Source organism: Lithobates pipiens, unplaced genomic scaffold (assembly GCF_037356315.1).
Source record: "Lithobates pipiens isolate NorthernLeopardFrog02 unplaced genomic scaffold, aLitPip1_a1.2 Scaffold_13, whole genome shotgun sequence".
NCBI classification, from domain to species: Eukaryota; Metazoa; Chordata; class Amphibia; order Anura; family Ranidae; genus Lithobates; species Lithobates pipiens.
The window spans coordinates 449,873,749-449,995,644 of NW_027507718.1; the positions used below are offsets into that span (position 1 = coordinate 449,873,749).

General features: G+C 45.0%; 1 protein-coding gene across 5 annotated transcripts; it reads right to left on the reverse strand.

Moving 5' to 3' along the window:
- Positions 1–43,996: 43,996 nt before the first annotated feature.
- LOC143975392 (ADP-ribosyl cyclase/cyclic ADP-ribose hydrolase 2-like) lies at positions 43,997–107,339 on the reverse strand. 5 transcript variants are annotated; one of them, XM_077477752.1, is made up of 10 exons: positions 98,502–98,558; positions 93,948–94,109; positions 89,007–89,214; positions 85,102–85,231; positions 82,526–82,661; positions 70,630–70,712; positions 65,325–65,401; positions 55,133–55,225; positions 50,938–51,024; positions 43,997–44,194 (listed from the first exon to the last, which is right to left on the reverse strand). In XM_077477752.1, the coding sequence occupies exons 3-10, from the start codon at positions 89,177–89,179 to the stop codon at positions 44,047–44,049; spliced, it is 927 nt and encodes a 308-aa protein (XP_077333878.1). In that variant the 5' UTR covers positions 89,180–89,214; positions 93,948–94,109; positions 98,502–98,558; the 3' UTR covers positions 43,997–44,046. The 5 variants fall into 5 exon arrangements, with proteins under 5 accessions (XP_077333878.1, XP_077333880.1, XP_077333879.1 ...); XM_077477754.1 differs by lacking the exons at positions 93,948–94,109; positions 98,502–98,558 and adding an exon at positions 107,290–107,339; XM_077477753.1 differs by lacking the exon at positions 93,948–94,109 and having other exon boundaries at positions 98,502–98,579.
- Between the last annotated feature and the right edge of the window lie 14,557 nt (positions 107,340–121,896).

The following is a 121,896-nucleotide window of genomic DNA, read 5'->3' on the forward strand; positions in this document are numbered from 1 at the left end:
AAACGGAGATCTGACGTTTGAGAAAGGGGAAGTACGATTTAGACTTCTTAAACCTTTGTGTTGGTCTCTCCCAGCCGATCGCTTGTTTAGCTGCCTGTACATAAGGCTGGACCATAGCGAAAGCAAAGCCAGAGGCATCTAGGTCATCAGATGATTCCTCTGAGATGGCATTCTCTTCCTGATGTTTAGAGGAGGATGCCGGCGACAGACGAAAAATTCCACTTGTGGACATCCCCGGGATGGAAGCCTCAGCCTCAGCCGTTTTCTCCTGAGGAGGAGACGCTGGTTGTTGCGTCGTCATTGTGGCTACCAATTCCGCAAGGGAGTCCTTTACTGCTTTCTTAAGTAGGTCCGCCATTTGCAGACCTTCAGCTGCATCGTCCCTGAGGCAATCTCAAACAGATCAGTTTGTCTGAAAGTGGGGCAGCTCCACACGCCTGACATCTTGGAGATCTAGGTCTCGGGGAGCATGAGTGATGGCGCCTTTTTGGCCGATGCTTTCTGCCACTTCTATAATCCCCATGCCAGGACGACCTGTCTCTGCTGTGACTAGAGTCATCATCGCCTTCATGTCGCCTTGAGGTCCTCTTAGACATCTTCTGGTGTACAGGACTGAAATACATAAAGTACCAGCCTGAGTGCACTCTTTTTTTTTTTTTTTAAAGTGTATCAACTTACCTGGACGTAGATCCTTACCTCAGGTGTAGAGTAGGATCTTGTGCGGGTGGCGAATGGCTCATACTAGACGGATTAGCAGAAGCAGCAGCTAAGAAAAGAGTTTTAGAGGAGAAAAAAATCAACCAACCGTGTCCTTGACTGGAAAAAAGGGACTTTAATAAATACATCTAAAATACGTCTAAATCTACATTTTGTCCTCCTGTCCTTTTTTTTTTTTTTGGGGGGGGGGGGGGGGGTTAAATTATATATATATATATATTTTAAATTTTTTATTTATTTTTTTTTTTTTTTGTAAATAAAATAACTTATTTAATTATTATTATTATTTTTTTTTTTTTGTAAATAAAATAATTTATTTAATTATTTTTTATTAATTTTAGTTAATAATTTAATGTTTATTTAATTTTATACTATTTAATTAATTAATCCATCTTCTCTTTTTTTTTTTTTTTTTTAAACTCAGAGTAGCAGTTCTCCCTGCAGCCACAGGTGTTCCACTGAGGCCATCAGGGAGATAAACAGTAGAACAGGAGAGGCAGGGCACGCCTCTATCCTGTCTTTGAGATTTTGAGGGCACAGACGTCACTGTGCCCTTATCAAAGATGGCCGCCGCGGCCTCCGAATCCACTGCGCATGCGCCGATCGGCGGAACAGTAAGCTAGAAGCCTCACGCCGCCGGCGCATGCGCAGAGCACGGCGGGGAACGCCGAAAGTTAAATAAAACGCCGGCGCTGAGCGCGCGCGGCTCCTATGGAGCCGGGAATGGCGACAGGGGCTAAGAGGGAGATTGTCTGAGAGAAACAAACAAATGGGAGGTCAAAAGAAAAGAAACAAAGAAAGAAATGGAAGGTTGGGGAGGGGAAGAGAGCAAAAGAGAGAGGGAAGAGAAAAGGGAAAAGATAAAGATATAAAACCTAAAAAAAGGGAAAGGAAAGGAAGGAAGAAAAGAGAGAAGGGGAAAAAACAAAGAAATGTAGAAATAGCTGCTGCCTCCGTTACCATGAATGAGCTGGTGCCTGATCAATTTGCAGATAAAGCTCTTACTTAAGAGACAAACTGCTTGTCCCAAAAGATCCTACAGAAGGGACTTCCAACCTTATAAGCGCGTTTAGCTGCCCAAGAGAAGGAACTGCGTCCGGGAGAGGCTTGAACCCGGACGGACGCTGCCGAATGCAGAAGGTAAGGACGTCGACCAGGATTCACTGCCATGAGGTATGAGGAAAAAAAGGAGAATGCGGGGGCTGTACTAACCTTTTCTTTTATAATATTCACTAGTCCTGAGGGAGGAGCCAAGGCGGAGCTTGTCACAGGTATGCTGCCATGGAGGCACCAGGAAAGTACAAATACCCCCAAATGACCCCTTTTCGAAAAGTAGACAGTCCAAGGCATTTAGTAAGAGACATGGTGAGTTTTTTGAAGTTGTAATTTTTTTCCCACAATTCATGGGAAAAAGAAGAATGTGTTTTTTTTTTTTTTGTTTTTTTTTTTACAAAATTGTCATAATAACAAGTTATTTCTCATACACAGCATATGCTTACTTCCAATTACACCCCAAAATACATTTTGCAACTCTTCCCGAGTATGGCGATACCACATGTGTGGGACTTTTAAACAGGCTGGCCACACAGAGAGGTCCAACATGCAGGGAGCACCGTAAGGGGTTCTAGGAGCATAAATGACACCTCTAATTTCCTATTGCATTTGTGAAGGCCCTGGAGCACCAGGACAGTAGAATTACCCACAAAATTACCCCATTTTGAAAAGCAGACACCCCAACATATATTCTGTGAGGCATAATGAGTCTTTTGAACTGTTAATTTTTTCCACAAGTCTTCGGAAAACATGGAAAGAAAATGAAAACATTTTTTTTTTTTTTTTGCACAAAGTGTTCAGTTTATAAGTTATTTCTAACACATAGCATGTATATAGCATGTATATAGCACAAATTATACCCCAAAACTAATTCTGCTACTCCTCCTGAGTATTGCGATACCACATATGTGAGACTTTTACACAGCCTGGCCATATACAGAGGTCCAACATGGAAGTGGTACCTTCAGGCGTTCTAGGAGCATAAATTACACATCTCATTTCCTTCCTACCTATCACACTTTTGAAGGTCCTGGAGCACCAGGACAATGAAATTACCCACAAGATGACCCCATTTTGGAAAGCAAACACCCCAATGTGTATTCTATGAGGCATGGGCTGCAAATAGGTACTCTGACGGGCTGGTGACAGGTATTGTTACTCCGACGGGCTGGTGACAGGTATTCTGTTACTCCGACGGGCTGGTGACAGGTACTCGGGTACTCTGACGGGCTGGTGACGGGTACTCGGGTACTCTGATGGGCTGGTGACGGGTACTCTGACGGGCTGGAGACAGGTACTCGGGTACTCTGATGGGCTGGAGACAGGGACTCGGGTACTCCGGCGGGCTGGAGACAGGTACTCGGGTACTCCGACCGGCTGGTGACAGGTACTTGGGTACTCCGACGAGCTGGTGACAGGTACTAGGGTACTCCGACGAGCTGGTGACAGGTACTTGGGTACTCCGAAGGGCTGGTGACAGGCATTCGGGTACTCGGATGAACTGTTGACAGGTACTCAGATGGGCTGTGACAGGTATTCGGGTACTCAGATAGACTGTGACAGGTACTCAAATGAACTGTGACATGTACTCGGGTACTCAGATGGGCAGTGACAAGTACTCGGGTACTCAGAAGGACGGTGACAGGTACTCAGGTGGGCTGTGATGGGTGATGCAGGTACTTTGATGGGTGGTGACAGGTCCTCTTTATTGGTGTGATTTGTGTGTACACTAGGCGGTAACGAGATGTTACCGCAATCTCCTCCTCACACACGATCAGTGTGTGAGGAGGAGAACCCGGTAACATCTCGTTACCGGGGTTTGTTTACATTCTGTGACCAGCTGTGATTGGACACAGCCGGTCACGTGGTAAAGAGCCAATTTCATTGGGTTGGGCTGTGTCAGGGTGACTAGCTGCATCCCCAATTGGCCCTAGGCACGTGCATGAGCACTGTAAAGACACAGTACATGTGACCGGCTGTGATTGGACACGGCCGGTCACATGTATGGGGGGGTGGATGGGGATGAAAATCCCACAGATCGGGGATTGGCTGTGTCCGAGGGACAGACCTCATCCACGATCGCCGCACTGCGGGCCCCCATGGGCCCGCAGGAGCTGTGAAATACCGAGGCCGTCATTTGACGTCCACCCAGGATGGGAGATCCCATCTGTGGACGTCATATGACTATGGCCGGGAATTGAAGTGGTTAAAAAATACGGACAGTCTGGAGGCTCCCCATTTCAACAGGCAAAAACTATTCTAATAGTTTTGCATAACACAGCAGCATCCACACATGTAGGACCCCCAACATTAGGGGTGATTTATACTTCCAAAGAAAATCATCTTTTATAAACTGGTATTGACTTCCAATGTTTCTCTTTTCCCTCAAATTTTCTCCATCACTCAGCTAAAGTGCCCTCAAGAAGGTGGTAATGGTGCACAATGGAAACCTGTGGCTAAAAGGCAGCTTTACCCACATGCTGGCTTCTATACAGTTTTGGGGCAATTTTCGGGCATTTTGCCAAGGCACCCCTGAAGAAACCTCATGGCGCACCCCCGGGGTGCCTGGACATCCTGGTTGAAAAAAAGCTGGTATAGATAATATGGTTATATATATATAACATTGTTTTAAGGCCCTCTTATGCTGGGTTGTCTCTGCCCAGACAATCCAGTGTTGTCTTGCTGTGATCCGCTACTCAGTTGTCACATCCTGGGTCCCATGCTGCCATCCTGGTCATCGAAAGTTTGCTGCCTCTACTGGGTTCAGGCACAAGCTGCCCCCCAGATGATCCACATCAGCACGCCACGTCTGCCTATCAGATGCTGCGGATCCCTTCTCCTGTAGCCTCCTAGGATACATGATGTGGTATCCCAGGAGAGTGGTATGAAAAAAGTTAACTGAAGAATAGCATTTTACTATACAGAGGGGGATGGGGGCTGTGAGTGCATGTAGGGGGGGGTGATTTTAGGATTGTAGGCTCCACTTTAAAGTGTATCCCCAGCCAACTTTCACAAGGTGGCCTTCCTTATTGCCATCATGTCTGCGAGGTGAGTGCTAGCAATATTGTCTTGTATAAAACTTGTATGGACAAGGTTGTCTTGAGGCCTGGAGCCTCCTTTCATCGTAAAGTGGATGTAAACCTGATTCATGAACTTTTTTCATGTGCTCTGATTAAACCAAGAGTCCTTTGGTGAAATCGATTGGTCAGAAGTGACGATCTAGTGATCCTCTCTCCCATTCACTAACATACTTTTGACCAATAGATTCCAAGCCTGCCCACCACGACAAGGTAGACTCTTCTAGGGCAGGACCTACACTAAACTACACTAAGCTACCCTACTGGATGCTAGTCATCGTTTTTCTAATGTTGGATGTATGTTTGTAGTAGGCCTCGTCCTATAATCTGTGTGTGCGATCTGCTCTCTCCTAATCAGTCGTTTTCTTTCCTTCAACCCCTCCAAATTGTACAGTGTATGGCTATCTAAATGTGCTTCTAAAGCCCTAAGTTTTATCACCTTAATGCATTCTATGTACTAAGGAGAAGGACCTTCTCTGCTGCTCTGTGCAAAACCATTGCATAGTGGGGGTAAGTATAGGCATGTTTGTATTTTTTTTTTTTATAAAAATACCCAGTCTAAAAAGAAAATATCTGTTATTACTATACTTATACATTCATACAATTTTTTTTTTTTTCTTTGTTTTTTATCTCAAAACATCAATTACTATAAAACTACTAGAAGTATGCTGTATAGAGGAAAGATGTTAAATATTTATACATTTACATGTATACATATTATATATAAAAAAAATACTATTAGGCCCCCTTCACACGGGACGGATCAGCTGGACGGGCTCCGCTAGCTCAGTGGGGGATCGCTCCGTTGTCCTCTATGGGCAGATCGGATGAAAATGGACTGCATGACCGTTCTCATCCGATCCCATCCGATCCGCTGGAAGGATGGCAAACGTATCGCCATCTGATGGGGCACTATTCCCCCACTGACTCCAATGATGGGGCACTATTCCCCCACTGACTCCAATGATGGGGCACTATTCCCCCACTGACTCCAATAATGGGCCACTATTCCTCCCACTGACTCCAATGATGGGGCACTATTCCCTCACTGACTCCATTAATGGTCCACTATTCCTCCCACTAACTCCAATTATGGGGCACTATTAACCCACTGACTCCAATAATGGGCCACTATTCCTCCCACTGACTCCAATGATGGGGCACTATTCCCCCACTGACTCCAATGATGGGGCACTATTCCCCCACTGACTCCAATAATGGGCCACTATTCCTCCCACTGACTCCAATGATGAGGCACTATTCCCCCACTGACTCCAATGATGGGGTACTTTTCCACCACTGACTCCAATGATGGGCCACTATTCCTCCCACAGACTCCAATGATGGGCCACTATTCCTCCCACAGACTCCAATGATGGGGCACTATTCCCCACTGACTCCAATGATGGGGCACTATTCCCCCACTGACTCCAATGATGGGGCACTATTCCCCCACTGACTCCAATAATGGGTCACTATTCCTCCCATTGACTCCAATGATGGGGCACTATTCCTTCCCCCACTGAACTCCAATGATGGGCCACTATTCATCCCACTGACTCCAATGATGGGGCACTATTCCCTCACTGACTCCATTAATGGTCCACTATTCCTCCAACTGACACCAATGACGGGGCACTGTTCCCCCCCACTGTCTCCAATGATGGAGCACTATTAACCCTACTGACTCCAATAATGGGGTCACTATTCCTCCCACTGACTCCAATGATGGGGCACTATTCCTCCACTGACTCCAATGATGGGGCACTATTCCTCCCACTGACTCCAATAACGGGCCACTATTCATCCCACTGACTCCAATGATGGGGCACTATTCCCTCACTGACTCCATTAATGGTCCACTATTCCTCCAACTGACACCAATGACGGGGCACTGTTCCCCCCCACTGTCTCCAATGATGGGGCACTATTAACCCCACTGACTCCAATGATGGGGTCACTATTCCTCCCACTGACTCCAATGATGGGGCACTATTCCTCCACTGACTCCAATGATGGGGCACTATTCCTCCCACTGACTCCAATAACGGGCCACTATTCCTCCCACTGACTCCAATGGTGGGGCACTATTCCCCCACTGACTCCAATAATGGGCCACTATTCCTCCCATTGACTCCAATGATGGGGTACTATTCCCCCACTGACTGCAATGATGGGGCACTAATCTTCCCACTGACACCAAAGATGGGGCACTATTCCCCTACTGAATCTAATGATGGGCCACTATTCCTCCCACTGACTCCAATGATGGGGCACTATTCCTCCCACTGACTTGTACTATTACTACACCACTTCATGTAATGTATATAAAAAGAAAATGTGTCACACAATGGGGATTAGAAGCAGATATGGAGCACCATCGGGATCAACATTAATGGCAAACCTGTAGTTGAGCAGGTCTTCAAAGCTGATTGGGGCATCAGTGGGCAGTCTGCGAGGCAGTCGGGGAAGAGCAGCCCGGCACAGAGGACAGGTCCTGCTCTGCTCTGCCCATCGCTGGATGCATTCCGGGTGGAATTGGTGACTGCAGGGCAGAGTCGTGGTGTCTTCCCCATCTTGAAAATCTGAAAAACAAACGGTACATATCAGCTGGTCCTCACCACCCGGCTGGATGGGTGGCGGTGGTGATGGGGGTTGTTGAGGAGCTCTGCCGCGGTCTCTAGGAGAACGGCTCCTATGGTCCTCCTGTCTCCTCCTCCGACGGGCTCTAGACCTCGTCCGATGGGCGATGGGTGACTCTCCGCTGTCCTGACGAGAACGCCTCTGCCGGGATGCGGGACGAGAAGGACGAGGCATCTTGATGGTATAGGGTGCCTTTTATACCTGAAAAAGGCTAAAAAATTATAATATTAGCAATAATATTATAATCAGCTATAAGATGGTAGAAATAGCGATAAGTATCAACTAAAATCGATAAAATCGCAGTCAGTCACAAGGAAAAGCAGTAAATCGCTGTGAGATCGCAGAGCAACAGCTCAGCGCAACCGCACTCAGCAACTCGTAATGAGAAGTGACCTGAGACAGGCTCAGCCTCATCGTCATCTAGTACGCACCTGTCATTCATCTTATGGTGACCTCACAACATCGTATTTGTTGCCCATATGTCATCATACAACACTGTACACATCTACATCTTATATCATTACATTCATTTCACATTTCATTACACTCTAATGGGTTTTTTAAGGGTTTCATTCTTTAAAATTGTCACTAGGTGGCAGTCTGTCCGTTTCCACAGCTCATTTGCATACAGTTATGTCCCTGTCCAATCAGCTGAAGGCTGAGCAGTTAGGACGGTGTGAGACGGGCGCCATCTTGGGTAATGGTTCTCTATGAGGAATTGATATGAGTTTATATTTGCTGGGAAAGTTGAAGAAATCACCCAATCCGGGAATTTTGGTGATTGAGGAGAGCAGAGCTTTACAGGTGAGGAGTACAGAGGGGAGGAGAGCCGGGGGTAGGTAGGAGAAGGTGGTGGGGGGTAGGTAAATAGGTGGGGGGTAGTAGGTCAGACGCAATGTATGTGCTCTGTGGTGTGAGGTGAGCTCTGAGGTGTAATGGGGAGCCTATGGCCGGCTGTAGAGGTGATAATATCCGGGGGAGGGGGGACAAACATAGCTGGAGCCCCCCCATCACCCCTCATCTGCCCCCCCCAGTCTGTGTTTCCTAATCCCCCCTCATCATTGCTGGATAAGAGGGGGTGCAGGTGTGGGGGAGGGGGGGACTGTCACTAATACAGGCATGGTACATGACACTTCCATGACCACTAATGATGGGGGAGGGGTAAAAGTGTTTGTAAACCTCAGACATGGAATATGTAGAATGCATATGCCTCTATAGCTGGGGTCGGCAACCCATCGATCCCCACACAGTGATGTGGGACTGTTTATTCGCAGCGGATGCCAGAAAAACGCATGGGCAGTAGGTTATATGCTTTACAATGACATCGTTCACACCAATGCTTGCATTTCCAGTGCGTTCCAGTTGTAGAAAAAAAAAGGAGAACATGCTGCATTTTTCCTATAAAACGCATCAAAAATGCACCTAAACGCACTGGAACACGCATTTCCTTAGGGCCGCTTCACGCCATAGAAACGCAGATGCTTTTCTGCATGCACATTTTTGATGTGTTCCAGTGCGTTTTTAATGCAGTCCAGTGCATTTTTTCCCTCCATTTTATCTTAACTCTGAGGGCCAGTTCGCACCAGACGCAGTTCCGTTCAGGTCCGTGTGCTTTTTTTTTTTGCACTTAAAACGCATGCACAGTGTTTTCCATGTATTCCAATGGCTCTAGTTCACACCATGCAGTCAGTTTCCGGTCAGTTTCTGGTGCAGAAAAAATGGAGCTACACAGAACTGCATGTGGTGTGAACTGGCCCTAAATAAGGACATGTGTGTTCTCGTGCGTTTTTTGCGCTCTGCAGTGCATTTTTGATGCTTTTTACAGCGTTCCAATACAGCTCAGTGCAGGAAAAATGCAGCGTGTTCTACTTTTTATTCTGGAACTGCCAGCCCTGGTGTGAACTATGCCATTATAAACCATATAACCTACTTTCCATGCGTTTTTGATGCTGGAAATAAAACGCACTGGACTGCATGTGGTGTGAAGATGCAGTTCTGTATCGTTCTGTTTTTTTTCTGCACCAATACAGTCAGGTGCAGAAACTGACTGGAAACTGACTGCATGGTGTGAACTAGAGCCATTGGAATGCTTGGAAAACGCTGTGCATGCGTTTTTAGTGCATAAAAAAGCACACGGACCTGAACGGAACTGCATCTGGTGTGAACTGGCCCTAAATAAGGACATGTGCGTTTTTGGTGCATTTAGTTGCGTTTCAGTGCGGTTTGATGCGTTTTACAGCGTTCCAGTTCCAGAAAAAACTTAGAACATGCTGAATTTTTTCTGCACTGGGCTGTACTGAAACATGGTAAAAAGTGTCAAAAACGCACTGGAACACAACTAAATGCACTGAAACGCACATTTAAGAAAAGAGGTAGAAAAATGAACTGGAACGCATCAAAAACGCACTGGAACACATCAAAAACATGCATTAGAGAAAAGCATCTGGAATGCATCCGGACTGCGTTTCTATGATGTGAAGTGGGCCTAAATAAGGACATGTGTGTTTTAGTGCATTTAGGTGCGTTCCAGTGTTTTTTATGCGTTTTACAGCGTTCCAGTGCAGGAACAATGCAGCATGTTCTACTTTTTTGTTTTTTTTCTTGAACTGGAACGCATCGGTGTGAACTATGCCATTGATAAGCATATAACCTACTTTACATGCGTTTTTGATGCAGAAAAAAATGCACTGGACTGCACGTGGTGTGAAGCGGCTCTTAGGCCTGACTCCTCACCTATGCAGGTTGCAGTTTTCATATTCCAGGTGCGTTTTGCATTTTTCATCCATTGAAGTCTATGGAACCAAAACCAGAAAAACATCCCCGGCCCTTTCCATAAAACGCACAGATGTGACCTATAGCCATACTGTAGTGTGTTTCTGCAAAACTAAAAATGCACAAAAAAATGCACAGGTGTGAACCAGGCCTTACCCGTGGGCTGAGATTCAGAGCCAGCTGTTAATCAGGCAGCTGGTGGATCCCAACAATATGGTCGGGATCCTTCCAGATCCTATAGCTGCTCTGCCATGTTAGCTGACAACGGGCAATAGTGCTTGTCTCCCTTCCCAGGTACTGAGCGGCTGTACAGTACAGGAGTCACTGATAGCTGGTAGTTTGCACCATGTGCAGTCCACTGCGTTTTTTTTTCTGCATCAAAAATTCATGTAGGTTATATGGTTTCCTATGGCATAGTTCACACCAGTGCGGTCAGTTCCGGGGCTTTCCAGTTCCAGAAAAGAAAAGGAGAACGTGCTGCATTTTTCCTGTCTTGGAACACAGTAAAATGCATGAAAAATGCACTGTAATGCATCAAAAACGCACCGGATCCCATTAAAAGAAAAGAAAAAAGCATCTGAATGCATCCAAAAATGCACTGGAACCAGGGCCGGTGCTACCACTAGCCGGACTAGGCAACTGGCTATTTTACTCCTACTCTGCCATGTCAGGTAGCGCCGACGTCACTCCCCCCCTCCCCCGCCCTGTCCCCACTCCTCTGGCTGTCTGCTGACATGTTTCCAGTCCACACAGACAGTAACCCCCCCTCTCTGCTCTATCATGCAGCGAGCCAGTAACACAGTGTCACATGTGTCCAGCCCCCTCTCCCACGCTCTCCTGGCCGTGTCACTGGAGCGGAGTATGGATGGAGGATGCATCATGGGATACAGCATGACGGCGGCTCTCTGGGCTTGGGGACAGGTGGAGCCTGGGCTGGCTGGAACTGTAAGGGGCACTCGGGCACCGCACTGACACAGAACAGAAGCAGCAGGCAGCCTGGCAGGTACACAGGCAGTACAGCAGAGTTAATGAGATTGTATATGTGATGACAATGAAAAGTCATTTTAAAATGTGTGTGAATGTATATGTATTATATTGACTGATCTGCCAAATGTCATCCCCCCAGTCTGTATTTGATGGGCACAGGTGAGATGGTATTTGATGGGCGCTGGTGAAGGAGCATTGATGGGCGCTGGTGAGATGGTATTTGATGTGCCCTGGTGAGTCTGTATTTGGGCACTGGTGAAGTGGCATTGATAGGCACTGGTAGGCTGAATTGATGGGGGCTGGTGAGGCTGCATTTGATGGGCACTTCATTAAAATGGTGGGGTGGACTTGGGCAGGGTAAAGGGGGTGGAGCCGGGGCGGGGCGGCAAAATGTGGTTTCGCCTAGGGTGTCAAAAATCCTTGCACCAGCCCTGACTGGAACGTACCACAAAATGAATTAAAAACACGCATGCAGAAGTGCATTCGGAGCAGATCTGTAATGCGTTTTTGTGGTGTGAACGGCCCTAAATGTCCTATCTGTGACCTGAAGCCGTATGGGCAGAATTATTATTGCATGTTTCTTCTGACATGTGCTGCACAATGCTCTATTCTGTTTTTCTGGTGGATTTATTTTTCTACTATAAATGGATTATCTTATTAACAATAGAGAGAATAACAATAGACTCTCAAATGTTTAATATTAATAATTTTGAATAAAAAAAAATGCGATGATTGTATTAGGGACGGTTCCCACTGGTGCGATACCAGACATCGCATGTGATTCGCACCAGACTGCTGTGCAATGCAAATTTAGCCATACAGGTTGACCAAACTCATGCAGGACCCTTTTTTTTGTCTGCACCAGAATCGGATCTCACCCATGCAATCCCATACCTGACCGAATTGACAGGCGCAGCAGCATTTAAAATCTGTAACCAGGAGCACTGGACAAGGAGGAGGCTGAGGAGCATGCGGTGGCGGCAGAGCAGAGGAGCCCTGCATCCAGGCAATCCAGATTCCAGAGTCCACGGGGTGTCGGACAGAATGACAGCCCATAGCGCAGCCGATGGTGACAGCAGGTAGGTGATGGTGGCAGCCGAAGGGGGTGATGAAAGCAGGGGGTGTTGGAGGCAGAGGGGGGTGGAAGCAGGGGCTGATGGAGGCAGGGGGGGGGGGGGGGGGTGTTGGTGGCAGGCAATCCAGATTCCAGAGTCCACGGGGTGTCGAGGACGGAGTGACAGCCCATAGCCCAGCCGATGGTGGCAGCAGGTGATGGTGGCAGCCGAAGGGGGTAATGATGGCGAAGGGTAATGGTGGCAGGGGGTGATGGAGGCCAAGGGGGATGGAGGCAGGAGGTAATTGGACTAAATAATCCGCACTTATTATATCGAAAATAACAAAAATATGTTTTTATACCTTAATATCTACCTTAAATCACATTGCTATTTGCCTAGCGTACTTGTTTGTAGCCTAAATACTGAACTTTGCACCTAAAAATATAATTTTGTAACTTTAGTGAAATGCCAGTAAAAACTTGGCTGTGCCAGTAAATTTCGGTTCTTGTGCCAGTAAATTTCAATCTGGTAGGTTGGCAACACTGATTCCCCTCCCCCACACCCCCAACCCCCGCTGACTTGCAGCACAGTGATCTCACATTCTGCCCCCCGGTATAGCCGCCTCACCGGACCAGGGTTTAGAAATCCCCTTGGCTTAATCTCCAAAACGTCCCATGGGCAGCACCGACCAATCAAATTCACCAACCCCTTCATGTTAGCGGGGAAGTAGAGTGAATGCCGAGGGTATTTCTAAGGCCTGGTCCGGTGAGGCAGCTATACCGGGGCTCAGAACGGAAGATTGCCACGCTCCAGGTCAGGGGGGGAGGGGGATGAGCAGGGGGTCCTGTGTAAGTTCACCTTACAGATTTTTATGTAAAGGGGAACTTACACTTTAAGCAGGCAGAATCATTCAAGGCTGCATCCCCACCTGTGGTGTATCAGGCCCTGGTTAGGACCTTGTAGTCCCCACAGTTCCAGTGTGTTAGGCCTTAGTCTGAACAGAGGAGAAATGCTGGGCCTTGTGGTCTCCCCAGTTGTAGTATAGCATTAGCAGACCCTGTTTAGGACACAGATGGAAAAGCTCAACCTTGTAATCCCCCCAGTTGCAGAGTAGTAGTCCCTGATTTCGAGAGGAGGATTACTGAGACCTGTAGTCCCCCCAGTTGTAGTGTAAAAGGCCTTGGTTAGTCTTTGTGGGCATGCTTTGGACCGGCTATGGAGGGAGGTTGGAGGCTGCTAGTCTCTTCTGCATGCTTTCATTGGACCGGCTGTTTTTTCAGGCGTGTGTTTCACCAGATATATGGGAAGGTGATTTCACATATGATTGCAAATATATGCAACCAAAACCTCTGTGTTTTATATCATTTTTTTTAAACTTTCAATGTATTTCTTAATTTGGAGATGACATTAGAGTAGAGTTAGGGACCGCACTTTGCAGAGGTGCCTTGACGTGGCAGTGCGGCTTCACATATATTTGCAAATGTATCCAACTGAACAAAAAGGGGGCGATTTACTACAACTGGTGTTCAAACTGTTCAAACAATTTAGACATTTTTATTTTGCTGGCTAGCTGGTAAGTGTCCCGGAAGACTCTGTGTATTGTAATGTTCTGTGAACTGCCATGCTTAACCCCTTCTCAACCAGCCACTGCAGTTAAAGTGGTTGTATACTCTTTTTTTGTAACTTTTACCTACAGGAAAGCCTATAATAAGGCTTACCTGTAGGTAAAAAAAATATCTCCTAAACCTGTACGGTTTAGGAGATATTCCCCTCGGTATGCGGCGCTGACTGCAGCGGCGCATGCGCACGAGGGGATTCTCGGCCTGAAAATCCAGCAGTGGCCGGCCGGCCGGAATGAAATCCCCAGCGCGCATGCGTGGGAGTGACGATATCGCGGCTCCGGCCACTCACAGCGCCGGAGCCGCGATACCCGGAAGAACTGCTGAGGGAGCATGTCAGCTCCCTCGGCGTGGATCGTGCCAGATGTCGGGGCCTCGTTCTAAGGTAAGTATTTCATAATGAGCTAGTATGCGGTGCATACTAGCTCATTATGCCTTTTGCTTTGCAGGTGTTAAAAAAAAAAAATAGGGGGTTTACTACCGCTTTAAGCTGACCATACACCTATAGATTATCTGCAGATTTTCTAGGGTTAGATGGAAAAAGTGGGAGATTCCTCCATCCACACAGTTTAGCGAACATGGAGAAATCTGTTGCACTTTTTCCATCTAACCAAAGAAAATCTGCAGATAATCTATAGGTGTATGACCAGCTTTATACTGCGGCAGGTTGGCTCCCCTGGAACCGACAGATCTCCGTGCTGTCAGGGGTGAGGAGAGCGATCTGCGATCCTGCCTCAGCTGCTGCCTCTGCAGCTAAAGTGGGCAGGGGCCAATGTATGTAATGCGGGCAGGGTCTCAGGGGGGCTCCATGATCTCCTATTGCCCAGGGGCCCCATGAGTTGCCAGTCCGCCCCTGGGTCACATGACACCAGGGAGGGAAAATGGCTAAATGGGCCCAATTTGGACATTTTCACTTAGGGGTGTACTCACTTTTTTTGCCAGCGGTTTCGACAATAATAGCTGTGTGTTGAGTTATTTTAAGTGGAAAGTAAATTTACACTGTTATACAAGCTGTACACTCACTACTTTACATTGTAGCAAAGTGTCATTTCTTCAGTGTTGTCACATAAAAAGATATAATAAAATATTTACAGAAATGTGAGGGGTGTACTTACTTTTCTGAGATACGGTAAGTCGGGGGTTCTCAACCTTTTGAAGAGTGAGGGCCACTTAAAATGATTGTAATGTCTTGTTTTTGGGAGCCAATTGGGCCGCTGCTGTGTCTCAGCCAATCAGTAGGGAGAGTCTCGGACGACCGAGACACTCGTGCACATCACTTGGCGGAGATGGGGCTCAGGTAAGCATTAGGAGAGGCTGCTGCACACAGAAGGTTTTTTTATCTTAATGCATAGAATACATTAAGATAAAAATCCTTCTGAATTTACAACTCCTTTAAGTGATTTGGTAACCGGTCACAGCCCATAATGAACTATGAGGTTTTACCACCCCCTAAACTGCAAATGTAAATGAGCCCTTACTGTCCTGAGCCTGTAAGCTGCTTTCACACTCATGCGCTGTGGTTTACTCACACGGCAAGTGCAGCGCAGTGCTCCTGCGGCTTTCCTTTTCCGGCTAGCTGCGTTTTGCCATAGACTTTTAATATATCTTGTGAGTGTGGTGCACTTTCTGAAAGCACAGCAACTTGCAGGATATAATAGAAGTATATGGCTCAGTGTAGCTAACCTGCAGGAAAGCCGTAGGTGCACTATAAGTGTGAAAACAGCCTAATAATCCATTTTTATAAGTGGTAAATGCCTATTGCAAAAGTGCAATGTATATGATGTTTAATACGCTGACCTTTTTTCCTCTTTCAGCTTCTGCTGGCATCGCTCTCCATGCTGCTAGGAATGTCCCAGGAGAAGTGCACTTGGTATCAGTCTGCCTGGTACAGGAGCCGGCGCTACAGAGGAAGCATCGGCTTATGCGGCTCCCTCCATCTGTTTTCTCTTCTGCCAGTGCTGGGTCCATGCACTCTGATGCTCTGGGATGGCGGGTTGCAAGCCCATTGATCATGAGTTGGGCTTGCGACCCACCCTCCCAGAGCATAGGCATGCACTTTCCTGGTTTGATGATGGGGGCACATCAAAGGTCTCCGAGGGCCATATGTGGCCTATAGGCCACAGTTTAAGCATCCCTGGCATGGGTGAATGAAAAAAATTAGGGATGCACTGAAATTTCGGCCGCCGAAACATATCGGCCGAAAATGCCTTTTTCATGCTGGCTACAATGGGGGAACACGCTGGCTGCAATGGGGGGGAACATGCTGGCTGCAATGGAGGACTCTCTGGCTGCATCTTACTGACACTGGTGAGGCTGCATTGATCTCTTGTATCATGTGTACAGTTTCTGACCGTCTCCTGTACCAAGTCCCCAGTCTGTGACCATCTCCTGTAGCATGTCCCCAGTCTGTGACCGTCTCCTGTAGCATGTCCCCAGTCTGTGACCGTCTCCTGTAGCATGTCCCCAGTCTGTGACCGTCTCCTGTACCATGTCCCCAGTCTGTGACCGTCTCCTGTACCATGTCCCCAGTCTGTGACCGTCTCCTGTAGCTTGTCCCCAGTCTGTGACCGTCTCCTGTACCATGTCCCCAGTCTGTGACAGTCTCCTGTACCATGTCCCCAGTCTCTGACCATCTCCTGTATAAAAATATATATTTTTTAAATATGTTTTGGTATCGGTGCTGTTTCGGTTTTCGGCCTAGTGTATTTTTCATTTTCGGTATCAGTTTCAGCACCAAGAAACCCATTTGGTCCACCCCTAAAAAATGATATATATATATATATATATATATATATATATATATATATATATATATATATATATGTTGCCTTGTGTCTTTAAGATTCCTTAAAGGATAAATCCACCTTTGGGAACATGTTACATGTTCCATCCATTTTTAAGGCGAAACATGTAACATGTTCCTACTGCTGCAGCCATTCACCGTTCCCTCCTCAAGTTCCCCATACTAGCTGTCACTTTTTGAAAACAGTGCGGCCGCATGGGGCTCTGCTCACACGGCCGCATTATTAATTCGCAGAACTGTGTGTGTGTGAATGATCTACAAGCATCGCCATCCTTTGCGGCTGTTGGTTTGCAGTTCTCAATGAACTACCACCGCGCTGTTCAGTGCTGTGGTAGTTCATTGAGTCTTCTTGTCAGTGTGAAACTGCCTGGCTGTACGATGTACAGGGCAAGCCGCTTACACTGACAGTCTGCAGGAGACCTGCATGGTAAGGCCATCTGCTGATCGCTGGTGCCATGTTTTCCAGGCTCCAAAAGGCAAAACAAATTTGCATTTATTTATTTGAAGTGAACTTCTCATTAACCTCCCTGGCGGTTTTCCAGAGTGTGGCTCGGGGTTAAATTTCAGCACCATTAGCGGTAACCCTGAGCCACATTCGGGATTGCATTGCAGGATCCTGGTGCAGTGTACTTACCTTGTCCCCAGGATCCTGCGATGTCCCTCCGCTGTGTCTGTGGGCTGTGTCTTCCGCCCGATGCCTCTGTGTGCCGGGCTCCGTTCCCTGCGAGCGTTGCAATGCACGGGGGTAGAGCCCAGCGGCAAATTAAAAAAATTGAAAAATCATAACACATACAGTACACTGTAATCTTACCGATTACATTACTGTATGGAATTATTTCACATCCCTTTTGTCCCTAGTGCTTTGTCTAGTGCCCTGCATGCAGTTTTATATTTATAAATACAGAGGAGTGGTGTCACCCCTGTATGAGACTTGATTGTCAGTGAACCCACATCCCTAGTACAATAGAAAAAGAATCACTGAAAAAGAGTGTATATCCTCTGATGGGATTTTAACCCCCCTAGCGGTAATCCCGAGTCTGGCTTGGGTTAGGATTTTACTGATAGGAGCGGTAACCCCGAGCCAGACTCGGGATCGCTTCGGTGGATACAGGGAGGACACAGTGAGAGTTACTTACCTTGTCCCCTGGATCCAGCGATGTCCTCCGCGCTGTATACCCGGCTCGATTCACAGTGCCGAATGCCGCCGAGCTCCGTTCCCTGCGGCGTTACGGCACACGGGAGCGGAGAACGGCGGCAAATTTAAAAAAGTAAACGTACACAAAACACACACAGCACTGTAATCTTACAGATTACAGTACTGTATTACAAAATTACACACCCCCTTTGTCCCTAGTGGTCTGTGCAGTGCCCTGCATGCACTTTTATATTATAAATACTGTTTTTTCTACCTGGAATTTGGAGTTTGTCCATAGCAACCAAAAAGTGTCCCTTTTTCAGTGTTTTAGGATTTGATTACATTATTGAATTTTTTTTTTATTATTCTTTATTATATTATAAACTTTATCATACCCGGGATGTCTGCTAGACTCTGGTCTGAACATATTTAAAGTGAGTTATTCCTAAGAATTACAGGACTACAATATAAGACGCCAAATTTCCATGCAAAATAATTGTACCGCTTTCAGCACCTAAATCCAGACTGAATCACACCAGGGAGGTTTAAATAGGGTTACTGGCAATAGGTAATAGTACAAGAGTAGAAAGACTCTAATCTCTTCTACTCTTGTACTATTACCTATTGCCAGTAACCCCATTTAATTTCCCATCAGAGGATATACACTCTTTTTATTTTATTTTTTTAGTGATTCTTTTTGTATTATAAATACTGCCTGGAAACTGGAGATTGTCCATAGCAACCAAAAAGTGTCCCTTTATGTCAAAAGTGGTTTCAGGCCAGCTAGAAAACAGCGGTAGTAAATTAGAACACTTGCAGAATTGAGTGATAGTGAATCATGGGGAATTTGATTTTATTATTATTATTATATTATTTTTTAGAATTATTTATATTTATTATATTATAAATTATGATTTTGTGTTTCGAACTTCATCATACCCGGGATGTCTACTAGACTCTTGTTTGGACAGATTTAAGTGTGTTATTCCTAGGAATTACAGGCCTACAATATAAAACGCCAAATTTCTATGCAAAATAATTGTACCGCTTTCAGACGCAAAAATCAGACATAATCATACCGCCAGGGAGGCTACGGCTGGGTTCACACTATTGCAAATTGCATGCGGGAGGTGCAAAAACATCACTCCGGCACATGCGTGTGGGAGCCTCAGGCACAGCACAGAGCTCCGAAGGAATGGCATGAATATTCAGTTTCTTCAATGTGCATGCGCTGGTGACGTCACTGGCTGCTGCTCACTGGAATATCTCCTAAACAGTGCATGTTTATTAACCACTTCGCGCCCAGGCCAATTCTGACATTTCTCTCCTACATGTAAAATTCCTAATTTTTTTGCTAGTTTGCTTACATAGAACCCCCAAACCTTATATATGTTTTTTTAGCAAAGACCCTAGCGAATACAACGGCGCTCGTTGCAACTTTTTATCTCGCACAGTATTTGTGCAGCAATTTTTCGAATTAGTTTTCTTCTGAAAAAAAACATTTTCACGCTTAAAAAAAAAAAACAGTAAAGTTAGCCCAATTTTTTCGCATAATGTGAAAGAGAAGGATACGCCGAGTAAATAGATACCCAACATGTCACGCTTCAAAATTGCACACGCTCGTGGAATGACACCAAACTTTGGTATTTAAAAATCCCCATAGGGCTTTAATTTTTTTTACTGCTTACATATTTTGGGTTACAGAGGAGGTCTAGGGCTAGAATTATTGCTCTCGCTCTAACGTTCGCGGAAATATCTCATATGTGTGGTTTGAACACCGTTTTCATATGTGGGCGGGACTTACGTATGCGTTCGCTTTAAAAAAAAAAAATTTTATTGTTAATTTTATTTATTTTTTTAGTTTTACACTTAAAAAAATAAAATAACAAATTGATGACTTTTATTCCTATTACAAGGAATGTAAACATCCCTTGTAATAGGAATATGGCACGATCGGACATATTTACAGTGAGATATGCGGTCAATAAGACCCCATATCTCACCTCTAGGCTGGGAAGAATAAAAATAAAAAATAAAAAACGATCCTGGCTTCCTAGCCAGATCGGCGCCGTTAATTGGAATACAGAGGCCGGGCGTGACGTCATAACATTATGCCCGGCCTCCGAATGATCATAGAGACTCCGGGGACGGGAAATCTCTATGGTAAATCTCCACTGTAAATCTCTATGGTAACTTGCTGGGGCCTGCGGATCCTGTGACCGACTCACCTATGGAAATGGTGAGTCGGTAGAAGCACCGGAGGGCGGCAGAAGGGGGGGCGTCCCCTCCCGCCGCCCGTAAGAGCGATCAAGCGGCGGAACATCCGCTATGATCGTTCTTATGGTGCAGAGAATCGCCGGCTGAAAACGGCAATATCTGAATGATGTCTGTGGCCTCAGGCATCATTTAGATATAACCACTGAAAGCCCATGACGTCAATAGACGTAGTATCGGTGCCAAGTGGTTAAATATTCCTATTACCTACAGGTAAGCTTTATTATAAACTTACCTATAGGTAAAAATGTCATAAAAGACTTTACTATCACTTTAATTCAGAGTGGATAACCCATCTCCATCTAGTGGTCAAATTTTATAATGACACATCAATCTATACAATTCGTCTTGAAAGGCAGCACCCTTTACAAAATCCACGGTCACCTCCTAATCAATTTCATCAACTAAAAATCTAACAAATAAAAACAGACTGCAGGTGAAACAGCGTGTTCACCTCCCATGCAGGAAATGTGCACAGAACGCCCCTTTCCTGTGTGAACAGACCCTCAATGTCACCCCAAACCTGGGTAGCAGTCTTGTGACAAAATATGCCAAAACAAAAAGTGCAGGAGCTACTTTGGCGCTGGCTGCCCTATGCTGTCACACAACAAATGCACCAAAAAAAAGCAACGTGTCGGCCAGGTGTGAAGGCAGCCTGATTGTTAATGGCAATTAAATATATGGCACATTGAACAATCCTTTCAGTCTTTTAATTGTATAGATCATTATTTTTCAAACTTTTATCAGTCAAGGCACCCTTTAACCACTTCAATACAGGGCATTTATACACCTTCCTTACCAGACCAATTTTTAGCTTTCAGCGCTCTTACATTTTGAATGCCAGTTACTCAGTCATGCAACACTGTACCCAAACAAAATTTGTATCATTTTTTTCATACAAATAGAGCTTTCTTTTGGTGGTATTTAATCACCACTGGGTTATTTTTTGTGAAAAAAGAGCAAAAATTTTGAAAAAAAAATACTTTTTTTTTTTAGTTTCTATGATAAAATTTTGCAAATGAGTAATTTTGTTCATAAATTTGGGCCAAAATGTATACGGCTACATCTCTTTGGTAAAAATAAACCAAATTAGTGGATATTATTTAGTCTCTTTGAAAGTTATAGAGTCTACAAGCTATGGTGGAAATCATTGAAAATTGATCACATCTGATGTACTGACGGCCTATCTCATTTCTTGAGGGTCTGAAATGTCAGGAAAGTACAATTACCCCCAAATGACCCCTTTTTGAAAAGTAGACAGTCCAAGGCATTTAGTAAGAGGCATGGTGAGTTTTTTGAAGTTGTAATTTTTTCCCACAATTCATGGGAAAAAGAAGAATGTTGTTTTTTTTTTGTTTTTTTACAAAATTGTCATAATAACAAGTTATTTCTCATACACAGCATATGCATACTTCCAATTACACCCCAAAATACATTTTGCAACTCTTTCCGAGTATGGCGATACCACATGTGTGGGACTTTTACACAGGCTGGCCACACAGAGAGGTCCAACATGCAGGCCAGGGAGCACCGTAAGGGGTTCTAGGAGCATAAATGACACCTCTAATTTCCTATTGCATTTGTGAAGGCCCTGGAGCACCAGGACAGTAGAATTACCCACAAAATGACCCCATTTTGAAAAGCAGACACCCCAACGTATATTCTGTGAGGCATAATGAGTCTTTTGAACAGTTAATTTTTTTCCACAAGTCTTCGGAAAACGTGGAAAGAAAATGAAAACATTTTTTAATACACAAAGTGGTCAGTTAATAAGATATTTCGAACTCAAAGCATGTACATAGCAAAAATTACACCCCAAAATACATTCTGCTACTCATCCTGAGTATGGCGATACCACATGTGTGAGACTTTTACACAGCGTGTCCACATACAGAGGCCCAACATGCAGGGAGCGCTGTCAGGTGTTCTAGGAGCATAAATGACACCTCTAATTTCCTAACGACCTATTACATTTGTGAAGGCCCTGGAGCACCAGGACAATGGAATTACCCACGAAATGACCCCATTTTGGAAAACAAACTCCCCAAAGTATATTCTATGAAGCATTATGAGTCTTTTAAATGGTTAATTTTTTTACACAAGTCTTCAGAAAACATGGAAAGAAAATTAAAATCTTTTTCTTTTTTTTTTTTACACAAAGTTGTCCATTTATAATATATTTCTAACACATAGCATGTGTTAGAAATTATACCCCAAAACACATTCTGCTACTCCTCCTGAGTATTGCGATACCACATGTGTGAGACTTTTACACAGCCTGGCCATATACAGAGGTCCAACATGGAAGTGGTACCTTCAGGCGTTCTAGGAGCATAAATTACACATCTCATTTCCTTCCTACCTATCACACTTTTGAAGGTCCTGGAGCACCAGGACAATGGAATTACCCACAAGATGACCCCATTTTGGAAAGCAAACACCCCAATGTGTATTCTATGAGGCATGGGCTGCAAATAGGTACTCTGACGGGCTGGTGACAGGTATTGTTACTCCGACGGGCTGGTGACAGGTATTCTGTTACTCCGACGGGCTGGTGACAGGTACTTGGGTACTCTGACGGGCTGGTGACGGGTACTCGGTTACTCTGACGGGCTGGAGACAGGTACTCGGGTACTCTGATGGGCTGGAGAAAGGTACTCGGGTACTCCGGCGGGCTGGAGACAGGTACTCGGGTACTCCGACCGCCTGGTGACAGGTACTTGGGTACTCCGACGAGCTGGTGACAGGTACTAGGGTACTCCGACGAGCTGGTGACAGGTACTTGGGTACTCGGATGAACTGTTGACAGGTACTCAGATGGGCTGTGACAGGTACTCGGGTACTCAGATGAACTGTGACAGGTATTGGGGTACTCAGATAGACTGTGACAGGTACTCAAATGAACTGTGACATGTACTCGGGTACTCAGAAGGGCAGTGACAAGTACTCGGGTACTCAGATGGGCAGTGACAAGTACTCGGGTACTCAGAAGGACGGTGACAGGTACTCAGGTGGGCTGTGATGGGTGATGCAGGTACTTTGATGGGTGGTGACAGGTCCTCTTTATTGGTGTGATTTGTGTGTACACTAGGCGGTAACGAGATGTTACCGCAATCTCCTCCTCACACACGATCAGTTACCAGGGTTTGTTTACATTCTGTGACCAGCTGTGATTGGACACAGCCGGTCACGTGGTAAAGAGCCAATTTCATTGGGTTGGGCTGTGTCAGGGTGACTAGCTGCATCCCCAATTGGCCCTAGGCGTGTGCATGAGCACTGTAAAGACACAGTACATGTGACCGGCTGTGATTGGACACGGCCGGTCACATGTATGGGGGGGTGGATGGGGATGAAAATCCCACAGATCGGGGATTGGCTGTGTCCGAGGGACAGACCTCATCCACGATCGCCGCACTGCGGGCCCCCATGGGCCCGCAGGAGCTGTGAAATACCGAGGCCGTCATTTGACGTCCACCCAGGATGGGAGATCCCATCTGTGGACGTCATATGACTATGGCCGGGAATTGAAGTGGTTAAAAAATACGGACAGTCTGGAGGCTCCCCATTTCAACAGGCAAAAACTATTCTAATAGTTTTGCATAACACAGTAGCATCCACACATGTAGGACCCCCAACATTAGGGGTGATTTATACTTCCAAAGAAAATCATCTTTTATAAACTGGTATTGACTTCCAATGTTTCTCTTTTCCCTCAAATTTTCTCCATCACTCAGCTAAAGTGCCCTCAAGAAGGTGGTAATGGTGCACAATGGAAACCTGTGGCTAAAAGGCAGCTTTACCCACATGCTGCCTTCTATACAGTTTTGGGGCAATTTTCGGGCATTTTGCCAAGGCACCCCTGAAGAAACCTCATGGCGCACCCCCGGGGTGCCTGGACATCCTGGTTGAAAAAAAGCTGGTATAGATAATATGGTTATATATATATAACATTGTTTTAAGGCCCTCTTATGCTGGGTTGTCTCTGCCCAGACAATCCAGTGTTCTCTTGCTGTGATCCGCTACTCAGTTGTCACATCCTGGGTCCCATGCTGCCATCCTGGTCATCGAGAGTTTGCTGCCTCTTCTGGGTTCAGGCACAAGCCCCGTCCCCACCCCTCCAGATAATCCACACCAGCACGCCACGTCTGCCTATCAGATGCTATGGATCCCTTCTCCTGTAGCCTCCTAGGATACATGGTGTGGTATCCCAGGAGAGTGGTATGAAAAAAGTTAACTGAAGAATAGCATTTTACTATACAGAGGGGGGTGGGGGCTGTGAGTGCATGTAGGGGGGGGTCATTTTAGGATTGTAGGCTCCACTTTAAAGTGTATCCCCAGCCAACTTTCACAAGGTGGCCTTCCTTATTGCCATCATGTCTGCGAGGTGAGTACTAGCAATATTGTCCTGTATAAAACTTGTATGGACAAGGTTGTCTTGAGGCCTGGAGCCTCCTTTCATCGTAAAGTGGATGTAAACCTGATTCATGAACTTTTTTCATGTGCTCTGATTAAACCAAGAGTCCTTTGGTGAAATCGATTGGTCAGAAGTGACGATCTAGTGATCCTCTCTCCCATTCACTAACATACTTTTGACCAAGAGATTCCAAGCCTGCCCACCACGACAAGGTAGACTCTTCTAGGGCAGGACCTACACTAAACTACACTAAGCTACCCTACTGGATGCTAGTCATCGTTTTTCTAATGTTGGATGTATGTTTGTAGTAGGCCTCGTCCTATAATCTGTGTGTGCGATCTGCTCTCTCCTAATCAGTCGTTTTCTTTCCTTCAACCCCTCCAAATTGTACAGTGTATGTATCTAAATGTGCTTCTAAAGCCCTAAGTTTTATCACCTTAATGCACTCTATGTACTAAGGAGAAGGACCTTCTCTGCTGCTCTGTGCAAAACCATTGCATAGTGGGGGTAAGTATAGGCATGTTTGTATTTTTTTTTTTTTTTTTTTAATAAAAATACCCAGTCTAAAAAGAAAATATCTGTTATTACTATACTTATAGATTTATACAATTATTATTTTTTTTTTTCTTTGTTTTTTATCTCAAAACATCAATTACTATAAAACTACTAGAAGTATGCTGTATAGAGGAAAGATGTTAAATATTTATACATTTACATGTATACATATTATATATAAAAAAAATACTATTAGGCCCCCTTCACACGGGACGGATCAGCTGGACGGGCTCCGCTAGCTCAGTGGGGGATCGCTCCGTTGTCCTCTATGGGCAGATCGGATGAAAATGGACTGCATGACCGTTCTCATCCGATCCCATCCGATCCGCTGGAAGGATGGCAAACGTATCGCCATCTGATGGGGCACTATTCCCCCACTGACTCCAATGATGGGGCACTATTCCCCCACTGACTCCAATGATGGGGCACTATTCCCCCACTGACTCCAATGATGGGGCACTATTCCCCCACTGACTCCAATGATGGGGCACTATTCCTCCACTGACTCCAATGATGGGGCACTATTCCTCCCACTAACTCCAATGATGGGGCACTATTAACCCACTGACTCCAATAATGGGCCACTATTCCTCCCACTGAATCCAATGATGGGGCACTATTCCCCCACTGACTTCAATGATGGGGCACTATTCCCCCACTGACTTCAATGATGGGGCACTATTCCTCCCACTGACTCCAATGATGAGGCACTATTCCCCCACTGACTCCAATGATGAGGCACGATTCCTCCCACTGACTCCAATGATGGGGTACTTTTCCACCACTGACTCCAATGATGGGCCACTATTCCTCCCACAGACTCCAATGATGGGCCACTATTCCTCCCACAGACTCCAATGATGGGGCACTATTCCCCACTGACTCCAATGATGGGGCACTATTCCCCCACTGACTCCAATGATGGGGCACTATTCCCCCACTGACTCCAATAATGGGTCACTATTCCTCCCATTGACTCCAATGATGGGGCACTATTCCGCCACTGACTCCAATGATGGGGCACTATTCCTTCCCCCACTGAACTCCAATGATGGGCCACTATTCATCCCACTGACTCCAATGATGGGGCACTATTCCCTCACTGACTCCATTAATGGTCCACTATTCCTCCAACTGACACCAATGACGGGGCACTGTTCCCCCCCACTGTCTCCAATGATGGGGCACTATTAACCCCACTGACTCCAATGATGGGGTCACTATTCCTCCCACTGACTCCAATGATGGGGCACTATTCCTCCACTGACTCCAATGATGGGGCACTATTCCTCCCACTGACTCCAATAACGGGCCACTATTCCTCCCACTGACTCCAATGGTGGGGCACTATTCCCCCACTGACTCCAATGATGGGGCACTACTCCCCCACTGACTCCAATGATGGGGCACTATTCCCCCACTGACTCCAATAATGGGCCACTATTCCTCCCATTGACTCCAATAATGGGCCACTATTCCCCCACTGACTCCAATGATGGGGCACTATTCCTCCCACTGACTCCAATGATGGGGCACTATTCCTCCCACTGACTCAAATGATGGGGCACTATTCCTCCCACTGACTCTAATAACGGGCCACTATTCCTCCCACTGACTCCAATGGTGGGGCACTATTCCCCCACTGACTCCAATGATGGGGCACTACTCCCCCACTGACTCCAACGATGGGGCACTATTCCCCCACTGACTCCAATAATGGGCCACTATTCCTCCCATTGACTCCAATGATGGGGTACTATTCCCCCACTGACTGCAATGATGGGGCACTAATCTTCCCACTGACACCAAAGATGGGGCACTATTCCCCTACTGAATCTAATGATGGGCCACTATTCCTCCCACTGACTCCAATGATGGGGCACTATTCCTCCCACTGACTTGTACTATTACTACACCACTTCATGTAATGTATATAAAATGAAAATGTGTCACACAATGGGGATTAGAAGCAGATATGGAGCACCATTGGGATCAACATTAATGGCAAACCTGTAGTTGAGCAGGTCTTCAAAGCTGATTGGGGCATCAGTGGGCAGTCTGCGGGGCAGTCGGGGAAGAGCAGCCCGGCACAGAGGACAGGTCCTGCTCTGCTCTGCCCATCGCTGGATGCATTCCGGGTGGAATTGGTGACTGCAGGGCAGAGTCGTGGTGTCTTCCCCATCTTGAAAATCTGAAAAACAAATGGTACATATCAGCTGGTCCTCACCACCCGGCTGGATGGGTGGCGGTGGTGATGGGGGTTGTTGAGGAGCTCTGCCGCGGTCTCTAGGAGAACGGCTCCTATGGTCCTCCTGTCTCCTCCTCCGACGGGCTCTAGACCTCGTCCGATGGGCGATGGGTGACTCTCCGCTGTCCTGACGAGAACGCCTCTGCCGGGATGCGGGACGAGAAGGACGAGGCATCTTGATGGTATAGGGTGCCTTTTATACCTGAAAAAGGCTAAAAAATTATAATATTAACAATAATATTATAATTAGCAATAAGATGGTAGAAATAGCGATAAGTATCAATTAAATCGATAAAATCGCAGTCAGTCACAAGGAAAAGCAGTAAATCGCTGTGAGATCGCAGAGCAACAGCTCAGCGCAACCGCACTCAGCAACTCGTAATGAGAAGTGACCTGAGACAGGCTCAGCCTCATCGTCATCTAGTACGCACCTGTCATTCATCTTATGGTGACCTCACAACATCGTATTTGTTGCCCATATGTCATCATACAACACTGTACACATCTACATCTTATATCATTACATTCATTTCACATTTCATTACACTCTAATGGGTTTTTTAAGGGTTTCATTCTTTAAAATTGTCACTAGGTGGCAGTCTGTCCGTTTCCACAGCTAATTTGCATACAGTTATGTCCCTGTCCAATCAGCTGAAGGCTGAGCAGTGAGGACGGTGGGAGTTGGGCGCCATTTTGTGTAATGGATGTCTATGAGGAATTGATATGAGTTTATATTTGCTGGGAAAACTGAAGAAATCACCCAATCCGGGAATTTTTGTGAGTGAGGGGAGCAGAGCTTTACAGGTGAGGAGTACAGAGGGGAGGAGAGCCGGGGGTAGGTAGGAGAAGGTGGTGGGGGGTAGGTAAATAGGTGGGGGGTAGTAGGTCAGACGCAATGTATGTGCTCTGTGGTGTGAGGTGAGCTCTGAGGTGTAATGGGGAGCCTATGGCCGGCTGTAGAGGTGATAATGTCCGGGGGAGGGAGGGCAAACATAGCTGGAGCCCCCCCATCACCCCTGATCTGCCCCCCCCAGTCTGTGTTTCCTAATCCCCCCTCATCATTGCTGCATAAGAGGGGGTGCAGGTGTGGGGGAGGGGGGACTGTCACTAATACAGGCATGGTACATGACACTTCCATGACCACTAATGATGGGGGAGGGGTAAAAGTGTTTGTAAACCTCAGACATGGAATATGTAGAATGCATATGCCTCTATAGCTGGGGTCAGCAACCCATCGATCCCCACACAGTGATGTGGGACTGTTTATTCGCAGCGGATGCCAGAAAAACGCATGGGCAGTAGGTTATATGCTTTACAATGACATCGTTCACACCAATGCTTGCATTTCCAGTGCGTTCCAGTTGTAGAAAAAAAAAGGAGAACATGCTGCATTTTTCCTATAAAACGCATCAAAAATGCACCTAAACGCACTGGAACACGCATGTCCTTAGGGCCGCTTCATGCCATAGAAACGCAGATGCTTTTCTGCATGCACATTTTTGATGTGTTCCAGTGCGTTTTTAATGCAGTCCAGTGCATTTTTTCCCTCCATTTTATCTTAACTCTGAGGGCCAGTTCACACCAGACGCAGTTCCGTTCAGGTCCGTGTGCTTTTTTTTTTTTTGCACTAAAAACGCATGCACAGTGTTTTCCATGTATTCCAATGGCTCTAGTTCACACCATGCAGTCAGTTTCCGGTCAGTTTCTGGTGCAGAAAAAATGGAGCTGCACAGAACTGCATGTGGTGTGAACTGGCCCTAAATAAGGACATGTGTGTTCTCGTGCGTTTTTTGCGCTCTGCAGTGCATTTTTGATGCTTTTTACAGCGTTCCAATACAGTTCAGTGCAGGAAAAATGCAGCGTGTTCTACTTTTTATTCTGGAACTGCCAGCCCTGGTGTGAACTATGCCATTATAAACCATATAACCTACTTTCCATGCGTTTTTGATGCTGGAAATAAAACGCACTGGACTGCATGTGGTGTGAAGATGCAGTTCTGTATCGTTCTGTTTTTTTTCTGCAGCAATACAGTCGGGTGCAGAAACTGACCGGAAACTGACTGCATGGTGTGAACTAGAGCCATTGGAACACTTGAAAAACACTGTGCATGCGTTTTTAGTGCATAAAAAAGCACACGGACCTGAACGGAACTGCATCTGGTGTGAACTGGCCCTAAATAAGGACATGTGCGTTTTTGGTGCATTTAGTTGCGTTTCAGTGCGTTTTGATGCGTTTTACAGCGTTCCAGTTCCAGAAAAAACTTAGAACATGCTGAATTTTTTCTGCACTGGGCTGTACTGAAACATGGTAAAAAGTGTCAAAAACGCACTGGAACACAACTAAATGCACTGAAACGCACATTTAAGAAAAGAGGTAGAAAAATGAACTGGAACGCATCAAAAACGCACTGGAACACATCAAAAACATGCATTAGAGAAAAGCATCTGGAATGCATCCGGACTGCGTTTCTATGATGTGAAGTGGGCCTAAATAAGGACATGTGTGTTTTCGTGCATTTAGGTGCGTTCCAGTGTTTTTTATGCGTTTTACAGCGTTCCAGTGCAGGAACAATGCAGCATGTTCTACTTTTTTGTTTTTTTTCTTGAACTGGAACGCATTGGTGTGAACTATGCCATTGATAAGCATATAACCTACTTTACATGCGTTTTTGATGCAGAAAAAATGCACTGGACTGCACGTGGTGTGAAGCGGCTCTTAGGCCTGACTCTCACCTATGCAGGTTGCAGTTTTCATATTCCAGGTGCGTTTTGCATTTTTCATCCATTGAAGTCTATGGAACCAAAACCAGAAAAACATCCCCGGCCCTTTCCATAAAACGCACAGATGTGACCTATAGCCATACTGTAGTGTGTTTCTGCAAAACTAAAAATGCACAAAAAATGCACAGGTGTGAACCAGGCCTTACCCGTGGGCTGAGATTCAGAGCCAGCTGTTAATCAGGCAGCTGGTGGATCCCAACAATATGGTCGGGATCCTTCCAGATCCTATAGCTGCTCTGCCATGTTAGCTGACAACGGGCAATAGTGCTTGTCTCCCTTCCCAGGTACTGAGCGGCTGTACAGTACAGGAGTCACTGATAGCTGGTAGTTCGCACCATGTGCAGTCCAGTGCGTTTTTTTTTCTGCATCAAAAATTCATGTAGGTTATATGGTTTCCTATGGCATAGTTCACACCAGTGCGGTCAGTTCCGGGGCTTTCCAGTTCCAGAAAAGAAAAGGAGAACATGCTGCATTTTTCCTGTCTTGGAACACAGTAAAATGCATGAAAAATGCACTGTAATGCATCAAAAACGCACCGGATCCCATTAAAAGAAAAAAGCATCTGAATGCATCCAAAAATGCACTGGAACCAGGGCCGGTGCTACCACTAGCCGGACTAGGCAACTGCCTAGGGGGCACTGCCGCTGGCTATTTTACTCCTACTCTGCCATGTCAGGTAGCGCAGACGTCACCCCCCCCCCGTCCTGTCCCCGCTCCTCTGGCTGTCCGCTGACATGTTTCCAGTCCACACAGACAGTAATCCCCCCTCTCTGCTCTATCATGCAGCGAGCCAGTAACACAGTGTCACATGTGTCCAGCCCCCCTCCCACGCTCTCCGGGCCGTGTCACTGGAGCGGAGTATGGATGGAGGATGCATCATGAGATACAGCATGACGGCGGCTCTCTGGGCTTGGGGACAGGTGGAGCCTGGGCTGGCTGGAACTGTAAGGGGCACTCGGGCACCGCACTGACACAGAACAGAAGCAGCAGGCAGCCTGGCAGGTACACAGGCAGTACAGCAGAGTTAATGAGATTGTATATGTGATGACAATGAAAAGTCATTTTAAAATGTGTGTGAGTGTATATGTATTATATTGACTGATCTGCCAAATGTCCCCCCCCCCAGTCTGTATTTGATGGGCACAGGTGAGATGGTATTTGATGGGCACTTGTGAGTCTATATTTGATGGGCGCTGGTGAGATGGTATTTGATTGGCGCTAGTGAGTCTGCATTTCATTGGTGCTGGTAAAGTGGCATTGATGGGCGCTGGTGAGATGGTATTTGATGTGCCCTGGTGAGTCTGTATTTGGGCACTGGTGAAGTGGCATTGATGGGCACTGGTAGGCTGAATTGATGGGGGCTGGTGAGGCTCCATTTGATGGGCGCTTCATTAAAATGGTGGGGTGGACTTGGACAGGGGTAAAGGGGGTGGAGCCGGGGCGGGGCGGCAAAATGTGGTTTCGCCTAGGGTGTCAAAAATCCTTGCACCAGCCCTGACTGGAACGTACCACAAAATGAATTAAAAACACACATGCAGAATCGCATTCGGAGCAGATCTGTAATGCGTTTTTGTGGTGTGAACGGCCCTAAATGTCCTATCTGTGACCTGAAGCCGTATGGGCAGAATTATTATTGCATGTTTCTTCTGACATGTGCTGTACAATGCTCTATTCTGTTTTTCTGGTGGATTTATTTTTCTACTATAAATGAATTATCTTATTAACAATAGAGAGAATAACAATAGACTCTCAAATGTTTAATATTAATAATTTTGAATAAAAAAAATGCGATGATTGTATTCGGGACGGTTCCCACTGGTGCGATACCAGACATCGCATGTGATTCGCACCAGACTGCTGTGCGACGCAAATTTAGCCATACAGGTTGACCAAACTCATGCAGGACCCTTTTTTTTTGTCTGCACCAGAATCGGATCTCACCCATGCAATCCGATACCTGACCGAATTGACAGGCGCAGCAGCATTTAAAATCTGTAACCAGGAGCACTGGACAAGGAGGAGGCTGAGGAGCATGCGGCGGTGGCAGAGCAGAGGAGCCCTGCATCCAGGCAATCCAGATTCCAGAGTCCACGGGGTGTCGAGGACGGAATGACAGCCCATAGCCCAGCCGATGGTGACAGCAGGTAGATGATGGTGGCAAGCCTCAGGGGGTGATGAAAGCAGGGGGTGTTGGAGGCAGAGAGGGATGGAAGCAGGGGCTGATGGAGGCAAGGGGGGGTGGGGGTGTTGGTGGCAGGCAATCCAGATTCCAGAGTCCACGGGGTGTCGGACGGAGTGACAGCCCATAGCCCAGCCGATGGTGGCAGCAGGTAATGGTGGCAGCCGAAGGGGGTGATGAAAGCAGGGGGTAATGATGGCAAAGGGTAATGGTGGCAGGGGGTGATGGAGGCCAAGGGGGATGGAGGCAGGAGGTAATTGGACTAAATAATCCGCACTTATTATATCGAAAATAACAAAAATATGTTTTTATACCTTAATATCTACCTTAAATCACATTGCTATTTGCCTAGCGTACTTGTTTGTAGCCTAAATACTGAACTTTGCACCTAAAAATATAATTTTGTAACTTTAGTGAAATGCCAGTAAAAACTTGGCTGTGCCAGTAAATTTCGGTTGTTGTGCCAGTAAATTTCAATCTGGTAGGTTGGCAACACTGATTCCCCCCCCAACCCCCGCGGACTTGCAGCACAGTGATCTCACATTCTGCCCCCCGGTATAGCTGCCTCACCGGACCAGGGCTTAGAAATCCCCTTGGCTTAATCTCCAAAACGTCCCATGGGCAGCACCGACCAATCAAATTCACCAACCCCTTCATGTCAGCGGGGAAGTAGAGTGAATGCCGAGGGTATTTCTAAGGCCTGGTCCGGTGAGGCAGCTATACTGGGGCTCAGAACGGAAGATTGCCACGCTCCAGGTCACGGGGGGAGGGGGATGAGCAGGGGGTCCTGTGTAAGTTCACCTTACAGATTTTTATGTAAAGGGGAACTTACACTTTAAGCAGGCAGAATCATTCAAGGCTGCATCCCCACCTGTGGTGTATCAGGCCCTGGTTAGGACCTTGTAGTCCCCACAGTTCCAGTGTGTTAGGCCTTGGTCTGAACAAAGGAGAAATGCTGGGCCTTGTGGTCTCCCCAGTTGTATAGCATTAGCAGACCCTGTTTAGGACACAGATGGAAAAGCTCAACCTTGTAATCCCCCCAGTTGCAGAGTAGTAGGCCCTGATTTCAAGAGGAGGATTACTGAGACCTGTAGTCCCCCCAGTTGTAGTGTAGTGGGCCCCATTAAGGACAGAAGAGGAATGCTGGGACCTGTAGTCCCGCCAGTTGTAGTGTAAAAGGCCTTGGTTAGTCTTTGTGGGCGTGCTTTGGACCGGCTATGGGGGGAGGTTGGAGGCTGCTAGTCTCTTCTGCATGCATTCATTGGACCGGCTGTTTTTCCAGGCGTGCGTTTCACCAGATATATGGGAAGGTGATTTCACATATGATTGCAAATATATGCAACCAAAACCTCTGTGTTTTTATATAATTTTTTTTTTAACTTTCAATGTATTTCTTAATTTGGAGATGACATTAGAGTAGAGTTAGGGACCGCACTTTGCAGAGGTGCCTTGACGTGGCAGTGCGGCTTCACATATATTTGCAAATGTTTCCAACTGAACAAAAAGGGGGCGATTTTACTACAACTGGTGTTCAAACTGTTCAAACAATTTAGACATTTTTATTTTGCTGGCTAGCTGGTAAGTGTCCCGGAAGACTCTGTGTATTGTATTGTTCTGTGAACTGCCATGCTTAACCCCTTCTCAACCAGCCACTGCAGTTAAAGTGGTTGTGTACTCTTTTTTTGTAACTTTTACCTACAGGAAAGCCTATAATAAGGCTTACCTGTAGGTAAAAAAAATATCTCCTAAACCTGTACGGTTTAGGAGATATTCCCCTCGGTATGCGGCGCTGACTGCAGCGGCGCATGCGCACGAGGGGATTCTCGGCCTGAAAATCCAGCAGTGGCCGGCCGGCCGGAATGAAATCTCCCGCGCGCATGCGTGGGAGTGACGATATCGCGGCTCCGGCCACTCACAGCGCCGGAGCCGCGATACCCGGAAGAAACGCCGAGGGAGCAGGTCAGCTCCCTCGGCGTGGATCGTTACAGATGTCGGGGCCTCGTTCTAAGGTAAGTATTTCATAATGAGCTAGTATGCGGTGCATACTAGCTCATTATGCCTTTTGCTTTGCAGGTGTTAAAAAAAATAAAAAATAATAAATAGCGGGTTTACTACCGCTTTAAGCTGACCATACACCTATAGATTATCTGCAGATTTTCTAGGGTTAGATGGAAAAAGTGGGAGATTCCTCCATCCACACAGTTTAGCGAACATGGAGAAATCTGTTGCACTTTTTCCATCTAACCATAGAAAATCTGCAGATGATCTATAGGTGTATGGCCAGCTTTATACTGCGGCAGGTTGGCTCCCCTGGAACAGACAGATCTCCGTGCTGTCAGGGGTGAGGAGAGCGATCTGCGATCCTGCCTCAGCTGCTGCCTCTGCAGCTAAAGTGGGTAGGGGTCAATGTATGTAATGCGGGCAGGGTCTCAGGGGGGCTCCATGATCTCCTATTGCCCAGGGGCCCCATGAGTTGCCAGTCCGCCCCTGGGTCACATGACACCAGGGAGGGAAAATGGCTAAATGGGCCCAATTTGGAAATTTTCACTTAGGGGTGTACTCACTTTTTTTGCCAGCGGTTTCAACATTAATGGCTGTGTGTTGAGTTATTTTAAGTGGAAAGTAAATTTACACTGTTATACAAGCTGTACACTCACTACTTTACATTGTAGCAAAGTGTCATTTCTTCAGTGTTGTCACATGAAAAGATATAATAAAATATTTACAGAAATGTGAGGGGTGTACTTACTTTTCTGAGATACGGTAAGTCAGGGGTTCTCAACCTTTTGAAGAGTGAGGGCCACTTAAAATGATTGTAATGTCTTGTTTTTGGGAGCCAATCGGGCCGCTGCTGTGTCTCAGCCAATCAGTAGGGAGAGTCTCGGACAACCGAGACACTCGTTCACATCACTTGATGGAGATGGGGCTCAGGTAAGCATTAGGAGAGGCTGCTGCACACAGAAGGTTTTTTTATCTTAATGCATAGAATACATTAAGATAAAAATCCTTCTGAATTTACAACTTCTTTAACCACTTGAGACCCGCAATACGTCTATTGACGTCATGGGGTTTCGCTGGTTATATCTAAATGATGCCTGAGTCCACAGACATCATTCAGATATTGCCGTTTTCAGCCGGCGATTCCCTACACCATAAGAACGATCATAGCGGCTGTTCCGCCGCTTGATCGTTCTTACGGGCGGCGGGAGGGGACGACGACCCCCCCTCTCCCGCCGCCCTCCGGTGCTTCTACCAACTCACCGTTTCCATCGGTGAGTCGGTCACAGGATCCGCCGGCCCCAGCATGTGATCATAGAGATTTCTGGCGGACTAGATTGTCCCTGGAGTCTCTATGATCGTTCGGAGGCCGGGCGCGATGTTATGACGTCACGCCCGGCCTCGGTATTCAAATTAATGGCGCCGATCTGGCTAGGAAGCCATGATCTTCTTTTTTTTTTTTTTTTTTTTTTTTTTTATTCTTCCCAGCCTAGAGGTGAGATATGGGGTCTTATTGACCCCTCATTTCACTGTAAATAGGACCTGTCATGCCATATTCCTATTACAAGGGATGTTTACATTCCTTGTAATAGGAATAAAAGTCATCAATTTTTTTTTTTTTGTGTAAATGTGTAAATCTAAAAAAATAAAAATAAAATTAACAATAAAAAAAAAAAATTTAAGCGCCCCTGTCCCCGTGAGCTCGCACACAGAAGCGAACGCATACGTAAGTCCCGCCCACATATGAAAACGGTGTTCAAACCACACGTGAGGTATCGCCGTGAACGTTAGAGCGAGAGCAATAATTCTAGACCTCCTCTGTAACCCAAAACATGTAACCAGTAAAAAAATTTAAAGCGTCGCCTATGGGGATTTTTTAATGCCAAAGTTTGGCACCATTCCACGAGTGCGTGCAATTTTGAAGTGTGACTTGTTGGGTATCTATTTACTTGGCTTATCCTCCTCTTTCACATTATGCAAAAAAATTGGGCTAACTTTACTGTTTTTTTTGTTTTTTTTTAAGCATGAAACTGTTTTTTTTCTGAAAAAACGCGTTCGAAAAATTGCTGCGCAAATACCGTGTGAGATAAAAAGTTGCAATGACCGCCATTGTATTCTCTAGGGTCTTTGCTAAAAAAACATATATAATGTTTGGGGGTTCCATGTAATTTTCTAGCAAAAAAATTAGGAATTTTACATGTAGGAGAGAAATATCAGAATTGGCCTGGGTCTGAAGTGGTTAAGTGATTTGGTAACCGGTCACAGCCCATAATGAACTATGAGGTTTTACCACCCCCTAAACTGCAAATGTAAATGAGCCCTTACTGTCCTGAGCCTGTAAGCTGCTTTCACACTGATGCGTTGTGGTTTACTCACACGGCAAGTGCAGCGCAGTGCTCCTGCGGCTTTCCTTTTCCGGCTAGCTGCGTTTTGCCATAGACTTTTAATATATCTTGTGAGTGTGGTGCACTTTCTGAAAGCACAGCAACTTGCAGGATATAATAGAAGTATATGGCTCAGTGTAGCTAACCTGCAGGAAAGCCGTAGGTGCACTATAAGTGTGAAAACAGCCTAATAATCCATTTTTATAAGTGCTAAATGCCTATTGCAAAAGTGCAATGTATATGATGTTTAATACGCTGACCTTTTCTTCTTTCAGCTTCTGCTGGCATCGCTCTCCATGCTGCTAGGAATGTCCCAGGAGAAGTGCACTTGGTATCAGTCTGCCTGGTACAGGAGCCGGCGCTACAGAGGAAGCATCGGCTTATGCGGCTCCCTCCATCTGTTTTCTCTTCTGCCAGTGCTGGGTCCATGCACTCTGATGCTCTGGGATGGCGGGTTGCAAGCCCATTGATCATGAATTGGGCTTGCGACCCACCCTCCCAGAGCATAGGCATGCACTTTCCTGGTTTGAGGTTGGGGGCACATCAAAGGTCTCCGAGGGCCATATGTGGCCTATACGCATGGGTGAGTGAAAAAAATTAGGGATGCACTGAAATTTCGGCCGCCGAAACATATCGGCCGAAAATGCCCTTTTCATGCTGGCTACACTGGGGGACACGCTGGCTACAATGGGGGAACACGCTGGCTACAATAGGGGACTCTCTGGCTGCAATGGGGACACTCTGGCTGCATGTTACGGGCACTGGTGAGGCTGCATTGATCTCTTGTACCATGTCCCCAGTCTCTGACCATCTCCTGTATAAAAATATATATTTTTTAAATATGTTTTGGTATCGGTGCTGTTTTGGTTTTCGGCCTAGTGTATTTTTCATTTTCGGTATCAGTTTCGGCACCAAGAAACCCATTCGGTGCACCCCTAAAATATATATATATATATATATATATATATATATATATATATTGCCCTGTGTCTTTAAGATTCCTTAAAGGATAAATCCACCTTTGGGAACATGTTACATGTTCCATCCATTTTTAGGGTGAAACATGTAACATGTTCCTACTGCTGCAGCCATTCACCGTTCCCTCCTCTCCTTCTGGCAGCAGCATGGGGAGAAGTTCCCCATACTAGCTGTCACTTTTTGAAAACAGTGCGGCCGCACGGGGCTCTGCTCACACGGCTGCATTATTCATTCACAGAACTGTGTGTGTGTGAATGATCTACAAGCATCTCCATCCTTTGCTGCTGTTGGTTTGCAGTTCTCAATGAACTACCACCGCGCTGTTCAGTGCTGTGGTAGTTCATGGAGTCTTCTTGTCAGTGTGAAACTGCCTGGTTGTACGATGTACAGGGCAAGCAGCTTACACTGACAGTCTGCAGGAGACCTGCATGGTAAGGCCATCTGCTGATCGCTGGTGCCATGTTTTCCAGGCTCCAAAAGGCAAAACAAATTTGCATTTATTTAATTGAAGTGAACTTCTCATTAACCTCCCTGGCGGTTTTCCGAGTGTGGCTCGGGGTAAAATTTCAGCACCATCATTCGGGATTGCATTGCAGGATCCTGGTGCAGTGTACTTACCTTGTCCCCAGGATCCTGCGATGTCCCCCTGCTGTGTCTGTGGGCTGTGTCTTCCGCCCGATGCCTCTGTGTGCCGGGCTCCGTTCCCTGCGAGCGTTGCAACGCACGGGGGTAGAGCCCAGCAGCAAATTAAAAAATTTGAAAAATCATAACGCATACAGTACACTGTAATCTTACCAATTTCATTACTGTATGAAATTATTTCACATCCCTTTTGTCCCTAGTGCTTTGTCTAGTGCCCTGCATGCAGTTTTATATTATAAATACAGAGGAGTGGTGTCACTGCTGTATGAGACTTGATTGTCAGTGAACCCACATCCCTAGTACAATAGAAAAAGAATCACTGAAAAAGGGTGTATATCCTCTGATGGGATTTTAAATAGGGTTACTGGCAATAGGTAATAGTACAAGAGTAGAAAGACTCTAATCTCTTCTACTCTTGTACTATTACCTATTGCCAGTAACCCTATTTAAAATCCCATCAGAGGATATACACTCTTTTTTTTTTAGTGATTCTTTTTGTATTATTCAATTCATTTTATTATTATTATATTATTATTTTTTAGAATTATTTATATTTATTATATTATGTTATGATTTTGTGTTTCAAACTTCATCATACCTGGGATGTCTACTAGACTCTTGTTTGGATAGATTTAAGTGTGTTATTCCTAAGAATTACAGGCCTACAATATAAAACGCCAAATTTCTATGCAAAATAATTGTACCACTTTGAGACACAAAAATCAGACATAATCATACCGCCAGGGAGGCTACGGCTGGGATCACACTATTGAAAATTGGATGCGGGAGGTGCAAACACATCACTCCGGCGCATGCGTGAGGGAGCCTCAGGCACAGCACAGAGCTCTGAAGGAATGGCATGAATATTCAGTTTCTTCAATGTGCATGCGCTGGTGACGTCACTGGCTGCTGCTCACTGGAATATCTCCTAAACAGTGCATGTTTATTAAATATTCCTTTTACCTACAGGTATAGCTTTATTATAAACTTACCTATAGGTAAAATTGTCATAAAAGACTTTACTGTCACTTTAATTAAGTGGATAACCCATCTCCATCTAGTGGTCAAATTTTATAATGACACATCAATCTATACAATTCGTCTTGAAAGGCAGCACCCTTTACAAAATCCACGGTCACCTCCTAATCAATTTCATCAACTAAAAATCTATCAATAAAAACAGGCTGCAGGTGAAACAGCGTGTTCACCTCCCATGCAGGAAATGTGCACAGAACGCCCCTTTCCTGTGTGAACAGACCCTCAATGTCACCCCAAACCTGGGTAGCAGTCTTGTGACAAAATATGCCGAAAAAAAGTGCAGGAGCTACTTTCACGCTGGCTGCCCTATGCTGTCACACAACAAATGCACCAAAAAAAAAGCAACGTGACGGCCAGGTGTGAAGGCAGCCTGATTGTTAATGCCAATTAAATATATGGCACATTGAACAATCTTTTCAGTCTTTTAATTGTATAGATCAGGGGTTGACAAATTTGCTTTGAATTTAGGAGCCAATTGAAAAAGTTAAGAGCCAGTTTTTTTTTTTAGAGTGGTATGGATTGTCAGCTCCCGGGATAAGGCCAGTCATTTTCACCCCCTATCCCTAACTCACAACGGAGCACCCAGTCAATAACTCCAATGTAACGCTGTTACATCAAGGTTATGGGCTGACCAGAAAGAGTAAGGCTGGCAACAGATGGAACTGGTTGGCTTAGGCAGGTGGCACTGGTTTGGGACTTACAGATGGTACTGGTTGCCACTGGCAGGCACGTGGAACTGCCAGATGGCACTGGCAGGTGACATTGATTGGCACTGGCAGGTGATACTGGCTGGCATTGGCAGGTGGCACTGATTGGAGGTGGCACTGGTTGGCACTGGCAGGTGGCTCTGGCACGTAGCACTGATTGGCATTGGCAGTGGCACTGGCAGGAGATTGGCAGGTGGCACTGGTTTGGAACTGGCAGGGGGCCCTGGTTGGTGTTGGCAGGTGGCACTGGTTGGCGGTGGCACTAGTTGGCACTGATTGGTGGTGTCACTGGCAGGTGTGAAACTGACAAGTAACAGAGAGGCAGATCTGTCAGATTTGAGCTTGATGTCAGGGTGGGTGGTGAAAGGATTCTACACCAAGCCCCAATGTAATGAGAAGATTTACACTGACCACCAATGTAACTGCGACATTTAGCCTGCGTTCACATTTGTGTGTCAGGAACGCATGCAAAATCTGCAGCTGCCCTTTAGCAGATACACAGTAATGCCATCAATTGTTAATGACACCCTCACACATCTGCTGACATGTGCCTCGGCACCGTGTGATTTTGTAAAAGGGTTAGGGACCTTCTTCCGCATTTCTAGAACATAGAGCAGCCCATTGAAATGAATGGGCTGCCCCACACGCGACCTACGTCTTTATCCACCCTGTCAGTACACCTTTGCATCATAAAACCCTGCTAACCTCTGCACCCCAAACCTCCCCCATCCTCTCCACACCAACCCTCCACCCCCTTTAACTCTACCTGCCTACTCTGCTCATCTTTGGACCCACCTATTCGCTTGCCTTTGCAGAACAGGCAGATGTTAGGCTTAATGACCACAGTTGTAGGCAGGGCTTTCAAGCATGTCCCTTTACCTCCCCAGGGGGCAGCATTCAGTATAGGTGATGGTGGATCTGACCTGGGGGGGGGGGCATGATATACATATGAATGCCGCCACTATTTACATGTAAACACAAGGTATGCAGGTGAGTCATCTGTACACAACAATAGGGCAGAGATGGGCAGCATTAGTAGCAGCACTTCACACTGAGACATTGGAACACTGCACGGGACTAAAACTTCAAGGGAATAGTTGGCAAGTATGTGGCAGCTGCTTTGGGCCCCACAACAATGACAGGGCCCAGGGCAGCTGCCCCTTTTGCCCTGTCTTAAAACGGCCCTGGTTACACCATTGACCAGGGGGATGGAGCAACATTGCAGAGATTTAATCTCCAGAGTGATGAGAAATGAAAACAGTTAATGGCTTGCCAGCGACAATTCATAGAAACAGAGAAAGTGATTTTTATCAATACAATTATTGACAAGTGTGATACATAAACTAAAGTAATGGACTTAGTTCAAAACTTGTGTCTTTTTTTCCGTTGATTGTGCACCAACTAGTAGCTTTTTGTATTCTCACAGGAATAAAACACATTGCTAGCATTAGCCTAGAACTGTGCTTCAGAGTGACATATTTAATTGCTCCGGGCTGGAGGTAATGCACTGCCTCCACAATAAGGAGCAGAAACCATAAAAACAATTGAGTGCTTTTTTTATTTTATTTGCACCAACATCCAACTTTTTACCTTAAAAAGATCCCATAAAAGCAATCATTTTCTGTTTTTGAAAGTAATCAATTTGAGCTAGTGCAATAAAAATTGCTATATCCTACACGCTGATGCAACCATAACACAATATTGTATGTCATTGTACATATATATAAATAAAATGTAGCCATCCTTTGCACCAGCTATTGACCGATATTACTCCTAAACCAAGAGTTGGAATTATTCAGGAAAAGTATGGCCACCACTATTGATGCCCAACTCCATAAGATTATATATCATGGCCCTCTGGAGTTTACGCCAAACACACAACAGTGTCTGGGCCCAGCAGTTAGGTGCTAGGTCCAAGTAATGCATCAAGGAAGGTTTCCTGCTCCCCCATATCCAGAAGCCCTGAGTATTTTGCAGCTGCTCTGATGGAGAATGGTATAGTTAGTATACATGTGTAGGGAAGATGAGTAGATTTGGATCAGGGGGTGGACTTTGGGTTAAATGAATGAGTCTCTAACCATGAACAGTACTTTGTTTCTAATTGTTAGCTGACTTTACAATCTGCTGCACAGCATTTACCTATACGTACCTTTCAAATGAACCTCTGTTCACCTTGTGTTTCTTGAACCACTTAGGTGAAAGCTGTATTTTTATAGCCCAGGTTCTCTATTATATCTTTAGAATGAAAGAAAACAGAGGTTGCACTAGCCTAGCCCAATACATTTGTGACAATTTAATGTTTAAAATGTGTACATTATACTCACAATTAAAAGGCATATGTCAAGCAAAATATAAAATCCACCAGATGCGCCATTCAGCAAGGTTCGCTGATGGTATTGGTCATGGATTAAAAGTCCAAAGTGTTTGCTGAGTGGAGCATCTGGTGGATTTTATATTTTGCTTGACAAATGACCTTTTAATTGTGCTTATAATGTACACATTTTAAACGTGAAATTGTCACAAAGGTAACGCGTTAGGCTCGTGCGCCCTCTGTTTTCTTTCATTCTAGAGTCATTTTGGGTTTCCCTGACCTGTTGTGAGAGGCAGCTCAGCCTTTGTGGTGGCTGTATTAGTGGAGACACACGTTTTCAATCAGCCGCACAGCAACCTCTCAAGCGCAGGAAATTATTAATTAATTATTTAATTAGGGAGACAACCCAAACTTTGTAATTTTAGCTTTTTACCTTCACACAGGTGAACAGATCTCACTGTGTTTGATCCTCCCCAGCATCCTATAAGAAGAGATGTTGTGTTCTTTTTACTGATTAGCCCTGATAATATCAGCAATGTAAAATTATACTTTGGAATGATTTGAAACAATTTTATTAGTGGACTTGGGAGTAGTCCAGGGGCCCGGCTCAAGGGGAGTCTAGGGGTATGGATCGCAAGGATTCTAGGGGTGCAGCTCAGAGGAAGGCTAGGCTCGTGAAGAGCAGAGGGGCCCAGCTCGGGCAGGCAAAGATTCGGCTCAGAATGAGTCCAGGTGTTCGGCTTGGTGGAAGGCGAGTGCCCTGATTCTTTACGAGTTAAGGGACCTGTCTCTGAAGCAGGCAAAGGACCAGGCTCAAGAAGAGTCCAGGACTCAGTTCAGGGGCAGGCAAGGGGCCCAGTTAGGGGTTGCCACCTGATCCCTTTAAACCCAAACACATATTAATTACACAGGTTCTGTGGCTGATTAAGGTGGTAATGAAACTCACTTGGTGCCTTATCTGCATTAAATTAGCCTCAGAACTTGTGTATTTCATATGTGTTCGGGTTTAAAGGGATGACGTGGCAAACTTAGGCCCAGTTTGGGATATGTTCAGGGGTCCTTTCCAGGGACTAGCAAGTGATCCAGCTCAGGGGAAAGTAAGGGTCCCTGGCTCAGGATGAGACCAATGGCCCGGCTCAAGATGAGTTCAAGGACCTGGCTCAGTGGAAGTTAAGGGACCCAGCTCAGACAGAGTACAAATGTATGGCTTGGTGGCAGTTAAAGGACAAAGCCTGGAACGAGTCCAGGGGCCCAGTTTGGGGCTTGTTCAGGGACCTGGCTTCTGGGGCATGCAAGAGCTCAGTTGCAGTTAAGGAGCCCAATTCTGTGGCAGTCCTGAGGTCCAGTCTGTTGGCAGTCCAGGGCTCTGACTCAGTGGCAGACTTGAGGCCTATCTCAGTGGCAGTCCAATGGCCTGGCTGGGTAGCAGTCCATCAGCTTTCTTGCTGATGACCTGATGACTAATGGTGTAATGAAAAAGTAGAAGGAGAGGTGAAGAAAGACAAATTCATAACCACAGAACTGGGTCCGGGTCATAGGCTATCATGTGGAAGCTATTGTTTCATTATGATAGCCAAGCAACTAACATTTGAAGAAAGTTTAGCAGTTCAAATGCTTAAACGCACAGTAACAGTTTTATTACTGGAAGCTTTATTTGGGTCTGAAGAAGAAGAATTTTTAATGGCTAAAAATATTGGCACGATTGATAAATAATGTGATAAAAGAGATCGTCATCATCATCCACGATGAGGCGGTAAACGCGCTCCTATTTGTTGTACAATCTGGGTGATCAGGGAAGTCCACACACTGCAAAATCTTGACTGGTCTGCGGGCAAGAAAGAGAGCAATGTTACTATAAGAGAAGCATAATGGGAAACAAAGATACTAAACAGTATTTAACCCTTACCCCTGCATAAACCGGAGACACTCTTAAATCTGTGTATATATATACAGTATAAAGGCATGTGGACAGATGAGACTAGCAATGAAGTCTGGCTACCAGGTAAGATATGGGCATATCTGGGTGATGATATCAGACAGCATCCCCATCTTAGCTGTTGGCCGGGGAAATTCTGCCTGGTAGCTGAATGGGGCCAGAAATTTGTCACCCATTGCTAGGATGCTGTCAGCTGCACATCCAATACTGTCCTAGCTAGCAAGGTGCTAAACATGCCATGAGGGCAGAGTGTCTGCTTAATGGACACTGCCTCCTCATTGCCACCCCTTTGCTTGCAACAGATTTATGTGTAGCGCCACCCCCCGAAGGAGCCGCTTGGTGATTTTGGGTCCTCTGATCTCTGCCTCAACTCCAAGAATTACCTCAGCCCCACTGGCACATCCGGTTAAATAAGATTACTACAAACACATTTAATGACATAAGAGGAAAATATCCATTATCCTGGCTGTGGATTGTCACAAAAAATAAAGAGACACACCTAGTAGTGATAAACAAGTTGAATATATTATCACAGTTTAAGACATGTGGAAACTCACAGAATTGTTGAACTTTGCTGTAGAGAATCAATACAATGGAAGTGACAACCTTCAATAGTAGCAACTGTAAGTATAGAAAAGACAGTAAACTATATGCCCATAGTATGGTGCTGAGAGGGAGGGGAGAAGGTTTGTCAACTTCTTGGCTCCATTTGTGCCACAAACACCATTGAGAGATGAACAACACAAGAAAAGAAATGGGTTAAACAGGTAGGCCAGCCAGCCGGCAGCGGCGGCAACCCACTTACCCCATCTAGGAAGCGGCAGAGTGTTCGACAGCTTTCTTCCTCCTCCTGTGGTGTGGATCATGGGGGCTTACACCATGCATCCCTCTCCGCCTCGGCTTTCTATAACATAGCCTGACCTTTCAGCCAATCGGGAAATGGGTATCAGACCCGCGCTTCCTGATTGGCGGAGAGGCGATTCAGTGTTAGAAAAGTGAATATTCATTTGCTTTTCTAACACACCTGGGTGGGCTCCAAGCGCAATGTTCTGCGCTATGAGTCCATCCTATTTTAAAGCCTTTTAGATCCTATGGCTCTAATCAGGTGCTTAAAAAACACCACACCTGCCGCGGTAATTCATGCACCCAGTGTCCTGAAAGGGGCCGGACGCATGAACAGAGGGTGGCCATGGATAGATTCAAGCTATGCATGAATCTATCTATTAATCTAATAGGAGGTGGTGTGGATAGAGGGGGCGGCGCCTGTGCGTTCTTAATGGATGGACCACCCCTGAAGAGTACTAGTATATAAATACAGGAGAGGAAGGAAAGTGTAGGATCTGGAATTGCATTGATGTTTCAATCCGGTCCCAATGAAGTCTATGGAGCTGAATTCGCCCTGGATCAAACTTACCGTACACATGACCCCTTTTTTCGACACATCACAAGTGCAATACATTAATGTGAATGGCTTTCACTGAAAACAATGTTATTTCAGATGAAATTTTAATTTATGCTTTCGAAACTAATCAAAATTGCATAAGAATTCACATTAGTATGAACCGGGCCTAAAGGAGGGATTTACTAAAACTGGAGCACACAGAATCTGGTGCAGCTGTGCCAATCTAACTTCAGTTTGTTCAATTAAGGATTGACCATAAGCCCACGTTCACACTGAACACGGTTTTGAAATTGTGTGAGTTCATCTAAACTCGCACGATTTCAAAGCCACATTTCAATCCCACTTCAGGAGTGACTAAAAAGACATTTGTGCGGGTTCATGCACAGATGTCTATTGAATTCGGCCCGAAGTCACCAAAAGCGGTGCAGGAACTACTTTTGGAAATCGGTGCGGCGCCGCAAAGTCACACAGATTGGGAGGTTCCTATTGCCAGCAATATGCTCCGATTTGACATGTCAAATCGCACCGATGTGAACGAGGGGGAGAGAGAGAAAGTGCAGCCCGGACTGGGGGCAGATCCAGTTTGACGCACCCAGGAGCGGAGGTCCATTTGGAGGTTTCCTGTCTCTTCCCTGGATTTCATCCCCGAGGTCCTGGATCCTGTGGAGCTCCATACTTTGGCCTTTTGTGGCATCATGCCTGCCATACTCCATGTCACTGACATTGGAGTCCACCAGTTCCGGTAAGGGCACACACACTTCTCTTCATTGTTGATGATGCCATATCTTTAATGTCCTCCATATCAGACAGTGTTTTACGCTTTGATTCCTCATTACCCCGTGTTGGAAGATCATATTGTGTTGGACTATACTCTATACAGTTTTTTTGCACGGGTTTGATTTACATATCCTCCAGTGCTCATTGGTGTTGGGTTATTCACCTATACAGTTTTTTACATACATTGGACACTTTGTATATTCGATTTGTTTTATCACCATTATTCACAATTTTTCATATTCATTTATTTATGTTTATGGGTTAGCGCTGCATTATTTACCACTTTGACCTCCATTATTCAATCACGTGCAAGCAAAAATAATTATTTTTTTTCCTTGCATGTGATTGGATTTGATTTACAAAGTAAAAGGGAAATTACAAAATGATAATGTAAGCAACCTACCGCCTTTAGTAAATCAACCCCTCTGCCTCTGACTGAAACTTCGGATGGAACCAAGGAAGGGGAGTGAAAGTGATGGGGGGGATATCTTTTTTTTCTCTTTTTTTTTTTATCGGAAAAAAGTGTTTCATGAGAACCGACAAACAATGCAAGTTCAATTCACATTCCAGAGAGATATGTCACACATTACTTTGCAGATTTTTTTTTTTTATGAAAGTGCTCACCTAAATAGACAAAATCTAGAGGTACAAGTTTAGACATAGTATGTGTACCATGTCAACAACCCACTGTACTGTTACAAAGATCAGACTTACAAATGACTCCTACTTACAAACGGAGTAAGAAAACAGGAAGTGAGAGGAAATCTACCCCTAGGAAGGGAAATTCACTCCTGTAGGAGTTATGGGAAAAAAGTGTTTCCACTGAAGCTTTATCACCAGTCCATGTTTCCCGAACAACCGAAAATTCTCAAAATCCAATTGTCATAGGGACAGAAAGTAAGGTGAAATCTTCTGAACAGGGGCACAGACCGCAAAACAAATGTTACATGGGCGATAACCCTGCCCTATGCTATCCACAAAGCTTAAAATATAGATTTTTATAGATTTTTTTTTTTTTTAAATGTACCTGTTCCGACTTACAAACAAATTCGATTTAAGAACAAACCTACAGTCCCAATCTTGTTTGTAATCCGGGGACTGCCTGTATAAATGCTCATGAAAACACCATATAGTAATGCCCCAACCCACCCTAACCCCACATTAACTAACAAAGTATAATCATGGAAACATATATTACAGTATGTATATATATATATATATATATATATATATATATATATATATATATAATTTTTATTTTTTTTTATTTTTTCAGTATTTATAATAGCAATCTATCCAGGACTAAGGCCCCTTTCACACGGGGCTGCCCGTATTTAGCTACCCGCTTGCTCAGCAGGGATCGCTCTGTTGATCCCCGCCGAGCCGGCGGATGACGAGTCAGAGAGACGGACCTGTCAGAGAGTCCGCTCTCCCCTATGGGAGGATCGGATGATTACGGACCGCCTGTCTGTTTTCATCCAATCCGCCAGACGGATGGAAAATAGGACATCCATCTGTCTGGATTTTGCGGATCAGAGCGGATCGGATGTCAGTGGACATATCACAGAGACAATGGAGCAGCCGTTCAGATCCACCTGAAAAAACTGACGGGCGGATCTGAACGGTCTGCAGATGTGAAGTAAAACCATGTGGTAGTAAAACCATGCAGTAGATCCTACCCATTTACCCCTTTTCTCTATTACTCCCTCCCCCTCCACCTATATCCCTCAACCAACCTTACCCCTTTGTTTCAACATACAGTATTTACAACAAAAGGCCTGAATCTGGACGCCAACAGAAGACAACACATATAGCTTTGTTCATTCAAGCTTTTTTTATTAATGTCAATGTAATGACTGGAGAAATTTGTGACCCTAGTCATAACATTTTCTATGGCCTCTCTTTTCTTTGAATAAATAAAGATTATAAAAGGAACCCAAGCATTTGCACTTATAAGTTAATGTGTTTTGTGATCTAGTGGCAAATGAGGAGAGATACCAAGCTCTCTTCCATTGCTTGCTCCTATACATCCTGCAGCTGCCACAGATCACGGCTGATAGTGGCATGGGAGAAGGGTAAATGGAAATGGACTTCATAGGACAGTTGCACTAAAGTATTTCAAGTTAGATTCATTAAAATGGGCCAAAAGTGATGTGTGGGATCTGGTTGGTAGAAGCATCTCATGCCGCATACACACGATCGGACTATCCGGGGGACTTGGTCTGGCGGACAAACCGGTGGACTTTGCAGCAGAGGTCTGCCGGACTTTCTGAATGAGCGGACCTGCCCACACACGACCAGACTTTTCCGGCGGACTATGGCGGGAGTCGGCCAAACTTTTGAAATGAACGGACTTGCCCACACACAGAGAAAAGTCTGTTAATTTTGAGCGCGGCTCCAGGTAGACGGGACTAGCGCAGGAAGTCAATGTCGCTGCCTCCATCGGCGAGATTGACACCATTGTAGCCCTGTCACCTGGTATGGACCTGCGGCCCCCCCCACCCCAAAGCACCTTGTCCTTATGTTGATGAGGACAAGGGCCTCTTCCCGACAACCCTTGCCGATGGTTGTCGGGGTCTGCAGGTGGGGGTCTTATCGGAATCCGGGAGCTCCCTTTAATAAGGGGGCCCCCAGATACCGGCCCCCCACCCTATGTGAATGAGTATGGGGTACTATGTACCCCTACCCATTCACCTGGTGAAAAAAGTGTAAATAAACGACACAAGTTTTTAATATAATTTATTGGACAGCTCCGGTGGCCTTCTCATCTTCCGTCTTGGGGGGTCTTCTCACCGGACTCCTCCGCTATCTTCTGCTCTTTTACTAGCGGAGGAGCCTGGCTTTCTTCTTCGTCTTAGCCAACGTCCGGGGGGTCTTCTTCCGAATTTGGGGGTCTTATCCCCCTCTTCGGGGTCTTGTTCCTCTCTTCGGTTCTTCTTGCTGGGCCTCCGCTTTCTTCTTCCGGCTCTTTTACTAGTGTCGGCCTTATGATGTCACAGTCCCAGCATCCTCCGGGACTATGACGTCACAGGGGGCGGGTTCATCATGTGACATCACCCGGTGACCTCGCCCCTTGTCCCTATATAAGTCACCGCACAACCTGTCCCTGTCATTGCGGCCAGAGAGAGCGTCGAGTCAATATCTCAAGGAAGAAGAAGAGAAGGCGGCGGCGACAGAAGACCGAGTCAACGCTAGTAAAAGAGCTGGAAGAAGAAAGCAGAGGCTCGGCAAGAAGAACCGAAGAGGGGGTCAAGACCCCCGAAGTCGGAAGAAGAGAAGAAGGTGGCGGCGACAGAAGACCGGGTCACCGCTAGTAAAAGAGCTATAAGAAGATAGTGGAGGCCCGGCAAAAACAACCGAAGAGGGGCACAAGTTCCCCGAAGTCGGAAGAAGACCCCCGGACGGCGGCGGCGACAAAGAAGAAAGCCAGGTTCCTCCACTAGTAAAAGAGCAGAAGATAGCAGAGGAGTCCAGTGAGAAGACCCCCCCCCCCCCAATACAGAAGACTACCGGAGCTGTCTAATAAATTATTTTAAAAACTTGTGTTGTGTTTTTTTATTTACACTTTTTTCCCCAGGTGAATGGGTAGGGGTACATAATACCCCATACTCATTCACATAGGGTGGGGGGTCGGTATCTGGGGGCCCCCTTATTGAAGGGGGCTCCCGGATTCCGATAAGCCCCCCGCCCGCAGACCCCGACAACCAACGGCCAGGGTTGTCGGGAAGGAGCCCTTGTCCTCATCAACATGGGGACAAGGTGCTTTGGGGTGGGGGGACCCCTTCTCCAAAGCACTCCCCCATGTTGAGGGCACGCGGCCTGGTATGGCTCAGGAGGTAGGAGGCACTCGCTCGTCCCCACCCCCTTTCCTGTCCGGCCGACTACGTGCTTGGATAAGGGTCTGATATGGACTTTGGGGGGGGCCCCACGCTGTTTTTTCGGTGTAGGGCTTTCCCTTTAAGTCCATACCAGGTGACGGGGCCAGCGAGGTGTCAATCTCGCTGATGAAGGCGGTGTCATTGACTTCCTTCGCTAGTCCCGTCTACCTGGAGTAACGTTCAAAATGAACAGACTTTTCTCTGTGTGTGGGCAAGTCCGTTCATTTCAAAAGTCCGGCGGACCAGCACAGGCGGGCCCAGCGGACAATTTTGAGTCAAAACTTCTTTCTAAGTCTGCCGGACTTTTGGGAACAAAAAGTCCGCCGGAGCCCACACACGGGCGGATTGAGTCTGCTGGATAGTCCGATCGTGTGTACACGGCATCAGGCTTTTTAAGCTACTTGTAAGGCTTTCTATTGTGTTCCATACACACACATACACACGCATGCACACATCAAATGTTTTATCTCTCACCTTACACACAATGCTGGATGTTATATTTTCTGTGTGTACTACATACTTACACAGTATTTAACATAATAAATTCTATTCTGTATATTGATATTGTTACTTGCCTGTAATTGTCTACACACTTGTATGGAAAATGTCTTGACATTAAAATAGACTCCAGTATCGCTGTGCTGTTCTTTCCACATGAGTCTCTGAAACACACAATAAACCGCGTAGGTTCACCTTCTCAGAAAAAAATTATAATTTACTAAATGGTGCTTATTGTCAAAAAAAGAGAGGATATCTAGCCCACATCCCTAAACTGGATAAATTGCAAACTGGGGAAGTTTTCCTCTAACTGGGACTTTAAAGGGCTATGCTCCTCCACAGATCAAAAAAACATAATTCTAAAAAAAGTATTGTTTTATTAGAAAAAAGTAAAAAAAATGGGATGTAAAATACACAGCATATGCAAGATGCAGATACAAAGATATGATATTGATATTGATAACAATACAGTTCAAAACAACCACTACTCAGTTGGGAAAGATAAGGCAACAGAGATAACCCTTCCCCCTGGGAAAAAATTAAAAGATGAGCTAACATCGTACACCCCCCCCCCCCCCACCCCACCTTGTCCCCTCTGTGGGTGATGAGCTGTCAGTGCCCACACAGCCGGTGCAGGGGTCTGGGGATTTTAAATCTCTGCTATTCTCCCTCTTTTGTTCTGCAGAGCTCCCAGGACAGATCAGAATGATTCTGATTGGTCAGCTCTGGAACAGAGAATTGCTCTGATCTGTCCCAGAAGTCATGCAGAAAGAATAGTGGGGATTTTAAATCCTGGGACCACTGTACTGGCTGTGTGGGCACCAACAGCTCATCACCTATGGTGGTAAGTTCAGCGGGTACCAGGGAGGTCAGAGAGGCTGTAGGGTGTTAGTTCACCTTTTCATTTTTTCTAAAAGGTGAACTAACCCATTAATTCATATGATAGCCTGTTTGCCCAACCTTTCTAATGGAACCATTAGTGATGTACTGTATACGTACGTAGATCTGAGGTCACATTACTATGATAAAACATTACAAAGGCCATGTTATTAGCATTGTTCCCGCACAGGAGCATTACATGGATTTGGAGATCGGGATTTCTGGAAGTGATGAGATTTGCATAAATACCCTGAAAGTTTACATGCGTACTCTACCAAAATGCAAGTTCTCCATAAGAATGCATGGTTATTGGGGCATGCATGCACAGGCCCAGTGGAGAAGATTCTGGCAGAAGGCCCTGTTTTGCTGCAAATTTTATTTTTTCGGGGATTGTGCTTGTGCTATGTTACAGCTTATTCATTTTGAATTGGCTGCCCAAGGCTCCTCCACACCAAATGTTGCAACTTGTAGTCCTACAGATTACATGCTTTTTCATGTACCATTCATTCCGAAGGGCACCCCAACACACCTCTAAATTGCATGTGCCCTGCAACCCACCAGAGCACAATGCACAGTCAACTGTATGTTGCGCTGCAAAAAAATGCAGCCTTACCCAGTCTGTCATGCATTGAGGGTGTTTCAGTCCATTAATTTTGAATGAACTGTTTAATGCAGCTTGCATCAGCCCATGACAACTTATGCATTGCAGCAAACTGTGTTCCAGTGTGAATAGACCTTAACACACCTCAACATATATGTACTATGTTCTGGATATGTTGGGCGCTGCACTTAAATCGGAGGTCCACCCTAAAGTGTCATTGAAATCCCCCTCCGGCGCCACAATTGGCACCTTTCAGGTGGGAGGGGGGTGCAGGTACCTGTACATTACAGGTATCTGCACCCACTTCCGGCGTAGATTCTGCAGAAGGTACGCCCCTTTCCGCAGAATCCACGCCCCTTTCCGAAAGTCCCCCCGCTGCCTGCTGGGAAACACGCGGATCTCAGAGACAGCGGGGACCATCCTTATTGTGCAGCACGACTCGCGCATGCGCAGTAGGGAACCGGGAAATGAAGCCGAAAGGCTCCACTTCCTGATTCCCATAGCCATGATGGCGGCGGCAGAACCCGAGAGACGATCGAGAGATCGGCTTCGGGTGCCAACATCGCGGGCGCGCTGGGCGGGTAAGTGTCACTATTTTAAATGTCAGCAGCTGCAGTATTCGCAGCTGCTGGCTTTAAAAAAAAAAAAACGGCGGAACTCCCGGCGGACTCCCGCTTTAAAGTGATAATAAAGGCAGATTTTTTAAAAATAACAAACATGTTACACTTACATGCTCTGTGCAATGGTTATGCACAGAGAAGCCCAATCCTCCTCTTCTCGGGTCCTCTGCTGGCGCTCCTGGCCCCTCCCTCATACCCAGTGCCCCCATTGCAAGCAGCTTGCTATGGGGGCACCCAAGCAAGCGTGCTCCCGAGCTGCTGCTCTGTGTCTATGCCCCGCCCCCACTCTCTCCTCATTGGCTCACCGGCTGTATTTGCCCTTATGCACATCGCTGGATTGAGATGGGGCTCAGGTAAGTATGGGGGGGGGCTGCTGCTGTGCACAGAAGGTTTTTACCTTCATGCATATAGGAAGCATGAAGGTAAAAAAAAACCCTGAGCCTTTACAACCACTTTAAAGCCTTTTGTGATTATCAAGCCACTGTCCTAGAATCCCATTATTGACTTACCTTGCCTTTTTTCACACTGTATCTCTGTGTGGGTGCAGCCACCTTGGTAGAGGAGCAAGGCTTTCCTTTCTCATGGGGTAATAATCATGAAACAGCAGGAGAGGTGGAAGAAATACAGATTCAAAGAATAAATGAAGCAGGGAGATCTTTACACTACAGGTATCCAGATACAGCTTCCACTCCAGTAATGAGAACAGTGAGCTGCACAGTAGTGAGAGCAGTGAGCTTCACAGTAATGACATCTTTGAATTTCACTCCAGGTCTCCTGAGAATGGCAGTGCATTAGGAGATCTCACATTACAGATACGCAGGTTTGAAGATATAGGCAGAGAATTGCACTGCTTTTAAATGGCTCCCTTGTCACAGGACTTTTCCTGAGCCTCTCCTATCCAATGGAACTCCCTACCACAATCTGTCTATCTCCCACTCTGTCCACTTTTAGACGATCCCTGAAAACCCTTATGTTCAGAGAAGCCTATTCTGCCCCTACCAAATAACTGTATTTATATTTTCTCTATCAGCTCATCCTCTATAGCTATTACCTTTTGTATCACTTGACTCTCCCTCTTAGATTGTAAGCTCTAACGAATAGGGCCCTCTGTTTCCTCCTGTATTGAATTGTATTGTAACTGTACTGTCTGCCCTCAAGTTCTAAAGTGCTGCACAAACTGTTGATGCTATATAAATCCTATATAATAATAATAATACTTTTTCGGGAGGAATTCAAGACAAAGGTTCATCTTTCAGGGTACTGCTTAACAGAACCAAATGTTCCTTATAAGGTAGCAAATCTTTATTTATTGAGTTCAGATTCACTTTCAATTATCCATTCTACACTGGACATGAAGCTCTCGATAACAGCAAACAGTCGTCATTTTATAATGTTTGCCTCTTCTAAGGCTCGATTCACACGAATGCGTTTTTTGATGCATTTTGCATTTTTCAGAAATGCAGGGACATTTTTTAACATGTATTCCTATGGAACATATTTTCACATCAATGCATTTTTGTGCCTCTGCGTTTTTGGAAAGGGTCGGAGACGTTTTTCCCGCAAAATGCAGCAGCGTTTTGCATGTAATAGACTTCACTGGACCCGCATCCAAGATGCGTTTTTACAGCGATTTGACGCGATTTTCGTTTTGTGATTTGTGTTTTCTTTTCTTTTTTCTAGCTGTACATTCACTGTATTTAACTGGGGAAGACCGCTGACAGCTAATGACTCATCGGTTGTTAAGGACGTGGCGGCTGGCTTCCCGGCCCCCTCCTTAGCAACCAGCTATATACAGTGTAGAACAAAATGCAAAACGCTAAGGCTGGATTCACACCTATGCATTTTTAATGCTTTTTGCATTTTGCAGATTTGCACTACAGAACGTGTTCCATAGGAAACAATGTTAACTGGACTGTAGTGCAAATCTGCAAAATGCAAAAAGCACTAAAAATGCATAGGTGTGAATCCAGCCTTAGACTGGTTCTGAGGAATGCAGTCTCACAGTCATAAGGAGTCATAAAGGTCATTACTTTTTAGTTTATGGGTCGTGGTAAATTCAAGTTGTCTGTTATTTTTTTTTGTAGTGTGGACACATAATTATACCTTTTGTGCGAGTGACACGTACATAAAGGTCATTACTACTCAGCATACTTGGTAAAATTTGCTACTTACACATCAACTCCGCCAATGTCATCCATCACCCAGATGTTAATTTTGGTTACCTTGTCGTCTTGAAAATTGGGAATTTCATATTCTGATAAAAAACTAAAAAAAAAAAAAAAAAAAAAAAAGACTTTTACATAAACTATCATGACATCGGCTGTGTGTAATAAATACATCTCATATGCCGTAGACCTGGCCAAGGAAGCTGATTGACTGCCTGTTCTTTCGAGCCACACATGCGTAGTGTGTACTCTCTTATGTCACAGCTGCTGAGCTCCTCATAGGTGACAGGGGAGAGTTCACACTGAGCACATGCAGCCCCAAAAAATAGTGTAACGCTCCCTCCCGTGCCACTAGGGGGCACTGAGCCCAACAGGGTCTCTGTCCCCACAATGAATTGGAACAGAGCCATCACAGGATTAAAGGGAAGCCTATTTTAAAAGGATTTATGGATCACATTCTATAAACAGAAAGGGAGCCCTGGCTGGTAGGTAGGATTAGCACACCATACTGCCGTACCCATATGGGAAAGCCCATCCTTTTACTACCACACACACATGTGTTGAGTAGGGTAAGGCCTCATGCACATGGACGTTTTTACAGCCACTTTTTTGAGCTTTTTTTGCAGCTTAAAAACGGCTGTCCATGTTAGTCTATGGCTTCATGCCCACCTAGGCGTTTTTGAGCTGCAAATGGCATAGGCGTTTTTAAGCTGTAAAAAAAACCCAGGACCAGTGCGTTCCGTGGCGTGGAGCTAGAGCTGTAAAAACGTGAATCGCGGGAAAACGCGCATAAACGCGCAACATATTTTCTTTGTTTTGTGAGTGCTATAGCCAAGAGATGTGTTTCTTAAAAAACGCTACTTAACGCTAACGCTAAAAAACGCGCAAAAACGCCAATGCAAAACGCGGTAAAAATCAAGTTTTTAACAACAATTTTTCCAGGCATCGGAGATAGCTTTGCAGTAATAGTACATCTAAAGAAGAGTATAAAATCAGATTGTATAGTGTATGGTCAACATAGACTTTCATAGATTATTAGATATAGGTTCTATATCTAATATAATATAATATAATAATAATATAATATATATAATATATAGGATATAATTATATATATTATATATATTATAATATAATATATATTATATTATATATTATATATATTATATATTATATATTATATATATTATATATATTATATATATTATTATATATATAGGATATAATAATAATATAATATATAGGATTATTAGATATAGGTTCAGAAAGTGAGACCTTGATATGAGACCTTAAAGTGGAGGACCACCCTAAAAAAAAAATACATTAAAAATTAGAAAAAAATCTAAAAAAAAAAAAATTTTTTTTTACTTACCAGAAATGCCTGTTGCTAGGCACATAATCCTAATCTGCCTCTTCCTCCTCCTCGGAGATCTTCTTTCTTCTCTCCTCATCGCGTTGTCTTCTGGATAATGGGTCACACTTTGTTCTGGGAACTGTGTGTCCCAGAACACAGCGCGTCCCATTCACAAAGCGCTGCGCGACTCGTGCATGCGCAGTAGGAAACGGGCAGTGAAGCAGCAAGGCTCCACTGCCTGTTTCCCTTAGAAAGAATGGCGGCGCTGGGACCCGAGAGCCGAGGGATGGGGCGGCCGACATCGTGGGCGCCCTGGAGAGGTAAGTCGGCTTATTAAGTCAGCAGCTGCAGTGTTTGCAGCTGCTGACTTTTAATTAATTTATTTTTTTAAACGGCCCTCCTCTTTAAGATGGGTAAAGCCCAACACCAAGAAATGTGAAAATTCATCCTGGCAGTGGTACGGGTCCCACACTCAGGGCTGGTACAAGGGGTGGCTGCCCTGGGCACTGTGGTGACATGTGAGGTGGAGGGGGGTGCACAAGGAGATATGGGGGAGGGGATTTGTGTTGGAAGGGGAGATTTGGGGGGGTCACAAAGGCAAAAGTATTGTTCTAGGAGGGGAAATTGGGGGGGGGTGCTAAGAGTGGTGATTTAGAGGATTTGTGTTGGGAGGGGGTGTGGAGGGAAGATTTGTGCATGGAGGGGGGATTTTCAGCGAGGGGAGAAGATGTGTACTAGGAGTGGTGAATTTTTGGTTGGGGGCATTTGAGCTGGGGTGATTTGGGGGATGGGGTGGGGCAAATATCCACGCTGGGAGGGGGGGGATTACTGCTCAGTGTTTTTGTGGGGGGGAGGGGCTTTTTGCTGACACATCATGCTCATACATCTTGGGGAGGGCACAGTTTCACATGTTCGCCCTGAAGTCTAGATGACCTTGTCCTTGCACTGAAAGGGTTAAGTGCTGGGTTCACATATTGTATGTGCGGTTTCATGCCTGGGGTTCTGTGCGTTTCTGTTCACTGGTTCAGGTGCGATTAAAGTCCAAAGTTTTTGACTGAATTTGCACCTGAACCGGACCCAAAAGCACACAGGACCCTTTTGCAATCTGTTCCACGCTCACCCCGGACCTGTGTAAACTGGCTCCACTGAGAGTCAGTCACACTCACCTGTCATGCAAATTGGCACATATGTGAACCCAGCCTTAGTCTATGGGGCATGAAGATGTACTTACCCACTTGTCCGCCCCTCCACTCTGCTAAACCAGTCCCCACAGTGTCTTCTCCTCAATGCTCCAGTGGTCTAGGGATGTCATCAAAACTAAACTGATGCAGGGTCCATAGGGTGTCCCTATTTCTGACGTTAAATAAGGTTTAAAGCTGGTCATACATAGATTTTAAAATAAATGTTTGTACAAAAATTCTCATACGTGCTTTTGATGACATGATGAATATTGTTCAAAAGTACTTTTTTTACAATCGATTTTGAAGTGTATGGACTTAGTTTGTTCAAGAAAAATTTCACATCCTGCTCCTTCCAATTTTATTGTCACTGCATTTGAAAAACAAGCGTCAATTTGACCCTCACTAATGAATAGAAAATTGAAGAATGTTCTTAAAACCAAACTTTTTAAACAAATTCTATTAGTGTATGGTCAGCTTTACTCCAATGACAGGGGCACAAACCATTCAAATCTATAGGAACAAAGGATATACACTTTGGTTGGTTGGCAGTTGCTATCGAGGGGGGGGGGGGTTCAATTAGAGTAGGTTAGTGGGGTAGGTAGTGGGGGCTGGAATTTTCTTTTCCAGCCCCCATTTTGTTCAAAATAGGTACAATTTTAATATGATTGAATGGAGTTGTCTTCAGAGTGTCCCAAGTGTGAGGAGATGGTTCCAATCAATATGGTGGATTACTATGGAGTCATGGTAAGCACAGGCTGCCATGCAAAGGTCCGTGTAATCAGTAAATATACTGTATATCAGCCCTCAAAGTTTCCACTCGCCTGCTCGCATTTGGCGAGTGGAAATAAGCTGAGGGCGAGTGGAGCTGCATCAGAGGAGGACCTGGTACACCTGCCAGGAAGAAAGATGGCGGCGGGCGCTTTCTGTCCCTTTTCCAACCTCCTACTCTTTGTTCCAGGAACACATAATCCACCCTCAGCCATACTGCAGATACAGCGTATACCGACTTTTAGTGCCAGCCCCCGGGGTACCAAGCTGATCCTGGAGAAATGTCAATTATAGAAGAGGGATGAGGAGACCTGCGGCTGGGGACAAAGCAGAAGAGGTGAGGTGAGTGCACTTCTGTTCCCCAACTAACCAAGAGAAGGGGGAGGAGAGGGGACACATAATAGGACACTGGAGGGGACATGGGGAGGAGAAATCACTGGAGGGGGGCCCGAGAAATAAAATAAAAAAACTGAAAAACTCTGCCTCCATGGGATGCGTCCCGCCGACTGATGTCTTTTTGCGGTGACTACTGTTATATAGCAAAGGGCAGGGCCACCCGGTGACGCAACTGAGTGACCCCGCCCACTTCGGACTTCATGTGATGTCAGAGGGGGTGGGGTCACCCGTTTACATCACTAGTGGCCCCGCCCTTTGCTATATAACAGCTGTCACCATGAAAAAACAGCAGTCACCGGGATGCCTCCCATAGAGGTAGAGTTTTTCCGTTTCTGTTTTCCCCTCCAGTAAAAGAATTTTCTAAAACTGTCTGCTGTCATTTTTAATTTTTTGACACTGTGGGAGGGAACCTACGCTGTTTTTCTCCATGATTTTTTATGTATATTGCTGGGATATGGCAGTACATTACAGCAAGCAATTTTAAAGTACATTTTTTTCCTTTAGAAATGTCATTCTGCTGCGGTACTGTTATAAACATGGGAGAAATGGGTTACTTTACAGGCAGACTAAGGGGACCCCCCAAGATATTTAACCACTTAACAACCAGCCCATAGCCGAATGACGGCTACAGAGCGGTTGTTTAACTCTGGGAGGCCTTCATATGACGTCCTCCCAGAATTCTGCTCTCTCGCTCCCCCTGGGGCGAGCACTCGAGAGCATCCGTGACCGCCGGGTCCATAGGACCCGACGCATCACGGATCAGGGTAAACGGCCGCTCATCGGGGTCGTTTACCACATGATCGCTCCGGATCACTTGTAAACAAACCTCCCTCCCCCTCTCTGTACCGATCGGAACAGCGGAGGGGGAAGAGATCGGTGTCAGCAGCGATGTGGGCTGCATCTGCAGTGCCCACATCGCTGCTCACCAAAATGTAACCCCTCAATTCCCTGCCAATACTCTGCATTACTGTGCAATACTCTGCATTACTGTGCAACACTCTGCATTACTGTGCAACACTCTGCAATACCCTGCAACACTCTGCAATACCCTGCAACACACTGCAATACCCTGCAACACTCTGCAATGCTCTGCAATACCCGCCAATACCCTGCAACACTCTGCCAAGCTCTGCAAAACCTGCCAATACCCTGCAACACTCTGCAACACCCGCCAATACCCTGCAGCACTCTGCAATGCTCTGCAACACCCGCCAATACCCTGCAACACTCTGCAACACCCGCCAATACCCTGCAACACTCTGCAATGCTCTGCAACACCCGCCAATACTCTGCAATGCTCTGCAACACCCGCCAATACCCTGCAACACTCTGCAATGCTCTGCAACACCCGCCAATACCCTGCAACACTCTGCAATGCTCTGCAACACCCGCCAATATCCTGCAATGCTCTGCAACGCAATACTCTGCAACGCCATACTCTGAGATACCCAGCCATACCCAGCCATAGTCGGTGATATCCTGCAATACCCAGCCATAGACATCCCCCTTCTGCCGCCCTCTGGTGCTTCTACCGACTTGCCAATACGATCAAAGCCAGAATCTTATTTTTTTTTTCTGGCTTCCCAGCTTAGAGGTGAGATGTGGGGTCTTATTGACCCCATATCTCACTGTAAAGAGGACCTGTCATGCCATATTCCTATTGCAAGGGATGTTTACATTCCTTGTAATAGGAATAAAAGTGATCAAAACATTTATTTTTGGGGAAAAAAAAGTCAAACTAAAATAATTAAAGTAAAATGAACAATAAATTTTTTTTTTTTTTAAAGCGCCCCTGTCCCCATGTGCTCGCATGCAGAAGCGAAGGCATATGTAAGTCCCGCCCACATATGAAAACGGTGTCCAAACCACACATGTGAGGTATCGATGCGAACGTTAGAGCGAGAGCAATAATTCTAGCCCTAGACCTCCTCTGTAACTCAAAACATATAACCAGTAAAAAAAAAATTTAAATCGTCACCTATGGGGATTTTTAAGTAGCAACGTTTGGCGCCATTCCACGAGCGTGTGCAATTTTAAAGAGTGACATGTTAGGTATCTATTTACTCAGCGTAACTTCATCTTTCACATTATGCAAAAATTGGGCTAACTTTACTGTTTTTTTTTGTTTTTTTTTTAAGCAAAAAATGTTTTTTTTCCAAAAAAAAGCATTCGAAAAATTGCTGAGCAAATACCGTGCGAGATAAAAAGTTGCAACGACCACCATTGTATTCTCCAGAGTGTTTGCTAAAAAAACATATATAATGTTTTGGGATTCAATGTAATTTTCTATCAAATAAATGATTATTTTTACATGTAGGAGAGAAATGTCAGAATTGTCCTGGGTGCTCCAGAACGCCTGATGGGGCTCCCTGCATGTTGGGCCTCTGTATGTGGCCACACTGTGTAAAAGTCTCACACATGTAGTATCGCCGTACTCGGGAGTAATAGCAGAATGTGTTTTGGGGTGTAATTTGTGGTATGCATATGCTGTGTGTGAGAAATAAACTGATAATATGACAATTTTGTGAAAAAAAAAAATGTAAAAAAAATCTTGATTTTGCAAAGAATTGTGGGAAAAAATGACAACTTCAAAAAACTCATCATGCCTCTTACTAAATACCTTGGAATGTCTTCTTTCCAAAAAGGGGTCATTTGGGGAGTATTTGTAATTTTATGGCATGTTAGGGTCTCAAGAATTGAAATAGGCCGTCAGTACTTCAGGTGTGATCAATTTTCAGATATTGGCACCATAGCTTGTGGACTCTATAACTTTCACAAAGACCAAATAATATCCACCAATTTGTACTTATTTTTACCAAAGATATGTAGTAGTATAAATTTTGGCCAAAATTTATGAAGAAAAAATTACTAATCTGCTAAATTTTATAACAGAAACAAAGAAAAATTAATTTTTTTACAGAATTTTCTGTATTTTTTCTTTTATAGCACAAAAAAAAAAAAAAAAACGAGCGGTGATTAAATACCACCAAAAGAAAGCTCCATTTGTATGAAAAAAAGGACAAACATTTCATATAGGTCCAGTGTTGCATGACTGAGTAATTGTCATTCAAAATGTGAGAGCACCAAAAGCTGAAAATTGGTCTGTGTTTAAGTGCCCAGTGGTCAAGTGGTTAAAGGAATATTTCATTTTTATTGTTTCACTTTAAGCATTCTCAAAATCACTGCTCCTGAAAAAAAAGGCATTTTTAAAAACTTTTTTCACATTGATACATGTCCCCTGGTGCTGTACCCGGGTTTGTAAATATTTTTTATGGCAATACCTTGCATATAAGCCTTTCAAATGAACACTTTTGATCATTCATTTGTGTCCCATAGACGGTGTTCGCGCAAATTATTTGTCTATTCGCATGTTTTGATGCAAACCCAACTGAGAGGTAGGGTTGCCACCTGTCCAGGATTCACCCAGACAGTTTGGGTTAGGAATCATGCATCCGGGTTTCAGACTGCCTGAAACCCGGAAACATTATTTTGACTGGACTATGGCTTCCCAGCAGGGTTGCTGGCTGCAGCTGTCTAGGCTGAGAGTGTCTGTTACACTCTTTCACACTGCCCAAAGCCAGCACTAACAATCCACCCCCAAACACACACATAGACGGGAGAGGAGAGAAGGCTCGATCAGCACCTCATCCTCCCACCCCTACCCCTCTGTGTCTGCCCACACTCCAATCCCCAGTGCTGTGCCTCAGAAAAGTAAAGTTGGGGCCAAAAATTTCAATTCAGTAGCCTCGGATGCATCTGGATGAGAGGTGCAGACTGCCAAGTGGTGAGTGAGCTCACCGTCCGTCCCTGTCTGTCACTGAAGTCTCCCCCTTTCTCTCTCCTGCCTCTGAGTGAGTACACTAAGGTAAATCAGGGTTCTCAGAGCACCCCTTATATCACAGTTCCCCTTTACACCAGAAGCCACAGTGTTCCCCCTTACATTAGAGTCCTCTCTGTACATCAGAGTTCTCAGTGTTCCCCCTTAAATCAGGGTTCTCAGAGAATTGCTTATGTTAGAGGCCCCAGAGTTCTCCCTTACATCAGAGTCTGCAGAGACCCCCTTACAGTGAAACTCTGCGAGTTCAGATGTAAAAGGGGAACTCTGTGGACTCTGATGTAATGGGGGACTCTTGTTATTAATATGATTAGAAATGTTATTTAATGGCAAAATATATGTATAGTTTATACTATAAAAAAAATTGGCGTGCTCCGCTAAAGTGTTCGGGTTTGACTTGAACAAAAAGGTGGCAACCCTACTGGGGGGTGCTCGGCTCATCCCCATTTATCACAGTCAGATCATTGAAATATGATTGCCGATTGCTGGTATTGGTTATTTTTATTTTTTCATTATTCAGTGTAATTATTACAATAAATAAGGACAAAAATAAAAATAACCAATACCAGCAATCAACAATCATATTTCATTGATCGGAGTGTGATAAATAAAATAAGGATAAAATCTGATAATTTACAAGGGCGTGTGAAAAGGTTGAGTGAGGCCCGGAACGGAAAAGACAGAAAAGAAAAAGTAGTGCAGGGCCGGGCATGACCATGTGTTTAGGGGAGACAATGCATGGGTTAATATGAAGAGATTAGAGGGGAGGGGACAGTGAGGAGGCAGTTTTTCCCACCCACCCTCCCTATATGTTGTCTGTGTTTGTTGGTTTATGTGTTTTCTTTCTTTCAGGAGCATGGCAGATGGTCGTCATGGCAGCTGTGGATTGGCGGTGTTTTGTTGGTCTTTGACGGTGGCAGTAAACATATGTGATGGAAAGGGGTGGGGGGCTCATCGGTAGTATGTGCCCCTCCGGTGTATTCCAGCGAAAGGTTAGCTGGAATACTGTAATGGTTGCACTGCGGGAAGGGGGTTGTCTCCGAGCTGATTATCCGCTGGAGGCCTATCGTGTGGAAAAAGGTCCCGCAGTGTATTGGTGGAATATGTGTTGGAGTTCCGGGGTGCCGTCAAAGACCAACAGGCTGGAGTTGAACAAGTTGTTACGGAGGTGATATTTTGGTATATATTTGATATTGGAGTTATTTATATGGTGTGAATAATAAATAGGCTGCTATGGCCATTTATACTCCAAAATTAAGGTGTGGTCTCATCATTTTAGAAGGGTAAGAAATGGGGATGTTGGAGTACAGGTGGTAAAGCAGTAAGAGGCAGGTTGGGTACCTCTGAACTACACTGGTCATGTATCCTAACAGCGTGTTTAGGAGTGGAATTAGGTGCGGGACAAGGTAGGATTTGGGTGGGGCGACTGATGGCAAGTAACTCTTAAGTCCTGGCTAGTAGCTCAGGACTTGAAATTTTTCTGTATATAATATCTGTGTTCAGGAGAACTAGGGAGGGGTTTTGGGGTACTTTTCAGAAGTTGTTTTTTATATTATGCTCACTCAAATACAGAGTGTTATAAACACTCTATAGGCTATCACACATGCATTAGGACTTGATCCCACCTAGTGCATTAAGTTCTGTTAACCTCCCTAGCGGTAATCCCGAGTCTGGCTCGGGTTGGGATTTTCATTACAATAGCGGTAACCCCGAGCCAGACTCGGGTTTGCACCGCTCGATGCAGGGGAGGACACAGGGATCATTACTCACCTTGTCCCCTGGATCCAGCGATGTCCGCCGCGCTGTGTGATCGAGCCGTCCTGCGCTCGATTCACAGTGCCGAATGCCGCCGAGCTCCGTTCACTGCGACGTTACGACGCACGGGAGCAGAGAACGGCGGCAAATTCAAAAAAGTAAAAACACACAAAACACACACAGCACTGTAATCTTACAGATTACAGTGCTGTAGTAAAAAATACACACCCCCTTTGTCCCTAGTGGTTTGTGCAATGCCCTGCATGCACTTTTATATTATAAATACTGTTTTTTACTGCTTGGAATTTGGAGATTGTCCATAGCAACCAAAACATGTCCCTTTTTCAGTTTTTTTTGGATTTGATTACATTATTGAATAATTTTTATTATTCTTTATTATATTATAAACTTTATCATACCCGGGATGTCCGCTAGACTCTGGTTTGAAGAGATTTCAGAGCGTTATTCCTAAGAATTACAGGACTACAAAATAAAAGCCAGATTTCCATGCAAAATAATTGTACCGCTTTCAGCACCTTATTCCAGACTGAATCATACCGCCAGGGAGGTTAATCAATGCAGTCTCAACGCAGACACAGCAAATACCGTTGCTGTCTCTATGTGTCAGATTCACACCATTGCATTGCGTTGGTGTGCGCCGAGAAAAAAAATCTACACAAAAATTGTCTATACATGCTGCATTATTTTGCAGCACACAAAAATGCATTACAACACACATTAGCACATCAAAATGCTCTGCTGTGTATAGAGTTAAAGGAAGTGTAGGTTACATTTTTTTCTTCACACAAGCCAATGTGATTGCGAAAGTAATCTGATGCAACTCAACAGCAACTACAAGCTAGTTACGCCTGTTTACACAACAGAATGACTGATAAATACTTATTTATACCTGGGCACAGGGAAAGCACCTCCTGGTGTGGATCCATTCAGCAAGATCTGGATTTCCCCAGAGCTTTCTTTGGCATACTACAAAATGCAACAAAACATTCACATATTACATCAGCAGAGTGGACATCAAAACAAATAATTCTAAGAATTCTTCATGTATTTGTAAGCTGTCAGGATGTGGATCAGTTGCTGATGGCACTGTGCTTCCCACAGCGGGAGGTTGTAGTTCCCATGTCCACCAGCAGGTGTTTTCCAGCAGCCAGTAGATTCCAGTAATCAGTGTCCACCTGATGTTGACTGCTGGGAGGGTATTTAGTCCCTCCTCTACTATAAGCCCTTGTACACACGGTCGGAGATTCTGACGGAATGTGTCCTATCGGATAATCCGACTGTGTGTGGTCTCCATTGGACTGTTTCTGTCAGAGTATCCGATGGACCAAGTTTCCCAACTTGTCCGTAAAATTTTCCGACAAAATGCTCCGATCGGACATACTCCGATCATGTGTAGCCTACTCCGACAGACAAAGTGCCACGCATGCTCAGATCAAATTCCTAGACCAAAGCTATTGGCTACTAGCCTGAACGTAGTCCCGTCATAACGAAATAACGTCATCACGTTATGTACAATCGGGTTTTCCGACAACTTTGTCCGACCGTGTGTATGCAACAGTTTCGGCCAAAATCCGTCGGACAAAATCAAACGGATTTGGTTGTCAGAATGTCCGACCGTGTGTACAAGGGCTTAGACTTCGTTCAGGGCCAGTTAACACTAGACACTAGACAACGCAGGTTGAACTGGATGGACTGGTGTCTTTATTCAACCTTACTATGAAACTATGAAACTAACACCACATGCATTCCAGTATTTTTTTCCTACATCTAAAACACATAGAAAATAGGCTACATGGGTTTCAATGGCATAGTTCACACCAGTGCTTGCAGTTCCAGTGTATTCCAGCACAGAACTGTACTGTAACGTGGTAGAACACATCATATTCCAAAACACATTCCATGCACTGGAATACACCTACACGTTTTGTAGTGTGAACTAGCCCTCTGTATTTTGCTTGCTTGCCATTTATCCTGCTCCTGATCTTGCTCCTGCCATTCATCCTGTACCCTACTGCCACTTATCAGCTCCCTGTATTCCTGATCATAGTCATGGTCCCCCCTTCCTATCTGTTCCCTGCGTCTGCAGTTTACCCTGTTGATCCGTGTTCCCCTTTTTGTATACAGTATATTGTATCATGTTTGTTTTCTAGTTATGCTTTCTGTCACTTTCTGGGGTTGCTAGTTAGGTATTTTGTTATTGGGTTATGACTCACTGATATCTTTGTTTGCTGTGTTTTCTATTTGCTGGTGTTTGGATGTCTTTTATTTTACTATTAATACAATTGATTTACTATATACTATATAGACTGGTCTCCGTTTTAGGGTTGCCACCTTTTCTTCATGTCAAACCCGAAATCTTTAGCGACGCACAGCAATATTTTAATTTTTTTGTATAAACTATACATATATTTTGGTAATAAATAACATTTCTAATCATATGAAGTTAATAACAAGAGTCCCCCTTTACATCAGAGTCCACAGAGTTCCCCTTTTACATTTGAACTTGCAGAGTTCCCTTTCACCGTAAGGGGGGACTCTGCAGACTCTGATGTAAGGGAGAACTCTGGGAACCCCAACATAAGAGATTCTCTGGAAACCCTGATTTAAGGAGGGGAAACACTGAGAACTCTAATGTAAGGGAGAACAATGTGGCCTCTCATGTAAAGAGGAACTCTGATGTAAGGGGTGCTCTGAGAACCCTGATTTGCCTTAGTGTACTCACTCAGAGGCAAAAGTTCCGGCACTTGGTTCTAGGGACTTGTCTGGTGAGAGCACACTAGCATGGGCACTGGTTGCCTCTGCAGCAGCTTGCGTGGGGAGTATTGGGTACTACACACCGCGATCCAGTCACTGTATCCTGTCACAGTAAGATCCAAGCATTTGCCCACATCTGAGCGGTGTCCCGAGTCTCCAGTACAGTGATCACTGGCACTGTAGCAGCCGGTATCTCTTCAAGCTGGCAGCATGTTTACAGCAACAATTGTGTAAAAGTGCTGAGGGAAGTTTCCCATAGGTTCCTCCTCAGCTCTGACATGTGTTCTGATAGAACAGGAGGAGGAGCTTGGGAAGGAGCTCTCCCAGCACTGAGGTCCCAGGAACTGAAGTCTGTGCTTGGGGCAAAAAAAGAGGAAGGGGGAGATATTTGCTGACTTCATGCTGCAAAGGATTAAGAGGATTTTCGTGCTGCATGGGAAAATGTGGAGGTGAGTGCATTTGTGCTGAGGGAGGATTAGGGGGATAAGAAAATTTGTGTAAGAGAGGTTCAGAGGGGATTAATACTGTAATGCAGATGATCAAAGCTCGCCACAGCGCCTAGAGGCGATTCAGTTCGCATTGTGCGCTATACAAGTATTTCATTCATTCAATGCCGCGTACACACGTAGCCGACTATTCAGCGGACTTAGTCTGGCGTACTTCCCGCTGGACTTTCCGAACGAGCTACTTGCCCACACACGGCACTTTTTCAGCGGACTAATACGGCGTACTAAGTCCGCCGGACTATCCGCCGTACTTTTGAAATGAACGGACTTGCCCACACACGCGGAGGAAAGTCCACACATTTTGAGCGCGTCTCCAGGTAGCCTGGTATGGACTTAAAGGGGAACCCCTACACCGAAAAATCGGTGTGGGGGTCCCCCCAGGTCCATATCAGACCCTTATCCGAGCACACTACCCGGCCGGCCAGGAAAGGGGGTGGGGACGAGCGAACGCGCCCCCCCCCCTCCTGAGCCGTACCAGGCCATGTGCCCTCAACATGGGGGGGTGCCCAACCCAAAGCACCTTGTCCCCATGTTGATGAGGACAAGGGCCTCTTCCCGACAACCCTGGCCGTTGGTTGTTGGGGTCTGCGGGCAGGGGGCTTATCGGAATCCAGGAGCCCCCTTTAATAAGGGGGCCCCCGAATACCGGCCCCCCACCCTATGTGAATGAGTATGGGGTACAATGTACCCCTACCCATTCACCTGTGAAAAAAAAAGTAAAAAAAAAACCACAACACACAAGGGTTAAAATAGTTTATTCCACAGCACTGGGGGTCTTCTGTCCGTCTTTGGGGGTCTTCTCGCCGGACTCCTCTGCTATCTTCTGCTAGCTCTTTTACTAGCGGAGGAGCCCGGCTTTCTTCTTCGCCGTCGCTCTCTTCTTCCGACTTCGGGGGTCTTGTCCCCCTCTTCGGGGGTCTTGTCCCCCTCTTCGGTTCTTCTTGCCGGGCCACCGCGCCTTCTTCTAGCTCTTTTACAGGCAGTGGCCCGGTCTTCTGTCGCCGCTGTCGCCGTCTTCTGTTCTTCTCTTCTTCTCTTCAGATGTTGCCTCGTCGTCTCTGCTCACAATGACGGGGACGCGGAGCGCGACAACTTATATAGGGACATCGCCGGATGATGTCTCCGCCCATTATGATGTTACAGTCCCAGCATCCTCTGGAGCTCGCTCGTCCCCACCCCCTTTCCTGGCCGGCCGGGTAGCGTGCTCGTATAAGGGTCTAATATGGACCTGGGGGGAACCCCCACGCCGATTGTTCAGCGTAGGGGTTCCCCTTTAAGGCCATACTAGGTGACGGGGCCAGCGACGCCTCCTTCGCTGGCCCCGGCTACCTGGAGACGCGCTTTCCGGGTGGGGAAAATCTGTTCATTTCAAAAGTACGGCGGAATGGCACACACACGGCCGGATTGTCCGCCAAAATGCGAGTCCGGCGGACAGATTGGAGTGCAAAAATACTTTCTAAGTCTGCCGGACTTTTGGGTAAAAAAAGTCAGCCAGCGTCTACACATGGGGGACTTTTCCACCGGAGTTTTTGATCGTGTGTACGAGGCATTAGGGGTATATGGGGTGAGAATTTGTGCTCAGAGGGGAGATTTGGAGGGGGGGTAAGATAATTTGTGTAAGAAGGAGGGGCTAGGAGACGAGGGATATGGGGGGATTTGTGCTGGGAGGGGATATAAGAGAGTGAGAATTTGTGCTGGGAGGGGAAGATTGAGGGGAAGTTTTTTGCTGAGAGGGGTTAATTGTGCTTGTAGGGGGGATTTCGCAGGGGGGGGGTTGAATAAGCGATTTGTGCTGTGAGGGGGGGATAAGAGAATTTGTGTAAGAAGGAGGGGGTTTGTGGAGGATTTATGCTTAAAGGATGGATATGGGGAAATTGTGCTGAGAGGGGGGATCTGTGCTAAAAGGAGAATGTGAGAGATGATTTATGCTGAGAGGGGGGGGTTGGGGGGTAAGAGAATTTAAATAAGAAGGAGGGGTTTGGGGGATTTATGCTGGAAGGAGGGATATGAGGGGATTTCGTGCTGATGGGGGGGGACTTGTGCTGGAAGGGGGTATAAGAGGGTGACAATTTGTGCTGAGAGGGGGGGTTTTGCTGGGAGGGGGAGATTGAGGGGAAGGCTTGTGCTGAGAGGGGGGATTTGTGCTGGAGGGGGGGATATGGGGCTGAGAATTTTTGTTGAGAGGGGGAATATGGGGGGGTTGTGCTGTGAGGGGTGATTTAAGGGAGTAAGAAGATTTGTTCTAGAAGGAGGTTTTTTAGGGGAGGAGGATTTATACTTGAAGGGGAGATTGGGAGGGAGGGATTTGTGCTGGGAGGGGTAATTTAGGTGAGGAGGGGGATAAAAAAGATTGTGCTAGAAAGAGAGGCAGGGGGTATTTGTGCTGTGGGGATGATTTTGGGGGGGAGGGAATTTATACCAACAGCTGTATTTGTGGGGCGTGGGATTGTGCTGGGAGGGTAATAGGATTTATGCATAAGATCCCATGCTAGAAGGTGGGAGAGGAATTTGTGCTGGGAGGGGGGGATTTGGGGAAGATGAATGTGCAGGTTAGTGCTGAAGTGGTGAACTGGAGGAGAGTCCTATCCCCTCCTAAAGCACCCCTCCCCAAATATATATCTGTCCTCAACTCTGCCCCACATTCTAGCACAAGTCCTCTACCTGCCAAGGTGCCCCCCCCAGCACATACCCGAAGCCTGGGTTGCGTCTAGCCATGCCTGTTAAGCCCCTCCCCTGGAATGTTTGACCACACCCATTTTGCCATAGCACGCTAAGTGTGCTGCAGGCTTCTACCTCCCTCAAGTGTCCCTCATTCTCAAGTTTGAAAGTTGGGAGGTATGCACAACGTGGGAAGTCTGAGCCCCCATCTGACCACTGTGAGCTGTTCAGCCGACCAATGCATTGATCATGGAATAAAGGAATAAATCAACTTACAGCTACAGAAGCGATTCTCCAGAAGGACTCCTCTGCGTTGTTCTCACACTCTGCTGTAGTGGGACAGGAGTCGTAGTCAATCCCTGAACACAGAGAGGAGAATCTGCATTAAGAAAGACGACATCACAGCCAACTCCATGTTCTGGCCCATCTGTCCAATGCTATAATCTCCCTTCAGCAATGATATCACCCCCCCCCCCCCCCCCAATAATATAATCACTCCACCAATGATACTGCTTCCCCACAGAGAGCAAGGGTCCTGCGATCATATTATCTCTCCCCACCAATGATATAATCTATCTCCAATGATGTAATCTCTCTCCACCAATTATGTAATCTCTTTCCAATAATACAATCTATCTCCACCAATGCCATAATCTCTCTTCAGTGATACAATCTCTCTTCACCAATGCTATAATCTCTCTACCAATATTATACAGTAACCTCTCTCCACCTTTGGTATTATGAGCACCCATTAAACAACGCACTACATAAAAAAAGCTGAATTTATTTTATAAAGTGTCATGAAAAGATGAGTTTGCCATCACATACTAATTTGACAGGATGATTGACAGGTCTTCTCCTTTTTACTGCTTTTGATTCCCCTCATTACACTGGATCTCAAGAATTGCAATAAACCAGATTGAGTATGCCTTTAATGTAGAAGGAGCGCTGCACCTTGTGGTGTCTAGAGGGACCTTGTACAATCTGGGTTTTGGATCAAAGAGTACACAGAGATTCATTTAAGACTATTATGGGCACTTCCATGCATAACCAGGTATCTGCACGTCTGCAAAATGGTATAACATGGCGGGTCATTAAAGGCACAACACAAACCTACAGGTAAAATCTTAAAGTTTATTGTACTTCACCAAAATTACTCATTAAAAACAGTCTCATATTGGATATAAATTCAAATTTTCCATGACAAATAGACTTCTTTTTTCGAGAGGATTCCAGTTAGAATACATATGTTTATAGTCCAACATTTCACGTAATCAAACTAACATGCTCGAATTTTCTTCTCTGCAAAATCAACGTGTTTCCTGTAATTAATCCACTTCATCAGTCACTTAAAAGTGGGATATATAAATATTTTCTATGTATAAAAATACATGCAATTACAACACATTCATAACAATCACAGTGCATATTCATATGTATCTGCCGCAGTGCGATTCCATAGATACCTGAGTGTATTCCAACAAGAGAGGAGGTGAACCAAGGCCCCAATGGGGAGATAAAATCAAGGGGTGAGTCCCCTCCAGGGGATAGTCCTTGGAAAGACCCCACATAGATAAGAGGTAATTGCGGATGAATCAAACTAACAGCATTATAAAAGGTTTTGAAGAGGCAAAAGTACCTACCACTCAAAAGGGTAATACAGCTTAATGCCGGGGTATCATGTATAGTTGACACAATCCACAGGTTTTTTGTGGAAATTATTCCCACCACCACCATGAGTTCTCATAGGGGCCGCTCGGTAGATATACCTCCTACTGTCTACTATACATGATACTGTGTCGTTAAGCTGTATTACCATTTTGAGCCGTAGGTACTTTTGCCTCTTCACTTGTAGTCTCCTAGGCTCTTAGACTATAGTATAATCATGAAGTGATCTTTGAAGTTCCCTCCATTTGTTTTATTTTTATTTTTACTTTTAAAGGTCCCATAGAGATCTGATTGGTGGGCCTTTGAAAACATACTGAAAGAAACTTACTATCAGGTAAAATAAAAGGATGGAGTAATTTTCATCTCACATTGTTCATACTATTCATAAAATTCTGCCTAAATGGAGAACTATGTATATATAGAGGCATAACTAGATACTCTTTATTGCCAAAAGTATTGGGACGCCTGCCTTTACACGCACGTGAACTTTATGGCATACCCCTATCCCCAAAGTCCATAGCAGACCCTTATCCGAGCACGCAGCCTGGTGGGGGGGGGGGGCGAGCGCACCAGTCCATGTGCCCTCAACATGGGGGGGTGCTTGTCCCCATGTTGATGAGGACACAGACAACTCTGCCATTGGTTGTTGGGGTCTGCAGGCTTATCAGAATCCGGGAGCCCCCTTTAATAAGGGGTCCCAGATTCCAGCCTCCCACCCTATGTGAATGAGTATGGGGTATGATGTACCCCTACCTATTCACCTGGGGGAAAAAAGTGTTAATAAAAAAAACACAACACAGGTTTTTAAAATACTTTATTAGACAGCTCCAGGGGTCTTCTTCCGTCTTCGGGGATCTTCTCGCCAGACTCCTCCGCTATCTTCTGCTCTTCTACTAGCTCTTTTACTAGCGGAGGAGCCGCGCTTTCTCCTTCGTCACTGCCACCGTCCGGGGGTCTTCTTCCGACTTCGGGGGTCTTCATCCGACTTCGGGTTCTTGTCCCACTCTTCGGTTCTTCTTGCGGGGCCTCCACTTTCCTCTTCCAGCTCTTTTACTAGGGTTGGCCCGGTCTTGTCACTGTTGCTGCCTCCTTCTGCTTCTTCTTCCTTCTTCTTCTCTTCTTCTGATGTTGACACAACGCTTTCTCTGGCCGTAATGGCAGGGACATGTCACGCAGCGACTTATATAGGCACACGGCGCGTGGTCACCGGGTGATGTCACATGGTGATCCCGCCCCTTATGATGTCACTGTCCCAGGGGATGCTGGGACAGTGACTTCATAAGGGGCAAGGTCACCAGTAGGGGTTCCCTTTTAAATCCATACCAGGTGACGGGGCTCACTAGATGTCAATCTCCCCGATGGAGGTGGTGACATTGACTTCCTTCGCTAGTCCCGTCTACCTAGAGCCACTTTCAAAATTAACAGACTTTACTCCATGTGTGGGCAAGTCTGTTCATTTCAAACGGCCTAGCCCATCTGAAAAGTCCAGGCATATGTGGGCAAGTCCGCTCGTTTGGAAAGTTTGGTGGCTCTCCGCTGCAAAGTCCAGTTTTTTTTTCATTTGCTCTGCTGCTATGTGTCTTTTGTGTTCTATCTTAGCCACCCTAATTGCACCCTTACATATCTTGTTGCATTCTTTGTAAAGTCTGAATGCTGATGATGATAATCCGTCAGCTTTGTATTTTTTGAAGGCCTTCTCCTTTGCTTTTATATGCATTTTTACATTAGAATTCAGCCATCCAGAACTTTGTTCGCTCTTTTAAATTTATCTCCCAATGGGATGCGATACTGGCTAATGCCCTTATTTAATATGCTCTTAAAGCAAAACCATCTCTACTCCATGTTCTTTGTTTCTAAGATTTTATCCCAATTTATATCTTCTAGCAAGGATCGTAGTTCAGGGAAGTTGGCTCTTTTGAAATTCAGTGTCTGTGTTCTCCTTGTATTTCCTATTTGTGTGATTTATACTGAAACCAATTGATCTGTGATCACTGTTTCCTAAATTGCCCCATATTTCCACATCCGTAATCAGGTCTGTATTATTGGTAATCAGTGGATCTAGTAACGCCTTGTTTCTAGTTGTTGCATCTACCATCTGACCCATGAAATTGTCCTGCAAAACATTTAGAAACTGGCGAGCCATAGACAAATGTGTGGTTCCCTCCACCTATGTCTGGATAATTAAAATCCCCCATCATGATAACACTTCCCATCCTTGCTGCTAATCCAAATTGTGATAGGAGGTCTGTCTCCACCTCCTCGACTCAGGTTAGAGGGCCTATAGCATACTCCCAGTAATATTTTTCCCTTAGCTTCATCCCTTTGGAGCTCTACCCATAAGGATTCCACCTGCTCCCTAGCCTCCTTATTGATGTCATCTCTCACATTCACATATACATTATTTTGATATTTAGGCATACCCCTCCCACTTTTGTATCCTCTCTAAGACCCCATTCACACCTGAGCGTTTTGTAGCTTGACGCCTGAAGCTACAAAACGCTGGAGGGTAAAAAATCCATTATTCTCAATGGAGATGGTTCACATCTCCACTCCAAGTCGCCTGAAGCCCTACGCCTGAAGCTCAAACAAGTTCCGGACCCTTTTTTGTCGTGTGAATCGGGCTCATTTGGGCGTTTTTCTTCTTTTAACATTGGTGACCTTTTGCCCTGCACAAATTCACGGCAAATCGCAGTAAAAAAGCGCTGTAAAAACCGTCGCGAATCGCGGTAAAATGCTGCAAATCGCGGTGCAAGAACGCTTGAAAACGCTACGCTCACGTGTGAATGCAGCCTAATACCCTTGCATAGCTGCCAGCCAATCATGAGAGCTGTTGAACCAGGTCTCTGAAATGCCCACAAAATCGAAATCCTCATTGTTCAACAGTATCTCTAGTTGATCCATCTTGTCCGCCGGGCTCCTGGCATTGGTGAACATGCCACGTAGTTTAGACCGGTTGCATACTGTCCTCTTATTGGGTTTTCAGAGATTGCAAATAGGACTTGTTGCTATACTTACCTTGGGTTTATGTGCTTTAGTCAACCTACCACTAATGCCCCCAATACTACCCTTTGGAATATGTTCATTGCTGACTATCTCTACCTCTGGACCCTCCCCCCCATTGCCTAGTTTAAAAACCCCTCTAACTTTTCTGCCCTCTTTCCTCCCAACAGATCTGAACCCTCCTCATTTAGGTGCAGTTCGTCCCTTCTATAAAACTGGTGACTGACTGAGAAATCAGCCCAGTTCTCCAGGAACGCAAACCCCTACCTACTACACCAGTTCCTCAGCCACTTATTTACTTACCCTAATCTCCCTCTGCCTTTTTGGCAGAGGTATCGGTAGTATTCCTGAAAATACTACCTTGGAGGTCCTTTTCCTTAATTTAGCTCCTAAGTCCCTAAAATCATTCTTTAGGACACTCCATCCGCCACTGACTTTGTCATTGGTGCCAACGTGCACCATGACAGCCTGGTCTTCACCAGCCCCTCCCAGTAATCTGTCAGCCAGATCCGTAATGTGCCCAACTCGAGGGCCCGGTAGACAGCATACAGTTTGGCACTTCAGGTCTTTGTCACAAAATTGCCCTCTTTGTCCGTTTAAGACTTGAGTCCCCTACCACCAGAATCTGTCTATCTCCCCCCCCCCCCCCCCACACTCTCACTAGAGGAGTTCTTCCCCTGGCAGCTAGGAAAGTCCCTCAGCTCCAGCAGTGCTGGTCCCTGACCGGTTTCACCAATGTCACTCAATGGAGTGTACTTATTGGGATGTTCCAGCCCAGGATCGGCTTCCCTGGCATTTCCCACTCTATCCTTCCTGACTGTCACCCATCTACTTGTTTCTAGTGCCTGCACCTCTTTATCTCCACCTGCCTCTGTGCTGGCCCCTGCCGACACCTGCCAGGTGCGCTCCCAGCTCTCCTTTAGTATGGAGGGTCTTCTCAGTGCTGACAGTTGCTTCGCTAGATTCAGAACCTGGGCTTCCAGGGAAACAATGTGCTTATATTTTACACAGCAGTATTCGCCCTCAATCAGATGATCAAGGAACGCATACATGCTGCAAGATATACACCGAGTCGCATCTCCACACCCACCAGGCATCATACCTACTAATTTAGTGAGGATTGAGGATTACACTCTGTCCAAATTACCTAACAACTAGCAACCTGACACTAATACTCAACAATACAATACACAGGTACTCACAGTTCACATGCACTTGCAAACCACGTGCACTTGCAGACCACGTGCACTCACAATACACAGGTACTCACAATACACAAGCATACACAATACACAGGTATTAATTATCCACACACACACTACTCGGACAACACTCAGGTACTCCCAACACTCACAACCCCCAAAAGAACCTAAAAATGCAACACAGCAATCACCAGCAGTCAAAAGAAAAACTTGTTCTCACTCTCCACTCCCACTGTTCAGCTTCCAACCAGCAGACCAATGTAAATCAGCCGCAGTGTTAGGCCGCGTACACACGCGCGGACTGTTCGCCCAACTTTGTCCGCTGAACAGTGTTTGGGCGGACAGTCCGCTCGTGTGTGGGCTTTCAGCGGACAGTTTCAGCGGACAGTTTGACGAACAAGGTTTTACGGAATTTCCGAAAAACTGTCCGCTGAAACCTTGTTTCAGCGAACAGTCCGCCCGTGTGTAGGCTTGTTCGTCAAACTAAGTTCCGCGCATGCTCAGAAAGGATTTACACGCCGAAAGTTATAATGCAGTGTATAGGACGTCGTATTTTTCGTCCCGTCGTACGTGCCGTTCACGTCATCGCGCACGGTTTCAGCAAACTGTTCGTTCGTCGTGTGTGGCCATGTCCGTCCATGCTAATTTTGAGCGGACTGTTTGCCGAAACTGTTGGACGGACAAAGTTGGGCGAACAGTCCGCGCGTGTGTACGCGGCCTTAGTGATTACAGCCACACTAGTCCCCAGTGTGATCAGACCAGTGCAGAGCTGCCTCTGCCTGCTGCCTGCACTAAATCTGGCCTGTTTATTGACCACATTTCTGCCTGCTGCCCTGGACTAGTTCTTTGCCTGTTTGCTGACCTTTGCCTGCGACCTCAACGGACCCATCTGCACCTCCCGCTGACTACTTTCCTACGAGACACCAGTCCCAGCCATCCTCGTGAAACTGCACTCCAGGAACTCTTTTTTTCTTCCTTTCTTCTGCCTACTGTACTTCCTGGCCACTGAACAAGAGATTCCTGGGTGCAGCCACATACCAGTAGGATAGGCTTGCTTAGCTTATAGGAACTGGGCCTGCTTGAGGTGACTCTATTCCTTGATCACTCATACAGTGGCGATCATTACAGTACGTTGGTTTGACACAATTGGTTGATTATGTGATACACAAGATGTCTGGAACATGATCAGTCCAGAAAAAGTCTCACACATATAGAATCAGCACACTAGGAAGGAGTAGCAGAATGTGTTTTGAAGTGTGATTTTAAGTATACCTATGCTGTGTGCTAGAAATATCTTATTAACTGACAACTTTGTGTTAAAAAAAAATATATATTTTTTTTTATATTGCATTTTTCCAAAAATTTGTGGCAAAAAAATAAGTCTATAAAATGCTACCCATGGTTTTTAGAAAATACTTTGGAGTGTTTGCTTTCCAATCAGGAAGTTAGATGTGCAATTTATGACCCTGGAACCCCTGAAGGCGCTCCTTGGATTCTGGGCCCCTCTTTGCATCTAGGCTGTGAAAAAGTCTCAAATATGCAGTATTTCCATTCACAGGAGGCATAGCAGAAGTATAATTCTAAGTATGCCTATGCTGTGTGAGAAAATTAACTTTCTAAAATGACAACTTTATGAAAAAAAAACGTAAGTTGTTCATTTTACAAATCAATTGTGACCCATTTAACACCCCAAGAAATGAGGCAGTCAGTACATTGAGATTGATCAATATATATATATATATATATATATATATATATATATATACAGTATCTCACAAAAGTGAGTACAGCCCTCACATTTTTGTAAATATTTTATTATACCTTTGCATGTGACAACACTGAAAAAAATAACTTTGCTACAATGTAAAGTAGTGAGTGTACAGCTTGTATAACAGTGTAAATTTGCTCTCCCCTCAAAATAACTCAACACACAGCCATTAATATCTAAACTGCTGGCAACAAAAGTGAGTACACCCCTAAGTGAAAATGTCCAAACTGGGCCCAAAGTGTCAATATTTTGTGCACTATTATTTTCCAGCACTGCCTTAACCCTCTTGGGCATGTAGTTCACCAGAGCTTCACAGATTCCCACTGGAGTCCTCTTCCACTCTTCCATAATGACATCACAGAGCTGGTATATGCTAGAGACCTTGCACTCCTCCACCTTCTGATTGAGGATGCCCCACAGATGCTCAATAGGGTTTAGGTTGGGAGACATGCTTGGCCAGTTTATCACCTTTACCCTCAGCTTCTTTAGCAAGGCAGTGGTTATCTTGGAGGTGTGTTTTGGGTCATTATCATGTTGGAATACTGTTCTGCGGCCCAGTCTCCGAAGGGAGGAGATCATGCACTGCTTCAGTATGACACAGTATCACAGTACATGTTGGCATTCATGGTTCCCTCAATAAACTGTAGCTCCCCAGTTCCGGCAGCACTCATGCAGCCCCAGACCATGACACTCCCACCACCATGCTTGACTGTAGGCAAGACACACTTGTCTTTGTACTTCTCACCTGGTTGCTGCCACACATGCTTGACACCATCTGAAGTAAATAAGTTTATCTTGGTTTCATCAGACCACAGGACATGGTTCCAGTAATCCATGTCCTTAGTCTGCTTGTCTTCAGCAAACTTTTTGCGGGCTTTCTTGTGCATCATCTTTAGAATAGGTTTCTTTCTGGGACGACAGCCATACAGACCAATTTGATGCAGTGTGTGGCGTATGGTCTGAGCACTGACAGACTGACCCTCCACCCCTTCAGCATCTGCTGCAATACTGGCAGCAACAATATGTCAATTTCCGACAACCTCTGGATATGATACTGAGCACATGCACTCTTTGGTCGACCATGGCAAGGTCTGTTCTGAGTGGAACCTATCCTGTTACACCGCTGTATGGTCTTGGCCACCGTGCTGCAGCTCAGTTTCAGGGTCTTGGCAATCTCCTTATAGTCTAGGCCATCTTTATGTAGAGCAACAATTCTTTTTTATATATCTTCAGGGAGTTCTTTGCCAAGAGGTGCCATGTTGAACTTCCAGTGACCAGTATGAGAAAATGAGAGCAATAACACCAAATTTAACACACCTGCTCCCCATTCACAAATGAGACCTTGAAACACTAATGAGTCACGTGACACCGGGGAGGGAAAATGGCTAATTGGGCCCAATTTGGACATTTCCACTTAGGGGTGTACTCACTTTTGTTGCCAGCGGTTTAGACATTAATGGCTGTGTGTTGAGTTATTTTGAGGGGACAGCTAATTTACACTGTTATACAAGCTGTACACTCACTACTTTACATTGTAGCAAAATGTAATTTCTTCAGTGTTGTCACATAAAAAGATATAATAAAAATATTTACATAAATGTGAGGGGTGTACTCACTTTTGTTAGATACTATATATATATATATATATACATATATATATATATATATATATATATATATATATATAAAATCATAATTTGTAGACTATAACTTTAACAAAAATTAAATATACACTGATTTGGGTTATTTTTTACCAAAGAAATGTAGTGGAATATATTTTGCCCTGAATTTAAGAAAAAATATTATGTTTGCAAAATATAACAGAAACAAATCTTTTTTCAAATTTTTCTGTGCTTTCGCATTTATATATCAAAAAATAAAAAGTGCAGTGGTGATTAAATACCACCAAAAGAAAGTTCTTGTATATATATATATATATATATATATATATAAAAAAAACATTTTATTTGGTTACAGTGTTGTCATTTAAAATGTGACAGAGCAGAAATATGAAACATGGTCTGTTCAGGAATGGGGTAAAAGTGTTTAGTCTTGAAGTGATTAACAACTAGGAAACAATCTTTGCAAAATTCTTTGCACTGGTGTACCTAATTTATAAACATATGTACTAATTTTTTTTTACATTTCAGACAGGTGTCCTTGTTAGAGATGGTGGAGGACTTATTTTAGAATGGTGCAATGTTACATTTGGCCACCAGATGGAGACAATTTACAAGAAAAGCTGCAAGATAGATGTAAATGCATCCCAACTTTGGAGATTGAGGGGTAATTTCTTGTACATTCACAATGCTAAACTGTTGGGATACATCGCTTATTTTTACATAAATGAAGAATAGTTAAAGTAATAAAATTAGGACGTTTTGTTATCTTAAGTTATACACTCTTGGACTTCTGTGAATGAAAGATGAACAATTAAACCATTGAAATTGTTCTTTCATGCAATTATTTATTTAGTAATTTATTATTTTTAGTATGTTTTGAAGAACCCTTCTTATATTCATCTGCAACAGTTTTATTCAGTCATTAGTGCTTTAACTTTAGGGCTAGGCTCTGCAGTGCAGAGAAGCCCAAAATGGCTGTACTCTCAGAGATGCTTAGTAGCACTATGAAAACAGCTGATCAATGAGGATTCTAAAAATGGGGACCTTCTGCTTGTACCTAGAGGATGGGGAGGTTCACAGCACTTAATCATATTAATTGATAATGCATACTCACACTACATCTACTGACATCAACGGCTGGCAGTATACTTCTAGTACTGTCAATAGTGTTAAACTGTATTTTTTTATACCATTAGCACACCTCATTGGGTGATGAACACATTCACTGACCCCTAATCCAGCTTTTAAGTCCCCTAAAAAAACTATTTTCATATAAAACCTTTAACCCAACCAATCTCATAAAATTAACATCTAACTCCCTTTAACATAAATACCTTAACTAAAGCCTAAAATTGACTTACCTTATCAGTTGGGTAGCCCATGCTAATGTCTAGTACACACAGGCCAAATATCAGGAGACAATGGCCGGTTCAATAAAAAACAGCCGACATTCAGCCTATGTGTATGTCAGCCAGTCCGACAGAAGGCGGCTGTTTGGCCAGCTTCTGTCAGATGAGCATGCTGGAAAACCAGCAGCCAACCGGCTCCTGATCAGCGCTCTAAGCCATTGGCAATGATTGGAGAGGCCATCCCCCTATCAGAACACAACAGCTCAGCAGGGGAGCTCACTGTACTAATATCAGATTGTTAGTACAGTGGTTTCCGACAGGAGTTGTCAGTGTGTACCAGGTTAGTGTGGGTGTGTACCAGGCTTAACTCTATTATACATTTCTTGCACTTCCATGATATTGGCAGGGAGACCAAATGCTTGAGGTATTAGAGACTGACTATGTCCACTTGCTGACCTCCCCATAGCATATTTACTGCTACATGGTGGCCGCACTGTGCAGAATCCCGTGTATACTGTATATGTGATCCTGCATTTCCAAGTTTAGGGCATGAGTGCACACCGGCAGAGACTTGCTCCCTTGGCACCCGCTGATGGCTCGTTACACTGACAGAATGCCAGTCTACCTATGTAAACAAGGCAGACTGTCATTCTGCCAGTACAGAAGACATGGATCCTGTGTCTCAGTAAAGCAGAAACACCGATCTATGTTTCCCAGTAGTAAATGCACCTCTCCCACTACAATTCAACATTAGCTAGGCACAAATTTAAACCTTTGATCGGCCCTGATGTTAACCCTTTCCCTGCCTGTGTCATTAGTACAGTGACAGTGCATATATTTTTAGCACTGATTACTGTATTAGACCCCTTTCACACTGGGGCGTTTTTCAGACGCTTTTGGACTAAAAATAGTGCCTGTAAAGCCCCTGAAAAATGCCTCCCCTGCAGCCCCAGTGTGAGAGCCTGAGTGCTTTCACACAGGGCGGTGTGCTTGAAGGACGTTAGATAAGTCCTGCAAGCAGCATCTTTCGGGTGGTACGGGAGTAATGTATACAGCGCTCCTCCACCACCTCTGCCATTGGAATCAATGGGCACCACTGCCAAAGTGCCTGCAAAGCGCTTTGGCAGTAGCACTTTGCAGACGCTTTTAACCCTTTATTTGGGCGCTATTGGGGGTTAAAAGCACCTGCTAGCAGCTGAAAAGACCCCAGAGTTTGTAGACGCTATAATTTCGGCACAAACAAATCAATATACGCTTATTGGGATTTTTTTTACCAAAAATATGTAGCAGAATACACATTGGCCTAAATTGATGAAGAAATTAGATTTTCTTTTTACATTTTTATTGGATGTGTTTTAAAGCAGAAATTAAAAATCTTTTTTTTATATAATTGTTGGACGTTCTTTTGTTTATAGCACAAAAAAATAAGAAACACAGAGGTGATCAAATAGCACCAAAAGAACGCTCTATTTGTGGTAAAAAAAGATTATGGATTTTACTTTGGTACAGTGTTGCACAACCGCAAAATTCACGCTACATATTATTTTACATCCCACAGCTCACCTGTCCCAGTGACTGATCCACAGAAGTTGAGATCATCTGCCACCCAGCCACTTAGCGTGTCACCAAGGCCCATGTACCGCTTGGTCTTGTCTGTGTATTTGTTCACCAAGCCTTTGTTGTTTTCCCAGAAAAGTGACTATAATAGATAAAGAAAATAACTTAGGATACTTATATTTTTGCATGCAAAACATGTACTGTAAAAAAGCACCATATCAGGGTACAGTAAACTACCCCTGCCCAAACACCAACACATACCCTAAAATCATATTTTAATACAAAGTGTCACCAAGAGCTTAACTACAGATCATGGGGCCTCGTTGGAAAAAATGTAATGGTGCCCTCTCTCTGTGGCACTTGGCAGTGTCACCCGTGACAATACTGTCACTGATCTTAAAGTATGAAGAAATTATGGACATACATCAGGAGAGAGGTCATCATAGTCAGTACACTACCAGGGACCAGTACTATAGGTTTTCAGGTAATAGATGGCAGCAGTGCCGGGAATTAAGTCTTCACTTTTCAGAAAACGACTCAGTCAGTGCTCAGTAGTTTTTCAAGCTATCAAATCTTAGATCTCATGCACTTACTGTAAACTCAACTGCCTTCCAACCCCCGAAACAAGCAAGTGCAAGTTCTCTTCTCTGTTCCAATTGTCAATCTAAGGGCTAGTTTAGACTTGCTTCAAAACGTGGCTTCGGACAGGCTTTGTTAAAGCTTTCTGAATGTCAGTCAAAACCCCTGTCACTAAATAAAATGGTTAGTTGACAGTCCTGTTTACACGTTGCTTTTGCTTGGTGCTTTGATGAGGTTTGGATAAGGCTTCGGTGGGGCTTCGATGAGGCTATGGTGAGGCTTCGATAAGGCTTTGGTGGGGCTTCGGTGGGGCTTCGATGAGGCTTCATTGAAGCTTCAGTGGGGCTTCAAGCGAGATTTGGTATAGCCTTTTATGGAGGCTTTGAAGACGTTTTGAAGCACCTCTAAAGCTACATGGGGTATAATTTCTGAAGCGAGGCTGAAGCAAAGCAAAAGCAAGGTGCAAACAGGACTGTAAGCTAACCATTTTATTTAGTGCTCATTTACACTTGCTTCAGCTTCAACACTCATTAACAGCTAGTTTACAGTAGCTTCAAAACAAGGCTTCGAACAGGCTTTGTTAAAGCCCTCAGAGCGCCAGTCAAATCCAGTCACTAAATAAAATAGTTAGCTTACAGTCCTGTTTACACCTTACTTTTTGCTTTGCTTCGGCTTTGCTTCAAAAATGATACCCCATGTAGCTTTAGTGGTGCTTCAAATCATCTTCAAACCAACATAGAAGTCTATGGCAAAGCTCGCTTGAAGCCCCATCAAAGCCTCATCGAACCTGCCACAAAGCCTCACTGAAGCCCCACCAAAGGCTCATCGAAGTCCAATTGAAGCTCCACCGAAGCCTCATTGAAGCACCAAGAAAAAGCAAGGTGTAAACAGGGCTGTAAGCTAACCATTTTATTTAATGACAGGGGCTTTGACTGGAGTTCAGAGAGCTTTAACAAAGCATGTCCGAAGCCTTGTTTTGAAGAAAGTGTAAACTATAAAAACATAGGTATCGCCCTTTGGGACTTTATATGAGGTGTGCACAATTGGCTGATGAAATTGACAAATATAAATACAATAAAAACATATGTTGCAGAAATGATCACACATGAAAGAGTAGCATAGGCAACAAAGGCAAAGCTAAAACTATTTTGTACATGGTTAAAGATTGCATTACATATGAAATACATGAGTATATATAACATCTAATACACCGACAAGTTTTATGAGATGTGACTCGCTCTTCAGGGGTGGATGCATGTAGGATATATCAGAAAATGAATGACCAGAAAGGTAAGGTAACACATTACCGATTGGTCATGCTGATTGGCAAGTATGGGATCTTTTCTTTCTCTGTACGGCCCCTCTTACCATTTGCCCATTATTTATTTATGTGTTACATTACCTTACATTACATTACCTAGATTAAGGCTTACCTGTAGGTCCAAGAAATATCTCCTAAACCTATACGGTTTAGGAGATATTTACCTGAAGACCGCTGTCTATGGCACATGCGCCGTAGACAGCGGCGCGCAGGCGCACTGGGTAAGCCGCAGATCGCTGCGATATGCCGCAAGTGTTGGCTCCCATGCGCATGCGTGGGAGTGACGTCATCGCTGCTCCGGCGAATCACAGCGCCGGAGCAGCGAGACCCACGGAGACCCATCAAGAAGATGGACGCTCGGAACTGCAGGGGACAGCGGTGACTTCGCTGGCTCCTGTGTCAGGTAAGTGACACATAATGGACTACTCATTATGCTTTACCTTTGCAGGGAATCAAAGAGGAAGTAAACCCATCAGGGTTTATTTCCTCTTTAAAATTAGCACTTTTGATTTTGAACGTTCGAGTCCCATAGACTTTAATGGGGTTCTAAAGTTCATACGAATTTTAGGTCCTTTCGAAAGTTCTGGTGCGAACAGAACCGGGGGGTGTTCGGCTCAACCCTACTTGATCATTTCCAAGTTACTATCACAGATACAAATAAATAAACCATAATGAATTGTACCTTATCTGTCGGGATGTCATGGTGTGTCATGTTGATAAAGAGCTCATAATCAGATGGAATGACAGAACAGGGATCCTTGCTGGCAAAGGCACTCTTAAAAGCGGCCCATATAGCAGAGCAGTTTTTATCACTACAACAAAAAAAAAGTATAAGCAATCTGAGATCTAAATATAAACTTTATAGTTTTTAATTACAGAGATCTCAGAATAGATTTACAGACATACATTGTGTCAGTGATAGTAGATAAGCCATAATAATTGCAGGCATTCTCTACTGGAAGCCAAGCCAGTGCAAGAGGGATTCAGAGCCTAGGGCAGTGATGGCGAACCTTGACACCCCAGATGTTTTGGAACTACATTTTCCATGATGCTCATCCACTCTGCAGTGTAGTGGAGCATCATGGGAAATGTAGTTCCAAAACATCTGGAGTGCCAAGGTTCGCCATCACTGGCCTAGGGCCTGACGGATGTTCAGGGGCCCATCTACAACCTTCATACTACTGCAGTAAACCATGGGGATAGTTCAACTGATCAAAGTTGTGCACTTGTAGGCATTTGGCATCGGATGGGGAGGGCCAAGCCAGTATATATAAAAAAAAAAAAAAAAAAAAACGAAAGCGGAAACCAAGTGAACCTGAAATTAAAGTGGAGTTGCCCCCCAAAAAATAAAACTACTTAAAATTCTTAAAAAAAATCAAAAAAAAATAATTGGCAAAAAAAATAATTTTTACTCACCTCTAAATACCGGTTGCTAGGGGGTCCCTCGTAGTCTGCCTTCTTCATTGCCCGGGCTGGTGACATCACTTCCCCTCGCGCCGCACATTCACCTGGGACCTGTCACGTGTCCCAGGTGACTGTACGGCGTATCACGGCGCCCTGCGCCGCTCGCGCATGCGCAGTGGGTGCCCGGCTGTGAAGCCACAGCCGGGTGCCCACAGTATGCATGACGGTGCCGCGAGCGGAGCGGGGAGCGAGGGGGGGGGCTTCGTTCCCCCGCATCGCTGGAACCCGGGACAGGTAAGTGTCCGATTATTAAAAGCCAGCAGCTGCAGTATTTGTAGCTGCTGACTTTTAATTTTTTTTTTTTAGGGGGTACCCCACTTTAATTTCAGAGTGGCAGCCAACATTAAGAATGTGTCCCCACAAATGGATATATAAAAATAATGAATGTGGAGCTAACTCAGTAGTTATAAACAAGTGTGTAGTGCAAAAACAGGAAATAACAACAAATCCAGAAATAGTCCAAAATATCATTAAGAAGTGTACATAAGTGCATGTGCAAAGGTGAATAAGGATCCACACTCTTCTATATCATCTAGACATATGGAAGTAAATGGTGCAGTGATCAAGTGCGGGAAAGTTCATCCAATCCTAAACGTGTAATTACACTCTCTTCCACCATCCGTGATCCACCAAGGGCTCTTGAGAAAGTTACGTGATCTGTGACACAATGCGTCAGAAGGAGTCAGGTGATGTTTTGCCTCCAGTCGCTGTTAAGATCCGAAGTCCTTGTGTTTAAATGTAAGTTGCTGCTTTGAAATAAATCTTTTTTTACTCAATTACTACACCATGGAGATTTATTTTTTCTTCTATGAGTTTTATATGGTGGAGAGTGGAGGAGTTTAAAAGGATGTATTTAATATTACAGGGAGAACATTGGTTTCTTATTCACCAACAAAGCTGCTTAATCTCCGGGCAGATCTTTAATCTTAATCTTTAATAGTGATTGGACCCTGGGCAAAAAATTTCTTGGCCCCCCCCCCATGCAATTTCACTCTCCACCTGCTCTGAGACATACAATAAATAGCAGCTAGACTTAAAATCAGTTTACCATATCAGATCAGGCAGCAATTACGATTGGTTGCCAGCAGTTACAGCATATCATTACTGCTTACTGACGGGTTGCTAGAGGTTACAGCACACATTATGGCTCACTGATTAGTTGCTAGAGGTTACAGCACATCATCTCCTCACTGCAGGGGAGCATGATATACATATGAATGCTGCTTTTATTTACATAACAATGCAGTCGGCCGCAGCTAATTACTTAATAATGCCGGTTATTTACATGTAAACACAGGGTCTGCAGGTGATTCATTTGTACACAACAATAGGGCAGAGCTGGGCAGCATTAGTACCAGCACTTCACACTGAGATATCGGGACACAGCACAGGACTAAAACTTCAAGGGCCAAGGGAATATAAACTGGGATAGTTGGAAAGTATGAAGCAGCTGCTTTGGGCCCCACAACAATGACAGGGCCCAGGGCATAATGAGCCAGTATGCATAGCATACTGGCTCATTATGAAATACTGGTCCCCGTACACAGCTCAGACCGGCGACATCACTCTCAGAGTTACTTCCAGGTATCGCAGGCTCCAGCACTGTGATTGGCCGGAGCCACGATGACGTCACTCCCGCGTGGGAGTCACTGGTAACGGCACTGGTGACTGCAGCAATGGCCCGAAAGTGCCATTGCTTCAGTGCGCATGTGTCGATAACGCCGGCACATGCAGACACAGGGGATATCTCCTAAACTGTGCAGATTTAGGAGATATCTGGGGTAGCTACAGGTAAGCCTTATTATAGGCTTACCTGTAGTCAAAAGTGGATTGTAAGGGTTTACAGACACTTTAATGATATTTTGGACTATTTATGGATTTGTTGTTTATTGATTTTGTTTTTTCATGTTTTTTAAACCAGTTCCTGACCGGCGCACGCCGATGTACGTCGGCAGAATGGCATGGGCAGGCATATTGGCGTACAGGTACGTCCATTTTTAAATGCCGCCCTGCCATCGCGTGCGCGCCGCCGGTAGGTACCCCCATGAGTCCAGTCACGGGTCCCGCGGACTCGATTGCCGCGGGGATACCCGCGATCGTCTCACTGGGCGGCTGAACAAGGAGATGCTGTTGTAAACAGCATCTCCCCGTTCTGTCTAGCAACAAGTGATGCTGATCTCTGCTCCATGTGATTGGAGCAGAGATCAGTGTTCACTAACACAAAGCCCAGCCCCCCCACAGTTAGTAACATGCCCCTAGGAACACTTAAACCCTACACTGCCACCCCCTGGTTAACCCCATCACTGCCAGTGTCATTTACACAGGAATCAATGCATTTGTATAGCATTGATTGCTGTATGAATGCTAATGGTCCCAAAAAGGTGTCAAAAATGTTCGAAGTGTCTGCCACAATGTCGCAGTCACAATAAAAATCGCTGATCGCCGCCATTACTAGTAAAAAAGAAAATTATTAATAAAAATGCCATAAAACCATCCCCTATTTTGTAAACGCTATAACTTGCGCAAACCAATAATCATATAATAGCAATTATCAATAATCGCTTATTTCGTTTTTTTTAGCAAAAATACGTAGAAGAATACGTATCGGCCTAAACTGAGGGGGAAAAAATGTTTTTTTTAGATATTTTTGGGGGATATTTATTATAACAAAAAGTAAAAAATTATGTGTTTTTTTCAAAATTGTTGCTCTATTTTTGTTTATAGCGCAAAAAATATAAACCGCAGGGGTGATCAAATACCACTAAAAGAAAGCTCTATTTGTGGGAAAAAAAGAACCTCAATTTTGTTTGGGAGCCACGTCACACGACCACGCAATTGCCATTTAAAGCGTCGCAGTGCCGAATTCCAAAAAGTGGTCTGGTCTTAAGCCAGCAAAAGGGTCCGGTCTGAAAGTGGTTAAGGATGAGGAAAACCAAACCAAACCTTAGGCCTCCATTCTGCCTGTCCCTGGATACTACATGCTGTACTTTGCATTCTTCTGTCTACAGTTATTCTATATAAGCCAATTAGTGCTCTAATGAAATTTGAACACATGCTTTCAACTTAGATCTCTGCATTTTATGTACTTGAGCTCATTCAGAACAGTTAGATGACAGTGCTTACCCCACAGAAGGATTCACTATTGCAATGTAATCAGAACACCGGCCAATAATAATATCTTCCAGGTTGGGGGTGGTACCTCGCCCCTTCCATTTTTTCTCTGCAGCTCCGTTCAGCTGAATCAGATAACATATATTCAACAGCAAACTTCCAAGAACACAACGAGAAATCTGCATTCTGGATCTTTGGCGACACTGAAATATAGGACCACCTGAAGAACACAAAATGCTTCAATATAGTATTACAGGATAGTGCATGTGTCATTACCAATGAAAAAAAACATTTACATATTATAAATCATGTATATATTATTTAGACATTTCTAATCAGAATGTCTATGCACAGACTGCATGTGGCACCATAAGAACTCTATGAGTGGGATGAGGAGGTGTGCTACGTCTAAATAGGGATGAGATGAATGGTTCGACCCCAGCATAAGTTGATGGGATGTTCTGGGCAAATTCAAAAGCCGCTGGAACACCGTTAAAGTCTATGGGACATTAACATGAAAAATCAAAAGTGTTTATTTTAAAGGCTTATATGCAAGTTATTTTCATAAAAAAGTGTTTGGGGACATGGGTCCTGCCCCAGGGGACATGTATTAATGCAAAAAAAAGTTTTAAAAACTAAAGTTTTTTCTAAACTAATTTAAAACTACTAGCAGCTAAAATGAATTTTCAGGTCCCGGCAGATAAAAGTCATTGAAAAAAATGGCATGGGATCCACCCTAGTCCATTTGGGTCTGGTATGAATATTAAGGGGAACCCCCGAACCAGAATTAAAAAAAAAAAATTGAGTGGGCCCCCCCAAATTCCATGCCAGGCCCTTCAGGTCTGGTATGGATATTAAGGGGAACCCTGCGCCAAATTGTTTTAAAAAAAATGCCGTAGGGTTCCCAGAAACTTCAGGTCTGGTATGGATTTTAAGGGGAACCCCGTGACAAAATGTTTAAAAAAAATGGAGTGGGGGTCCCCCAAAAAATCCATACCAGACTCTTATCCGAGCACGCAACCTGGCAGGCTGCAGGAAAAGAGGGGGGCGAGAGAGCACCCCCCCTGAACCGTACCAGGCCACATGACCTCAACATGGGGAGGGTGCTTTGGGGTAGCCCACCAAAGCACCTTGTCCCCATGTTGATCGGAACAAGGGCCTCATGCCCACAACCCTTGCCGGGTGGTTGTGGGGGGTCTGCGGGTGGGGGCTTATCGGAATCTGGAAGCCCCCTTTAACAAGGGGACTCCTAAAAACCTCCTGTTTGAAATGGTAATGGATACATTGTACCGGTACAATTTCCCCAAAAAAGTGTCAAAATGTTAAAAAAAAAACAAGACACAACTTGGGACAAGTCCTTTATTTAAAAAAATGTCCCACAAAGTCCATTCATCTTCTTCTATGGCTCTGCCGACGGACCGACAAAAATAAAAAAATAAAACCCGCCACCGATCCGCCTCCGCAGGAGGCACCCACCGTCTGACGCGTGCTCACAGATGACAGTTCTTATATAACTGAGAGCGGGGCTACGCGGTGACATACCCGGGTGACCCCGCCCCCCTCTGATGCACGGGGACTTCCCGATGGCTTCCCTGTGGCGTTAGAGTGGGGCTGGGCCACCCGAGTATGTAAACGGGGAGGGGGGCAGGGTTGGAGGAAGGAGGCCATGCCTCCGAAAAGCGTTGTCATGTGAGACACCGTGATGTCCTCACTCTCTTCCCCCCTGTATCCTGCATGTGTGGGTTCCTGTGTCCTCAGAGAGCAGCGCCGACTGGACCAGGCGCATGCGCATTAGGACCTGCACATCGAGCGTTGTGGTGGATAGCCTCAGATGTCCTGCCAGGATCTGGGTAACTAGGTTTAATGTCCACGGCTCCCCCTTCCCCTGTTGGGATCTTGAGGTGCAGCCATAGTTGAATCCTTATACTGTATTGTGTTTCACCATTGTAGTGTTTTTAACTTTACCATATTAACCACCATATATACTGCGGCAAGGTGGCTTGGCTGCGCAAACCGGCATACCCGTACATCGTCTGTGCATGTGGTACTGCAGGTCTGGCAGGCTCAATGTCCGCTGGCCACCCGTGATCGTGGGGAAAAGAGCCAGAACGGGGATCTATCAATGTAAACAAACAGATTCCAGTTCTGACAGGAGGAGAGAGAGATCAGCTGTTCCTAGTAATCAGGAACAGCGAGCTCTCTCTTCTCCCAGGCAGCCCACCCCCCATACAGTTAGAAACACCTCCCAGGGAACACATTTAACCCCATGATCACCCCCTAGTGTTAACCCCTTCCCTGCCGATGACATTTATACAGTGATCAGTGCATTTTTATAGCACTGATAACCGTATTGGTGTCACTGGTTCCCAAAAAGTGTCACTTTGGGTCAGATTTGTCTGCTGCAATGTGGCAGTCCCACTATAAATCGCAGATTGTCACCATTACCAGTAAAAACAATAAAAAGTCCCTAAATCGTTCCCCTATTTTGTAGACGCTATAACTTTTGCGCAAACAAATCAATATATGCTTATTGCAATTTTTTTACCAAAAATATGTCGAAGACTACATATTGGCCTAGACTGAAGAATACATTTTTTTTTTTTTATATATATATTTTTTTGGGATATGTATTACACTAGAATGCAAAGCACGAAAGCATGTTCCTGTGCGCCTTCTCACACTATATTCCAATTGCCCTTCCCTTGTGATCTGCTTTAGGGGTCAGTGCAAAGTTCACGACACCCCAAATGCAGATCACAAATGCAGTGCGTTAGCCCGCACTGGCCTGCACCGGATTGCATGGTACAAAAGTACCATTGATGCAGATGCCATGCATTTCACGAAGTAGTGCATGCCCTACTTTTGATGCAGTGTGATTTTAGCCCATTCAAAATCAAAAGGGCTGAAATCGTACTGCACAGAATTGCATGTGAATCACAACAGGAACCACACAGAGTTCCTGTGCGATTCACATGCATTTTCTAGTGTGACTGGCCCCTTAATATTTATCTATTGCCAAAGCATTTTTTATTTGTTTGTAGTTTTGGATAGAGTACAGAACAGCCATTATCAATGAGGTTTTCTCAGAATGTTGCTAGGGGTTCCATGAGTTGTGGCTCCCCTTTGATGATGCCTGCATACTCCCATGGGCCAACTACAATTGTCACAGTCAGAGGCATGACACCAATGATTTTTAATGAAGGCATTCTGACCACAAACTGTAGGGCCTTCTTCTAACCAGCAATGTAAGGGGCATTGGTTTTAGCAAAAGGGTTCCCCGAGACTAAAAAATAGTTTCAAGTGTTCCTTTAGAGCAGGGGTCTCCAAACTGTGGCCTGAGGGCCAGATGTAGTCCTTTACTAGCCTTTATCCAGCCCTTTGGGCACTGTTCCTCCCACTGACACCAAAAAAGGGGCACTATTCCTTCTACAGATACCAATGATGGGATACTATTCCTGTTAATAATAGGGACACTACTCCTACTCCTATTGACCTCCAATCCTAATGCCATATTTATTTTCACTCATGCTGGCCCGTGACACTTTCTGCCCCTGCTGTCCCTGCTGGCCACAATCCAGTAGAACAATAAAGTGCCCCTTTGCTTGAAAAGTTTGGAGACCCCTGCTGTAGAGTAAAAAGGATGAGAAAGTCCAGTAGAGAATAACCAGAGCCTTTTTTAGGTGTTTACTGATCTCTGTCCCCACTGGGGAGACTCAAGAATTTTATGGGTTCAGTAGAAAAAGAGGTGAGGGGAATTCTTCCAATGAAGACATCCATTCCATTGACAACTGTCTAAAATGTGAAATCCCTTCTTTGGGGAGGCTTGCTTTCAGAACAGGAGATGAAGGAAAATCCCCCCAAAAGGGAAAATAAAAGTGATAGGGGTTTTATCCATTCCCTACTCTATATATGCTAAAAGAAAGATCTTTATTTTAAATATTTTATTCAGATTTCTGGTATAACTTTATTAATGACCCAACTATTCTTAGGGATAAAAGTACAAATGCGGTAATATGTAAGACGTGTCTGATACCATTTAGAAATGTGTGCTTTGAGCTGAGAGCTTAGGCCAGGAATTTCCGAGTGAGCGTTACCCACATCCTGGCGTGTGTCACGCCCAGCCTCCTACTGCCGGTCTAGTTTGGCATGACAGCTGGGTTTTAGAATTTGTTTCGCTCCAGAGAACTGTGATAGAACTTAGAGAAAATTATTTTGCCATCTTTGTTCGCCGTGCAGTTACAGTAGTTATCAGAACACAGTTTGACATGATAAGGGGAAAGTTAAGAACATAATCCCTTGTTATTTGGGCTAGTCAAAATGTTCGCTCTACCATTGGGAAAGGGGTGGGGGAGAAGAGTCGGCAGTTCAAGTGAGGTTAATCTTTAGGAATGTCGGTAATCCTATTATTTGTTCTGAAGCTATACTCAGTATTATCCACCTTCACAGGCAGAGTTTTATTTCCTGGATGGGATGTATATCTAGAAGTGTCACTCATTCATCTAATTCCGAATCTTTGTTCTAATGGAGATTTATTGCCCCAATGAGACATGATCTCTCTCGTGCTCTTCTTTGTTACCCATTAATGGTCAGATGTTCCCTTCTTATTATTAAGAAAGTGTTTTCTGTGGGATTTTTTAGTGTTTGTTGTTGTATCCAAAGGTAACATGTCAGCTCTTGTATAGTTTATTCGCTTAGATGCAAAATATAAATTCATGTTGGATCTTAGGCTGTTTCCTAAAAAAAGGCATTTTTTTTTTTTTTACTAAATAGATTCTGTTTTGTAAGACTGAAGCTAAGATGCTTAGCAAAAATAAAGCTGTTGAATGTGCATTGACAATGCACAACCTGCTATGTATAATTTACAAAGATAAATGTCAGTACACACTGATAAACAGCAATAGGTTACAATTAAAGCGGAATTAAATCCAAAAGCAAACATTTATTATATTGCACCTTATCAATTCTTTGATGGGATTGCTGTATCAGTGTCCTTTTTTAGACTTTCTTTCTTCTCTTTTTATCTGGTGATCCAGCCAGCAAGTATACTGTTTTTCAAAAGCGCCACCTCTCCACCAGAACGTGTCAGTTTACATGGATGAGACAAATCATTTAACACTGGAAGGGATGATTAAAATGATAAGCTTCTATTTAGTCATGTCCAAGCTTTATCCCAAAAGAAAAAAAAACTGTTTGCTGCTTACTGATTATAAAGCATGAGCTGGAATTTGTCTTCAATTTGTTATCTAAATCTGCTTGTACATCTAAAGCCCAACACACGGGCCAAATTTCGAGAGACGTCAGCCGGTTCAAAAAAAAAAACAGGTCGACATTCAGCCGGTGTGTATGCCACCCTGTCCGACAGAAGCCGTTTGGCCGGCTTCTGTCAGACAAGCATGCTGGTAAGGCAGCAACCAAACGACTCCCGAACAGTGCTCCCAGCCCAATAGGGAAGAGCACTGATCCGAGTGTTCTGGAGGGGGGTCCCCATGTCAGAACACAACAGCTCAGCAGGGGAGATTGCTGTACTAACTTTGCATAGTTAGTACAGAACACGCCGATCTGCGCTCTCCGCCATTGGCTGTCGGTGAAACAGCTGGCTTACACATGGGCCAGATGTCAAATGGTTTTTATTGAACCGGCCGATGTCGGCTGGCATTCGGCCCATGTGTATGGGGTTAAAGGGGCTGTCACGGGCTGTCATTATGAAAGCCCAACTATGTTCGCCCTTTCTGCCCAACTCCACCATTTATAGAAGTCATACTACAGCTTCTATGAATGAAACAGGATTTATGAATGTAAGGGGTGAAGCTATCAATTTTCTGTCCTCTAATATCATCTACACCAGTCCTTCTCAACCAGGGTGTTATGGACAAGATGTCTAGGGAGCAGAGGCATACCGGAAGTGACATCGCTGGTGACACAAGCTCAGTGCTCGTGGATGATATACACATATATATATATTTGTATATATTTTCAAAAGTGAGTAAACACTGTTGTTTGATTTAACCGCTTCGCGCCCGCCCTATAGCCGAAAGACGGCTACAGAGCGGATGCTATCTGCCGGGAGGCCGTCCCTGGACGTCCTCATGTTTACTTCCGCAATGCACTCTCCTGGGAGCGCGCATTGGGGAAGTTCTGTGCTGGCCGTGTCCCTCGGACACAGCCAGTCACAGATCGCTGTAAACGGCCAATCACAGCGGCCGTTTACAGCGTGATCGGCCTATCCAATGAGAGATGATCTCATATGTAAACATATCTCATCGCCGCTCTCCCTCCCCACACAGACAGCGCGTGAGAAGGGAGAGATGAACGGCTGCAACGGCCGTAAGTGAAAAAAAAAAGTAAAAAAAAGTGCCATCCGCCCCAGTGCCATCCTCCCCCAGTGCCATCCTCCCCCAGTGCCATCCGCCCCAGTGCCATCCACCCCAGTGCCATCCTCGCCCAGTGCCATCCGCCCCCAGTGCCACCTGTTAGTGCTATCTGTCCCCAGTGTCACCTGTTAGTGCTATCTGTCCCCAGTGCCACCTGTTGTCAGTGCCATTTGTCCACAGTGCCATCTGTCATCAGTGCCACGTATAAGTGCCATCTGTCATCAGTGCCACGTGTCATCAGTGCCACGTATAAGTGCCATCTGTCATCAGTGCCACATATTAGTGCCATCTGTCATCAGTGCCACGTATCAGTGCCATTTGTCATCAGTGCCACCTGTCAGTGTCACGTACCATCTGTTGTCAGTGTCACGTGTCATCAATGCCACTTATCAGTGCCATCTGTCATCAGTGTCACGCGTCATCGGTGCCACGTATTAGTGCCATCTGTCATCGGTGCCACGTATTAGTGCCACGTATTAGTGCCATCTGTCATCAGTGCCACGTATTAGTGCCATCTGTCATTAGTGCCACGTATAAGTGCCATCTGTCATCAGTGCCACATATTAGGGCCATCTGTCATCAGTGCCACGTATAAGTGTCATCATTGCCACGTATCAGTGCCATCTGTCATCAGTGTCACGTGTCATTGTCCTGGTGCTCCAGGGCCTTCAAAAGTGTAATAGGTAGTCAACAAGTTAGATGTGTAATTTATGCTCCTAGAACACATGACGGCGCTCCCTGCATGTTGGGCCTCTCTATGTGGCCAGGCTGTGAAAAAGTCCCACACATGTGGTATTGTAATACTCAGGAGGAGTAGCAGAATTTTTTTGGGGGTGTCATTTGTGGTATACACATGCCATGTGAGAAAAATAACCTATTAAAAAAAATCTTAATTTTGCAAAGAATTGTGGGAAAAAAAAGACAACATCAAAAAGCTCACCATGCATCTTACTAAATACCTTGGAATGTCTACTTTCCAAAAAGGGGTCATTTGGGGGGTATTTGCACTTTCCTGACTTGTTCGGGTCGCAAGAAATAAGATAAGCCACCAGTACATCAGATGTGATCAATTTTGTATGATTCGCACCACAGCTTGTAGACTCTCTAACTTTCAGAAAGACCAAATAATATCCACTAATTTGGGTTATTTTTACCAAAGATATGTAGCAGTATAAATTGTGGCCAAAATTTGTGAAGAAAAATTAATAAATTGCATATATTTGTCACAGAAACTAAGAAATATGCATTTTTTTCAAATTTTTTGGTCTTTTTTCATTTATAGCGCAAAAAATAAAAACCCCAGAGGTGATCAAATGCCACCAAATGAAAGCTCTATTTGTGGGGAAAAAAAGGACAAAAATTCATTTGAGTACAGTGTTGCATGACTGAGTAATTGTCATTCAAAGTGTGAGAGCACCGAAAGCTGAAAATTGGTCTGGGCAGGAAGTGCCCAGTAAGAAAGTGGTTAAATAAACCTTTTAAATGATACTACGCTATGGGGAGTCTCTTTCATCTATACATATAATATGGATGACACCGAAAGGAAACCCCAGGACCACCATAGAGGAGAGATTATCACCATAGGGACCCTTGAGCCAGGAAGACCAATAGAGGACCCCTAGAGGCAGGCGGAGAAATATGGACCACCAGATAAAGATTCCAATATATGCTACTGCCTTACAGCAGTAAGGTGAGAGGCCAGAAATTACTAAGGTGCCATACCATTGGAAAGAACAGACACTACTCACTCACCTACTCTGAACGGTGAACTGTCTTTTGTATATGGACTTTATTGGCTCAATATATATTTTTTTGCATTTTGATTGCACTACAGTCACAGTTCATTGGTGGATGAATTTAAGTTGCACTACTTGTTTGTATTGGCACTTATTCATATATTTCTAGGCACTTATCACTTTAAGCCTCAGTTCACACTGGTGCGATGCGGCAAAACCTTGCAAATCCAGTGCGGGTTCCCGCATCGCACCTGAATCACTGGCGGTTCCAACTGCCCTATGCGAACCGCTGTGGGTGTTAATACAAAGTTAATGACACCCCCAAATCTGTTCGCAGATCACAGTGCAAACTGTGAATTTGGACAGGAATCGGATCGCATGGGTGTGAATCTGGTGCGGACAAAGAAAAGGGTCCTGCACGATTCTGGTCTGAATGCGATGCAAATTCAGACATACAATAAGTATGGCTGAATTTGCATCACACAGACATCGCATGTGATCCGCACAGCAGTGCGGTGCGAATCACACTCAATGTCTGACATCGCTACAGTGTGAACCGTCACTAAAAATTGTTTACTGTGTGAATATATATATATATGAATCATCGTACATTCCATATTTATTTGCATATTTGCACATGGTTTTGTTTACAGAACCTCCTGGGAGATTGACACTAGGTTGGAATATTCTCATTTGATATTTATTTTATGTCACTTGAATTATCATTGCAATCATTTGGCAGACTCCTAAAACTTGTGCCTGGACTGATTCCTGTGACGTCAGCAGAGCAGGGCCACAGGAGTGCAAAACGAATTGCATTCCTGTGACCCATAGGAGAAGCCTAGCCAAACGAGCTTAGGCTGGACTTCTCCTTTAACTACTCAATTTTTTTCCAGGGGAGAGAACAGCAGAGATATGCTTACCTAATCCCCTAATCCTCCCAGCACAAGACCAGTCTGGCACCCCTGCTTGCCAGCGGTCTTGAGTAGTAGACTAGGAACAGTCCACTGCTGGACTATGGGGGAGCTCTGTTTTCTAGTGGAATGAAGGATCAGGTGAGTATCAGCTTCCCCCTCACCCCTAGACAAAACAAGCAGTTGACCCGTCAGTGCAGCCACAGCCTGACTGCATGGGAAAACTTTTTTTTTTTTTGCCCAGAGTTGGGCTTTACCTCTAGTTTAGAACATCTTATTTCTGTGAATCAGGACTTAGAAATTGTAAGCTATGCTTTTGCCTAGAATGATACATAGCACCAAGCATCCAAACATCTGACTTTATGTGATTAGACCAATCTGCACTCCACACTGAGTTTCTCTAACTTAATAATGTGAAAACAATACATTACGACAGATCTAAAAGAAGAGCACAATAGAATGTCTTGCTAGAAAAGCGGCACTCACCGTCACCACTGGGATTCTTGGGAAACTTCCCTGCAGCTCCACGTAGTTAATAATGACTTTACTGACAAGCATTTTCTTGACTATCATTGCACTTTGATCCTTTGGTCTGGTAAACTGGCTGTGTCTTTAGAGATTGTCTTTAAATTTACATTCATAAGGAATTGACATTTACTTATCAGCTTTATTGTTTTTATAAAGTTTCCTAACAGGAATGACAGACATGAAATACATTTATTTTCATCTAGATTTGCAGTGCTCCCTAGTAGCATGTTGCAAAGCCAGCTCCTGCCACATAGCCTACAGTACATTTTCAGTAATGGAGTGTCCCAGAGACGGTAATCAAATCACCACTTCTGTTCACTACTCTTCGGCATTTAGGCCGCGCTGGGAAACACCTGTACAAACACAATAAGAGGGGCACCTCTGCTTCATCTGGGCGGCTTACGTGACATAGGGGTCCCATGGTATTGGTATGTGGCATCACAGGGCAAACCAATTTGTCACTGTCAGATAGATCTGCTTCCCCAGAACCCCACCCATTTTCCAACTGAGTCAGTTCACATCCTCATTTAAGTCTTCGCTGTTTGGAAATCTGCATAACATCAGTTAACAGGGAAATATTATTCCATCTTCCATGGATAGGCAAGTCTAGAAATCCACAAACAGGGGTTTCTTTTGTTAGTAACTTCAAACTATCCTGGGGGTGCTCACTTTAGAGAGGGCTTTTCTTTAGGTGGTACCAAGGTTGCCAACTGTCAGTAAACTTACAAACAGTTTGCAAAATCCATAACTTTTACCTCTGTCCCTGACTGTTCGTTACAGACATGCAGACTGCATGTCTGAATGGACATTCACAGAAATATGCAAAAAGTACAGATTTTACAAACTGTAAACTTACTGACGATTGGCAACCTTGGGTGAGCCCAATACATTATCATGGCTGGAGCCCCAAATTTCCCACAGGGCTAAATTCAGACTTTCCATCTCAAAAAGCTGATGACTAGCCTCTTAGCCCTTGTACACACGGTCGGAGATTCCGACAGAATGTGTCCGATCGGACCGTTTTGTCAGATATTCCCACTGTGTGTGGTCTCCATCGGACTGTTTCCATCGGAGTATCCGACGAACCAAGTTTTCCAACTTGTTGGTAAAATTTTCCGACAAAATGCTCAGATCGGACATAATCCGATCATGTGTAGAAAATTCCGATCGGACAAAGTGCCACGCATGCTCAGATCAAATTCCTACATCAAAGCTATTGGCTACTAGCCTGAACGTAGTCCTGTCGTAATGAAATAACGTCATCACGTTCTGAACAATCGGATTTTCCGACAACTTTGTCCGACTGTGTGTATGCAACAGTTTCGGACAATATCCGTCGGACAAAATCCGACGGATTTGGTTGTCGGAATGTCCGACCGTGTGTACAAGGGCTAACTCTACCCTGTGGCCTGACTATATACCCTAACTCCACACCCATTCCTCACTGCCTAGGTGGAGATCCATGCCAGGACTAGAAGGCTTTGTACAGTGAATTTGGCTCATCTAGGGATGAGCTTTGGGATGAGAGTGATGCCATATTCAGTCCAAATTTTACATGTTTGGGAGTTTAGCCAAAACTCACAAACCAAAAGCAGAGGCTGGTTCTTTATGGATAATATTTCGCTCCTTGAATTGCCTCTAGAACACAGAGACCATTTAGACTTTGTCTCTTTGTCCTCAAACAAAGCTCCTGATGCAGATAGTCTTCAAGCAGAGGTCTATCTCCCAGCCATACTCACCTACTCTCTGCATATACCCAGCAAAGCATCCTATTAGCGGCTATATATGAAGCAATTATAGTGGTCATTCCAAAGCCAGATAAGGTCCCCCTCCAGCTAGACTTCTACCAACCAATTTCACTGCAAACTATATACTGTACTGTATATTAAAATATAGCTAAAATTTTGGCTCTTTGTTTATCTAAAGTTTTTTCTAAATTAGTAGCCTACTTTTAATCAGGATGTATTTCCAACAGGATTGAAGGCAATGAATAGTTAAAAGGTATTCATTAACGCTGCCAAAAGGTATTCATCAATGCTGCCAAAAGCTTTACCATCGTTAAATGGCAATATATGTAGGAGGTACTCTGAAAACTGGGAATTGGCCCAAAATTCATTAAATGGGTACAGATTATGTACTCCTACCCATGGCTAGAGTGCTTCTTATCAGTCCACTCTCATGCCCTATACCAGAGAAAAGAGGCACTAGGCAAGGCTGTCCACGCTCATCTTAAATTTTTGCACCAGTAATCAACCCCTTTGCTTGGCAAAATCCTAATAGGAAAGGTTTTATTTTCTGGGAGATACATTAACCGCATTGACACAAGCCCACCGACACAGGAACCTAAAGTGGAACTATACTCAGTTCGCCTCCAGAGATGTGACATCTGTGATGTCTCATGCTGGTGCCATCATCCTTGCCAGGTTTTCTTCAAGGTTTGGAATCATCGGCCATCTTTATTGGCTATGCTGGTATGGCATAGCGCATATGCTGCTTAGTGTACTTTGTAAAGAAAATTGTAAACAGAAAGGTAAACTAATATCCTACATCCTCCCCACCACCCCCCCAAGTTCCCAATATACTTACCGTATTTATCAGCGTATAACACGTACTTTTTTCCCCTTAAAATTTGAGGAAAATCGTGGGTGCGTGTTATACGCCGATCCCCCCGCCGATCTGCGCTCCGTGGAGCGCCGCCGACAATTACCGAGCTTAGCCGAGTGTACTGTGTACTCGGCTCCGCTCTCAGTCACGCCCAGTCCCGCCTCCTAGCCTTTACGTCCCCCCATTGGCCCCGGTGTTGTGTCCATCACAGGAGCCAGGACAAGGGGCGGGACGGGGGCGTTACTGCGAGCAGAGCCGAGTAGCCGAGTACCCTCGACTCGGCTCGGTCTATGTCGGCGGCGGGAGGAGCCGAAGATCTCGGCGGCGGCGGCGGGAGGAGCCGAAGATCTCGACGGCGGCGGTGGGAGGAGCCGAAGATCGCGGCGGGAGGAGCCGAAGATTGCGTGGGAGGAGCCGAAGATCGCGGTGGGAGAAGCCAAAGATGGCGGCGGCGGCGGTAAATTTAAAACTTACCATACTGCAATTTTGTGGAAGGCTGCAGGGGGACAGTGTAGGGCTGCAGGGGGACAGTGTAGGGCTGCAGGGGGACAGTGGAAGACTACATTGATGGGCATTTAAAATGTAAGGTTTTTTCCTTAAACTTGCCTCCTAAAAGTTTTTTTCCTTAAAATCCCCTCCTAAACTTGGGGTGCGTGTTATACGCCGGCGCGTTTTATACGCCGATAAATACGGTACCTCTGTGAATGATGAGCTGTCGGTGCCCATGTAGCCATTGTAGTGGTTCAGAGATTTGAAATCCCTACGGCCGCGTACACACGGGCGGATTGTCTGCCCAACTTAGTCCGCTGAACCGTGTTTCAGCGGACAATCCGCTCATGTGTGGGCTTCAGCGGACTTTTTCAGCGGACAATCTGACGGACTTAGTCTTTCGGAATTTCCGTAATTTTGTCCGTCCAAACTTGGTTTCAGCGGACAGTCCGCTCGTGTGTAGGCAAGTTGGACGGACTAAGTATGGCGCATGCTCAGAAAGGATTTACACGGCCGAAGGTTGCATTGCAGTGTATTGGACGTCGTTTTTCTAGTCCCGTCGTACGTGCTGTACACGTCATCGCGCAAGTTTTCAGCGGACTGTCTGTTCATCGTGTGTGGTCAAGTCCGTTCATTCAAAAGTTGAACGGACTGTCTGTCGGATTGTCTGACGAACTTAGTTGGGCAGACAATCCGCCCGTGTGTACGCGGCCTTCCAGGGATTTTGAATCTCCAAACTGCTACACTGGCTACGTAAGCATTAACAACTCATCACCCACAGAGGTACAGTAAGTACAGCGGGGCTAGGGTGGGTGTACGGTGTTAGTGCGCGTTTTCATTTTTTTCTGAAAAGCTGAACTATCCCTTTAAGTGTACAAGCTAAACCTAGAAACTAATTTATTACTAAATGACATATAAGCACAGATGTCACTCCACTTCTTCAAACTAACTCTTTCTAAAAACAAAATGTAGTGCCCCAGTAAGCTACTTTTGTTTAAATGTAGTTTTTAGCCACCTTGTAATCAGGGAGAGCAGCAATTGTTTAACTACTTGCCAACCAGCCGCTATCATTATACAGTGGCAGGTTGGCTCCCCTGTGTGAATCTCTGTAGGTGTACGGCGGGCGCTTTAAGGGGTATAGGGGGCGCACGTGACGTAGGAGCCGATGCGTGTGCCCTGCAGCCGCAGTATCTGCCGGGCACCTGCGATTGCTCCTGACAGAGACAGAATGATGATCTGTCAATGTAAACAGACAGATCTCTGTTCTGTCAGGGGAGTAAAGAGTGATCAACTGTTCCTAGTAATTAGGAACAGCAATCGGTCTCCTCCCCCAGTCAGTCCCATCCCCCCACAGTTAGAACACACGCTGAGGGAACACGTTTAACCCTTTGATCGCCCCCTAGTGCTAACCCTTCCCTGCCAGAGACATTTATACAGTAATCAGTGGCTATTTTTAGCTCTGATAGCTGTATAAATGTCAGTGGTCCCAAAAAAGTGTCAGAAGTGTCCGATCTGTCGCAGTCCCACAAAAAAAAAATGCAGATCACCGCCATTACTAGTAAAAAAAAAAAAATAATAATAATAATAAATGCCATAAATCTATCCCCAATTTTGTAGACGCTATAACTTTTGTGCAAACCAATCAATATACGGTTATTGCGATTTTATTTACCAAAAATATGTAGAAGAATACATATTGGTCTAAACTGATGAAGAAATTTGTTTTGTTTTTTTGGATATGTATTATAGCAATAAGTAAAAAACATTGTGTTTTTTTAAAAATGATTGCTCTTTTTTTGTTTATAGCGCAAAAAATAAAAACTGCAGAGGTGATCAAATACACCAAAGAATGCTCTATTTGTGGGAAAAAAACTGACATCAATTTTCTGTGGGTAAAGCGTCGCACAATTGCTTAATTGTCAGACGCAGTGCCGTATCGCAAAATGTAGCCTGGTCAGGAAGGGGGAAAATCCTTCCGGGGCTGAAGTGGTTAAAGAAGAACTCCAGGTTTTTACACAATTTACATAGTTCTACATAGTTTTTATAGTCTACAGCAGCAGCATTCATCCATTCAGAGTGAGCGATATACAGTATTCTATCAATGAATACCACGCTTCCTCTGACTGGCTGGGTCAGAGAAGTGAGTTGATGATGTCACACCTGCTCCTACTCCGTCCATTTAATAGTTTTATTTTTTAATTGATATTTTAATTGATGATAGGTTTCTTATTTGCGACAACACATGTCCAGATAAATCACAAAAAGTAAAACATACAGCATTTTTCCTTCACTAGACTATACTGGAATGCAGTAAAACGCATCAAATATGCACCAGAATGCACTGGATCGCATCAAAAAGGCACTGAACCCCAATACAGTGAAAAAAAGCAACTGGAGTGTGTTTTTGTGGTGTGAACCAGCCCTTATAGATGATTGTTCCAATCAGCACCTCATATCTGAACATTCAACCATCATATATCTATGGGTAGGATTAGATGCTGTGCTTAGCACGCTGAGCCCCACCAACACCAGGGATGATGCCACAGCACACGCGCTGTACAGTAAAACAGCACGCATGCGCACTACAGAGCAGGGCACAGCCAGCATGCATGCACCGTGAAATGTGGACTGGTGTTTCGTCAGATTAGACGACCCATCAGAATTTGTAGCGGAAGTGACATTTCATCGCTGCCATCTTGCTACAACCATACTCGTTCACTGGTAACTACAGACCTTACTTTATTTGCAAGTGTAAACTAGCCGTTTATGTGTGTTGATGCCAAAGCAAGTGTAAATGAGCCCTAAGAGTACGATACAGCAGAAACAAAAGGCAGGTTAGTATGTTGAAAGTATTGTACATAAATCTTAGCCCCTGTACACACGGTCGGAGATTTCCACAACCAAATCCGTCGGATTCTGCCCGTCGGATTTTGTCCATCGGATCTTGTCCGAAACTGTTGCATACACACGGTCGGACAAAGTTGGCGAAAAATCCGATCTTTCAGAACGTGATGACGTAATTTCGTTACGATGGGACTACATTCAGGCTAGTAGCCAATAGCTTTGATGTAGGAATTTGATCTGAGCATGCATGGCACTTTGTCCGATCAAAATGCTCTACACATGATCGGATTAGGTCCGACCGGCCCAGTTGGTCGGGAAATATTTCCAACATGTTGGAAAATTGGGTCCGACGGAGATTCGGACGGAATCAGTCCGATGCATACCACACACAGTCGGATTATCCGACGACACGGTCCGATAGGACACATTCCGACGGATTCTCCGACCGTGTGTACAAGGCTTAATACTGCATGAGCATATAGACTGGATACAAAGAGTGAGTCAGATCGGAGAGAACGAAATGAGCATTACTACAAATATTGATGGCATATGATCAAAAGCTCAGCTGCTCAGGAGCTGGAAATTCTTCCTATGACAAGCAGCCATCTACAGTCACCTGCAGCCACAAGTAATTCTACCTACCTGGGGCCAGCAAATTGTGACCCAGATGTACCAGGTGCCATCCTTTGACCCTGCTTGCTGCCCAGAGGCATAACTAAAACCTTCAGGGCCCTGGTGCAAGAAAGCACGAAGGGCCCCCCTGACCTCCCCTTCCATCGGTCCCGGAGCCCTTCCCTCTGAGCCTGGGGCACTTCCCACTAATCCCATTGGCGTGGCATTATACCCCCTGCTGAACTCGACCCATTCAAGTGAACGGTGCTGCTCTGCAAGTGCCCCACAACTGTATGCAATGCACATGGTTATGGCATGCTAATGCAGAGTTGAAGGGGTTAAAGCAGGCAGTGCAGAGGCAATATGACGCCTCCTTACTGCCTGTCAAATGATCTATGAAGAGCAATCTGAATGTTAATTGCTCTTCAGAGACCAAAGCAGGCCCCAATAATTTTTTATTTATTTTTTAAATAGTTTGTAAAATGTATTTATTGCATTTTTATTTACATAGTAACCATTTTAGCCCCGGAAGATTTGGCTGCTCAATGACCAGGCCATTTTTTGCGATACGGCTCTGCGTTGCTTTAACTGACGATTGTGCGGTTATGTGATGCTGTACCCAAATACAATTTACATCCTTTTTCTCCCACAAATAGAGCTTTCTTTGGGTGGTATTTGATCACCTCTATGTTTTTTATTTTTTGCGCTATAAACAAAAAAACACAATATTTTGTACTTTTTGCTATAATAAATATCCAAGTTTTTTTTAAAAAGCAAATTTTTTCTTGAGTTTAGGCCGATATGTATTCTAATTATTTTTGGTAATAAAAATCTCAATAAGTGTATACTGATTGGTTTGTGCAAAATTTATAGCGTCTACAAAATAGGGGAAATATTTATGGCATTTTTATTATTATTATTTTATTTATTTTACTAGTAATGGCAGTGATCATCGATTTTTATCGGGACTGTGACATTATGGCAGACAGATCGGACACGTTTGACACATTTGTGGGACCATTGACAATTATACAACGATCAGTGCTATAAAAATGCACTGATTACTTTGTAAATGTCACTGGCAGGGAAGGGGTTAACACTAGGGGCGATCAAGGGGTTAACTGTGTTCCCTCAGTGTGTTATAACTGTGGGGGGAGGGGAGTGACTGGAGGAAATGACAGATCGTTGTTCCTAGCTAGTAGGAACTCACGATCTGTCTCTCCTCACAGAACAGGGATTTGTGTGTTTTCGCCCCTTTCACATGAGTGGACTGATTGTGTGAGTGTGTCAGTTTTTCAGGCAGACCCAATTCGACCCTCCATTCTCCTCTATGGAGAGATAGGTGTAAACAGAAATGCGCCTGTTTACACCTGCTGACATCCAATCCGATCCACTAAAAACAGACGGATGGGGATCCCCATCTCTCTGGTGGTTTTGATTGAATGAAGGTTGGGTGTAAACAGACAGGTGGTTCGCTTATATCGGCCCACCCATAGAGGAGAACAGGCTGTGTCTGTGTCTGCTCTGCATAAGTGGAGTGGACATGGACCAGCCACCCGCCTGCTCAGCGGAGACCAGTGGAAAGATTCTTTACTGATCAGACGAACTCCTGGCAGAGCCCAACCTGTGAAAAGGGGGCCTTAGGGATAAGAAATTAGTGAATAGGTGGGTTTCTAGGTAGTAAGAGTACATGAAGTAGTACAGAGAAAGTGCTAAGGCTGCATTATAGGGACAGGACCTGTAGTAGAGGAATGCACTGGGATGGAAAGGGTGTCAGACATATGGGAGTGTGGAATGAGCAGAGCTGAGGGGGGTTCTGCATGGGTGTGTGTAGTGCAGATTTATGGGCGGTAGAGCAGATAGGAGAAAAAAAGATAAAGTTAACAGCAAAAAAGTTCAAGAGGATCACTGCTAACTTACTGCGTGAATGTGGAGGGAAGGTAGAGAGAGGTGCCGGCCACTGGAGAAGGTGAGCAGATTAGGTGAGACAGAAGGTGAGGTGACACTGGGAAGAGAAGATGCTGAGAGCCGGGGGGGGGGGGGGGGGGGGGTGAGTAATATTTGCAGAAAGAAGGAGAGATAAGGCAAAGTTTGAGTGACTCGGGAATTGGCACATGTGAAGGAGAATAACGTTTTCTCTTGTCAGAAAGGAGAAGTGACAGAAGCTCCCTGTGCGTCCCCCGCTCCCCCTCCTCACCTCACAGGTTAAGAGTGCCTGGGGCAGGCTCTTCCCTGAGCGTCCATGCTGTCCTTCTTGCTGTCTTGGGGCCCCTCCCACAGTGGCAGAATGCCAGGGCCTAGTCGCAAGTGTGACTGGTGCGACCTTGGTAATTCTGCCACTGTTGCTGCCTCTCAGACCTTAGATCAGAGCAGCAGTAATCATTGCAGAGCTAAGAGAAGTTCTAGGCTCTTCCTTGGCTCTGACATCTTATTTGACACAACTTATGAAAGTCCTATAAGGACTTCTGTCACTGTTGGGTGCAGCTGCAGCTGAGGCCTGAAGTGAATTTTACAAGGTGAAGGGAAGTTTGTGCTGTTGGCAATTTTAGCTCAGGAAAGGGGGTCATTTTGCTTGTGCAGGAAATATATGGGTTAGTTACTCCTGACTTCTGCTCTGTATGTTATGTACTACTAATCATTGCACCTACATTACAGTGCTAGTGCTTGGTAATTGGCCACTCAACTACCAAATCCTATTACTTGGGGGTGGGGGGAGAATCTTCATCCCTGTTGCTAACCTGTGGCACATAAGTCAGGAATTAAAGAGGGATTCCACCTACAAAAAAAATATTAAAAGCCAGCAGCTATAAATACTACAGCTGCTGACTTTTAATAAATGGACACTCACCTGTCCCGGGTTCCAGCGATGCCGGCAGCCGAGGCCGATCGATCGCCCGGCTCTCAGCTGCTGCCGCCACCATTCTAGGTGAGGGAATCAGGAAGTGAAGCGAATCGGCTTCACTTCCCGGTTCCCTACTGCGCATGCGCGAGTCGCGCAGCGCAATAGGAATTGTCCGCGCTGTCTCTAAGACCCGTGTGTGTCCCAGCAGACAGCGCAGCAGGACAGGAAATGGCGTAGACTCCCACGGGAGTCTATGCCCGGAAGTGGGTGTAAATACCTGTCTTTGACAGGTATCTCCACCCCCCCTCCCCCCTGAAAGGTGCAAATTGTGACACCGGAGGGGGGGAGGGTTCCGATCAGCGGAAGTTCCACTTTAGGGTGGAACCCCGCTTTAAGAGTCACAAATAAACAACATAATAGAATCAATTTTGTAGGGCTGTGAAAATTAAAGATTAATTCCTCGATTAATCGTAAATTTTTTTGATCGATCAAAATTCTTTTGACCGGTATTCACCTCTCCGCCGACTTCCCGGGTCTTCAGGGAAGGGGGGGGGGAGTCTGGTGACGTTGAAGTTTCTGATTGAACGTAACGTGTACGGAGGAGGAGCTACACATGATGCCACCCACTGCTGCCCTACGGAACTAACACGATTGTCGGCTTTAAATGCTGCGTTTTTATCATCTTTATGTGAGTAGTTTGTGTTTGAACACAAAAATTAAATCTTATACTTAAGCGGTGAGCACTTTGATCTTTTCTTTCTACCCATGACCTGAGATTGTGAGAGAAGTTTATGGTCCGTGTTAACCCTTTTGATACCCACATGCATGACCACCTGTTTGCACAGGGGTCCATGCCATAAGGTGAGAGTGATTAGTTAGACCGGAGGTGGAGGGATTGCCACGCTACTGTGGAAAAAAAAAAATTACTGACGTCAGTGCTACAGTTTTAATTTAAAACGTTTGTGTGAACTGTGAAGTTAAGTCATGGATTGTGGAAACTAACTAGTGTCAGGTGATTGTATATAGTGTATACCACATTTACCACTGACTTATGCAGAGTTGCAATGCAAGGAGATCAGCTAAAAGTAGTTGGATCTGTATGTGCGTTATAATTAATCGAAACTAATCGATTAATCAAACACAACATTTTTAATCAGTAACAGCCCTACAATTTTGTTTTGCCTATACATATGGAAATCAGTCTTGGAAGCCTAGGGATCTACATGCTCTTAATCCAAATCTCTCTCTCTCTCTGAGCCTATCAATGGGTGCATTTTCTCGCTGTGTATTCCGGGAGAGAGTACTTAAGGTGCTGAGGTCACGAGGTTCTGGGTTCCGGTCCAGAAGTATGTTCTGACTCCGTGGTCCTGGTCCTCCTGACCGGCCCCCAGAGGCCCTCATGGCCTGGGATGCAGATCCATCCATTTTCCAAGTCTCTGGCTCGCTAGTCCGAGGCGCAGTAACTGGAAGGAGGATTTCAAGGTGCTCCGGTGCTGTCTCGGTTTTGGAGTGGCCCAGCAACTCAAAACGCAACCAGGGGAGGACTCTTCAGAAGAGGGCCATGCACGAGGCTGGCTGCTCGGTAAGAGCCTGGAAGCTGAGCTGAAAGGACACCAAGTGAATGCGCATTCTTATGGTATCTCCAGACCGGCTGCAAGATTCTGGTACTGTAAGAAAGTTCCTAATTTCATCCTTCGGTTACAACTAAGTTCCTGTGAGAGACTTTCTGTGTTCATCTAAAGTTTTACAACCAAGTCTGTGGCAGAGACTTTGCTAAATTTGAATCACTTGTCGGCTGCTAGATCCATAAACCAGGATTTATCCGACAGTTGAAGTATCCAGTTGCGAGTGGCTATTCCCTGGATCATCTAGAGAGGGAGACATCTTTATGTGTCAGCAGTTTCCAAACAAGTACCTGAGCTTTCCTACCCATATCCTCTATTCCTAACTGAGGGTATGTTCAACGTTTTATGCAAATAAAAATTCCTCAAAAGGGATTCAAGTGTCGGTCTCTGCAGTTATTGGGCTATCAACCTCGGGAACCCCTAGACAAGAACAATGAGGTGGAGAAGGTGAACGGTAAGCCCAGCAAAACCAGCCGCTCCTTCGGGAGTCAGTGCTACATAAGCTATAATGATTTGTACCTTATCTGTTGGGATGTCATGGTGTGCCATGTTGATAAAGAGCTCATAATCAGATGGAATGACAGAACAGGGATCCTTGCTGGCAAAGGCACTCTTAAAAAAGGCCCATATAGCAGAGCAGTTTTTATCACTGTAACAACAAAAAATTATAATTAAGCTGTGATCTAAATATAAACTTTATAGTTTTTAATTACAGAGTTGATAAGATCTCAGAATAGATTTACAGACATACATTGTCTCAGTGATAGTAGATACGCCATAATAATTGCAGGCATTCTCTACTGGAAGCCAAGCCAGTGCAAGAGGCATTCAGAGCGTAGGGCCTGATGGATGTTCAGCTGCCCATCTACAACATTCATCCTACTGCAGTAAACCATGGGGATAGTTCAACTGATCAAAGTTGTGCACTTGTAGGCATTTGGCATCTGATGGGGAGGGCCATGCCAGTACATAAAAATAAAAAAAATAACTAATGCGCAGACCAAGTGAACCTCAAATTAATTTCAGCTAACATTAAGAATGTGTCCCCACAAATGGATATATAAAAGTAACGAATGTGGCACAAACTCAGTAGTTATAAAAAAGTGCGTATTGCAAAAACATGAAATAACAAAATCAATAAACAACAAATCCAGAAATAGTCCAAAATATCATTAAAGGGAACAAAAGTGCATGTGCAAAGGCGAATAAGGATCTACACTCTTCAATATCATCTAGACATATGGAAGTAAACAGTGCAGTGATCAAGTGCAGGAAAGTTCATCCAATCCTAAATCTGTAATTACACTCTCTTCCACCATCCGTGATCCACCAAGGGCTCTTGAGAAAGTTACGTGAATTGGATGATGTTTTACTTCCGGTCGTGGCCGAGATCGGAAGTCCCTGTGTTTATCTTTGCTGAATATTCTAATTTTAAATGTAAGTTGCTGCATTGAAATAAATCTTTGTTTAATGAATTACTACACCATGGAGATTTATTTTTTCTTCTATGAGTTTTATATGGAGGACAGTGGAGGACGTTTTAATATTAGAGGGAGAACACTGGTTTCTTATCCACCAACAATGCTGCTTAATCCTACCGTCCCTGATACAACAAGGGGAAGACTGAGTGATTGGAGAGGATCCTTGGATTATTTATCAGAAGTGTCAATAGACCCATTGGGGTCTTTATCCAAGGTGAGAGGCTGGGGCACACCTATGGTGGATCATGGATGGTGGAAGAGAGTGTGATTACACATTTAGGATTGGATGAATTTTCCTGCACTTGATTACTGCGCCTTTTACGTGTCTAGATGATATAGAAGATTGTGGATCCTTATTCACCTTTGCACATGCACTTTTTTATACTTTAATGATATTTTGGACTATTTATGTATTTGTTGTTTATTGATTTTGTTATTTTATGTTTTTGTACTACGCACTTTTTTATACCTACTGAGTTAGCACCACATTCATTATTTTTATACAAGCCAGTACCTACAATGCGAATTGGGGGCTTCTCTATGCCTATTGCAATCCTTATTAATATCAATGGTAAGGATGAGGACAACCAAACCAAATCTAGGGCTCCATTCTGCTTGTCCCTGGATACTACATGCTGTACTTTGTGTTCTTCTGTCAACAGTTATGCTAAATAAGCCAATAAGTGCTATAATAAAATTTGAACATGTGCTTTCAACTTAGATCTCTGTATTTTATGTACTTGAGCTCATTCAGAACAGTTAGATGATGAAGCTGAAGTTAGCTCCTTATTCGGCCAACTTCTTATTCAGGTTGGATCTTTATTCACAAAAGTAATTATTTATTAAACAATCATCTGCAACATTTATAATCAGATTGTGAACTTTAACAACAATTCTGTCTCCCTAACTGCCATGTATTTAAAGGGGTAATTCTGAATAAATAACTTTTTCTATATGAAAACCATCTTGGCTCACCCAAATTCAACTTGTTTTATGCTCACTGGGCATCCTACTATATAGGAAAGTTCAATTTGGCTCAAGCCAAGTGATATAAATCATAAAATATGTCACCCTGTTACCCATGCATTTCAATGGGAAATTCAGAATAAGAAGCCAAGCTATACCTGTATGAAAACCATCTTGGCTCACCCAAATTCCACTTGTTTTATACTCATTGGGCATCCTACTATATATACAAAACAGCTGGTCTAAAAAACCCATGCACCCACTCTTTAGGTACCACCACTGCGCCAGGAGTACCCTCAATGTGTAAAACCTTTACATTAACCTGTATTTACAATATAGGTTCAATAGTAGTGCTGATTAAATAAACAATATAAATCAGGGAACCAGGTGACAGGTGATAGTGATTAAACCTCATACATTAGTAAACGAATAAAAAAAATCTGTAACTACTGTCAGGCTTGGCAGAGGTAGGGAAGAGAATCAATGGAGATGCTGTGACATTGCCTTGTGTGCTGCTGAATACTGTGGTTTATCAATCCATGCCTAAAACATACATCTTTTTGGTGAGTGTAAACCCCGAAGGGGAGCGTGTTGCACAGATTGCGGTGGGGTGTCTCTGATACAGCATAAACAAGATTTCCATCTGCGGTTTCTGGGACTGTCTTCTCACAACATCTGTCAAATATTTTCCACTCTTGTGTATTTTATACACATGAAAGCTGATCATATGAACTGTAGGATAGTAGCGCTGCTTTAGTAATCACTAAAGCCCCGTACACACGATCTGAAATCCGTACGAAAAATGCAGCATTTGAAACGTTCGTACGATAATCGTATTGTTAGTACAGAGCTTTGGAGAGCCGATCAGGACAGTTCATTCAATATTATTCTATCAGACATGAAAAGAACTCTAAAGAGAAATACAAATTTTCAATTGTTTAGAAATCAAACAATAATATATGATGACATTAGCACATTGGATTATGATTTTATAATTATATTTACCACTATCGGCTGTAAAGAAAGTCTCTCAAATGTTGTGCCTAAAAAATAGCTTGAGGATCCAGGCAGTGCAGCAAGGACTCGCAACCCCCCGCACCAAGGAGGGGCAGATGCCCACAGGGCCAGAAACAGGATCCGCAAGAGGCCATGCTTGGGTAAAAGTTGTATTTCTCTTTAGAGTTCTTTACTCTTTCCCCAAGAAGAAGACCTCTACTATATATGGTTGAAACGCTTCTGGATTTTTTCAGTATGATTATATATACCTATATCATGCTGTTTTCTATGTTTATACAACGGCTGTATCATTATGTATTTTTGTTAGCCTCATCCACAGAGCTCATGTTTTAACATATACTAATGTTTTTGTATAAATATTTTTTCTAATAAATATATATTTTTTCAGTCTAAAAAAAACTGGGCAGTCTGCCAAGAATCACAACATTCTTTAGCAGTGGAACTTAAGTATAAACATTGTAACAATTTGTCCTTTATCTCAAAGGAATACACTTTGGTGTGTAAATGAGGGAATTTTAACCGCTTAACCAGTTACCAACCGGCCCATACCCGAATGACGGCTACAAGGCGGTTCGGTAACTCTGGGAGGGGCGTACTTCGATGTCCTCCCAGAAATCTGCTCCCGGGTTCATGGGACCCGGTGCAACACAGATCATGGTAAAAGGCCGCAGACAGCGCCCAGTTACCACGTGATACCTCCATCCAATGATGGAGCTATTACAAATGTAAACAATGCCTGAAGCAGGGTTATCAGGAGTTCATCTCTCTCCTCTCCTCACACCGAGAGGAGAGGAGAGCTATCGTGTGCCTAATTGTGAGTTTATTATATATATATATATCAGTGCCACAACAGTGCCACAACAGTGCCATCTGTACCACCTCTACCAACTCTGTGCAACCAGAGCCACTACAGTGCACCACAGTGCCACACCAGTGCCACCTGTGCCCATCAGTGCTCATCTGCACCACTGCAGTGCCACATCAGTGCCGTCTGTGCCCACCAGTGCTGCCTGTGCCACCTCTGTGCCACCAGAGCCACACCAGTGCAACCAGAGCCACACCAGTGCACACCATTGCCACATCAGTGCCACCACAGTGCTCAATAGTTCACATCAGTACTCTGCAGTGCAACCTCTATGCACAGCAGTACATAGTAAGCAACCCTGGCTCTACTTATGCACGTCCTTTTGAGTGGAGGGAACTTACCGTAGAGGAATTTTCTTAGGCCTAACTTTTAATATGGGACTCACAAAAAAAACAAATTGTACTTCTATTGGTCTACCAACCCCATCCACCACATGTCACTCTTATCATCGATTATGCCAAGATCAAGATACCTTAAGATTTTGCGGTTCCTCCACTATAATAACAACACCCAGTGCCCTCCCCGAAATGACCCAGCTTTTGACAAATTATTTGAAATTCGGCCACTCCTAAATTTTTTCTCTGAAAAATGTCCCCAGTTATGTACCCCCGAACAGAATATCTCCATTGATGAGTCCCTTGTAAAATTCTCAGGCAGGCTGGGCATCAAACAGTTTATCCCCAGCAAAAGGGCCCGATAAGGGGTTAAAATGTACAAACTTTGTGACCAAGCCACAGGGTACATTTACACCTTCCGGGTGTACGAAGGGAAGGACTCCCAACTGCCTCCCCCTGAATGTCCAGAGTATATTGGAGCCAGCGGCAAAGTTGTCTTGGAGCTTGTTTATCCACTCTCTGGAAAGGGATACCATCTTTATGTGAATAATTTTTATACTAGCTTGCCCCTCTTCCTCAATCTTCACTGAAGAGACACCCCAGCATGTGGTACAGTAAGAGCCAATAGAAAGGGCTTATTGCAAAAACTGGTCAATGAAAGGCTACAACAAGGGGAGATGGTGTCTTTGCGGAACCAGGAGCTATTGGCTGTCAAGTGAAGGGACAGACAAAACGTCCACATGCTCACGACAATCCATAATGACACCTATCTGGAAGTCTCCAGAAGAAATGGCCCAATCCAGAAACCAGCTTGTATCTATGACTATAATTTGTTTATGGGGGGAGTGGACTTCAATGATCAGATGATTGAACCCTACCTTCCCACAAGAAAATCATTGGTATAAAAAAAGGGTCCATTTATTTTTTCAGTTTGGCCATGTATAACACTTATGTTATTTACCAAAAATCTACTGAGACCCCCGTATCCATGGGCTTCCGCAGAACTTTTTCCAAGGGGGGGCATCATTTTAAGGCTGCTCATGCTCCGCCCCTTTTCGACAATCTCATGAAAATCTTTCCACTGGTAATACATATGTGTTATATAACAGATAATTCATCTTCACTTTGTATTGGAAGTTACTCTGGCGGCTGTGTTCCATGCCCATATAGCCTAGAGAATGTACATCTTTTTACATTGCAATACATCTGTTGTGGCCATATTTTGATCTCATACTGTCACTGTATAGGCTGTTTTCATCAAGATAAAAGGGGGAGAGGACTGAGGGGAGTGGAGAGCACTGTGGGGGGGAACGGGGGGGAGCACTGGGTGGAGTGGAGAGCACTGGGGGGGGAATGGGGGGAGAGCACCGGGGGGGACAGGGGGAGAGCACTGGGGGGGCAGGGGGGGAGAGCACTGGGATGGTGGCTAGGGAAGGATGGGAAGAGCTGGAGAGCAGGGGGGGCAGCAAGAACAGGGGAGGAGAAAACTGTGGGGGGGGCAGGAGAGTGTGGTGGAGGAGAGCACTGGGGGGGGCAAGGGGGAGAGCACTGGGGGGAGTGGAGAGCACTGTGGGGGGAGCACTGGGGGGTGAACGGGGGGAGTGGAGGGCACTGGGATGGTGGGTAGAGAAGGATGGGGAGAGCAGGGGGGGCAGCAAGAACAGGGGAGGAAAGAACTGTGGGGGGGGCAGGAGAGTGTGGTAGTGGAGGAGAGCACTGGGGGGCAGGAGTGTGTGGTGGTGGAGGAGAGCACTGGGGGGGCAGGAGAATGTGGTGGAGGAGAGCACTGGGGGGGGGGGCAGGGAGCACAAGGTGAACTGGGGACAGTAAAATAAGTTGGATAGGGGAATTGGCAGGGGGGCCCCCTGCAGCCCCCCTCCCCCATCCTCCTTTCCAGGCACTGGGGCACACAGGGCTGGCTGTACCTGCAGCATCTGCTCCTATGGATAAAAGTGCTGGCTGGCTGTGTACAGCGGCCGCTCTGTAACATGGCCCCACCCCCCCAGACCGACTCGTGTGATAGGCGGAACGTTGATTCTCTCTACTATCACACAAGCAGGTCGGGGGGGCGGGGCCATGTTACAGAGCAGCCGCCGAACACAGAGGCAGCCTGCTCTGTGATCCAGAGCAGAGAGCGGAGGAACACCGGTGGACTCAGTAAAAAAAATACAACATGCAACACCTTGGGGATTCCAGGGGGGGGCACTTGACCCCCATTGCCCCCTTCTGCGGACGCCCATGCCCGTATCCTCTCCGCTCTGCACTACCAGGAACAAGTAATCTCCGCCTTTTTGTAGCCTGAAAGCCCACCAGAACATATTTGCTCTGATTCCGTGAGCAGACTCCACAAACGCCACTATCCTTAGAAAATACCCCCCCCCCCCCCATGAAACAGGCAGAAAGACCATCTTAAATACATTTATATGGCCCAGGAGTGTAAGTGATAAATTTCGCAATTTCTGTACCTTCTCTTGGAAATTTGTCACAGCTGGCGTCAAATTCGTCTCCAGAAACCCTGAGATGGAAAGTCTGACCTCAATCCCCAGATATCGGAAGGAGTCAGACAATGGGATGGGGCAGTCCAAAGGGACCATCACACCATCATTGATAGGGAAGAGAGAGGACGTTTTCCAATTGATCTGAAACCCGAAATAGTCACCAAACTCCTGGATCAATCGGAAGGCTTCCGTGAGTGAGGGTCCCGGGTCTTGCAAATACAGCAGCATATCATCTGCGTACAGCAAGACACGCTCCTCAAACTCCCCCAACCGGAGTCCCGTCAGTCCAGGAGAACTTTGGAGCTTAACTACCAGGGGCTCTATAGCCAGGGCAAACAGGAGGGGTGATAATGGACACCCCTGCCTGGTTCCCCTGAAAACCGCAAAAGAATGCGAAATAATGCAATTTACTCTCAATCTCACCAACGGGCCTGTATATAAAAGCCGTACCGAGGATATGAAGACAGGGCCAAAACTATACGACTCGAGGAGAAGGAACAAGTGTGCCCACTCCACAGAATCAAACGCCTTCTTTGTATCCAGATTCTAGTCCCGGGATTATCATGAGCTGTCTGTAGGTTCACCAACAGTCTTCTTAAGTTCATCTTTGCGCACCACCCCTTAATAAAACCCGTTTGGTCTGCATCTACTAGGTTTTGTATTACTGATTGAAGCCTACCCGCCAGTATCTTGGCTAGAACTTTTGTGTCAATATTCATGATGGCAAATTCGGATGGTAGGAGTCACACTCTTGGGGGTCCTTCCCCCCTTTTGGGATCAGGACAACCAAGGCCTCCCTCATAGAAAGAGGTAGTCTACCGTCCAACCTCGCCGCATTAAATACTTTTAGTAATCGTGGAGCCATACCAAACTGAAAAGTGTTATACCACTCAGAAGGTAGACCGTCCAGCCCAGGAGACTTCTTAGGAGGAAAGGACGCGATTGCCGCCTCCACCTCCTCTACTGTGATCCCATCTTCCAGAGTCATTTTGTCATCTTCCGTTAGTCTAGGTAGGTAAATTTCCTGCATGTAGGCTACCAAGTCATCCATTCCCAGTGGGGTACAAGACCTATACAGCTCTGCATAGAATTGAGCAAAAGCCTTTAGAATTTCAGTCGAGTCACAGACTTCAATTTTGCACTTATTATATACTGATTTGAAGTAGACCGGAACATATACCGGCCGCGCCAAGTATGCCAGTAGCCTGCCATTTTTGTTCGCCAAATCCAAAGATTCTTCTACGTTGTGTGAGGCACAGTTTGGTGGTACGATCTGTTAGGACCATCTTGTACTCGCTGGTTCTGGCCCTTAAAGTTAACAGGTTCTCTCTAGTGGGGTTCCTGACATATTCCGCTTCCGCTATCGTCACTTCAATCTTCTTTACTTGAACTGTGGAGGCTAACTGTTTTTTAAACCCCTGTACCTTTGCTATGAAAACTCCTCGCAGCGTGGCCTTAAAGGCCTCCCATTGGAGAAGACAAGATTCTGAAGTACTATTTTCAGCCCAAATGTGCTTAATCGCCTCTGTACATTTAATCTTAACATACTCCTCCTGGAGCCAGCTGGCCTCCATTTTCCAAAGCCGTAGGCCTGGTTTCAGTCCCAGGTTGAGTTCTAACAGCATGGGAGAGTGGTCATATAGAGCTCTCGGCAAATATGAGCCCCCCTTGACCATTTCCATGCTGCCTCCCTCAGCCAGGAAAGTGTCTATTCTGGAGAGCGTCTTATGTGTTTTCGAATAGCAGGAGTATTCCCTGATATCAGGATGATGGAAGCGCCAGACGTCTTTAAATCTATGAGTAGGCATCCATCCCGCAAGGGAGGTCACCACACCTGTCACCGTGCCCATTCTATCCGATGCTGGATTGGACACCGACTTGAAGTCTCCCAGTATGAAAATCTTGCCCTCTGCTATCCCATATGTCGCCTGGAGCATGTTGTCCATATGAGTCAGTGAGAAGGGGGGAGGCACATAGAGATTCACAATCAGGAATTTACCCATCACCTGGACCACTAATACGTCAAACCTCCCTTTAGGGTCCATCTGGACTGCCTGCAGCAGTATGGGTATAGACTTGGTAACTAGGGTGGAGACCCCCCTTGTGTATGACGATTAAGTAGCAGTAAGGAGATGAGTTTCCTGCAATAATATCATGTGGTTTATATTTTTGAATGTAATCAAATATCAATGAGCGCCTAAATTTTGAATTAAGGCCCCGAACGTTCCAGGCCAAGATCTTAAGACGAACCTCCATGACCCACTATTGCAAAATTTTGGGGGTATGCGTTTCCCCCCTGACAACCAGGCATCCAGAAAGAAGGGCTCCAAAGCTCTCCCCCCTGCATATCTAGAGCATAATGACCATGACCTCAGATTCATTCCCTTGTAGACATTTAACATGCAGACATTTCTTACCAAGAGCAGACATATTTTACCCAACACAGTGAACCTCCCAACTTCTCCCACCAAACCCTAACATGCCTGGCACTTTGTTCCTTTAACCTAAAGCAATCAGGTAGCAGAGATGCGGCCTAGGCCGTCACATAGGGTAAGTATCCCCAGTGCAGCTAGGTCTCACCATAAGTCCCAGGTACAGTCCACCTGCAAAAAAAAAACACAAACAAATAAACAAAACGTTCTTTTTTGATATCTCAGAAAATTGTGAGTAGAGCGGTCAGCAGACTCTGCCCTCACAACTGAAGTAGGACAACGGCACTGCAGAAAAACTGGAGGTTAAAAAACATCAACTAAAGTACTTTCCCCCACCCTCCAGGAAGAGGCAAACTGTGTCCGCCAGGAGCCTCAGAATTATTTTTTAAGGGCTTTTTTACCCCAGAAAAAAAAAACTGTAGTCACAGGGCAGTTACCGCACAACAAAAAGGGATTGAATTTTCCTCCAACAGGTGCCGAAAATTTCAAATGGATAAGTCATAGGTGCAAAAAAACAAACAAACCATGGATGACATTCTGAAAGCAATCCTTGTAATCTGCAATGGTTACTTCCTTGCCCACTATTTCCTTCACTCAAACTTTTAGGGTGGATGAGAGGGGGATCCACGCCTCCAGTGACCATGAATATCCAACCACTCTGATGCCTCCATAGGAGTTGTGAAGAAAAAGGTTTTTCCATTTTTAACTATAGGCACCTTGGCTGCATAAAGCATGCTGTAGATCAGGTTGAGATCTCTCAATCTTCTCTTTATGGTTTGAAAGGAAGCTCTCAGCTTCTGCGTGACTGCCAAAAAATCTGGGTAGATCGATATTTGATTGCCCTCCAATCACAGCTCAGGACCTGTTCGGGCCTCCCTCAGGATATTCTCCCAATCCCGGAAGTGTAGGACTTTTGCGATCATAGATCTAGGGGGGGCGCCCTTAGGGGGAGCCCTGCCAGGTATACAGTGGGCCGTTTCTATGGCAAACATATTTGTGAAGGTATCAGGGGCCATATTTTCAATCAGCCATTTCTCTAGAAATTCTTCAGGGCGCCTTCCCTCCACTCCTTCAGGGAACCCTACCAACCGTATATTGTTTCGCCTCATGCGGTCTTCCATGTCAGCCATTTTTAAAGTGTGGTCCGACAGAGTCTTTTTTATCACTTGTGCAGCAGTATCTAATGGCCTGACAATCTCCTCAAGGATAGTCACCCTGTGTTCCGTGCCCTGCGTCTTTTCTCTCAACTTCTGCACCTCATGTTTCATAAATGAGAATTCCATTTTTAGCTCATAAAAGTGAGTGATCAGCTTGTTCTGACACCCCTGTTTGGCCGCCATTAGCTGGTTCAGAGACGGTTCCTCCTCCCTCCTCTGCTGGCTTATGAGCACTGGCCCTGCTGTCTGTCAGTCTGTCCAGCGATCTCCCCGTCCTTGCCCCTTTCTCCCTTTGGGATTTAGGACTCACCCTGTCCTGGGAGGGAGATGTCCGCTGTGGAGACTCCACTGAGCGCTGCAGCGGCGGCCATTCCTCCTCCTCCTGTGATCCGGTGCCATCTTAAAAGCCCCAGGCGAATTGAGCCAGACACTCTCCATCCATTTTTTTTCCAGGGGGGGCCCTATTTTACCTTATCCGGTGGTGCCTGGGGGATTCCAACACTCATCCCCAGCCGTTCTGGCTTAATTTTGGGTGCCGGTGTCCCAGGATCAGGTCAGGATCTAAAGTCTGCCAACGGAGCTCCGGCCTATCACTCCTCACATGCCGCTCGCTAGCTCCGCCCCTGTGACACTTTATACTTACTTGTAGAGTTGATATATATTGTTCCCTCCACCGGCTCCAAAAGGTATTGGCAAGGGTTTGTACTTGTCTCCATTGATGTTTGTAAAGGTCCTTCTCACAAAAACTCTCCAGCTGGAGCACCAGCAAGACTAGTCTTTTGCGTGAGTAACATGGCAGGTGTGAGGACCACTGGATCTTCAGAGTCACTTGAAATTGATGTCAAAGGTCTGGCATTAATGATAGCCGTAACCTCTGCCATAAATGTCACTAAACATTCGGGAGTAAGCCTTGCAGTTCCTACTTGTAGGAAAATAGAGTCAAGAATTCTGCAGGCTATGCCTATCATCCTCTCCCAAACACCTCCCATGTGAGAACAGTGAGGTGGGTTGAAGATCCACGTGCAGTCTTGTTCACTCAAGTATCTTTCCACTCTGAGCTATCCAGTCATTTCCAGATGTTTGTAAGGTCTATCTCAGGGTGGTTTATATTAATGTCTCTGATCCTTTTGGCATGTTCAGCAGAATCATTGCCAAGCCACTTTATGAGGAGTTCTATCTGTTCCTGCAGGATAGATCTAGCCCTTACTTGAATGACACTCTGCAAAGAGGATCGCCACTCCCTGTAATGTTGAGGACGATCACTGAATTTGATAAGTCCTTGGGTAACTAACTTTCTTTTGGCCAGGAACTTAGCAAAGTCTACAGTAGCCTGATTGGCATTGGGGTAGGCTGCTGGTGTATTGGTCTGGTTAGGAAGGGGATTTAAGTGCCCAGTGGGTAAGTGGTTAAACACTAAACCTTTTTCTGACATTTGTTGGTTTCAAGTTAAAATCTTTTTTTTTTGCTAGAAAATTACTTAGAACACCCAAACATTAAATATATATTTTTAGTAGAGACCCTAGAAAATAAAATGGTGGTTGTTGCAATATTTTATGTCACACTGTATTTGCTCAGCAGTTGTTCAA

Coding starts and splice junctions, on each gene's coding strand:
- LOC143975392 (XM_077477754.1), bottom strand. CDS start 89,179: ATGCAGATTTCTCGTTGTGTTCTTGGAAGTTTGCTGTTGAATATATGT. Junction 70,713..82,525: donor TGGATCAGTCACTGGGACAG/GTGAGCTGTGGG, acceptor CTCTGTGTTCAG/GGATTGACTACGACTCCTGT. Junction 51,025..55,132: donor GACATTGGCGGAGTTGATGT/GTAAGTAGCAAA, acceptor TGTGTGTTTCAG/AGACTCATGTGGAAAGAACA.